Below are 134,934 nucleotides of genomic sequence, written 5' to 3'. Positions count from 1 at the left end.
AAAAAAAAAAAAAAAAAGACATATCTGTATTAATTAAACAAACAAACTTTAACTAAATTTAATACCAAATATTACTTTAATACTAAATATTTCCAAGATCACGTGAACCTTAAATTCATTTGGGTTAGTTTCTTTTATATTTCTGAGAACTTACTTAAGCACTTAATTTCCTTTAAGCCAATTAAATAGAGCTCATTTACAAATTAATTTTGTCAATACCATTTGGGGATAGAGACATATCATATCTATAATGTACACACAGACATATAGACAGACACAACTAGAGACCTCATAGCTTTGTTTTGAAACTTAGTCATAAATCAGATATTACAATATAAAACTCACTAGTTTATAAATAACAGTTGAAATAAGTTAAGTTTACTTGCTTGAGTTTAAAAAGTTTCTCCCTTTTTTCCCCTCAGTCTCAGGAATTAGAGATGTCTAGATAAGAGTAAGATAAGAGTTCCTGAGAGCCTTGGTAGAACATTTACATCTCAAAGGCACAGGGAGAGAAATTTGAGCTCCTCCTAGAAGGGTTTTGTTCCTTTAGGGTCAGAATTTCGAGAAAAGAAGTTTTATCAAGCTGGCTTTCTCTAATTGCATAAGCAAAAACCAGTTTTTGAATGTCAAAAAAGAGCCTCATCTTGGCCATTTCAGGGCAGAATTTCCTTAGTTCCCAGCAAAGTGTATACTTGTGGAGGGTGGCCAAGATGGTTGAGTAAAGAACCTGCGCTCACCTCCTCTCACGAGCACACCAAAATCACGACTATCTGCAGAACAACCATCAATGAAAAAGACTGGACCCTACAGGAAAAGAGCTTGTACAACTAAAGACATAAAGAAGGAATCACAGTAAGATGGGTAGGAGGGGTGGACTCACGATGTAATCAAATCCCACACCCCCTGTGTGGGGACCCACAAACTGGAGAATAATTATATTGCAGAGGTTCTCCCACAGGAGTGAGAGTTCTGAGCCCCACATCAGGCTCCCCAGCCTGTGGGTCCAGCACGGGGAAGAGGAGCCCCCAGAGCATTTGGCTTTGAAGGCTAGTGGGGCTTAATTGCAGGAGCCCCACAGGACTGGGGGAAATAGAGACTTCACTCCTAAAGGGCATACATAAAATCTCATGTGCACCAGGTCCCAGGGCAAAAGCAGTAATTTGATAGGAGCCTGGGGCAGACCTCTCTGCTGGTCTCGGAGACTCTCTTGGAGAGGCAGGGGTGGTGGTGGTGGTGGTGGCTGTGGATCACAATGGGGACATAGACATGAGTGTCAGACATATTTGGGAACGTTCAACTGCATGAACACTCCTGGTTGCTGCCATCTTGGCTCATTAGCACCAAGACGTGGCCCCACCCAACAGTCTGAAGGCTCTAGTACTGGGACGCCTCAGGCCAAACAACTAACTGGGAGGGGACATGGCCCCACCCATCAGCAGACAGGCTTCCTAAAGACTTCCTGAGCCCACAGCCACCTCTAGACATGCCCCAAGACATGGCCCTGCCCACCAGAGGGCCAAGACCCAGGTCCACCCACCAGTGGGCAGGCACCGGCCTTTCCCACCATGAAGCCTGTATAAGCCTCTAAACCAGCCCCACCTACCAGGGGGCAGATACCAGAAGCAAGAAAACTATAACCCCACAGACTGTGGAATGAGTCTGCTAACAGCAGGTTAGACCCTACCCTAGGACCAGCTGGGACCTGGCCCTGCCCACTAGCAGGCCAACGCAATTTTTGGGACACCCCATGCCCCATAATCAATTGTGTAAGGAACTGGGCCCACCCCAACAATCTGAAACAAGCTCTGGGATCGCTGGGCCCTACAGCCAGACTCCAGGAATAAGCTCTGCCTGCCAGTTATCCAGCACTAACCCCAGGACCTGGCTTTACCTGCTAGTGGGTGGGCAACAGCCCCAGAGTCTTCAGGACCCTGAACCTGACCACCAGTGAGCCAGCTCTAACCCTGGGGTCCCCTAAGGTTCTGCAATCAGCCACCTCCAGACGAGGCCCCACTATACAGCCAGCAGCATCTGCACAAGGCAGAGCCTGGCAACCAACCAGACTAGGGGCCAACCAAGCCTACCAGACCATCCACATGGTCAGCCAGCCACAAGAGAAGGGCCCACGCAGCCCTCTTGGGGGAGTCCCTAGGGCATATGGCTTGGGTGACGAGAGGGAGTGTACTGCTGGAATGCACAGGACATCTCCTACAGAGGGTCACTTCTCCAAGGTCAAGAAATGTAACTAACCTACCACATACATAAAAGTACAAATAGCAACTTAGAAAAAATGAGGCAGCAGAGGAATATGTTCCAGACGAAGGAACAAAACCCCAGAACAACTAAGTGAAGTGGAGATAGGCAGTCTACCCAAGAAAGAGTTCAGCATAGTGTTCATAAAGATGATCCAAGAAATTGGGAGGAGAATGGATACACAGAGTGAGAAGTTAGAAGTTTTTAACAAAGAGTTAAAGAACAATCAGAGATGAAGAATACAATAACTGAAATAAAAAACACACTACAAGTAATCAAATAGTGGAATAAAAGATACAGAAGAATGGATCCGTGAGCTGGAAGACAGTAGTTGAAATCACTGCCACTGAACACAAAAAAGAATGAAAAGAAATGAGGATAGTTTAAGAGACCTCTGGGACAACCTCAAGCATAATATTCACATTATGGAGGTCCAAGAAGGAGAAGAGAGAAAGGGCCTGAGAAAATATTTGAATAGATAATAGCTGAAAACTTCCTTAACCTGGGAAAGAGAACAGTCACACAAGTCCAGGAAGCACAGAGAGCCCCATACAGGATTAACCCAAAGAGGAACACACCAAGACACATTGCAATCAAAATGACAACATTAAAGATAAAGAGAGAATATTAACTAGTAACTGTAAATATATATGCACCCAACATAGGAGCACCTCAACATACAAGGCAAATATTAACAGACATAAAAGGAGAAATCAACAGTAACACAATAATAGTGGGGGACTTTAACACCACACTTACATCAATGGACAGATCATCCAGACAGAAAATCAATGAGGAAACACAGGACTTAAATAACACATTAGAACAAATAGATTTAATTGATATTTATAGAGCATTCCACCTGAAAGCAGAAAACACATTCTTCTCAAGTGCACATGGAACATTCTCCAGGATAGATCACATGCTGGGCCACAAAGCAAGCCTCAGTAAATTTAAGAAAATTGAAATCATATCAAGCATCTTTTCAGACCACAACACTATGAGACTAGAAATCAACTACAAGAAAAAAACTGCAAAAAACACAAACATGTGGAGGCTAAACAATATGCTACTAAACAACAGTGGATCACTGAAGAAATCAAAGAGGAAATTAAAAAATGTCTAGAGACAAATGGAAATAAAAAATACCTAGAGACAAATGAAAACAAAAACACAACAATCCAAAACCTATAGGATGCAGCAAAAGCAGTGCTAAGAGAGAAGTTTATAGCTATGCAAGATTTCCTCAGGAAACGAGAAAAATTTCAAATAAACAACCTAACCTTGCATGTGAAGGAGCTAGAGAAAGAAAAACAAACAAAACCCAAAGTTAATAGAAGGAAAGAAATCATAAAGAGCAGAGAAGAAATAAATGATAGACACTAAAAAAAATAACAGAAAAGAACAATGAAACTAAAATCTGGTTCTTTTAAAAGATAAACAAAATTGATAAACCTTAAGCTACACTCATCAAGAAAAAAAGGGAGAGGGCCAAATCAATAAAATCAGAAATGAAAATGGAGGAGTTACAACCAACACCACAGAAATACAAAGGATCATAAGAGACTACTATGAGCAACTATATGCCAATAAAATGGACAACCTAGAAGAAATGGACAAATTCTTAGAAAGGTACAATCTCCCAAGACTGAACCAGGAAGAAATAGAAAATATGAACAGACCAATTACCAATATTGAAATCAGTAATTTAAGAACTCCCAACAAACAAAAGTCTAGGACCAGATGGCTTCACAGGTGAATTCTATCAAACACTTAGAGAAGGGTTAACACCTATTCTTCTGAAACTATTCCAAAAAATTTCAGAGAAAGGAACACTTTCAAACTCATTCTATGAGGCCACCATCACCCTGATACCAAAACCAGACAAAGATACCACAAAAAAAGAAAATTACAGGCCAATATTACTGGTGAATATAGATGCAAAACTCCTCAACAAAATACTAGCAAACTGAATCCAACAATACCTTAAAAGGATCACACACAATGATCAAGTGGAATTTTTCCCAGGGATGCAAGGATTTTTTAATAGCCACAAATCAATCAATGTGATACACCACATTAACAAATTGAAGAATAAAAAACATATGATCATCTCAATAGATGCAGTAAAATCTTTTGATAAAATTCAACATCCATTTATGGTAAAAAACAAAACAAAACAAATAAAACTCTCCAGAAAGTGGGCATAGAGGGAACATACCTCAACATAATAAAGGCCATATATGACATACCCACAGCTAATATCATACTCAAGGGAGAAAAGCTGAAAGCATTCCCTCTAAGATCAGAAACAAGACAAGAATTCCCATTCTCTCCACTTTTAATCAACATAGTTTTGGAAGTCCTAGCCACAGCAATCAGAGAAGAAAAAAGAAACAAAAGGAATCAAAATTGGAAAGAAAGTAGTAAAACTGTCACTGTTTGCAGATGACATGATACTACACATAGAAAATCCTAAAGATGCTACCAGACAAGTACTAGAGCTCATCAATGAAACTGGAAAAGTTGCAGGATACAAAATTAATATACAGAAATCTGCAGCATTTCTATACACTAATGATGAACTATCAGAAAGAGAAACTAATGAAACAATCGCATTTACCATTGCATCCAAAAAAATAAAATACCTAGGAATAAACCTACCTAAGGAGGCAAAAGACCTGTACTCTGAAAAATATAAGATGCTGATGAAAGGCCACACAAACAGATGGAAAGGTATACTGTGTTTTTGGATTGGAAGAATCAATATTGTTAAAATGACTATACCACCCAAGGCAATCTATAGATTCAAAGCAATTCCTATCAAATTACCAATGACAACATTTTTCACAGAACTGGAACAAAAGAATTTTTAAAATTTTTTATGGAACCACAAAAGACCACAAATAGCCAAAACAATCTTGAGAAAGAACAGAGCTGGAGAAATCATGCTCCCTGACTTCAGACTATACTACAAAGCTACAGTAATCAAAACAGTATGGTACTGGGGCTTCCCTGGTGGCGCAGTGGTTGAGAGTCTGCCTGCTGATGCAGGGGACACGGGTTCGTGCCCCAGTCCGGGAAGATCCCACATGCTGCGGAGCGGCTGGGCCCGTGAGCCATGGCTGCTGAGCCTGCACGTCGGGAGCCTGTGCTCCACAACAGGAGAGGCCACAACAGTGAGAGGCCCGCGTACCGCAAAAACAAAACAAAACAAAACAGTATGGTACTGGCACAAAAATAGGGCTATAGATCAATGGAACAGAACAGAAATCCCAGAAACAAACTCACGCACTTATGGTCAATTAATCTACTGCAAAGGAGGCAGGAATATACAATGGTGAAAAGAATATCTCTGCAATAAGTCATGCTGGGAAAACTGGACAGCTACATGTAAAAAATGAAATTAGAACATTCTCTAATACCACATACCAAAATAAACTCAAAATGGATTAAAGACCTAAATGTAAGACCAGATACTATAAAATTCCTAGAGCAAAGCATAGGCAGAACAGTCTTTGACATAAATCACAGCAATATTTTTTTGATCCATTTCCTAGAGTAATGGAAACAAAATCAAAAATGAACAAATGGGGTCTAATGAAACTTAAAAGCTTTTGTACAGCAAAGGAAACCATAAATAAAACAAAAAGAAAATCTATGTGCTGGGAGAAAATATTTGCAAACAATGCAACTGACAAGGGCTTAATTTCCAAAATATACAAATCACTCATACAGCTCAATAGCAATAAAACAAACAACCCTATCAAAAAATGGGCAGAAGATCTAAGTAGACACTTCTCCAAAGATGACATACAGATGGTCAACAGGCATATGAAAAGATGCTCAACATCACTAATTATTAGAGAAATGCAAATCAAAACTACAATGAGATATCACCTCACTACAGTCAGAATGGCCATCATCAAAAAGCCTACAAATAGGGCTTCCCTGGTGGCACAGTGGTTGAGAGTCCGCCTGCTGATGCAGGGGACGTGGGTTCGTGCCCCAGTCTGGGAAGATCCCACATGCCGCGGAGCGGCTGGGCCCGTGAGCCATGGCCGCTGGGCCTGCGCGTCCAGAGCCTGTGCTCCGCAATGGGAGAGGCCACAACAGTGAGAGGCCCGTGTACTGCAAAAAAAAAAAAAAGTCTACAAACAATAAATGCTGGAGAGGGTGTGGAGAAAGGGGAACCCTCCTACACTGTTGGTGGGAATGTAGATTGGTGCAGCCACTGTGGAGAACAGTGTGGAGGTTCCTAAAAAGCTAAAATAGAGTTACCTTCTGATCCAGCAATCCTACTCCTGGGCATATATATGGACAAAACTATAATTCAAATAGATACATGCACCCCAATGTTCATTGCAGCACTATTTACAATAGCCAAGACATGGAAGCAACCTAAATGTCCATTGACAGATGGATGGATAAAGAAGATGTGGTACACATATACAGTGGAATATTACTCAGCCATTAAAAAGAATGAAATAATGCCATCTGCAGCAACATGGATGGACCTGGAGATTATCAGACTAAGTAAGTCAGAGAAAGATAAACATTATATGATATCACTTGTATGTGGAATCTAAAAGAATGATACAAATGAACTTATTTACAAAACAGAAATAGATTCACAGACAAAGACAACAAATTTATGGTTACCAAAGGGGAAAGGGCAAGAGGGATAAATTGGGAATTTGGGATTAACAGATACACACTATTATATATAAAATAGGTAAACAATAAGGACCTACTGTATAGCACATGGAACTATAGCCAATATCTTGTAACAACGTATATTGGAAAATTATCTGAAAAAGAATATATGTGTGTGTGTGTGTGTATTACTGAATCACTTGCTATATACCTGAATCATTGTAAATCAACTATACTTCAATTTTTAAATATTAACTTATTAAAAATTTATGCCAGATATAAGGATTAAAAAAAGTGAGATTATTAAAAGCAGCAATGGAAAAGCAACAAACAACATAAAAGGGAACTCCCATAAGGCTGTCAGCTGATTTTTCAGCAGGAACTCAGCAGGCCAGAAGGGAGTGTCATGATATATTAAAAGTGATGAAAGGGAAAAACCTACGACCAAGAATACTCATCCAGCAAGGCTCTCATTCAGATTTGATGAAGAAATCAAAAGATTTACAGATAAGCAAAAGCTAAAAGAATTCAGCACCACCAAACCAGCTTTACAGTAAATGTTAAAGGAATTGTCTAGTTGAAAAAGAAAAGGCCATAACTAGAAACAAGAAAATTACAAAATGGAAAAGTTCACTGGTAAAGGCAAACATACAGTAAAGGCAGGAAATCATGCACACAAAAACCTAGTATGGAGGATAAAAGACAAAAGTAGTAAAATCATCTGTATCCACAATAAGCAGTTAAGGGATACACAAAACAATTAGATGTATGATTGTATTGTATTTTACATACAATTAGGTGTCTGTAAAATATGATGTCAAAAACAGTCATCATGAGGGGAGGAGAGTACAAATGCAGGGTATCTAAAATGCATTTGAAATCAAGAGCTCAGCAGCTTAAAACAATAATATTAATATGTATTTATAGACTGCTATAGAAAAACCTCATGGTAATTGTAAACCAAAAATCTATAATAGACGTACACGCAAAAAAGAAAAATGAATCCAAACGTAATACTAAAAATAGTTATCAGATCACCAGAGAACAAAAGAAGAAAGGGGGAGAAAAGACCTATAAAAACAAATCCAAAATAATTAACAAAATGGCAATAGGAACATACATATCGCTAATTACCTTACATGTAAACGCCGACCAAAGACTGGCTGACTGGATATTAAAAACAAGACCCGTATATATGCTGCCTACAAGAGACTCACTTCAGATCGAGAGACACATACATTCTGAAAATGAGGGGATAGAAAAAGTTATTCCACGCAAATGGAAACCAATTAAGTAAGTACTTGCAAGTATACATTTTGTGTGTACCTAAACCCGGCTGGGGTATTAGTAGAGGTTATCTGGTGCTCCTTTTACTTCTGTTTGGGAGACTCTAGTATAGTACTCAATTTAAAGTTGTTCTTTTGCTGGGATAAAATCACTGTTGAAAACTGTGTGATGGGTAGATGGGCTGTTGGTAAGATTAACTCTTCTAGATGTCACCCCGGAGTCATTTCAGCTCTTTCACACGTCTCAGTTTCTCTCCCCAGCAGCCTAAAACCACCATGGGCACTCAGTGTCTTCCAATTGAGCAAAATCTTCCCAGTGTCTTTCAACTGGAGAATCCCTAAGTATCTTTCAACTGAGCAAAATTTTAGTATCTTTCAACTGATAAATCTGGTTCCTTTTTAATGCACCACCAAATAAAACTCAGGATCATCAACCAAGATGGGTGATCCAAGACCAAGAGAGAGTCACCCAAATTTGTGTGGACTTGCTGGGGAGGAGGACGGGCACAAGGTGCCCTTGCTGGTACCAAGGCTCCAGATCCTCCTAGAATTCAGGCAAAGGAGAGATGTCTGCTCTGGGTTCTCTCGTGGTCACCAAAACTGTCAACTGAAATAAAAAATGCAGAACATGGGGCTTCCCTGGTGGCGCAGTGGTTGAGAGTCCACCTGCCGATGCAGGGGACACGGGTCCGTGTCCCGGTCCGGGAAGACCCCATGTGCCGCAGAGCGGCTGGGCCCGTGAGCCATGGCCGCGGAGCCTGTGCTCCGCAGCGGGAGAGGCCACAACAATGAGAGGCCCGCGTACCGCAAAAAAAAAAAAAAAAAAAATGCAGAACATGAAAGCTGTGAGTTTCAATTTTATTCAGGGATTTACTGAGGACTAGAGCCCAGGAGACAGCCTTTCAGATAGCTCTTAGGAACTGCTGTGAAGTGGTAGGGGGGCCACCAGGATATATATGAATTTCGGGTGCTGGGGAATACATGTAGTCAAGTATATATCTTGGTAAAAGATTACCACTAATCACAAAAACAGATCTCTCAAGTTAATGATTTTGGTGCTAATCTATGTATGGGAAGATGCAAGAATCTGGGGTCATTAAAATTCTTCCTGAGATATGCATCTTAACTATCTAGGGGCCCATATATCCAAAACACAGATGCTTCATCCTGTTTTTCATCCTGAATTCCTTTCAGGGTATGCTGAATGTCAGGGTCTGCAGCACCTAATGACTTGATCCTTGTAGAATTGGATGTGGGGAAACATTCTTTGTTTTACAATACATACACATACATACACAATACATAGACATACATACACATACAGACAGATGCAAGCAGAGATCTTAGAGCTTTTGTTTAAAAATGTTTAGCCATGAGAAATGTATGATCATGTAAAATTCACCAGTTCATGAAAGAACAGTTGGATTGAAATTGTGTTTCCCGCAGATGGAATAAGTTAAGTTTACCTGCTCAGATGGCTAAAGCTTTTTACTAGTACTCAATATTTGTGAAGAAGACTTCTTTAAAAAATAAAATTTATTTATTTATTTATTGGCTGCATCGGGTCTTCATTGCAGTGCTTGGGCTTCTCGTTGTGGGGGCTTCTCTTGTTGCGGAGCACGGGCTCTAGTAGTTATAGCACGCGGGCTCAGTAGTCGTGGCTCGCAGGCTCCAGAGCGCAGGCTCAGTAGCTGTGGCACACGGTCTTCCTTGCTCCACGGCATGAGGGATCTTCCCGGACCAGGGCTCGAACCCATGTCCCCTGCATTAGCAGGCGGATTCTTAACCATTGTGCCACCGGGGAAATCCCTCAAGTACACTTCTTAAATGAATGATCTTGTCTAATTGGAATGTACCACATAGTGACCACTGTGATTCTAGATGGTCTTAGTAAGATTTTGCCATTTTTGTAGATATTGACAGCTTCTGGGACCACAGTTCTTAGACACAGAATTAGCAGGTGTGCCACAAGGTGGTGTGCTTAATTCTTTGAAACTTGAGGATCCCATTTCTTTAGCTAAGTCTTGGGTATCTCAGAGCGAAATTAATACCTAAGAGGAATGTGCCAGTGGGTTGGGGATTTTGTGGTGTTTTACAGCATGCCTGTTTGCATAGAACTCTTCTTTGTTTTTTTTTTTGTTTTTTTGCGGTACGCGGGCCTCTCACTGTTGTGGCCTCTCCCGTTGCGGAGCACAGGCACCGGACGCGCAGGCTCAGCGGCCATGGCTCACGGGCCCAGCCGCTCCGCGGCATGTGGGGTCTTCCCGGACCGGGGCACGAACCCGTGTCCCCTGCATCGGCAGGCGGACTCTCAACCACTGCACCACCAGGGAAGCCCTAGAACTCTTCTTGAGGTTGGCGGGTAAGGTTAGAGTTAGGTGGCAAGCACTCTAACGGCTTTTAAGTGCTTGACCTGTACCCACCAATTTTGTGGCTGTGGCTTCTGAGATTCCTGTTAGCAATAGATCTATTATTCCTTTCATGAGATTTCTTTACAGTGGCAGACATCCTAATGGTTTTTAATAGTCTGACTTGTGCCTACTTAGATTTTGATGTGCCATTGGTCAAAACAGTCGAATTTCTTGTCTTAATTTGTTCCCCCAAGTCCCACTCTGGCTTATGCTGTGAACTTACCTTGAGGCTTTGTGACTCCCCTAACAGCTGCCATCTTGCTTTCTTAGATTGAAGAGTACCCATTATTTTCCCCTGTCGAAATAATCCTCCCTAATTCAATGAGACTTACTGTTTCTGGCTGCCTGTGCCCAGTTCTTGAGACCTATGAGGACCTCCTGAAGGCAGCTTACCTTGTAGATGAAGCTGGCAACAAACTCAAATGTTGTGGTGAAGTAAGTCTCACCCAGAACAATCTGGAGTCTTTCACATCCTAATTTTCCACTCAGAAGGATGAGGACAAACAAACTTAAAGAGCTCAGAACACAAAATAAGCGGGGATAAACCCAAGAGAAGCTTACCAGAGATCCCGGAGAGTGGCTGAAGAGGCCGCAAACTAAAAGGGCTCTGTGGGTAACTTCACCTGTGTTTTGAAGCGGTTCATGGGATCTTCAGTAGCTGTCTTCAGGTCCCAACTCATTGCCAAAACCGTCAGTTGACAAAACAACTTAGTAATGAGCTTGATGTCCTTTATTTACGGGAAAACAGTCCACGGATTGGGAGAGTACAATGCCTCACAAGTAGTGAAGCACTCTTCCTGAGGGATTTTGGCAAGAGCGAGTTTTATAGAGTTGAAAGAGGCAGTGCCAAAACAGGGCATGATTGGCTACGAGGTCGGGGATTTCCTTATAAGGCTAGCAAGTCCTGTTTTCTAAGGTAAATTGCTAAAGCTGAGCTGGAGGATAGTGACTGGTGTATAAAATTCCTTGACAGGTGTTTCCTATAAGTGCTGGCTGATTTAGGTTTAGGTTTGTGATGTGGGCCTGGCCACCGGGGTGGGCTTCACTATATGGGTCCTGATATCTGAATCACCTTTATCAATAGGTACAGCAATAGTGTTTGCTGTAGCATAACTTCCCCTTTGGCTGGTTAAGAGGGAATCAAGGACTGCATGATTGTCCATAACAATCCTATCTAATGGGTTTAGACTAGTTTGTCTTTCGAAGTTGAATTTGTGTTACTTATGATTTTTGTTAGGGTCTAAGGCAAGTTTTGGGCCGTGTTTGTCAGTGATATTATCCCTAATGGGGGAATTGCCAGTTACATAGTATGCATGAAAACAGAGTTACTTATACCTTCTGGGAGTTTTGTTTTGTTTTGTATTTTGTTTGGTTTTTTTGCAGTACTCGAGCCTCTCACTGTTGTGGCCTCTCCCGTTGCGGAGCACAGGCTCCGGACGCACAGGCTCAGTGGCCATGGCTCACGGGCCCAGCCGCTCCGCGGCATGTGGGATCTTCCCGGATCTGGGCACGAACCTGTGTCCCCTGCATCGGCAGGCGGACTCTCAACCACTGTGCCACCAGGGAAGCCCCCTGTTCTGTTTTTTAATAAGCTTGGGTGCACTGCATTTTGAAGGTTTCTGGGTCGTATTTTTTCCAGAGAAACAGGATCCACAGGAGGGATGGTACCTCTAAATATGTAAAAGTGTCTCACAATTATCCTGAATACACAGGATAAATCAGTGTGTGGCAGATCGGTGTAAGCCTATCCACATAAAATGGAGTACTCTAGTTGGAAGTAAACTGTACTGGACGTATAAGTATCATTTATCACAACGGGGGTAAGCCGGTTTGGTGTCCTTCAAGGCAGACAAATTTTTGAGTGGAACTACATAGTTCAGCAAAGCAGGGTGTTTTCTGAAGAGGATGAACTGACTGTCGTGGTCAAGAAAGCCTCAATAATGTTGCCTACTCCTGATTGGCAGGTCTCGCTGATGGTATTATAATAACCTTAGCAAAAGCGTTCTGATAATGTGAGGTCAAGGTCCATTTTTATAAGGCTGAAGGTTGGGATTAATGATATGAGGGAAGCTTAAGTGCCAGAAGGGGCCTATAAAAGGGAATCTGTCCTCCGAGATGTTTAAAGGAAGTGATATTATATTAGTGTCAGCAGGGTCTGGTGGAGGATACTAGATCCAGCAATCAGTTAAATTCAGAGCAGCACCTATGACTGGGAAAAACATATAGGAGAGTTTTCTTTTCCCTGAAGTGGCAGAAGAGGGCAATAGGGGTTCAAAAATAATAGGATGAAGATAAGGGAGATCACATAGCGTTCTGGAGGGTATAAAAGTGTCTTAATAGGTAATATTAGTAGAAGGGCAAAGGGACAGAAAAAGAATGTTGAAAAATGAGAAAATTAATCTCACTCTGTCATCTTGGGTGGAACCTATCCCCTTCCGAAGACAGCAGCTTTTGTTGTCTCAGGGAGAAGTTGCCCACTTCCGCTGTTAGCGGCTTCTGGAAGATTCCTAACAATCCTTAGTCTAAGGTCTTCTGATGAAATAGATGTCCAGAAGTGTGGGAGGAAGTGATGTATATCTTTTGAGTTAAACATTTTATATACTGAAAAAAAAATCTAAGTATCAATACCTTGGAGTTTTACTGATATATCAGTTGTTAATAGTACCAACAAGAAAGTTTTCACTAAGGGTCAATGGAAGTTTTATTTCTGTTGCCTATTTCAGAAGACTAAACCTCCAGGTGGCAGATCACATGGAGGATGTGGTCATAAAGTTGGAGATATTTTATGAATCTCCTGGAATATTCAGTCACATTAGCTTGTAATAGAGTAGAACCTGGGATTGGAAGTGAAATTCCCAAATGCATGAGGCAGTTTTTTATTAACATATACGGAGGAAACTTGTGGATCCTTGAGTGGTTTATCATCATCGGGCTAATGGCAGTACTTTGGGCCTGGGAAGTCTGAGGGTTTTTGAGAGCTTTAATAATTAAAATTTTAGAATTCTGTTAATTTTCTTTATTTTTTTCTGAGTTTGAATATGGTATGTACAGAGGAATTTCTGAGTAAAATGTAATATTTTAAAGGATTTTAAAATGGCAATACCAGCAAAATGTGTGTCCCTGTTACTGGAGAGATACCTTGGGATTTCCCATATCAGGAGTGGGAAACCATTTCACTCAGCTCTCCAGCAAGGAGAGGCCTCAACCCACCCTAAGAATACACAACAATAACCAGAACACACTCATTGCCCATTTGGAGATGTTTAAGGGGACCTCGAGGCTCTGGTTCCTATTTCCTACCTTTACAGACTTTCAGGATTTATGAGATTACAGGTAGGACATGCCTCAGCAATACCTCTTACCATTTCCCCGCTACTGTTGGTTCAGTGCTGTGGCCAAACCATCTCTGCTATTAAGGGTGATACCATGAAGTGTTTTTGCTAAAATCTGTTTTTATCATGGTTATCTTAGATAATGGCAAAGCATCTCAAGGTCTTTTAAGTCATCATTTATTTTATAGAGGTTCCTAGAGAGGTCAGGAAATCTTCTTCTAAACCATGAGGACATCATGGAATTAACCTAAAATCACATATTTACTATCAGTATGAAATATCCTCCTTTATATTTTGTCAGTCTGAGCAAGGGCAATTAAGTTAGCTATCAGAACTGATTTAATTTCTATGAGAAGCTTATATTTCAAGGGGACATTTAAGTCCATAAAATCATACCCTATTTAGCAATTTTTTAGTTTTACTTTTCCTGTTTGAACCATTAACAAATACAACTAAATCATAGTTATTTAAGAGTCTCTAGAAGGTCTGTCCAGGGCATAGATAATCTCCTAAAAGGCATAAGCAACCATGGGGGTTTTCTGTTTCAGGTGAAGGAAGGAGCGTGACTTACAGCTTGCAAAGTGGATATGTTTTGGTTATTGGATCTAAGCAATAGGCCTTTCATGAGTCCTATGTAACTGAGTCAGTACCTCAAGTGCCTGTCCACAAATATTTTGAACGAAAAAGAAAAATGGTTTGTGAATCCAGAATCCTGGAAAAATGTTTGGAAGAGAGTCATTGCATCAGTCTTTGTGCTTAAATGTATGTTTCTTTTAACTTGAAATGTATTCAATCATTGAAAGATATAATTACCATATTTAATTATGCATAACTAACATAGGAAGATAAACTCTTAATTTGTTAAGTTTATCACCATTATTTTTACAGTTTGAACTTAATTAAAAGGTAGAAAAATTTATTCTTATTGTTCTTTCTTGTATAGAATTGAGAAGCAAATCTTCATATTCCCTAGTGGCCATTTCAGGAAACCCAAAGATAGTTTAGGCATAAAAGACATTTTAATAATTTTATTATTCTGAATTTGGAGCCTAGATTTGGGAGAGGCGAAATCAAGGCTAGCTGTCAGAGGAGATAAGGTGTAAGTCATAAGTATCTAAAGACAAGAAATATTTATAATCAACACTGTAAAACTACACTAGATTATACCAAGGCTAAAGCTGTATTGGGGGAAAAAAGACAGCAGCAGGGCCTCATATAAGCCAGTAGAGGAGGATGTTTGTTCATTTCTGAGATTTGGATGACATTCATATTTTGTCTGTGTTCAGACATGATTACACAGTGGTCTTGGTTTTGTCTCACTTCGTTACCATCATAGAGGGGCCTTGTCAGACGTTGGTGTGTGAATTTCTCTATGCTCACAGGAGAACAGGCTGAGCCTTGAGTGCCAGGCCAGCTTCCATATGCCAGGGGCTGTTTTCCTCTTTCTCATCAGTGACATAGACTCTGAGAGGACTGTCTTATCTATATTTTAAGTGTCAGCTGTCAAGCCTTACAAGGAGCCCCTTCCATGAAATCTGAGTGTAGCAGTTTTGAAATAAGATTTTGAAACCCGGGAGTAAGTATGGGTCAAATCTGGACCTCAAGAAGAAGCCTGCAGGGTCTTTAAAAACTCATCTGGGCCCCTTTATCTCCAGTCAAATTTGTAAGAAATAAATCAGCAGCTAAAGCATCACTTTGCATTGGGGATTTTGCTGACCACCACGACCCCAACCCACACACATTTTGTTTACTCCCATCCAAATTTACCATTTTGGACTTTGTGCTCCTGATACAAACTTTCATAGACATTTTACTTAGTGATAAGTGTTTACGTCCCAGATCCGCAACTATACAGCTCACGCAAAAGAACGTCTCTCATTCATCTTATTCAGGCCTTGGACAAAAGCCTGAAATTAAGCAGGTGCTCAATATTGTTTAATCGATTAGTGAATTATTAATGAAAAACATTTAAACAGAAGACTCAACATAAAATGTAACTTTGAAAACTTCTCTATCCACAGGAAGTATGTTGAGTAAAAAGCAACAAAAGAGGAAGACTGAAGTCCGAAGTTCTTCCCTGGGGACATTTCACAAAGCGGACAAAATCTAATCAATTCCTCAGGAGTCGCTGCCAAGTTCCTTAACCTGGTTTTTAATTTTTTAAAAAAAATTATTTATTTTTGGCTGCATTGGGTCTTCGTTGCTGCGCGTGGGCTCTCTCCAGTTGTGGCGAGCGGGGTCTACTCTTCGTTGCCATGCATGGGCTTCTCATTGCAGGTGGCTTGTCTTGCTGCGGAGCACAGGCTCCAGGCGCGCAGGCTTCAGTAATTGTGGCTCGCAGGCTCAGTAGTTGTGGCTCGTGGGCTCTAGAGCGCAGGCTCAGTAGTTGTGGTGCACGGGCCTAGTTGCTCCATGGCATGTGGGATCCTCCCGGACCAGGGATAGAACCTGTGTCCCCTGCATTGGCAGGCGGACTCTCAGCCACTGCGCCAGCAGGGAAGCCCCAATGGTTTTGTTTAAAAACCTTTCACCAATACTATTTGTTTCCCAGTAAGTCGTTGTCATCTCCCATCTTGTTGATCCTTAAAATACACCTTCCCATGAAGTGTTTCTGGGAAGGTATATGAAGGACAGAGGAACACTTCCCATTAAATTCGAAATGGTTTGTTTTTATCTTTAAGAACATTTAACAGGGGATCTACCCTCTTAACAAATTTTTGAAGATGACACGATTGTATATGCAGAAAATCCCAAAGAACTTACCCAAAAACTCAAAATAGAATGACTTACATATAAACTTCAAAAACTGTACAGATTCTGTATACAAAGAAATTTTAAATGCTGATTAAAGAAATCAGAGAAGACCTAAATAAATGAAGAGATACACTATACTCATGGATTGGAAGAGTTATAATAAAGATGTCAGTTCTCCCCCAAATTGATCTATAGATTTCACACAATTCCCAGCAAAATTCCAGCAAAAAAAAATTTTGGTAGACATAGAAAAGCTTATTCTAAAATGTGTGTGGAGGGACTTCCCTGGCGATCCAGTGGCTAAGACCCTGCACTCCCAATGCAGGGGGCCTGGGTTCAATCTCCAGTCAGGGAACTATATCTCACATGCTGCAACTAAGAGTTCGCATGCCGCAACTAAAGATCCCGTGTGCTGCAACTAGGACCCGGCATAGCCAAATAAATAAATAGAGATTTAAAAAAAAAATAAAATGTGTGTGGAAAAGCAAAGGGCCTAGGATGGCTAAAACAATTTTGAAAAAGAAAAATAAAAAATCACTAGACTTGATGTTAAGGCTTATTATGCAGCTATAGTCATAAAGATGGTGTGGTATTTATTGGCAAAGGGCTATATACATAGATCAGTGGAAATTAATAGAGAACCCCCAGATAGACCCCAGGTTAAGGATGAAAGCTGGTGGGTGTGGCTATTAAAGGGGTAGCACTAAGGAGCATTGATTGTGGTGGTTGTTCCATGACTCTACAAGATACAATTGCACAGAGTTATATATATATATATATATATATATATATATATATATATACACATACACATACAAATGAGTGCATGTAAAACTGGTGAAATATGAATAAGCTCTATGGACTGTATCAATGCCAATTTCCTGGGTTTTTTTTTTTTACTCTTTTCCAGTTCCTGTTTTTCATTCTTTAACTTGCAGTAATAACTGACATATAACATTGTGTTTGTTTTAGGTGTACAGCCTAATGATTCAGTATTCGTATATATTACAAAATAATCACCACAATAAATCTAATTAACATTTGTCACCACACGTAGTTACAAATCTTTTTCTTGTGATGAGAACTTTTAGGATTTACTCTTTCAGCAATTTTCAAATATACAATACAGTGTTATTAACTATAGTCACTGTGCTGTACATTACATCCCCAGGACATGTTTATTTTGTAACTGGAAGTTTGTGCCTTTTGACCCCCTTTCCCCATTTCATCCACCTGGTGTTTGATATTGTACTATATACATATACACCTCATTTTATTGCAATTCGCAGATAGTGCATTTCTTACAAATTGAGGGTTTGTGGCAACCCTGCATCAAGCAAGTCTATCAGCACCATTTGCCCAACAGCATTTACTCACTTCAGGTCTCTGTGTCACATTTTGGTAGTTCTCATAATATTTCAAGCTTTTTCATTATTATTATATTTGTTATGATATCTGATCAATGATGTCACTACCGTGACTTGCTGAAGGCTCAGATGATGGTTAGCATTTTTTGGCAATAAAGTATTTTTTAATTAAGGTATGTACAGTTTTTTTTAGACATAATGCTGCTGCAAACTTAACTGACTACAGTATAGTGTAAGCATAACTTTTATACATACTGGGAAACCAAAAAGTTCACTTTATTGCGGTGGTCTGGAACTGAACCCACAATCTCTCCAAGGTATGGCTTTATTGCTATATAGGACATTATTACTGGGTGAAACTGGATGAAGGGTGCATGGGACCACTTGTTCACTTTTTGACGCTTCCTCTTAACTTATAATCATTTCAAAATAAAAATTTTAAGTGACCCCTCCCCCAAAAAAGCCATGTCACTTATTCAACTGTACCCACCTAAAACAAATGCTACAAACTCATCATAAGCTCATTTATACCAGGTTTTGTAAATATTATTTTGTCTAAATGGCAAATAATTTTTTTTCCTTCTTTTCACAATCAAATTCAGATGTGGGTCATCCTACTACAAAACTGGTCTAAACTCTTAACAAATGTCAGTGGCACAAAAGACGAAAAGAGCAACAGATTGTTCCTGTGTCTTACATTTTAAAGGCAGAACAGGGACTTGACAATCAAATGCAATGTGTAAATTTTTATTGTATCCTGGATTAAAAAGAACATCTTTAAAGATACTTTTGCATATAACAAACCCACAGGTATCATCATTCTCAGTGGTCAAAAGCTGAAAGCATTCCCTCTAAGGAACAAGGCAAGGATTCCATCGTCACCACTTTTATTCAACATAGCTTTGGAAGTCCTAGCCACGGCAATCAGAGAAGAAAAAGAAATAAAGGGAATCCAACTTGGAAAAGAAGAAGTAAAACTGTCACTGTTTGCAGATGACATGATACTATACAAAAGAAAATCCTAAAGATGCTACCAGAAAACTACTAGAGCTCATCAATTAATTTGGTAAAGTTGCAGGATACAAAATTAATACACAGAAATCTCTTGCATTCCTATACACTAACAATGAAAGATCAGAAAGAGAAATTAAGGAAACAATCCCATTTACCATCATATCAAAAAGAATAAAATACCTAGGAATAAACCTACCTAAGGTGGCAAAAGACCTGTAGTCTGAACAATATAAGATGCTGACGAAAGAAACCGAAGACCACACAAACAGATGGAAAGATATACTGTGTTCTTGGACTGGAAGAATCAATATTGTTAAAATGACTATACTACCCAAGGCAGTCTATAGATTCAATGCAATCCCTATGAAATTACCAACAGCATTTTTCACAGAACTGGAACATAAAATTTTTTAAATTTTGTATGGAAACAAAAAAGACCTTGAGTAGCCAAAACAATCTTGAGAAAGAAGAACAGAGCTGGAGGATTCACACTCCCTGACTTCAGACTATACTACAAAGCTACAGTAATCAAAACAGTATGGTACTGGCACAAAAGCAGAAATATAGATTAACAGGACAGAAAGCCCAGAAATAAACTCATGCTATGAACCTAAAATTGCTCTAAAAATAAAGTCTACAGGAATTCCCTGGCTGTCCAGTAGTTAGGACTCCACGCTCTCACTGCTGAGGGCATGGGTTCAATCCCTGGTCAGGGAACTAAAATCCCACAAGCTGTATGGTGTGGCAAAAAAAAAAAAAAAAAGAAAAGAAAAAAAGAAAGTCTACTAAAAAAGGCAATTCTTTGTTGGTTTCATTACTTTTTGAGAATCAGCATTTGCTTTTTATGTTCATTGGTTAATGATAGGTTTTAAGTTGGATATTTACCTCCTTTGCCCATTTTTCTAAAGGAACTTTCTCTTTCATAGATTTGCTAGTCCTTTGAATATATTAGTGATTTTAGCCCTTTATTTGGAGGAAAGAAGAAATGGTGTGTTCAGGTCAATTGCTTTATGTGAACACTTAACAGACCAAAGGTGCATTCCTACAGACTGTGGGCCTTGTACAGTGAACCACCCAAGAAACCAGCTCTTTTTTTGAATAAAGGACAAGATGGAGTAAGCCTTTTCTCTTGCTTCAAAGGCATTTCAAGGCATTTGGGACATAGTCACTTACAGAGAAGAACTTTTGTACTTGGAAGGAAACAATGTAGATAAGCATAGGAAATATAAGGCAGAAGATAGGTCGTAAGATACAGTCATCCCATCTCATCAGTTACCCTGGCATATGTTTGCAGAAGACTTGTCTTTTATTTATTCATAAAAGGTGTCCTTATATTAAGAAAATCCATGATATGGGCACCATAGACCAAATGTTTGGGTCTCCTCCAAAATTCATATATTGAAACCTAATCTCCCAGTGTGATGGTATTAGGAGGTGGGGCCTTAAATTATAAGGGTGGAGTCATGAATGGGATTAGTGCCCTTATTAAAGAGCCTCCAGAGAGCTTCCTTGCCCCTGCCACCATGTGAGGCTACAGCTAAAAGACAGCCATCTATGAACTAGGAAGTGGGCCTTCAGCAGACAGTGAATCTGCCAGTGCCTTGATCTTGGACTTCCAGAATGCCTAACTGTGAGAAATAAATTTCTGTTATTTATGTCACCCAGTCTATGAATGGACTAACACATGGGACTAAACTTTTTTCCTTGGTCATCTATATTTTACCTTATTATATTTATTTATTTATTGCAAAAGCAGAATTGTCACATTTATCATTCTTTCATTTTATGTCTCTGGGGTTTGTATCATACTAAGAGAGGTCTTTCTTATTCTTAAGACTATAAATACAAAATATTTTATAGTATCACCATGCACTTCCTCAAAGGACTACATTTCATATTACTCATTCACACAAAACCTTGAAATGGTACCATGAACAACAGGTTGTCAACTAGGGATGATTTTGCTCCCACCATGGAACATTTGGCCAGGTCTGGAGACATATTTTATCTACACACTGGGGGTGTGCTACTGACATCTGTGGGTAGAGGCCAGGGATAGAGCTAAACCCCTGCAATGCACAGGACAGCTCCCTCCCACCTCCAACAAAGAATTATCCAGCTCAAAATGTCCATATGGTGATGAGGTTGAGAAAACCTAACGTAAACCATCTCTCTTCCCTGGTTGTTCTGATACCCACTGTTTTGATCTTCTGTATAAAATCAAACTTTGAAAAGAGTGAATGAGATGGAAAAGAAAGAAAAAGGGAGAAATTGGATAAGGAAATTTTGGTAAGTTGGAGAAAACCATCTTACCCCACTGATCGTATCCTTAACTCAGTCAGCCCCTGTAATTCAGCTCCAAAAGCTTAAATTTAGCAAACATCATTTTATAAAGTACACCAGAAAAAGAGTTAGAATATTGGAGGAAAAAACCTGGCAAACATTACTGGCATACTACTAAGGGACAGAAGCATGAAGAGACTAATTATTATGTAAATGCCTTTATTTGAACTAATACATTGCTACCAGATTACATCACTTTTCAGAGTTAGAGTAACATTGTGATCTTGAAAACTATAGCAAACAGCTTGACAAAGCAAGAGTACATTAAGTCCTACATATATGTTTATTTTTTAGTGACCACATCTCCTTGTCTTAGGTGTAAAATTAGAAAATTTATTATACACTTAGCATACTTGGCCTACCGTATCCTGCCTAAATTCTGAGCCCACTCTCTCCTCAAAAGTGTCATATTCAACAGCACTTTAAATCTAAAGAGAGAGTTTGATGATACAGGTTTTAAAACAAATAAGCATATATTGAACCAAGTGTTTTAAGACAAAATATGTCAATTGTTTACAGCTTCGGTGTGAGAGGGAAGATGGAAATTCAAGGTACATTTTTCTTCTACCTATAATGTATGTTTTTTACTTACTTGAAGACCCCTTAAAAAAAGTAGCAAAATCAGCAGTCTTATTTAATGTAATCAAAATATTCTTAAATGTACAAAAAAGGATCATGTAGAAAGAATACTGTAAAAAGATACTGATTTTTAAGAATAAACGAATATGAAAAGCTTCTATTACATTCTACACAGCCAGTTACTTCTGTAAATTTTCAGTACTAGAGAGATAAGCGAAGGATACTCATATCCAAATACCCTCTGACCACAGTTCTTGAATAAGAACTAGCATCCTGGATGAAAAGCAGAATTATTGTCTAATAATATTCATATCCAATCATCTAAGCAAGTCCCAGGAGGTGGACATTCTAAGAGGGAAACAGATACAGAGAAATACGTACAGCAATGGGAAACGTCAAGGGCAGCGATCTAGGAGGAGCGAGTAAATGATTTGGCTATGAGCACATTTCAGGTGGGCATGACAAATCCACCTTGACTACGAGAAAGAGGAGTTGTTATTAAAACTCTTTCCCCTGAGGGCTCCCATGATGAGCTTAGTCTTGTTAAAAGTCCTTTAAATAACCAATGGTTCCTTAAGCCATGAGCACTTCACCTGGAAATTGCTGACCTGCTAATCATGCACTTGGGAGCAAGGTTGTTTTTATTCAAATTGGTTATTTTACACTCTCTTCATTCCCCTGCCCATCAAGCATGCAAACACGGTCATGACCATCTTGGGCTTTACTTCCACAAGGTCTTCCGGGAGAGCGTACACCCTGGCTCCAATTCTTCTAGCCATTGACACTGCGTACCTATTTTTGGAGGAAACAAAAATTAAGGTGAAATTCTGGACAGTCAAGGGCACAACATGAGACATCTATTTCCTCTTATATAATCATTTGTCTGGGACGCAAAACTTCTACAGTGAAAGTTCAAATCGGAATGATTTCATTTTTCGTTATTTTGTTTTCTGTTTTATTTTGTTTGCGAGGTCACTTATAAGTGACACCAGATTTTTAAGCTCTACTATTTTGGGCTGATAATATTTATTCACTCTTTTTCTACAATATAAAATGAGAAATAATTTTGGAGCACTGATTTGATATGAAAAAATATATATTCTAGTTTTCTAGAATATATAATTACCCAGTATTTGATATTCTCGTTGAGCATGTAATAAGATAATAGTAACTCTCATGAGATCTTAGAGATTTGGGGTGGAAAAAATTATGCCAGACGCAAAATACAAGTTGGTAGATGCAGTGAATACTTCCAAATATTCAAGGGAGGGGAGAGAGCCTACATAGTACATGGCCAGAGTGGCCGAAGCAAGGAATGGAAAGTGTAGAGAAAGGAAGGGAGAAAAGAACATGACATGTCCAGCTGGGGAAATTTGCAGGAGCTCCCCTCAATTAATACACAAGGCATTTATTTCTAGGTGTTCTGTAACAGGAATCTTTAAAGATGATCAAGCATCTGGAAAAAGGAGCCTCGGGAGTTCTCTATAAATTATGGATATTAAATCTTTATCATATTACGCTACAAATATTTTTTTAAGGAGGGCAGAAATGACGTGCTTAACCACGAAGTTTTGCAGTAATGTTTCTTAGCTATCCAGTGAAGCCCAGCTGGGGGCTGATTTTCAGTGTGTACTGGGAAAGTTTTCATGGGTTACCCGTGAAACCAGATCACAGTCTAGGTCTTTGGAGAAGGGAAGAGACAGGTGGAAAAGACCTTCTCAATACTGTTGAAACACAGGAAGCTTTCAAGGCACAGTTCCACCTGAGGGTTTAGCATCCTACCCACTTAAGGGACCAAGATAATAAACTCAACGTACATAGTAAAGTGGTCTATGCACAGTAAGAGAGACATCACTAGATAATGTGTGTTAAAAGAGTGTGACAGAAGAATACTCTTATCAAAGGCATGGTTATTCTTAGCTCATCTTTCACTTGTGAGTTTGCAGCTAAGTTGCATTAAAACATACATTATTTCTGTAATCTACTAAAGCAATGACTGACTGAGCACCTACCTACTAGGTCAGGTGCAACGCTAGGCTCTTACAGATTTTATACATTTCGAAATCTCCAAGGTAAGTATTATTATTATTATTATTTTTTGCGGTACGCGGGTCTCTCACTGTTGTGGCCTCTCCCGTTGCGGAGCACAGGCTCCGGACGCGCAGGCTCAGCGGCCATGGCTCACGGGCCCAGCCGCTCCGCGGCATGTGGGATCTTCCCGGACTGGGGCACGAACCCATGTCCCCTGCATCGGCAGGCGGACTCTCAACCACTGCGCCACCAGGGAATCCCTCCAAGGTAAGTATTATTGATCCCATTTTACTGATGAGGAATCTGAGGCTAGAAGAGGTTTCCCCCAGGTGACATCATTCTCAAGTGGCAGAAACTGAATGAGAATGCAGGTCTGCCTGACTATAACGCCTGTGCTCTTGCCAGGATATTATGCAGCATCCCTTACTTGGCATTATTGTGCTTGTCATCTTCTGTTAGATTGCCGCTCTTAACAAGGTCATAGTTTATGCAGCCTGGCTGGATGGCATCAATTAAATCCACAACTGCCAAACTGGAGCTGATCGTCTTGTCCTAGTGTAAAAGGACAATACATCTGAGAATTTCAATGTGTACAAGTTAACGTGGATTACCTATATAAAGCTGCCAGAAACAAAGTCCAGTGAATTAAAAAAGAATCACGCCATTGGCCCAACAATGATTCTCACTCACAAAGAAACCAAAAGCTAGCCTTCCAAATTATAGATACTTTCTAGAGCAAACAGTGTTTAATAGTCAAACATGGAATTCTTACCTTAAAACTCTGAATGGAAGTTGATTTTCCAGCTTCACTCAATGTTCTGTTCACCCAGCTTACAATGATGTCATCATTAGCTTTCTGACCATCTCCAAGATCTTCCAGGACATTGAGGGTATATCTAAAAGAAGCAGAAGAAAAGGTCCTGATCTACTTCATGAGAAAAAATTCAATTAGAAAGATGCTTTATCTTTAATTTCTTCTCTTTAGGTTTAGATTTCATGGAAAGAGAGTTGCACTGTATGAAAAAAAAACAACCAACATTTCAAGTAGTAGTGGCTTGCCATTGAGCTGCCTTTTGCACTGGTGGGGGGAAGATTCTCAGTGCTTTAATGAGTAAGCCCAACAGTCTACTGCAGTCTCATTTTGTACTAGTCCAACCATGGTAAGGACTTAAAATAAGCTGTGCTTTGGCTGGTACCCAGTTATAATGAATGCTTTTCAGCATTACAGTTAAGAGATCTTTCTCAAATGTATACATGGGGTATTCATAATTTTTGCTATTTTTATTCACCGACACTAAATGAGGCTCAAGTCTGTCTGTCAGGCTTCCTATGCAAAAAGGGAAACAGTCACAGTTCTGCTGCCTCACTTTCAAGAAGCCATCTCTCATTGGCCATCCAACATATATTCATTACTTAAGCTCACTTCAGAGTCTAAACACAGAAATTTCAAAGATGTAGTCATCGATACATTTGCTTAAAAATAATAAGGACTAGATCACAGACTTGTATTATAGTGAAGCTTAAACAGCTAAAATTGTGTACCATACCTTCTCATCAGCTGCCAGACTAGAGCTAAAGTCAGGGTTTGGTTCCCGTCATTCAGGTCTTGCCCTCCAATGCCAACCAGGGAGAATTTGGCAGGATGCTTCCCTAATTCAACAGCATAGTTGCAGTTTTCTAGCTGCAAACACACAAAAGCAAATGCTTAAAAGATTTTTCACTTGTTTAATCTGTATATGGACGTGTGCACAAAACTAAGACACAGTTCCTTTCCTTAAGAGGCTCAGAGCCAACGAGTTTCCCAAACAAAAGAAACAAATTGTGAATTAAAAGTCTGTAAGAAATACGTGCAGCAACCTAATTATCTACCTTTTTCATGTTGGCTCCAAGTTTCGGGTATGGAGGTTTATTCACCTTACTCCAGTCAACAGGAACTTTAATTCGTTCGTATAACTGTAAGATTACCAGGGCATCTTGCAGGTCACTAATGATTTAAAAAGAATTTGATCAATGCTTTCAGACAGCTGGGCCTATGTTTCCTTAAAAACAATGACACTACACTGTCAAACAAGATATATAAAACCATAGATAATACCCAAGACTCCTATTTTTTTAATCAATCTGTGCTGAAAATAGAGCTAACACCATCCAATTCTCTTAAAAATATTTATTGAGAGCTTATCGTTTGAAAAGTACTGTTCTAGAAGCTGGGCACATAGGACAAAAATCCCTGGCCTTTAAAGTGAGAGAGAGAGAGAGAGAGAGAGAGAGAGAGACAGAGAGAGAGACAGAGAGAGAGAGACAGAGGAAGGGAAGAAACAAGTATATGGATAATATGATTTGGGGTGTATTTAATTGCTATGAAAAAAAAAAAAGAACGAGGTTAGGGGTTAGGTAGTGGTAGGTGGTGGTCAAGATCTGAATCAGTGGCTTGAATATAGCAAGGGAATAACGCATTAGATGTGGAAAAGAACATTCCGGGCTGAGAGAACAGTGAGTACAAAGGCTTCAAGGCATCATGGATGGTCTGCTTAAGGCACTCTCTGGTCTCTGTTTCAAAATATAAATATCTGTTCCCTACGGTGTTAGAAAGACATTTATACATTCTTTCACTTAATGTTAATGATCATGTAAAGAAATAATCTGGGCTTTTGTGTATTTGGAAATGAAAATGGGAGTCACCACTCAACATTTTCCAATATAATTAATATGCTACAAACTAACATTTAGGAAAGGTTTAGAGCTGTAATTATTTGTGTAGCGGCCATTCATGATGTTCATAACTGTTTACAATAGCAGTAGGAAGGCTTACGCATAGAGATGGTTTACATGGGGATTAACACCAAGAGAGTTCATCCAGTTACGGAAGGTTCTTTCTTCACGAGTTTCTCCTATTAAAAATATTTACAATGTTTATATATTCATTAAATACCTTGTATACGTGCATATAACATCAACCCACATATAAGATTATTTTATTTCTTCTTTACAGATCTAGAGCTTTTTCTCCATTGTCTCTAAGATACATGCTTACGTATGTATCTCTATGTATGAATGTATCTCTAAGATACATTCTCTCTAGATACATGCTTCTTTTTTAAACTGGATGAATTTATTTTAAAAGTAAAGAATACAACCTTATTAATAACCAGTTAAGCAATTTAGAGGTGTATGAAGTTTTTAAAATCTCCTCCTCTGTCTAATCCTTCTCCAGTATCTCCCCAAATCCCCATACCTCTAAAGTAACTGATGTTATCAGTTTAGTTTTTATTTTAAAAATTTGCTAGGGTCATATCACATAAACCTCTATACTCATATTAACCTACATCTTCCCTCTACCCATTTAACAAATACTAAACTACATATATGTACTCCTTTTACATGCCTATATTAGAGCAACAAATTATTTGAAACTTCAAAAGCATAAAATTTAAAGATTTTATAGTAATGATAGTAGACATGCAATGAACTACTATTTACATTTGTTAATTTTTAAGTACTTATACTTCATGCATATATAATCTGGCAAAGGTAAACTCTGCCTTTCCTGAACTTAAACGAATAATTACCATGCATTATTATTATTTTTTGAGTAGGTTAAGTGTGAAAGGAACTGGGGCCAGTTTCAGTTAGTCTGACTGGAAGAATGAAACATAAGTATTGTAAATTTATAAATTTTGTGCAAATGTGTGTAAATTTTATGCATATAGGCATTTTTCTGGTGAGAGGTTTAAAAAGTGACCTAATTCTAAAATATTAAAATAAAACATTGGTTTACTAAGTGGCCTTAAATTAAGTGACCCTAGGCTAGCTTACTTTAAAAGTTCCCTTGTATCATTCCTTTCTATCAGCTGCCACTTTTTACTCAGCCCTTGGGACTACTTCTAGCAGACGGTTGCTAAGGGGGATAAGGAAACTTATTAAAGTCAAGATTATGAAATCACTGTGGCCTATGTATTTCTACTCTGTAGTCCCAAACATAACTTAAGAAACCTTTAGTTACCTTCTAATAGAGTCCAGTCAATATCCTGGTTCTCTGGCTTAGTTAGTGCCGGGTATTTATTAAACAGGTTAGCCACAAAGGCTAAGTTCAGTTTGGGGTTTCCACTGACGACATCAGCAGGGGTAACAAACTGTCTGCAACCTAATTTGTCTGCTTGTTGAAGCATGCTCTCGGCTCTCTTCAAATCATCTGTTTCCTGTTGAAGTAAAATAAGAAGACATTTTTAAAAAGACCATACTAAAAACATAGAAATGTTTTCCTACAATGGTAGGCTTGGTATACAATTCTGTTTTCTCTTAGTCAATATGTGGTACTTATTGTTTTGAACGCAAAAAAAAAAAAAAGAAAAAAAAGTTGGCTGTGCTGGATACGCAGTACCTTGAAAATACCCTAGATGGCACCAGATCGTATATCTAAGGACAGAATACATTTAACTCAATTGAGATTACATCTCTCATGGCAAAATTCATCAAGAAAAGAGCAAAACCTGTTCAGATTTTTAAATTAAGCCCTAAAGAAGGTGTAAGGCTGAAAAAGATGATGGAATTATGAGAAAATATTTTAAAAATAATAATCAGGGACACCAGGTTCCGATAATTCTATTTCAAGTTTAAATTGCATATTTTAAATCGTAGTTTTTCTCTTCAACTATTTTTTGTTTGTTTTATTTTACTTTTCCACCTGGGAAGCAAAGTTGTCCATTTCTGTAAAAAAAAAATACTTACTTTCAACTAATTCCTAGGACTCCTAACTTTTCTTCTTCTCCATTTTGCCTTTTTTTTCTTCTGGAAAGATGCATGCTGATCTCTTGACTAACGTATGGTTTGGTGAAGATTTTTAAGTTATAGATCTGATGATTTCAGACCAATGTAAAAATAGTTTCCCAGGTGCTCACCATTCCCACCTCCCACCAATAAAAGTTCCTCCTCCTGGAGCTGCAGGAGAAACAGTTGCTTTTGGATTATTCCTTTCTAGTGACCTGCCCTCCAGACTGTTCTTGGCAGCTACAACAGACATCTCCACCCCAGTCTACCCCAGGGCAAAAGTAGCTCTTCTGGAAAACAGTGTCATGTGAAAAGAAAAGGGATTTTATAACTGGGAGGAAAAAAGAGAGAAAGGGAACTTGAGGAATGTTACTTCTAAACCAACACGGTGCATGCAGATTGTATACTTTGAGAGTCTTAACTCTGTCTTTAATGGGTGGTGGTATCTTTAGTTTTTTAATCTCCAGTGAGGTGCCTTGACTGTCTGGGACTCCAGAACAATGTGTATTTATTGTGTTACCCTTCTCTGTTACCATCTGCAGAGCAATCAGTAACCACGAGCAGATGGGCAATTGAGTGGGATTCAGCCTTTCTTCAGGACTCTCTGTGAGCCTAGTGACTTCTTCTCACAGAGCCTATTTTATTTCTTGTAACCTATCAGTTGTTACTTTAATGCCTCTGGTTTATGCTATTTACCATCTTTATTTTAAAATCCCTTATTTGTTGATCATCTTGGCATTCCTAAACAAAAAGCATTGATAATATTGGAATAGAAGGAAGCTTTAAAATAGCCCAAAATGTAAAAAATTCAAAGTTAAATACATTGTAGGATAGTGAAACAAAAAATAATCAAATAAAAAATATACATATGCAAAAAAGAACTTCAGCCCATACCTCACATCATATTCAAAATTAACCCCAAACACACATACACAAATGTATAAACCCAACACTATAAATCTAAAACCCAAATGTAAAACTAAATGTAAAACCCCAAACTATAAAACCTCTAGGAGAAAACATAAGGAGAAATGCTTGTGACCTTGTGTTAGGCTAAAAGTTTTTAGATACAACACCAAAAGCATGATTCGTAAGAGAAAAAAATAACTAAATCTGACTTTGTCAAAATTAACAACGTCTGTTCTTTGAAAAACACTGGGACTAAATATTTGCAAATCACATATCCAATAAAGGACTTGTATTCAAAATATATAAAACACTCAAAACTTGACAAGAAGAAAACAAACAATGCAATTAAAATGGGTAAAGTGTTTAAACAAAGATATATGGATGGCAAATAACTACGTGAAAAGATGTTCAACATCACTTGTCATTAGGGAAATGCAAATTAAAATCACAATGAGACACCTCTACACCTGTTAAAATGATTCATGTTTAACCACACTAAGGTGTCAGTGAGCATGTGGACGTACTGGGACTTTCATGTCCTGCTGGCGGCAACGTGCAAAGGTACAACTACTTTGGAAAACAACTTGGCAGCTGCTTAAAAAAGTTAAACACACACATACCATACTACCCAGCCATTCCACTCCTAGGTATTTACCCAAGATAAATGAATGCGTATATGCATACAAAGACTTGTATATGAATGTTCAGAGCAGCTGTATTTGTAATAGCCCCAAACTGGAAACAATTCAAATGTTCATCAACAGGTGAATGGGTAACAAATTATAGTATATCCATTCACTGGACTATTATTCAGCAATAAAATAGGAATGAATTTATGATACATGCAACAACATGGATGAATCTCAAAATAATTATGCTGAGTGAAAGAAGCTAGATAAAATAAGAATACATACTGTATGATTCTATAAAATTCTCAAAAATTCAAACTAAACTGAAAGAAAGTAAATCAGTGGTTGCCTGGGATGGAGGAGTATGGGGGCAGGGAGGAATTACAAAGGATCATGAGAAAACTTGATGTGGTGATGGATGGATATATATATATATATATATATATATATATATATATATATATACCCCTAAAGAAGATGTAAGACTGAAAAAGATGAAGGACACTGAGAAACAAGGGGAAAAGCAAGAGGAAAGGCTCAGAGGTAAAATGAGTGTGTGTGTGGTGGGTACAGAGTAGTGGGAAATTGCACTGGTATAGCAGGGCCTTACATGATCAGCAGAACATTTCGGATTGAACTCTAGAGTCAACGGGGAAACCTTGAAGGATTCTGAGGAGGTAAGAGACAATGAAGGGAGTGCTTTAAGATCAACTAGGGAGGAGTGATAGAGACAGCTCCCTTAGTGCACAAGAGGGCCCCTTGTTCGTGCCAAGAGTGACCTGAACTGAAGAATTTCACAGTTAAAAACAGAAATATAAGCACTACAAAGTCAGTTACAAATTCAGTTCTGATAAGGGCAGCATAAATGGTTTAGCCAGTGTAATCCACTCAATCCTACTGTGAAATATGCTAGAAATGTGGATTTTTAAAAACCAGTAGAATACATTCCATATCTAATGAGTATTAGCAACAACAGGATCCTAGAAAGTTGGGACTAAATAGTCTAGGCCAACCCTTTACTTCATGTATGAACAAAGTGAAATCCAATTTCAGGAAGGAACTTGTCCAAGGTCATTGAACAGATAAGTGATGTAATCAGGGAACATGTTCCGTGACAGTAATTCCCCAAACTGGATTTCAGGGATCAGGAGTTTGTAAACATATTCACGTTACTCTCAACACAGGAATATTACAGATGCATATATGAATATGTAGTCATTAAATCTATCACTGTAATTGTAATCCAAACACTTGGAAAAGGTTAGTCTCTAGTGCTTATTTCCCCACACTTGCTTTGAATATTTTATGCCATCCATATGAACCAATGCCACCATAATTACAGAACTCACTAATAAACTGTTAACATAAATCAAAGCGTCTTTCTGCCTCTGAATTACACCTACAGTAATAAATTTTAAAATAATGCTTAAAATTGTCAACACCACAACATGCAATTATAAAAATTCCTGTTATTTATAAGAAATTGACAACAACTTTGTAAGCTTGTAGAATTCAAAAGAACACCTATACTTACATTGAAACCTGACATGTTAATATCTATCCGTGGTTCACCTTCCTTTTGTCCTTTTGGTGCAATTTGATTGAGAAGATGAAAATAGGCTTTGGAATCCTACAAATGAATTGAAAATGTCAGTGAGATCACATTTATAAAGAATGAATGTAACCTACTGTCCCATGTTTGGAAGGATACTTGCATCGGATTTTGTGAGAATGTACAACACAAATCTCTATCTTCTAATTTAACAGCTCCTTTCCCCAGAAAAGTCCACTTTTCTGGCCTTAGGTCTGCCTTGAATATGGATGAACTGGATTTTGTCATGACTTTACAATTTATTGAAGTCATCAATACAATAATTCTAGTAAACACATAACTAGTTCTGTACCTTCACTGAGTTACTGAAGTCAATAAGCTTGATAGATAAAACAAGCAAGAGAAAAAAGTAGGACAGGAGAAATCCAGGAAGCATAGGGAAAGAAAAAATAAACAGGTTACATCGTTACAAAGCACAATATGTATATACCATAAGGTATGGAGAAGAGATTAGCTGTGTTAAAGATGTATTTAAATGACAAAAATTTTAAAATGAGTAACACTTGAGGTGGTGAAATAACATTAAACCCTTAATTATCTGAATATATTTAACCAAACAAGCTTCTCTTTGTTTTAAGCCCCTGAACTCTTTCATCACTTGAACACTTTCACTTGGAATCCCAATACCTAAAACAAAATGGCATTGCTCATACGGGGTGTGCGCTGGGTGAATGCAGGCTGTGTGGACACTGCACAGAACAAAACGTGAAAACCACTGTACCAAGTGCAAACACTTATGAGGTTCTTCAACACACGTGTCAAATTGTACCAGAGGACAGGAACTGGAGTGAAGATTCCTTAATCATGTTATATATATTTGAAGATCACCTTCCCAGCTATGATAGTTTTCTATTACTAGGCCTTGACGGTCCAGACAGATTATAAAGGAATGCTTCTTGTGGAAAGCCCTATGGATTATGTGCAGCCTAATCCCCTGGAGAAGTTGTTCAATATGGAGATTGCTGGATCCAACCTCAGACCTACCAAGCACAGATCTCTGGGAGCTGCCCGGAGAGCTGCATCTTAAATGAGCCACCCCAGTAAGTTTGATACACTCGCCAGAAACGATTCTAAGATTGGGGAGAATCAGGTGAGTGAAAGCCACTTCAGAGCAATTCATGGAATGCAAACCCAGATCATACCATTAGTGGGCATAGGGGTTATCTCCTTCCAAGGAGTAGTGCATTACACTTGTGAAAGTGCTTTCGCTTACAATTACCTACTAAAGGTGCAGAAACAATTCGTAATCTAACCCTATGTACTTGAGAAAGACAGGTAAAGAGCAGAACCCACAGAATCTGTACTTACTACCCTGAAAAGGGGCTGTACAGGTGAAAATCTGAACTTGAACATACATTACCTAACAATCCTCTGCTTTTTAAAAATATTCAAAGCAGAATATTTTTTAAAAAAATATTCATTTGTATATAAGATTCCCTTTTATACATTTAAATTATGTGCTCCGAACATAAAATACATTTATGAATGGTTTTGGGGAACGTATCTAATGTGTAAAGCAAAATACAGCTGGCTAAGCATGTTGCATAAATTAAAAGAAGAGGTGGGGTCAGTTGGTTTTATAATTTTGGGGCCATCCTTAATTTTCACTGATGAAATCAGTAATGCAAATATATCCCATTACTTTCTCTCACCACTGAATAAACTGATGTGGTCACAGACTATTTTCACAGCCCTATTGGCCAGTGACATCTGGTGAAGATCCTTGAGTTTGTTCCCTGTGTTCCAACATCTGGATTTTGGAGAGTCGAGTTGGTTAATGAGAATGCCAAGATATCTGCCCTGGTGATTTTGGCCCTGTCTCCCCGAGATGCCAGAGGCAACGTGTGGTAAATGAATGCTACCGATGTCTCCCGCCCTTGCGAGTTTTCCCTAGTGCTCGTGGTGAGCAGTGAGTGCCAAAATTCAACTCAACGCAAGAAATCTTTGTGGGTCTTTATGTGCCAGGTGTTGTGTTAGAGGTGGGCTTTAGTAGGAGGGCGGTAATGCAAGGGCGGGGGCTGAGGTAGGAGACACAGACATAAATAAAAGTATGTAACTACCCTCAAGAACTCAGTGCCTGAAGGAGGGAGCACATGACAGAAGGGGACAGGGAACCCTGAGGCCCTTTCTCTTCCAGGTCTTTACTAAAAGGTACACTGAGGCCTGGGAAAGGCAGTTAGCAACAGAAGAGTCATGACTGCCTGTCCTTTCATACTCCATGTTGAACAGTAGGTAGAATAGAAAATGTTAGGACTATAACATAATACTTTTTACCCCTTTCCGCAAAATGAAAGCTAGACTTGGCGCTAGTGCTCCTTACTTGGCTCCATCTCTCTACTGAAATCTACCGTCAGGGCCAAGAGGCAACAAGGCTGGGTGATAAACTCATAGGAATGACCCCCTCCTTTAAGCTGGCATGAAATCTCCCGAGTCATTATATTCCCCCAAATTGTCGATAACTGCACAGTTACCTTGATGTCAGCACTAAAATTGTTGATTTTCTGCCAGCCTGAGTTTTCCAAATGAAAGTTTGCCCATCTAAGCAGAAGCTCTTCTGGAGATAATTTCATAAGCTCCTCCAAGGTCTCACCGTCTCGAAGTAAAGCAGCCAAGGCTATAAGGAAAAAACCCACAACCAATATATTCCATGTAACAGTTATTACAAGTTTATTGAGTCTTTTGACACTCTATTAAGTAAGTAAGAGAGGTACTAAAAGTACTGTGACCTGGTGCCTGGTTTTCAGGTACTCACAGTCTAATAACAAAGATAAATAAAAGTAGATAATTATGATACAGATAGAAACACTGTATTATGAGAATACACAGCAAATATATATTATAACATATTCTTTATTATTCATCACATTCCAAATACCAAATGTTCTAGCTTTTAAGTTGAACATTTTCACATTATGTCATATATTTACATAAACTGTTCTTAAATAATATTAAAATCAGAGACTTGGGGGAGTATGTTTAAAATTTGGGAGCCCTTTACTTAACCTTTTGATTAAACGAGTATACAAACCCTAAGGTATTTATATTTAAGCATAACTAATTAACTCTTGAAGTGTTAAACCTACTTTTAAAGGAATAGAATTCAACTTTACATTTTCTATAGCATCTAACATGTAAAAGGCTGCTCAATAATTTTTTGTTGTTGAATTGAATGCCTAGAAGAAGCCAAGGGTTTTTTGATAAATATTCCCAGAGGTAAGAGGTAGAAGCTTGGGTGTCTGTACAGAGCACTGTCTAAATTCAAGCACTCTTTTATGAAGAAGTTGTGTAGTCCTTATGCAATAACTACCTCCCATAAGATAAAAGGAGATTTATATTGAACAAGACTGAAACTGCCTGACTTCCAAAGAGGTCTAAGCGATACCTCTAACAGGCAAATTTCATCTTTCATGGACTCTGCTTCATGCCATGTCACTCTGGCACTGAGGGATTTAAGCAAGGGCAGAGGCAACATTCTTACTTGTGCAGAAGCCTCTGCTCAGAAGAGGCCAGCAATTAGAAAAATCTTATTTGTTTAAATATAGGCCCCTTTGAGTGGATTGAAAGTGTAAGTGTAATAAAGTTTTGGATAAATGTGCAAAATAAGACTGCTGCCAGGCATTGTGAGACCCTGAAATACTGAGAACCCCCAGTATATATTCTTCCCCCAAAGTAACTGAGGATTGATATGGTGATTTCCAGAAGAAAATGTGAATATTTGGAGTGATGCTTAATATTTTAAACTTCAAAAGGAGAGGATAATGTAGTACTTCCGAGCACCCCAGGACAATTGTATTGCATATGCTTATATATCCTAGAAGTCTATGATGTGATATCAAAACCTATCCTATAAGAATGATGCTTCTGCTAATTCAGGAAACATGAGACCACCAGGGGCAATTTAGAATAGTTTTGAAGAGGCCTAAATCTATGATAGAATAGAAAAGGTATGGAAAATAATAGGAGATGGTGTGCAGCAGTGGAGCTGAGGGTGGTGATGGGGTGGGGACTGTGTGGTCAGAGCAGAAAAGAATACATATTAAGCTTGGGGACTTTGGGCAAGTTCCTTAAACTCTCTGTGCTTTCGTGCCTTTATTGTACAATGAATTCTAAAGTGCCAGACAAATGTTAATTACTACTAAAGAAGAAAGTTATAATTAGGCTATTTTCCTGAATAACACTATAACATTACCTTATGTTTAATTCTAGTTATCATCTAATCACCTCAATTAAGTGAAAGCATGACAGTCTGCATGACTAGAAAAATATAACCAATAAACGACTTTCAAAATTATGACTGTGTTCCATTACCTTCATTCCTGCTTAATTCAATGTCAGCAAACAAACCGATCTTAATGATCTGCCAAAGCAGTCCCAAAACCAGATGAGGTTTCCCAGCCCGCAAATCTTCTGCACCAATATTCACAACGTGACACCCAATGGCAGAAGCAGAGTTCAGTGCCAAGTTCAAGTTTTCCTGCAAGACAGCCAATTTACAACACTTGCTTCTTGACCTTTCTGCGTTTTTGAAGTCTATTTCTCCCTTCACTGAAAATAACACTCAGCAAGGAAATTATGTCTTAATTTTACCCATACGTGATCCACAGAAAGCAATATCCAGGCTTTGGTGTTAAAAGCATAGCTAGGGACTTCCCTGGTGGTCCAGTGGGTAAGACTCTGCGCTCCCAATGTAGGGGGCCCGGGTTTGATCCCTGGTTGGGGAACTAGATCCCACATGCATGCCACAACTACGAGTCTGCATGCCACAACTAAGAAACCCACGTGCCACAACTAAACATGTCTCAATGAAGTTCCTACGTGCCGCAACTAAGACCTGGTGCCGCCTAAATAAATAAATATTAAAAAAAAAAGCATAGCTAAAACAAATCTAGCCTCATTGTTATTGTCTTTTTCAGATTTACAGGGGAAGTTAACTCGGTATTTTTATTTGGTCCCTTCTTAAGGACACTGACACTAAAGGGAAAGGCTGAGTTACTAGAGTAAGGATATCCATATGGGTTAAGTGTCGTATTTCTAAAAATGCCTAAATGAGAGGTCTATTGAATACATCTGAGAGTTCTAGAAGTTCTCAATCTCCATATCCCGAGATGCTCTTGCCTGAGGGAATTTTGCTATCTAACAGTCTAATACTCACTAAATGGAAAATAAAAGCCCTTTGTTCTTTAAGCATGCTAATTAATTAAGAGCTTAAATGTTTTTGCTTATTTCTGTATGTTTGAACACAAAATGCAATGAAAAGAACACAGGGCTTCGCAGTTAGACCTGGATTTGAACTTTACTTCCAGCAGCAACGTCAGTACAGCTCAGAAGCCTTTCTGAGTCTCAGTTTCTCTTTTCTATGAAATCTGGAAAACAATCCTCAACTCAGACTTGTTATAAGAATTAAATGAGAAGATGAAAAGTGCACAGCCTATGGTCTGTAGAACAGGTCCTCAAACAGTAGTTTCATGGAAGGAGGGGAGAATGGTGCATACCTGAATGATGAAGGGTGTAAGTTTCTTCTTGTTGATTGCTCTCTCATCAATTGTATCAGGAACTGAAAGGTTGATCATTTTACTGAAACAAATTTTGAAATGAGTTGACTTATTTTAAAATAATCTTTAATATACACAAATACTGTAAGGCTTATTATAACATGTCTCTCATATAATCTGAAAAAAAAAGCAACATATGACTTTTATCATGTTGATCTCAAAAAAACTATACATATAAAAATGCAAATAAAAAAGACCAAAGTATTTACAGTAGTTGAGTATTTCTGAGTTGGGCATTAGGGTATACTGTCTTATTTAATTTTTTGTAACTTCCACATTCTTTTAGAAGAATGAATTACTCGGATATTAAAAAAAACTTTATTGAATAAATATTAAAAACAGATAATATCGCACATTGAAACTGAATCTCTCTTCTAGATTACACAATGCACAATTAAAACGACCATTTATCTACAAAGAGGTAAAATTAGTTGAGCATGAGATTCTTTCATTCACCAAATACTTATTGAGTGCCTAGATGATGTACCAGCTACTATATTTGGTGCTGGAAATACAGTGATAATACAGAGAGAAAGAAAAGTTATCTTAATTAGGTTAGAATCTGACTTAGGAAGAATGTCATTTGGTAAAATTTGGAGTTAGACTCTAACATCTTAGATGTTTATAATACTGCCCTAAAACAAGTTATTCTGCATAGGGAAAACCATGCTTCTTTCCATGCAAAATTTAAATATTAAATAAATAGTACCATATGAGTCTCTATATTAAAACATATCGGGAATATCTCTTTCCAGCCTGTAAGTGGCAAGTAAGGGGATATTTCACATTTTTAAAATCAGCTTTTCAAACAACCAAAATGACCTTATTGAAAGAAAAAAGAATTTTATATATTGTACACTGTCATCAGAAATATACCCATTGCGCTGTTCTAAGTGCTCTATATATAGTCACTTAAAGCTCACAACAGCCCTGTGAGGCAAGTACAATAATATGGGGATCATAATGGATGGATCCTGAAATGCAAAGTGATCAAGTACCTTTTATTTATTAAAAAAAATTCTTCCCTATTATGGTTTATTACAGGATATTAAATATAGTTCCCTGTGCTATATGGTAGGACCTTATTGTTTATCTATTTTATATATAGTGTATTTTATATATAGTGTGTATCTGCTAATGCAAAACTCCTAATTTATCTCTTTCTCCCCCTTTCCCCTTTGGTAACCATAAGTTTATTTTCTATGTCTGTGAGTCTGTTTCTATTTTGTACATAAGTTCATTTGTATCATTTTTTTTAAGATTCCACATATAAGCGATATCATGTGGTATCTGACTTTCTCTGTCTGACTTACTTCACTCAGTATGACAATCTCTAGGTCCATCCATGTTGCTGCAAATGGCATAATTTCATTCTTTTTTATGGCTGAGTAGTACTCCATTGTGTATATGTACCACATCTTCTGTATCCATTCCTCTGTTGATGGACATTTAGGTTGCTTCCATGTCTTGGCTATTGTAAATAGTGCTGCTGTGAACATTGGGGTGCATGCATCTTTTTGACTTACAGTTTTCTCCAGACATATGTCCAGGAGTGGGACTGCTGGATCATATGGCAACTCTATTTTTAGTTTTTTAAGGAACCTCCATAGTATTCTCCATAGTGGCTGCACCAGCTTACATTCCCACCAACAGTGCAGGAAGGTTCAAAGGGGTCAGTACCTTGATTGCAGCTATTGATACATAGCTGCTGAGTGGCAGAGCCTGAATAGGAACCGGGCAGACTGATTATGGAGCATGCTCTTAACCACTGTACGCCACTGCCTCAAAAAAGAGTTGCATTCACTGACAAACTGTTGATAATCTTATATCATTTCTGCCAAGATACTGTTGGGTCTGGGGCAGCAGGAGGGACAAATGCATTTTTCAGAAATAAGTAATTGGAGGGTGAAAAGTGACGAGTGGCCTGTTTTTCTCTTTTGGAACCTATGGTACTTGAGAATAAAGAGATGCTGACATAAAAAGTTCAACTAAGTTGTATTGTTTAGCTTACTCAGTGGTGAGAAGAAATTGGAAGCTGAGAGCTTCTCTAGGAAGAGGTCTCTGGTCTAAATGACTGAGTTTTAGATTTACCTTTGGTGGTACTTTCACGGACAGGCCTAGAGATGAAATGAGCAGAACCTAGACAAATTTCAATTCTGGCTATTCCCCAAGATGAACCCATCAAGCATCCAGAAACAACTATGTCAATTACATGGAAGACTATTTTTGGAAATCTTACCAAAGCACAATTCCATCACCAACAGCTTTGAACAGGTCATCGGTATTTGGGTTCATTGGTATGACATGTCGGCAATCTGGATCATTTTCCAAAGCTTTGTTTATCCAGTTAACGAAAGCATATTTTTCTTCCTCTAAAATGTGGAATAAGAAGACATTAGTTCATACTCTAGGTTAAATATTTGACTCTAAAGCCAGAAATAGTTGTTCAGGAGAGCTGTATGTTAATGTATCACAAGCCTGTTGTTATCCTCTTTGGAAACCCAGACAAGCGAATGCAACACAGTGGCTATTAGGAGCTATAAAATAAACAAAAAGAATAGAGCAGGGTTAACTGATCCTTAGAAGTTAGTTACAAAATTCTTTAAAAATTCTATTTATATTACTGTAGGGCTCTGCTGTAATAAAGCCTATCTGTGCACGTATTGTATCATGGCTCTTACAAGCTAACAAAGCCGTACAATAAATACCTGTAATGCCTTTATGGGAAGTATTAGTCCCAAGTCCAAATATAGGTCACAACGACTTCGACTGTATTCTTAAATAGGAGGCAATGTATTTCTAGAGCCCCTCCTTGACATTATAGCAGGCAACCTACTTAGTTCACTGTGTTCACCTAACACATGTGAAACTATTTACCTGAGTAAGAATGCTGCGTTCCTTCACTGGACAGCTCTGAAGTTCCTCCCAGAGCACAGATCCCTTCTTTCCTATTGATTGCTTTGCGGAAGGTTTTGGCAATATCGCTGCTTTTTACCTCTTGGAAAATCTAGTAACGAAAATATGTTGTTGATTCACAATTTTCAATCAGGTACAACCATAAGCATATTTATCTTCTTTTATATTGTGGTAACCTACATTTTCCCCCATAGGTGATAAGTGTTAAAAGATAAGGCAAACTAGGCTTGAGTTTTAAGATGCTAAACAAGTACTTCAATACTGCTACCAAAAATGAAGTGCCAGAGGTCAACTGCGCACACTTGTCAAAAACATCAAGGGCCACATGCGCTGAATCCGTTTTAAGCCAAAAACTAGTGTTGTTCAAAGGCACAGGTAAATCTGTTAATTTTCTAGAACAAGGAAGGCTTTGTTCCTTTCCTGGAGAGAAAAGACTGAAGGATTCCCCCTTCTTTAAGCACGATTCATAGTGCAAAGAAAGATGAAAATTTTGGGGCTTCCCTGGTGGCGCAGTGGTTAAGAATCCGCCTGCCAATGCAGGGGACACGGGCTTGAGCCCTGCTCTGGGAAGATCCCACATGCCGCAGAGCAACTAAGCCCGTGCGCCACAACGACTGAGCCTGCACCCTAGAGCCCACAAGCCACAACTACTGAGCCCGAGAGCCACAACTACTGAAGCCTGTGTGCCCAGAGCCCGTGCTCCGCAACGAGAGAAGCCACTGCAATGAGAAGCCCGCGCACTGCAACGAAGAGTAGCCCCTGCTCGCTGCATCTAGAGAAAGCCTGTGTGCAGCAACTAAGACCCAACTTTTGTCTGCACACGCAGACAAAAAAAAAAAGAATAAACCCAGAAAAGAGGCTTTTCAGTGATCAAGCTTCTCTTCACAATAAGGCACATGGCTAATGAAATTAACCTGTACATTCTAATTGTACAAAAGCAGGCTGTAACGAAGCAAATTTCATACCCTACTCTAACCGCTTGACTGAATGACCGGATATTCCAAAGGTCTGCCTATACATGTCTGAAATACTGGAACTTACCTAATCTCCAATTTGTTCCTGAGCTACCAATGTGCATGGCTAAATTAGCCACTGCCAGAAAAACAAGAGCAAGATGTAGCATTTTCATAAAAACTTCTTTAAAACATGTTTAGAACACAATAGACTTACCGAAAGAAACTTACAGCCCTAATGGAAAAGTTGCTGAGCAAACAGAAGATAACCCAAAGGCCTTTAGCATTACTGACAAGTACATACTCACAAACACACCTCAGGAGGGGGTAGCCTATGTTTGAAGGTCATAGAACAGGGCCACCGTATTTAGCAGTTCAGGCTGTGTCTATGAGAGCAGGCATGAGTAGAAGCTGAAATCCAGCCCATGCTCCCCCAAGCAGGCCTGGTGTCTTGTGCAAGACTGTGGCAGGCAGAAAGAGGAGTGCCTTTTTACATTTAGTCTCTCCAGGAGAGCATCTTTTTGTAATTAATCAACTGAGACAGACTCTTTCTAACTGGTAGGAAAGTTGCTGTAGCCCCATCACAAAGTCATCTTTTCCTGTTACCGTCCTGAAATCCTGGCCTTCCTTGGACTTATAAACCCAATTTTATTTAGGAAAATAGTTAGTAAGCAGTTAAGTTTTACAAAATCAAGCTTACTCAATTTCCATAGCTGTGATTTTGTGCTATGCCTGTAATTTCAGAGGTAGACTCAGAATGTGTGTGCATGTGTCTATGTCTGTATATGTATATAGACACACACACACTGACTACTCTAAATATTACACACAACCAATGAAATCACTCTTCCTCCTCTCTGGCCATTATACTGACTCCTGTTAAGTATCCATAATGTGGAACTGACTCATGTACTCTGGGTAATTTCAAATTATTAAAATTATTTTTACTCACACTGATTCCACCTGTAATTTCATTTAATTTACCTTACCTTCCAAGCCAAGATTAGACAACAAAATGGTTACTTGTGAATGTAGCAATCTTAACTGTGATGCATTTTGTTCCCACAGCTCCCTCGTTGATAACTATACGTATCTGCTCAGTGGAAAAACAATATTTACTATTCTACCTCATTCTGAACTTTACTTCATTTAGTATAACACTGTGTAGTAAATTAAAATAAAAACTGTGTGCTTCTCCTGACTGAGATACCATAAATCACTGGAACGACAAAAATCTCCAAAATGTGATTGCCTCGAAGCTACTACCCTCAGAATGACATATGAAAAGTTATTTTTCTTATCACACTATTTTTGCCTTAAGGATCATTAGCTTCTAAAAATTAGGTTGTTTCCATGATCACTATTTCAGCTGAAAAACTTTGTAAACATCATGGAAAAGAGGAACAATACAAATAATAATAACTTTTAAAGAAGAATGTCTACTGTACAATATTCTAACGCAATTACTTACATAGCTCTACTTAAACTCTTGATGCTTGGGAATAACATGTTGAATGCAAAGTTGCAATTAAATGAGTTAATTTTCAATTGTCTTACAAAAGTTACATGACCTTCCTTTTCTAAATATTTTAAAATAAATTCTTCCAGCCAGGCTCAAATTTTCAGTTTCATAGTATTTTCCTCTGTTCTTTAGGTTTAAAAAAATGTTAAAAGATAAGTGATAGTTGAAGATTTATGTATCTGTTAAACTGATTCACTACGTGAGAATTTGCATTTTATTTTCTACTTTAGTAAAGGAATCAGTCGAGTGGATGATAAAGCAATTTGAGTATAAGCCTTGGCTTAACAAGAATCTCTGAAATCAGAGACAGCACCAGGCCAACTACTGTGCTGGAGAGTTGTCAATGAATCTTTTCAAAGCTGCCCGTGGTGATACTAATGAGCTCACTGTTTCATGCTGTTTTCCCTCCATGAGGAGGGACTTGCTTTATCATGTGTGAACAAACTCGCGGTGTACACTGCTCACTCTGGTTCTATATATCTTTTCCAGTCTCTTTTATGAAATGTATATGTTTCTTATTCCTTTCAAAAGTGTCATCACCTTCCTAGATCAGCACTAGTGGCCAAACCAAAGCAATGCAGAGGCACAGGACTTAAGAAGGAAAGATTTTAGAATGAATTGCAAAAAAATACTGACTGGCTTCCAGTGTTTGAGGCTTGTTTCCAACGCAGCAGGTTTGAATTTTTACTTTTCGGGGAATCTGTTGTAGGCCTAAACTTAGTAATAATAGGAAAAGAACACTGCCTTTTTAATAAATAGAAATAACTACCAACAACTAACACCTGTATAGCATTTGCTATATACCGGGTATGGTTCTAAGCACTTTACTTATATGAAGCTACTTAATCCTATGAGGTCGGTAATATTAGTAAAAGTTCTAAAACAGGTCAATAACTTATTACCATTATGTAAGAGCAAGGTTCTCACTGTGAAAATAAGAGTTTAATGCAGATTTCTCTGCTGAAAGAACTTATCGCCATACCAATCTTTTTACAGGTGAAGTAAAAAACCCCACTATTGGGATTCCCTGGTGGTGCAGTGGTTGAGAGTCCGCCTGCCGATGCGGGGGACGTGGGTTCGTGCCCCGGTCCGGGAGGATCCCACGTGCTGCGGAGCGGCTGGGCCCGTGAGCCATGGCCGCTGAGCCTGCGCGTCCGGAGCCTGTGCTCCGCAAGGGGAGAGGCCGCAACAGTGAGAGGCCCGCGTACCGCAAAACAAACAAACAAACAAACAAAAACCCCACTATTACCTCGGAAGTATAAAAATCCAGTAATTTAGTTTTGAAATACTTAGAAGAAATAAGATCAGTTAATATATTTAATTTTAACACGTGAAGTTTACATATGATTTGGGGGCTCTTTTCTGCCATATATATATATTCTTCTCCAAAATTAATATAAACATGTTGTTTGTAGCCTGGTTTGCAATGAACACCTCTTAGGTAGCAATTTAAAATAAAAACCAAAAATCTAACATGCAAGAACATGTTTACTTCTATTTCCTTATGTTAATCCCTGACAGGAATAATGTGCTTCCTCTTTCTCAGGTAACTAGGATCTACCCATACTTTGTCTGACAATTTGTAAGATGTTTCATTGATGACAAGGCAGATGGGAGTGGACAGACATTTGGTTGGTTACATACCCATCTTTCTTTCAGTACAGTCATGGTGGTATCATTCTGAAACTTCAGGTGGGTTATTTTACTGTCCTTCAGATTTCAAATTTCTTGAATAGAAGGGAGGTAACCGGAAAAAAGCCACTAGTCCCCTGTGTAATGTTGGGCAAGTCACTTCCTTTTTCAGGAACCCAGGTTTTTTTAATTTGAAAAATGAAGGAGTATAAACATATTGATTTCTTCCAATTCTAAAATATACATTTTCACCAACAAGGTCCTCATTAGTATTTTATTTTTTTAAAAAATCCCTGGTGATGCCAAAATTATTATGCCTGTTATTCACTTTTTAAGAAAATACTAGGGTAATCACAGCCTTCACTTAAGAGCCACAAACAGCTGTGTGGAATCAGCAACGTTTCAAAATATACAGAATTAAGTATTTCCCTAAGATGATTTTTCTCAGACAATTTCATAACTGTGTCCTTCAAAATACTGGCACACTGCAAATCTTGATTATTTAAGTCTGCTCTTTTTAGTAGATTAAAAAATTCTGAGCAGAAAATTATATCAAAAATAAGTGATCATAGTTATCTACTGCTCTTAAGCTGCTTTAAACTCACAATTAAACATGCAGTTACAAGGGAGGCAAGTCATACATCAGAGGACATGCAAGCGCTCATATTGCAAGTCAATTGCAACTTACTATTGAACATAGGATTCGAAACAAAAGGCTTTGGCAATAACTGGAGACAAAAAATGGTGGGGAGGAGATCAGTATTTCAAAAGGAGATGGCAAGAACTATAGCATTATAGTTATGAAATATGTCTGCATTTTTAAAAAAAGTAACACTCCCCTCCTCCCAGCCACGCCCTGCCCTGCCCCACCCCCAGGCAAATGCTATCAGTTGAGTAGACACCACTACTTAGTCAATTTGCTTCTGGAACTCAAGGTGCTCTAAAGGGGTTAATTCTAGTTGGAAAAAACATATCAGAATTTCACCTCCTTTACTGAGCTATGGTTACTGATGGGAGTATATGCTATCATTTCAGGTGTCTTGGGGCAAAAACAAACGTGGAAAAGGATAGGAGTGCTAGAAAGTTTGTGATAAGTATTAGGCACTAATTACCTATCTGCAATATATATAAGGAATGCCAAATTCGATCTAGTCAAACTCAGCCTTAAATGAATAATAAATAAAAACAATAAAATCTTAAGTGTCCTTAACTGAGGGGAGAGGCAACAGCTATTCTTTAATATATATCTCAAATACCTTGTTAATGAATATGGATGGAAAATGCCGTATGTCTAGAAAAATCTTGACCCTGCTAGCTAGCAGCTAAACGCATTAGGCTTCAATAGTGAGTACCACACATACACTCTCTACGCACTGAGTATGGAACACTAGGTGCTTGGGGGTAGAAGAATTAAGAAATCAGCCCCTAACCTTGAAGACTATTTGATGATACTAGAGAAGAAAACAAGAATTTTAAGTGCCTCTTCCAATGGACCGAAAAGATGTGCTTCTAACTTTTAATTATCAAAATCACCATCCTAGGGAAAACGGTACAGTTAAATACTACTACCACAAGAGTAGCAAACATCTTTTTAATCAGAAAGTTCAACTCAGGAAGCATCCAAGACTGTGAGTCAGGGTGTATTGTTAAAATTTGGGAGTACACTGTTCCCGATAGAAAAAGCACTTGGAGGATGTCATTTCACACCTTGAAAAATGCCCTTTAATTATGCCCCCAAAGGAGACTGTTCACCTTACACAGTGAGTAGAGCGTTATATCTTTGATTCTGTCAGTGTTCTTTTCTTGATTCTTTTGTTAAGATATTCTAATGGCTAAAAGAATGAACTAAATGTAGTGGGTGGGGTGAGAGAAATTTTATTAGTTATAACAGTACTACTATGATATATTTAGGAACTTAATAGGACTTACTACTAAAAGACCCCACAAGACAAAGGAGCAATCATCACTTCTAATAATGGTAGGTTTTCACATACTTACATAAACAAATTCGTCAAAACTTATCTTCCCATCTTTATTCCTGTCACCATCCAGCATGAGTTTTTGAATAATTTCTCTCACTTTATATCCCGGTAATGGCATATTAGCTTCCTTGAAAAGCTCATGAAGTTCATAGTCACAGATGAATCCATTGCTGTTGAGATCTTTGTAAAAAGGGAGACCAAGCAAAAACGGAAACAAATTAACCTATTAGAGTATTTTTCTTCATTTTAGGCTCAGTTCATAAGATCGCCTAAATACAATGTTTTTCTTTCTTATTGTTTGTTACCTCAGGCTGTTTGAAAGGGAAATGCAAATTTTAACTGAAAGGGCATGGTTTACATCATGTTTTTAATGTTTTAAACAGTGTATAAGTAGCTTTACTTAAAAATAGCATCCCTAATTTTAAGAAAGCATAGTTGCTGAATAAAATTATTATTAAATCATAAAGCTGACAGGACTTTAAAAATTAAACAATTAATATATTATACACCAATAAAACACTGCCATGGCATAAAACAATTTCTACTGTAGCTATTTAGAAGTTTTATGCCCCTTATTCTCCCCTTAGTCTAATAGAACAGTTTATGAATTAATGCTGATTATATTACATAGTACATCTGAAATTACAATACCATCTTCAGTGCCAATTTTTTCAAGAGTTAATGTAAATAAACGTTTAGCCAAAACAAATATAGAGTTCATAAAAATAAATGCAGTCATGAGTAATGCAAATGTATAGATAACTTTAAAATTTTTGTGCTTTCATAACTTAACACTGTATCTAAGTGCTAATGAGCTTTATTCTGAAACTGTTAAAAATGGGGAAAAAAAACTGATCAATGATGAAAAGTTAATTTATTGGAAAAGAGGGCTATGTCCTGAGGGTTATAATCACTTGGGTATATTTTTTTTTGGAAAGAAAGTTGGACTTTCAACAGCAATTTCAAATACTTATTGTTCAAAAATGCTTTTTATTCCTTAGGTCCTCCACTGATTTTCATATATAAATTTAATTATAATAAAGGGAAGCAATCTGAATAGAGAAATGACTCAAGATGAACACAACACCATTCAAGAAAATGTACTATGAAGTTAATCTATTTGATATATTACTGCTTAAAAACTGTACCAGATACTGTTCCTGGGATTGGGGATACTGCAATCAATGAAAGAAAGTCCTGCTGTACAAAAGCTCACATTCTAATGACAACTAATAAGCAAATAACATATAACATAAGGTATGATTATAAACATAATGTAATATGGCGTAAGTGCTATGAAGAAAAATAAAGAGGGGTTAGGGGTTAGACTAGGGGCTATTTTGCCCCCCAGGGAATATTCAGAAATGTCTGGAGACGTTTTTGATTAGCACACACAGCTGGGGGTGGGGAAGATGCTCCTCGCATCCAGTACATAGATGCCAGGGATGCTGCTAAATATCCTACAATGCATATGACCCTCCTTCCACAGAATTGTGTGGCCCAATATGTCAACGTTGAAGTTGAGGAACCCTCCGTTATAGTGACAGGTGGGGATGTGGGTGGTGGTGGGGGTGCTATTTAGATAGAATGCTCAAGGACAGCCACTTTGATGAGGTTATATTTGAATGAAGACTTATGTGAGGAAAGAAAGCACATCATATGGCTATCGGGGGTGGGGGTGGGAATTTTAGGTAGAGGAAATAGCAAATGCCAAGTCTCTGATGTGGAAGAGTGTCTGGTGTGTTTTGGGGACAGCAAAGATCCAGTATGACTTCAGCAGAGTGAGCAAAGGAGAAAATGAGAGATGAGGTCAGGGAACTGATCATAAAAGCTCTTATTAAAATATTAAATCCCCTGTATGAAACCAATACATTGAAAGCTGATGATATTGTTATGTTTACTTTTAATGAAGTATATGATTTTAGAGTCAAATATTCTTAAACATAGATTACCATATTTTTAATCTATCAATTAAAATATCTATACTTTTAAAGCATCATCACCAAACTACCCAACACTTCTGAAAACCACTAATATTTCCTTTGAGGTAAAGCACTTGATTCCCCTAGGGCACATCTTCAAGTTTTTTTTGCTTTGAACTTACAAAAGGCCATATATCAAACACTTGATTAGTAAAGTGTTCATATGCAGAAATCAATCCAGCAACAACATCTGCAGCTGCTAAAAAGAACAAAGTAATCCACATGGCACTGTGGCAGGATTTTAGCAATTTTTGATGAGTGAAATTCGTGGGTTTCAATACACCTTCTCCTATGCATATACCAGTCTATTTCTCCCACTTTCTTTAAAAAGTTAAAAGAGAGCTCAGTACTAGAGAGTTAAGTGTGACAAAGTGAAAGAAACACAGCATAGATGAAGGGACACAACAAGAGAGAGTAATGGGACACCGGATCTAATTTCATCTTGGCTACTAATTTGCCCAAGTCATCTCTCCAGATCTTAGTTTTCTCATCTGTAAAAGGAGGGCTTTAGATCAAATGATCTCTTACGTCCCCTTTTAGCTCAAAAAACTGGAGATAGGGCTTCCCTGGTGGTGCAGTGGTTGAGAGTCCGCCTGGTGGCGCAGGGGACCCGGGTTTGTGCCCCGGTCCGGGAAGTTCCCACATGCCACGGAGCGGCTGGGCCTGTGAGCCATGGCCGCTGAACCTGCGCGTCCGGAGCCTGTGCTCCGCAATGGGACAGGCCACAACAGTGAGAGGCCCGCGTATGGCCAAAAAAAAAACAAAAACCAACTGGAGATAAAAACCATCATACACAGGAAAAACAAATATAGAGTAATAACATTCTGATCACTACTATACCTCAGTATCTAAATACTATATTCCTTCATTTTATGATATCTTTAGAGAAGCAGATAGCTTATTCCTTGCAACTATCAAAACTCTTTCCAAGAGACCTTCAAGATGGCAGAAGAGTAAGCCATGGAGCTCACCTTCCTCCCCACAAATACATCAGAAATACACCTACATGTGGAACAACACCTACAGAACACCTACTGAACGCTGGAAGAAGCCCTCAGACCTCCCAAAAGCAAGAAACTCCCCACATACCTGGGTAGGGCAAAAGAAAAAAGAAAAAACAGAGACAAAAGAATAGGGATGGGACCTGTACCAGTGGGAGGGAGCTGTGAAGGAGGAAAGGTTTCCACACACTAGGAAGGCCCTTCACGGGCGGAGACTGCGGGTGGCAGAGGGGGTAAGCTTCGGAGCCATGGAGGAGAGCACAGCAACAGGGGGGCGGAGGGCAAAGCGGAGAGATTCCCGCACAGAAGATTGGTGCCCACCAGCACTCACCAGCCCGAGAGGCTTGTCTGCTCACCCGCCGGGGCGGGCGGGGCTGGGAGCTGAGGTTTGGGCTTCAGAGGTCAGATCCCAGGGAGCAGACTGGGGTTGGCTGCATGAACACAGCCTAAAGGGTGTTAGTGCGCCACAGCTAGCCAGGAGGGAGTCCGGGAAAAAGTCTGGACTTGCCTAAGAGGCAAGAGACCACTGTGTTGGGGTGCGCGAGGAGAGGGGATTCATAGCGCCACCAAAATGAGCTGCAGAGACGGGCGCGAGCCACGGCTATCAGCGCAGACCCCAGAGACGGGCATGAGACGCTAAGGCTGCTGCTGCCGCCACCGAGAAGCCTGTGTGCGAGCACAGGTCACTGCCCCAACATCCACTCCGGGGAGCCTGTGCAGCCCGCCACTGCCAGGGTCCCGGGATCCAGGGACAACTTCCCTGAGAGAACAAACCGCATGCTTCAGGCTGTTGCATGTACCGCTGGCCTCTGCCGCCGCAGGCTCTCCCCGCACTCCGTACACCTCCCTCCCCCCGGCCTCAATGAGCCAGAGCCCCCTAATCAGCTGCTACTTTAACCCCGTCCTGTCTGGGCAGGGAACAGACGCCCTCTGGCGACCTACACGCAAAGGCAGGGCCAAATCCAAAGCTGAGCCCCTGGGAGCTGTGCAAACAAAGAGAAAGGGAAATCTCTCCCAGCAGCCTCAGGAGCAGCGGATTAAAACTCCACAATCAACTTGATGCACCCTGCATCTGTGGCATACCTGAATAGACAACGAATCATCCCAAAATTGAGGCGGTGGACTTTGGGAGCAATGAAATATATATATTTCGTTATTGATTTGGTTGCTCTCTTCCTTTACACACATATATATATATATATATATATATATGTATGTGTGTTTATTTATATTTTCTCTTTTTGAGTGTGTATGTGTATGCTTCTTTGTGTGACTTTGTCTGTATAGCTTTGCTTTTACCATTTGTCCTAGGGTACTGTATGTCCGTTTTGTTTTTTATTTAAGTATACTTTTTAGCACTTGTTATCATTGGTGGATTTGTTTTTTGGTTTGGTTGCTCTCTTCTTTCTTTCGTTTTATTCCTTTTTTTATTACTGTTAAATTTCTTAATTATTTTTTTTATTTTTCTCTTTCTTTCTTTCTTTTTTTCTCCCTTTTTTTCTGAGCCGTGTGGCTGGCAGGGTCTTGGTGCTCCAACCAGGTGTCAGGCCTGTGCCTCTGAGGTGGGAGAGCCGAGTTCAGGCCATGGGTCCACCACAGACCTCCTGGCTCCACGTAATACGAATCAGCAAAACTTCTCCCAGAGATCTCCATCTCAATGCTAAGACCCAGCTCCACTTGACAACCAGTAAGCTACAGAGCTGGACACCCTATGCCAAACAACTAACAAGACAGGAACACAACCTCACCCATTAGCAGAGAGGCTGCCTAAAATCATAATAAGGCCACACACACCACAAAACACACCACCAGACGTGGACCAGCCCACCAGAAAGAAAAGATCCAGCCTCATCCACCAGGACACAGGCACTAGTCCCCTCCACCAGGAAGCCTACACCACAACCCACTGAACCAACCTTAGCCACTGGGGACAGACACCAAAAACAATGGGAACTACAAACCTGCAGTCTGTGAAAAGGGGACCCCAAACAGTAAGTTAAGCAAAATGAGAAGACAGAGAAACACACAGCACATGAAGAAGCAAGAAGCAAGGTAAAAACCCACCAGACCAAACTAATGAAGAGGAAATAGGCAGTCTACCTGAAAAAGAATTTAGAGTAATGATAGTAAAGATGATCCAAAATCCTGGAAATAGAATAGACAAAATGTAAGAAACATTTAACAAGGACCTAGAAGAACTAAAGAGGAAACAAGCAATGATGAACAACACAATAAATGAAATTAAAAATACTCTAGAAGGGATCAGTAGCAGAATAACTGAGGCAGAAGAATGGATAAGTGACCTGGAAGATAAAATAGTGGAAATAACTACTGCAGAGCAGAATAAAGCAAAAAAAAAAAAAAAAAATGAAAAGAACGGAGGACAGTCTCAGAGAACTCTGGGACAACATTAAACGCACCAACATTCGAATTATAGGGGTTCCAGAAGAAGAGAAAAAGAAAGGGACTGAGAAAATATTTGAAGAGATTATATTGAAAACTTCCCTAATATGGGAAAGGAAATAGTTAATCAAGTCCAGGAAGAGCAGAGAGTCCCATACAGGATAAATCCAAGGAAAAACACGCCAAGACACATATTAATTAAACTACAAAAAATTCAATACAAAGAAAAAATATTCAAAGTAGCAAGGGAAAAACAACAAATAACATACAAGAGGATCCCCATAAGGTTAACAGCTGATCTTCCAGCAGAAACTCTGCAAGCCAGAAAGGAGTGGCAGGACATATTTAAAGTGATGAAAGGGAAAAACCTACAACCAAGATTACTCTACCCAGAAAGGATCTCATTCAGATTCGATGGAGAAATTAAAACCTTTACAGACAAGCAAAAACTAAGAGAGTTCAGCACCACCAAACCAGATTTACAACAAATGCTAAAGGAATTTCTCTAGGCAGGAAACACAAGAGAAAGAAAAGACCTACAGTAACAAACCCAAAACAATTAAGAAAATGGTGATAGGAACATACGTATTGATAATTACCTTAAATGTAAATGGATTAAATGCTCCAACCAAAAGACATAGACTGGCTGAATGGATACAAAAACAAGACCCATATATATGCTGTCTACAAGAGACCCACTTCAGACCTAGGGACACATACAGACTGAAAGTGAGGGGATGGAAAAAGATATTCCATGCAAATGGAAATCAAAAGGAAGCTGGAGTAGCAATTTTCATATCAGACAAAAGAGACTTTAAAATAAAGACTATTAGAAGAGACAAAGAAGGACACTACATAATGATCAAGGGATCGATCCAAGAAGAAGGTATAACAATTGTAAATATTTATGCACCCAACATAGGAGCATCTCAATACATAAGGCAAATACTAACAGCCATAAAGGGGAAATCGACAGTAACAAAATCATAGTGGGGGACTTTTAACACCCCACTTTCACCAATGGACAGATCATCCAAAATGAAAATAAATAAGGAAGCACAAGCTTTAAATGGTACATTAAACAAGATGGACTTAACTGATATTTATAGGACATTCCATCCAAAAACAACAGAATACACTTTCTTCTCAAGTGCTCAGGAAACATTTGCCAGGATAGATCATACCTTGGGTCACAAATCAAGTCTTGGTAAATTTAAGAAAACTGAAATCGTATCAAGCATCATTTCCAACCACAATGCTATGAGGCTAGATATCAATTGCAGGAAAACGCTGTAAAAAATACAAACACATGGAAGCTAGACAATACACCTCTTAATAACCAACAGATCACTGAAGAAATCAAGGAGGAAATCAAGAAATACCTAGAAACAAATGACAATGAAAACACGACGGCCCAAAGCCTATGGGATGCAGCAAAAGCAATTCTAAGAGGGAAGGTTATAGCAATACAATCCTACTTCGAAACAAGAAACATCTCAAATAAACAACCTAACCTTACAGCTAAAGCAATTAGAGAAAGAAGAACAAAAAATACGAAAGTTAGCAGAAGGAAAGAAATCATAAAGATCAGATCAGAAATAAATGAAAAAGAAATGAAGGAAACAATAGCAAAGATCAATAAAACTAAAAGCCGGTTCTTTGAGAAGATAAACAAAATTGAGAAACCATTAGCCAGACTCATCAAGAAAAGAAGGGAGAAGACTCAAATCAACAGAATTAGAAATGAAAAAGGAGAAGTAACAACTGACACTGCAGAAATACAAAAGATCATGAGAGATTACTAAAAGCAACTCTGTGCCAATAAAATGGACAGCCTGGAAGAAATGGACAAATTCTTAGAAAAGCACAACCTTCTGAGACTGAATCAGAAAGAAATAGAAAATATGAACAGACTAATCACAAGCACTGAAATTGAGACTGTGATTAAAAATCTTCCAACAGGGCTTCCCTGGTGGTGCAGTGATTGAGAGTCCGCCTGCAGATGCAGGGGACACGGGTTCATGCCCCGGTCCGGGAGGATCCCACATGCCGCGGAGCGGCTGGGCCCGTGAGCAATGGCCGCTGAGGCTGCACGTCCGGAGCCTGTGCTCAGCAGCGGGAGAGGCCACAACAGTGAGAGGCCCACATACCGCAAAAAAAAAAAAAAATCTTCCAAACAAAAGCCCAAGACCAGAAGGCTTCACAGGCGAATTCTATCAAACATTTAGAGAAGAGCTAACACCTATCCTTCTCAAACTCGCCCAAAATATAGCAGAGGGAGGAACACTCCCAAACTCATTATATGAGGCCACCATCACCCTGATACCAAAACCAGACAAAGATGTCACAAAGAAAGAAAACTACAGGCCAATATCACTGAACACAGATGCAAAAATCCTCAACAAAACACTAGCAAACAGAATCCAGCAGCACATTAAAAGGATCATACACCATGATCAAGTGGGGTTTATCCCAGGAATGCAAGGATTCTTCAATATACACAAATCAATGTGATACACCATATTAATAAATTGAAGGATAAAAAGCTATGATCATCTCAATAGATGCAGAAAAAGCTTTTGACAAAATTCAACACCCATTTATGATGATAACCCTCCAGAAAGTAGGCATAGAGGAACTTTCCTCAACATAATAAAGGGCATATATGACAAACCCACAGCCAACATCATTCTCAATGGTGAAAAACTGAAACCATTTCCACTAAGATCAGGAACAAGACAAGGTTGCCCACTCTCACCACTCTTATTCAACATAGTTTTGGAAGTTTTAGCCACAGCAATCAGAGAAGAAGAAGAAATAAAGGGAATCCAAATCAGAAAAGAAGAAGTAAAGCTGTCACTGTTTGCAGATGACATGATAGTATACATAGAGAATCCTAAAGATGCTACCAGAAAACTACTAGAGCAAATCAGTGAATTTGGTAAAGTAGCAGGATACAAAATTAAGGCAGAGAAATCTCTTCATTCCTATACCCTAATGATGAAAAATCTGAAAGAGAAGTTAAGGAAACACTGCCATTTACCACTGCAACAAAAAGAATAAAATACCTAGGAATAAACCTACCTAAGGAGACAAAAGACTTGTGTGCAGAAAACTATGACACTGATGAAAGAAATTAAAGATGATACAAATAGATGGAGAGATACACCATGTTCTTGGATTGGAAGAATCAACATTGTGAAAATGACTATACTACCCAAAGCAATCTACAGATTCTATGCAATCCCTATCAAACTACCAATGGCATTTTTCACAGAACTAGAAGAAAAAAATCACACAATTTGTATGGAAACACAAAAGAGCCGAAATAGACAAAGCAATCTTGAGGAAGAAAAACGGAGCTGGAGGAATCAGGCTTCCGGACTTCAGACTATATTACAAAGCTACAGTAATCAAGACAGTATGGTACTGGCACAAAAACAGAAATGTAGATCAATGGAACAGGGTAGAAAGCCCAGAGATAAACCCATGCACAGATGGTCATCTTACCTTTGATAAAGGAGGCAAGAGTATACAATGGAGAAAAGACAGCCTCTTCAATAAGTGGTGCTGGGAAAACTGGACAGCTACTTGTAAAAGAATGAAATTAGAACACTCCCTAACACCACACACAAAAATAAACTCAAAATGGATTAAAGACCTAAATGTAAGGCCAGACACTATCAAACTCTTAGAGGAAAACATAGGCAGAACACTCTATGACGTAAATCACAGCAAGATCCTTTTTGACCCACCTCCTAGAGAAATGGAAATAAAAACAAAAATAAACCAACGGGACCTAATGAAATTTCAATGCTTTTGCACAGCAAAGGAAACCAGAAACAAGACGGAAAAGCCACCCTCAGAATGGGAGAAAATATTTGCAAATGAAGCAACTGACAAAGGATTAATCTCCAAAATTTACAAGCAGCTCATGCAGCTCAGTAACAAAAAAACAAACAACACAATCCAAAAATGGGCAGAAGACCTAAATAGACATTTCTCCAAAGAAGATATACAGATTGCCAACAAACACATGAAAAAATGGTCAACATCATTTATCATTAGAGAAATGCAAATCAAAACTACAATGCGATATCATCTCACAGCAGTCAGAATGGCCATCATCAAAAAATCTACAAACAATAAATGCTGGAGAGGGTGTGGAGAAAAGGGAACACTCTTGCACTGCTGGTGGGAATGTGAATTGGTACAGCCACTATGGAGAACAGTATGGAGGTTCCTTAAAAAACTACAAATAGAACTACCATATGACCCAGCAATCCCACTACTGGGCATATACCCTGAGAAAACCATAATTCAAAAAGAGTCATGTACCAAAATGCTCATTGCAGCTCTATTTACAATAGCCAGGATATGGAAATAACCTAAGTGTCCATTGACAGGTGAATGGATAAAGAAGATGTGGCATATATATACAATGGAATATTACTCAGCCATAAAAAGAAACGAAATTGAGTTATTTGCAGTGAGGTGGATGGACGTAGAGACTGTCATACTGAGTGAAGTAAGTCAGAAAGAGAAAAACAAGTACTATATGCTAACACATATATATGGAATCTAAAAAAAAAAAAAAAAGGTTCTGAAGAACCTAGGGGCAGGACAGGAATAAAGACACAGACATAGAGAACGGACTTGAGGACACGGGGAGGGCGAATGGTAATCTGGGATGAAGTTAGAGAGTGGCACGGACTTATATATAGTACCAAATGTAAAACAGATAGCTAGTGGGAAGCAGCCGCATAGCACAGGGAGATCAGCTCGGTGCTTTGCGACCATCTAGAGGGGTGGCATCGGGAGGGGGGAGGGAAATGCAAGAAGGAGGAGATATGGGGATATATGTATATGTATAGCTGATTCACTTTGTTATAAAGCAGAAACAACGCACCATTGTAAAGCAATTATACTCCAATAAAGATGATAAAAAAAATGAGTTACCAAGAAGAAAATTAAATATAAAAAAAAACTGTTTCCATGCCAGCAATTTCTGATAGGACGATATTTTTAAATGTATTCTACTTTTCTCTAACTTCTGAAATGACATATCTGAGCAAAATTTAAGCATGTTATTTAATCCAGTTGAGAGCTAGAGTGTTGTTCTTTTTGTGTTCTTAGGGATACAACAGAAGTGGAAGGTAGAGATGTTTAAAAATAAATATTGGAGAACTATAATGAATTCAAGGCTACATGAAACTGACAAAGGCCCTGAGAGTCTAGTCTATCTGGTAGTTTCTTCGCTTTAGGTAGAAGAGAGGTGCAGGCAATGGGGGAACTACCACTTGTGCGCACCCTCTCTGAAATAACCTCTCTTGAGCATTAATTAGAAGCTCACTGATGTGATTATAAGATGCCAGGAAGTAGCCACCCTAAAATATAACTAACATAAAATAGCCACATGTGGAAACACCATTTTGAAGTAAGTGTAGTAGTAACAGATGCTTTTAGTAATGGACAGGAACGTTTTAAAGGGCGGTTGGAGGAATAAGAATTTGTCATTACCTGACAATCTTATGAGACTGTAAATCTCTTGATGAAGATTCTTCTAAACCTTTTTATCTCCCACCCCAATATGTAGCACAGTACCTTGCATAGAATAAGCAGAGGGAAAAGTAATTTTTGTAGAATCATTGATCCTCAAGTATTTTTTAGTTAATTTTTATTGGAGTACAGTTGCTTTACAATGTTGTTAGTTTCTGCTGTACAGCAAAGTGAATCAGTTATACATATACATATATCCACCCTTTTATAGATTCTGTTCCCATGTAGGTCCCAGTACTCATTACAGAGTATTGAGAAGAGTTCCCTGTGCCATACAGTAGGTTCTTATTAGGATCCTCAAGTATTAAACCAGGAAAAGAATGCTCTAATCTAATGAGCATTTAAAAAACAGAACTAAGCAAACAACAATGACCAAAAAATGCAGAAATAGCACTGAAAAACTGAATGGCAATTCATCTGGAAACCCTGAGGACAGAAATATCCCTTAAATAACATTCAATCTCATTCCCTTTGTTCTAATTCTGTCCCCACCCAGCAGCCTTCAGATCTGTAATTTGGTTTTCTAACTGAACACACCCACCAAGGAGTCTCCAAGTAGACTACCAGTGATGGCTGTCAGGTCAGGACCTCTCTCTCTCGTTCTAAATGTAGAAACCTGCTTTGACTTTATTAAGAAATACCTGTGCATTTGTATAGCAGGAGTCAACCTCCAGAGCAAACTGAGTACCTACTCTGTGGCAGGCACAGCGCTAGACACCAAAGATACAGAATTAATCAGACAGAATCTGTGGCTCTTTCTTGAAACTGTGGCTTCAAAATACTTATAAAAATTTGGAGTCACTTTGAATCTCTTTCCTGTATCCTTCCTGATATGGGAAAAGAATCACTGACCATGTGTCATCTACTTTTAACATATTTGTAAAGTTTTATCTACTCTGTTTCTCCATATTTTAACAGCAGATCTGGCTTGTACTACCTCCCGAGATCAAAGGCATTTTAGTGTTAGTACTAGTAAATTACTGCAAGGTTTTCTTAGAGTCCCCAAATCATACCTTTTGAAGAAAACAATTTTAATTTCAATAAGGCAGAGGGAGCCTAAAAAGGCAGCTCGCAATTAATTTTGGAAAATCTCCCAGCTGCGAAAGTACTTGAAAGACAAAACAGGGTGCAATTATTTTAAAAGAGTTTTATGCCAATTTTATTTCCAATCCCCAGCCAAAACACACACACACACACACACACACACACACACACACACACACACACACACACACACACCCTTAAACAATATCAGAGATCTAATGTGCTGCGCTTTGGAAGGCTAGAATATGGGACAGCACAAAGGCATTTTAGAAAGCTTCTCCCTCTTCAGTGACGTTATTAACCAGGAGCTCGAGACTATGTTTGATGGTGAACTTTTCGTATTGTGAGTTTTGACATAAACATGAGAATTTAATAACAAATGGACCCCAAAACACAGCTCTAGACTGAAAGCAGTTTTAACAACTGGAAATCACAACCTCCTGGCATGATGGCAGTCCTTTATTTACTCATTAAAGCTGCCAATATTCTGAAGGCCCTTTCTGGCTCATTTGCCCCTTCCTTATTAACTACAGATTGGTGTGGGGTGGAACAGGTTCTGCATTTCGAAGACTCTTCTGTTCCAGCATCATATTTTCGACCACCCGATAAAGTAGATATTATCATACAGCCTGTATTATCTACAGTGTTCTCAATGTTTCTGCAAACACAGGTCCCAACTGTTCGGTTCAGAAAATATGGCCAGTGTGGACAGACACTGACGGGCTGCAGGGAAAAAGAAGAAACTCCACCTACTCAATGAACAAAGTTCCCGCATGGAGTCCAGAGCTGAACTTCAAGAAATGGATCAAGTGTTCTATTTTTAAAGAAAGATCGCTAGACTTGAAAAAAAAAATCACTAAGACACTCCCAGTGCTGTACCAGAGAGGCCAGTGTCTCAGTATCTTTCAAACTGGCTGCTGAATTCATCAGAGAGGAACCAAATGTTTTTAACAATAGATCCTCTCTGTCTGTCTGTCTGTCTGTCTCTATGATGACACGTGTAGGTTCACATCTGCATTGTTTTGAAAGAAGCCTCATTATGCTCTCTTACCAAGTATTATTTTAGATGCCAGTTAACTCTCCCAAAACCCTCCCCCCAAGTAACCTTAAAGTAAATAAACTTATTATACAGCCATGTTCCTGCAGAAGTTTGAATCACACCAAGAATGCATATCCTTAAAAGGAAATGTTTTCCCTCCCCTTGCATCCTGTTATTTAAGCTATTTTAAGTACTTGTCTGGAGAAAGCTGAGCCAGAATTCAAGTAGTTTTGATTTTACCTCTGTTTTACACTGCCCACGTCCAGGTGGTATGTGGTACAATCTATCACTTCAAATGCATCTTTTGGGGTGCTACTTTGCCTTATAAATCTGACAGTGAGAGAGAACGGGATTTCCCTTGACCCCTGGGTTTTGTGTGTATCTGTGTGTTGCTTTATTCATCCTTGAATCTGTTAAATCTAGTGTCTTTCTTTATAAACAGGTCACGTACGTGTGTCCTCATCTGCAATACATATGCAACCTCTTTACAAACCCACTACGGACAGTACTCATTAGGACTTAAAGAAGAAAACCAATCAAGTGCAGATGCACATCCTTTCAGAAAAGCTGTGTTTAAAAGTTCCATTTAGTTTAACCAACATATTCCACAAATTTTTTGCACTAAAAAAATGACAAAAGGAATCTATATATCTAACAATAATGGATTTAAACACACACACACACACGATCCTGATTGCCTATGAAAGCACACAAAATATTAATTTAAAAGACTCAGCCAAAAGACTTGTGCAGAAGAATTTAGATTATATTCCACCCTCAGATCTAAGCAATAAAGTCGAGCTTTCATTAGGCATTAAAACTTTAGAAAAGGCAGCTGCTAAACATCTCCAGATGCTTAAACACGGGTTTTGCCTTTCACAGCTTATACCTTTTGAGGTAGCTCATTCCAGCGAATACATATAAGAGGCAGTTTAATGAGTCCCAGCTAAGGATAGAATAGAGGTCGCTACCAAAGAGTTCATCCTAATAGTGGATCCCCAAAGGTGGAGGTCAATTACAGCTGAAGGCTGGACAAGGTTAGAGGGCTGAGACCAGGCAATCAAAAATGCTGTCTATCAACTGTTTTCCAACTCAAAATTTCCAGCAGTTTGGCCATCATTTTCCACCTGCTGCCACTTTCCCACTTAAAAAATACACACACACACACACACACACACACGAGCGCATTCTCGCACACCCCCAATCTGTGTTCCTATCTTCCACACAGTCAAAACATGGTTTTCAGACTGTCCTGAGACCTTCATTTCTAATATTCCATCGATAATTAACCAGATGGCACAGTGAAAGAGCACTGGTTTATTTATTTTTTTTGGTTGGGCTGTAGTTTTAATTTTTTAAGCCATAATTAAACAGATATGCACTGGTGTCATCTTATTGAATACTAAAAGTAAATTAAAAGAAACCACCATGCTTTCTGCGGCATCATCCTGATGTGGTTTTTATATACTAGAGAATATCAAGTAATTTGAAATAACTCAACTTCCTGAGATGAGAAAATCTGGTACAGCTACAATCACCATAACCAAAAATTGTTGTCTTAGTTTGGTGGGCAGCCTCAAAGGAATAAACCCACATTCTTCCTAGTCATTTATGAAACCCCATTATTTTATTTCAGAAGTGTTGAATTCCTGTTTGGAAAAAAAACCTGAGCGGCTATTGCTTAGGAGAGAAAAAAGTGTTTGCAGGACTAAAGCCAATCTGAGAAGATCTACAATACATGAATTTATCTTTATGACAAGGCATCATTCAAATGACCTTTAGCTTCTATAACAAGATTAAAGTCCCAGAGTGCAAAAGACATTTTCTCCTTGGTAAAATATTTACTTCCTAAGTGTTCTGAAAAGTTTTATTTATTCTTCTTTAGAATGAACTTATACAGCATTGCAGCATTTTAAATTAAAACAGAAACATTATGAAGTAGGAAAAAATGAGAGCCAAGGATTCTGCTATCCCAGTGGAAAATACTAGAAACAAATGTTGAGAAAACGAAAATAATTAAATGAAAATATACTGCTTGGAACTTAACACTAAGCAGGTGCAGAAAGTGAGTGAAAGGAGAATTGTAAATCTTAATACTCGATTTTTATTGCTAGTAAAGAGAGTTTCAAAGCACTATTAATTGATTGAACAAAACCCATGATTAGTGGTAATTACAGAGATTTTCTCCACACACTATTATTTTGCTGAATTTCTAAAGAGATAATCAAGGCTATTATTTTTAATAGACGGGAAAAATCATATAATGATTTCCATATTGTGTCACAATTGAACTGAGACAAAGTAGTCCTCCCTCCCCTCCCCTCCCCGTAAGAAAGAATTGTCAGGAAAATAGGTTATAGAGCTTGTTTTTAAAATCAAGTTTCCCTGAATGAAAAAAAAAAAGGATTTCCATAACACCTTTGACAGTTGCCTAAGGGCTCTGCAAATAAGAATAACTAAAAACTACAAATATTTTAAGGGAAAATCAAAAGATTCAGCTGGGTCTTTAAACACTTTTCTAAAAGACAGACTATACACAAGCATATTAAAAATATGCTGAAAAATATAAATTTTATGTGTTACATTGTAATGGCCAAAGCCTTCAGAATAAATTCCGCCATGATGAAAATCTTCATAACAAAGACCGCTTGTGATAATGACAAAGTCCCAGTACATGAAAAGACTACCTATAATTCCTTGGAATTCAATCAATTAACTATTTATGTATTGAAAACCTAACGTGTGCAACAGTGAGCTAGATACTGACGGGGAATACAAAATAATAATATGTGGAACAGGCAGAAATTTTGGACTCCAGAATTCCTATTTACAGCATATAGAGTAATAAGAGTCTACATATCATAGAAATACATGCCTGGTAGGGCTTCAATAAGACACACGGCTCAATCTCCCACCTTTGGGAAGGTGTTTGCCTACCCTAAACCCTCCAAGATGTATGATTTAAAGTAAGACAGTAGTTCCACAATGACCCTTTCTTTCAGTCCAAGCTCTAATTGATCTCTCAGACCAATTTAGCCCTGTTTCCTCCTTGGAGATAACTGGTCAACCCTCTTTATATCATTAGGCTTTAAAAGAGCAATTAAGCTCTTTTACTGATAAAAGTATCCCAGTGCCATCAGGTAAACCATATTCAAATTAGCTTTAATTTTTAAAAAATATTGCACACAAATATTTCCAAGAGGCTGCACATGAGAACAAGGCTTGTATTCAACAATAAACATTGATTTGAGGAGGTGAGGCCTTGAAGATTAAGCAATAGCAATAAGGTCCCCACCCCCAAATCCTATTCGTAAAAAAAACAAATCAGGATGTCCCAAACACTGAAAGATGAATATAAATAAAACAGAAGGTTTGAAGGAAACAATTATGATAAGAACAATTTCTACAGAATAATGCGATTTAAAAAGTCTTGCAGCCAAGAATTCACCTGCTGTTTTTTCATAATCAATCTATGTTAAACTGAGTAGTACGCTTCTTCCAGTAAGTGGTATCTATGGCAAGTTAATTGACTGCCTTTTTTTTGTACACGTACACACACACACACACAAAAGTGTTAGATCCAGGACTTATTTTTTCCTAGTTAGAATTCTGATGGGATTATGAATAGTCACGCTGGCTGGGGGAGTCATTATTTTTCCCAAGGCATGTTGTTATTACTAAATGACTTCATAGAAAATGTTGCTCATAAATGTATGGGAATAGGGATGTGTATTTCCTCACTTTTCACTGATGGGGTTCCCAACACAGGTCAAAGAGTAGATTCTGATTTAAATAACAAATCATTTTGATTTAACTTCATACCCTTTAATCAAGGAGATACCAAATAGTATTAGTCTCCCTCGCAAAGCACATGTTGACTCATGTGAGCACACACATCAATAATCAGGTCTTACCCTGTTTTCTCATTATCTTCACTGACTTGACCTGAGCACTGAAATTTGGAATGTAAATACTATAAATTGCTTCCAATTCAGCTGCTGAATTCAAAGACATGTTATGTGATGTTTAAGGATAAACCAAGTGGCAGGCTAATCCTTCCCATCTTATACCAATGCTAATTCAATTTAAGAAGGTTGAACAGTGTGCATTCTCCAAAGGCACATATGATCCATGAAAAAGGCAGGAAAGCCACGCTGATTAGGGAAAGGTAAAACATCATCTAATGGTTCTTAACATCTTCAGGGGTCACCTGGCCCTTTAAGAATATGGTGAAAGCTCCAAATCCTCTCCTCAGAAAAATATGATAAACAAAATACAATAACAACACAAAATTTGTCTAAAAATTTCAGGAGCCACAGCAGCCCCCAGTTAAAGACTGGGATCCTGGACTAAAAACCTTTGACCATATTAGATACTAGATATAATTAGCAATAACACAGTTTAAAGTGTAGCTTCTAAAACTTTATTCCATTGGTTCTAACCATCTTGCCCTAAGTTTCATGATTAACCATTCATATAATTTTTCAGAGAAATAACTTTGATTAGTACCAAATAAAGTTTGCTTTACTATAGTTACTCTACAAAAAACACTTACCGACTTTTGCAAAGGCCTCTTTGAGTTCATCAAGCTCATCTTTGGAAATCTGAGTGGTAGCCATCTCATCCATTTAAAGATCTAAAGAGAAACCAGAAGGGTTTAAGACTTTAAACAGAAACAGAGTCATAGATACAGAGAACAAACAGGTAGTTGCCAGAGGGGAGGGCGGAGGGGGAGGAAAGAAATGTGAGGGAGCTTAAGAGGTACAAACTTCCAATTATAAATTGGAAAATAAATAAGTCACAGGTATGAAATGTACAGTGTGGGGAACAGAGTCAATAACTATGTAATATCTTTGTGTGGTGACACATGACAACTAGACTTATCATGGTGATCAGTTTGAAATGTACAGAAATATCGAATCACTATGTTGAGTAACAGGAACTAACAGTGTTGTGGGTCAATTATACTTCAAAAACAAACTCACAGAAAAAGAGATCAGATTTGCAGTTAGCAGAGGCAGAGGTAAGGGGAGGGGGAATTGGATGAAGGTGATCAAAAGGTACAAACTTCCAGCGATAAGATAAATAAGCACTAGGGATGTAATGTACAACACGATAAATATAATTAAAACTGCTGTGTGTTATATATGAAAGTTGTTAAGAGAGGAAATCCTGAGTTCTCATCACAAGGAAAACAATTTTTTTCTATTTCTTTTATTTTGTATCTATATGAGATAATGCATGCTTACTAAATTTATTATGATAATTATTTCATGATGTATAGAAATCAAATCATTTTGCTGTTCACCTTAAACTTATACAGTGCTGTATGTCAATTATATCTCAATGAAACTGGAAGAAAAAATTTTTTTAAGACTTAAAAAAATTTTGTGATGATTATAAGCGCTCCTGCAAACTCTCATTTTAGGGATAATTTACACTTTCTAGAAATGCAAACTACTAAACCATCTGAATAGGTCCTCATATTTCTAGCTACAGCCATAATAAAGAAAACAAACAAATGAGAAGTTATCATTTACCAAAAGTTATTCAGAAAAAAATACTTGTGAATCTTCCTTTCAAGGACAAAATCTTACATTACGTTCAAAGAATGTAAGGAAGGGGAAGGTACCAAGTAATGACAGAAATTCTTGGTTATATGTGCCAAAACTAAGTCAAAATTATGTGACCAAAGATTCGTGTAAAATATAACTTTTCTGGGACTTCCCTGGCGGTCCGGTAGTTAGGACTCCAAGCTTCCACTTCAGGGGGCACGGGTTCGATCCCTGACTGGGGAACTAATATCCCGAATGCCATGTGGCGTGGCCGATAAATAAATAAGTAAATAAATGAATAAGTGTTAAAAAAATAACGTTTTCATTTAGCATTTACGTATCTATCTATCTTACTGGCTATTTCCATTTTTCCCATCTTTATTGAGATATGTGACATATGATACTGTGTGAGTTTAAGGCGTATATCATAATGATTTGATATACACATATATTGCAAAATGATTACCACAATAAAAGTTAACACATCTATCACCTCACATAGTTATCACCATTTTTTCCATTTATATATCACCATTTCCATATATCACCATTTTTTTCCCATTAAGCCATTTAAAAATCTTTCACTGTGAAAAAACTGATTTTCAGGTAGTATAAAAACAGCTATCAATCATTCCCATTAAAGGAGGAGTCAACTGGGCTTCCCTGGTGGCGCAGTGGTTGAGAGTCTGCCTGCCAATGCAGGGGACACGAGTTCGTGCCCCAATCTGGGAGGATCCCGCATGCCGCGGTGCGGCTGGGCCCGTGGGCTATGGCCGCTGAGCCTGTGCGTCTGGAGCCTGTGCTCCGCAACGGGAGAGGCCACAACAGTGAGAGGGCTGCGTACCCCCAAAAAAAAAAAAAAAAAAGGAGGAGTCAACTAAAACAAATTATTTTTGGCTTTGATACAGAAACACACACAAGAGCAGGCAAATTAACACATCTTTGTGTACACAACTTATTAATATTATTTGAGTTTATACTCTTTCTGATTTGGCCCTATTTTACCTATTTAACCAATAGTCAGGGCTTGGCAAACTATGGCCTGTGGGCCAGATCTGGACCACTGCTTATTTCTGTATGGTCCCCAAGCTAAGTATGGTTTTTACAGATAAACATTTGCTGTCAAATGTTTGAACCTCAATTAAGTGAAATGTTACCCCAGGGGGGGAAAAAAATTCCATTCTTCTCATCAGTAGAGTTGTATTACCAAAAAAGGTACTCAAATATTTATTATATTTTGACTTTTGTCAGTAAAAATCTGTGGAAATAATATTTAAACCCTTGATATTAATAATATAATATTCTTATTTTGCCTCTTGGCGTACAATATACATGATGTGGACCTTTACAGAAAAACTTGACTGAGCCCTGCAACAGAGAAAGGAGGTCTGTATCACAATGGAAAATTCCCACATACCAACCTATTAACAATTTTTAGACAGAAGGAAATGAAAATGATTATGTGCTGTCCTTTTTTGTTTTGGCTTTGTTTTTTTCTGTCTTTTTAATCTTTTTAAAGAACTTTACTCTTTAGAACAGTTCACGGCAAAATTGAGCAAAAAGCACAGAGAATTCAGCTCCCACATACCACCTGCCCTCACACTCGCACATAATGTAACTTGCCTGTTCATCTTCCATCAGAGGGGTACATTTGTTACAACTGATGAATCTTCTTTGATACAGCATTGTCACCTAAAGTCCATAGTTTACATTAGGCTCACTCTTGGCATTGTAACACATATTACGCATTTTGGCACCATTATAGTATCATACAGAATAGCTTCACTGTTGTAAATGTGTTGCCTTTTCAAAAAAGTAGTCTATGTGTAAAATTTCACAAACTATGTGAAATGCAAATTTGAGATCTTATATTTACCCCTTTTAGACATTTCAAAAATAATTTTTGAATAGCCTTTCATATGTATTTGTGGGATTTATTTATTTATTTATGGCCGCACCGCGGCATGTGGGATCTTAGTTTCCAGACCAGTAATTGAACCCATGCCCCCTGCAGTGGAAGCATGGAGCCCTAACCACTGGACCACCAAGGATTTCCCCCTTTTAGACATCTTTATTAAAAGTTAAAAAATTACTAGCCAACTCATCTTTTTTGCCATGATGACTAATACTTAGTACAGAGACGCTCAAGAGAGAGCTGGGCCACATCTGTCTTTTGCACACCCATAGTTGTCACTTCTACAACTTATCACAGTCCCAGGCAGGTAGTAAGGCACTCAATAAAATAGTATTTTCATAAATTCATCCATTCAACAACTTGTGTCAAGGCCTACATTAGACAAATTCATATTCCTACTAATTCCCTGAACGCTCATAACAGCCTTTTGAGGTAAATATTCTTACTCCCTTTTTTCTTATTAGAGATAACCTAGGCTCAGAGAGACCATGGACCTGGAATTCAAACTCAGGTTTCTCAAATCCCTGGGAAGTTTTAGCTAAGTTTCCACCATAATGTAACACATTTATAATGACTCATATTTTTAAAAAATTAAATAAAAACAGACTTTTTAAAAACATAAAACAGAACTTGCCGGTTCATAAACTTTTCTTACCTATGGTGTTAAAATGTCACTAAAGAGGGACAACTTCTCAGTAGAAAGTTGGGTAAATACTCCTTTCAGAGCAGTCTCGGAATCTATAAGGTGAAGACCTTCAGTTGGACACGAAGGCAGACATTTTAAAGATTAAGAGTAAAAAGTGATTTTGCATAAGTTTAGCTGCAAAGTGATAACAGTACTTTAAAAAGTATTGTAGGGACTTCCCTGGAGGTCCAGTGGTTAACTCTGCGCTTCCACGGCAGGGGCTGCAGGTTTGATCCCTGGTTGGGGAACTAAGATCCCACATGCCCCGTGGCGTGGCCAAAAAAAAATATTCTATATTTTATTAACATGGTGTTCAACACCTCTCATTACAAAAATACTATATAGGATTTACTCCAATTTTCTTCGTGTATATTTTAAGTAATGATGTTTTCAATACAAAATTATTGCCCATCTCCCGTAATAATACCACGCAGAACAATGGCACAAAAAGTTTGAAAGTGAGACTGTCTCAGAAAATCCAAAACATGTGGCCTCTCCTTTACTTCTTTTTTTAAAAAAATTAATTAATTAATTTATTTATTTTTGGCTGCGTTGGGTCTTCATTGCTGTGTGCGGACTTCCTCTCATTGCGGAGATCGGGGGCCACTCTTTGTTGTAGTGCACGGGCTTCTCATTGCGGTAACTTCTCTTATTGCGGTGGCTTCTCTTGTTGCCGAGCACGGGCTCTAGGCTCGCGGGCTTCAGTAGCTGTGGCTTGAAGGCTCTAGAGTGCAGGCTCAGTAGTTGTGGCGCGCGGCTTTAGTTGCTCCGCGGCATATGGGATCTTCCCAGACCAGGTCTCGAACCCGTGTCTCCTGCATTAGCAGGCAGATTCTTAACCACTGCACCACCAGGGAAGCCCCTCTCCTTTACTTCTAAAGGTCCTTTCTAGTTTGGGCAATTCGTGAGTCAATAATAATCTAAAGTAGTCTTCTTTTTTTAAAGACGATTTTATTCTCATACTACTATATCACTTCTATAAAAGAGAAAATTAGACAAAGATGGTTCTGGACATACCCCCCGCCCCACCGCACCCTTTATCCCTGCTGAACAGTGGGTTCTGACTCAATCCTTCCCTCCCACTTCTCCCCTTTGCAAGCAGCGGGTCTGAACAGGGTAGAAATCTCTTCCCTCTTTTTATACACCTCCCCCAACACACACCTCTACCCTCACACAATTTACCAAGGCGTCTGTTATATGCCTAGTTCCTGCCCTCAAGGAATCTACAATCTGGGGAAGACAAAAAAATGTAGATAATTATAATTTGACATAAAGTGAATTAGTGGTTGTAATAAAAGGTAGAGAAGGAGAAAGACTCTGGAGACCATAAGGATTATTAATTCCATCTCAGGCAGGCCAAGAAAGTAGTACTTTTGTTCTTCGTGCAAAATTAGGAAATACATAGATCTCACAGAAATGATTTCGAGGCACTTGTTTACTTAAAAAAATATTAACACAACGCAGCATTTAAAAAACCCAAAATATACTTTCTGTTCTTTCTTTCTTTATTTATATGGCTGCACTGGGTCTTAGTTGTGGCACACGGGCTCTAGTTCCCCGACCAGGGATCAAACCTGGGCCCCCTGCATTGGGAGCATGGAGTCTTAACCACTGGACCACTAGGGAAGTCCCCAAAATATACTTTAAAGTTTTCTAACTTCTTATTCCTGTCTAATTATCATAATGAAAGCTTAAAGTATCCCCTTTTACACCTGTAACTCAGATTTTTCATCTACAGGAGATATGAAGAGGCACAACTAAGAGTAAAAAGAACTGCAATACACATATATTCCCAAAACAACATTTGTTTGATCCAGGATAACAAAATAGCTTAATTTAGGAGTCTCTCACTTGAATAAATTCAATTTCATTTATTTACAATTATTTGAAAGTAAATAAATAAATGCTACCCTGAGGCACCTGAGCTTAAGAAATCCAACATAAAGTTTAAAAGGCTTACAATATACACTTCAGTTGACAAAAATCACAATATTTAAATTAGCTATTTAATGCAGACTTTTTTTTCCCCACTATGAATAAAAAAAGTTTGTCCTTAAGACTACTCAAAGGTATTGATGGAATCTTTAAGGAAATCAAGCAATGAAATACTATCTTGGGAGAAAATATCACATTTAAATAATTTAGGGAAGACAGGAACATCAGATTTTTAGAAAACTTGCAAATTTACTGAAAACTCTATCCCTCTTCATCAGGCATTCATTGAATTTTTTCTCTCAAAGCAAGTAAAACATCCCAGACTGGGGTTTAGGAAGCAAAATAGATGATGACATCATTATTGCCCTATAGACACGTTGATTCAATCCTGAACACTTGCGGCAAACTGTTGTTCCCCACCCAAGAATGCAGTATGTTATGATAGGAAGATTGTGAGATGTGGAATCAGAAGACATCAATTAATGCCCCGGCTCTGCTACTTCCTAGCAGTGTGTCTATGAGCGAGTTTATTTAATCCTGCTAAGGCTCAGTTTCCTCTTTTGAAAACAGCGATAATAACTACTTCCCCAGGGTCCTTGTGAAGATTAAAGACGGCATGTGAAAGCACACTGTAAACTATAAAGTATTATACAGCAACTTCAAATCCTTAATGAAAGAAAACGGTGAACAAATCAATGCCTAAGTAATTGTGAGAGGCTATATAAATATAAGGCATGAGTTCTACTAAGAACCTTTTAAATGGAATGTACGAAAAGTTATGTCATTTGCCCTATAATTATTGACTACAGAATATAATAGATCTCCTTCATATATAAAAATTATAAGCCTTTAAGTCGAAGTAATTTAAGAAGGATGGGAATAACAAAAATCTGTCAGCCATTTTTTACCCATTACTCAGTTTGGCTCCTGCATAAGACCAGTTTCTAAACACAACTTGAAGAACGGCCAGGAGATTTTTTTTTAAATACAATTTTTACTTTATATCAGGACCACTTAAAAAAATAGCTAACAGCTTGTCAATATTGTCACATTCCTCCTACGTTGCACTTTTTTTTCTTAAGCAATGCAAAATAAAAGGTGAAGAGGTAAAAAGTAAATATTATTGCTGAATAAAAGTTTAACCTCAATTTCACAGTATGTGATTGGTAGGTAAAAAGAAAGTCTGACTTTTGAAATATGTTGAAATGTGTCCTTTTCCCCAGTCTGTCTTCCCACAAAAGTGAACTTTATTTACATGGAGAGAGCAGGGGAAAGAAAGAAAAGAAAGAAAGAAAAGAAAGAAAGAAAGGAAAGAAAGAAAGAAAGAAAGAAAGAAAAGAAAGAAAGAAAGAAAGAAAGAAAGAAAGAAAGAAAGAAAGAAAAGAAATATATTTTTCCTCCATTTAAATTTAGCCAAATGAAATACCATCAAAAGTAAAAGCTTCCAGGGTCTCTGCATTTTTCTGAATTCTCTCATCTGCAGAGCACTTTGATCTGTCCCCAATTCTGTTTCCTCCCTAGCTCCTATGCCTGCTTTCGCTATAAAGGGAAAGCATCAGGAGAAAAGCAAACCCTCTCCCTAAACATCTGAGACACAGGAAAACAGATTTTCAAATAAGGGAATGAAAGGAAAGCAAACAAAACCTTGTTTGTTTGTTTTGTCATAAAAGGATATGGTGTACAACTGGGTCTGAATTCAGGGCGTCACCCATAGAGGAATCTTATGCCTATGAAGTCATCCCTAATTACAGAGTTTGACTAACAATACAGCAATTATGAAACCACTCCACTGGCTCCTTTAACTATACTTAAACCCTCAACACAAATCTTTGCTGAGAAAGGTGTACCTACAACTACCTACCTGAAACTATTACTCAAATTCTAAAAGGCATTTGATGGAGATGAGGAAAGGGGGGGTGGTGCCTGTTTTCATCCCCTAAGGTGATTCACTTTAGGAATGCTGCTGACTAAATAATCTACTTACTAATCTGTGTCATTCAGAACCACTCGGGTCAGGAAGCAGGGCACACAATGGGAAACTTAACCATAGATAATCAAGAGTTGATTACGAATTTTATATTTTTTTCTTGAAGTTGAGAGGAACTAAAAGATAAAAGCAGGGCATATTCACCATAGACATTATCCAGCCACTTGTATGCCAGGTAAACAGAATTGGTAAAGTGAGGCTGATGACTTAAAATCAGAGATTTGGCCACACACACTTAAGCTGGTAAGCTCAAATCATGAAGAAGAGAGGGTGGACAAAACATGGAAGAATACATTATTTGTATTTGTGTATTTGTCACCTTCCTCTGTCCAAAACAGGCAGCGCTTTGGAGCAGCCACACTTCACATACCTACCTGTACCAACAGAAACTACCACCCTGCCTCCTCACTAGTAGGTAAGTCAACAGCACTAGTCTCCAGGTCAGATGGGCGTGCAACACTCTCAGCTAAAGCTCACCCACTCTCACTATGATTACCAAGCTCTAGTGCCGCGTTTCCAAATGACTTGAGAAGGTTTCAACTTGAATGCCTATCATATTCACCCACTTATTCATGTATATTCAAGCCTTAATTGAAGGCTTAATATGTACCAAGCACTGTGTTGGGTGCTGCAGATATAGAGATTTAGGACCCAAAGTCTCCTCTCAAAGACCTTACTGTCCAGCGGGGAGAAAGATGGAAAAACAAAGACATAATATTAATGCCATCAGCCTATTCACTGAGTGGTGGGGTGACAGTGGTGGGCTTCAGGAAAAGTTTTCCAGAGAAGGTGACTTTTGAACGTTATATTAAAACATAAGTAGGGCTTCCTCAGACAGATATCACTGGTAAAGGCATTCCAGGCAGAGAGAAGATGATATTCTAGAGGAAGATGATACTCTAGAGCTGTAGAAAGATAGTGTGGTTGGAGCACTGTGCCTAGGGTTTGAGAGAGACACAATTGGAGCAGAAGGTCAGGGTCTAATTTAGAAAGGCCACACTTAAAATCTGGACTTGACCCTCTGGTCAAGGGAGAAGCAAGGTCAGTGAGGAAAATTCCAGTCAGGAGAGTCTAAGTGTCTACATTTGAACTTACTGCCACGTTATTTCTCCCCTTTTCAAATATCTCTCCTGTCAAATCAGGTCTCCTTTTCAACTTCCCTACTTTCCTCAGTCTCCAGGTTTACAAATTTGAGAAGTTTGGCCACAAGAAACCACTGGAGATTGAAGTAAATCACTAAGCTCTCTGGATTCTTCCATCATACCCCTTTATCACCTCATGTCTGGCCTTTTCCAAAGGCCTTTTAGCTGATCTATCTATGGTCCTGTCTCCCTCCAATGTAATCTCTACGCTGCTAACTTCCTGAAGAGCAGATCTAAGGTATGTTTCCTACAAAAGCAAGTCCTAACTTTTTTTTTTTTTTTTTTGCGGTACGCGGGCCTCTCACTGTCGTGGCCTCTCCCGTTGCGGAGCACAGGCTCCGGACGCGCAGGCTCAGCGGCCATGGCTCATGGGCCCAGCCGCTCCGCGGCATGTGGGATCTTCCCAGACCAGGGCACGAACCCGTGTCCCCTGCATCGGCAGGCGGACTCTCAACCACTGCGCCACCAGGGAAGCCCAAGTCCCAACTTTTAAGCACAACATCCTAAGCCCTACACTCTTCTGTATTGATACCTGTCTATCTTTCCAATGTTTCTTCCGATTACACACACTGCACACCCTGGAATCACACTCTCTTCACACCCTATTCCCCAAACAGGCCATGTATTTTCCCACCTCTGTTCCTTCTCCTCTGTGCTTCTCTCTAGTGGTATGCTGTTCACCTGTCTCCTATGTACTTTTCAAAAGCATCTTTGAGAAAGACTCTTTGGAGTGTCCCCACCTGAGAGAAAAATTCTCTGTTCCCAGGACTCTCACAGAACTGCATGCTTTCTTCTGTTACAGCCAGTGCTGGATCCTTTCAGACAGCTCCAATTTTAAATATCTTACTGTCAGACCATATGTACTAATTTTTGAATGGGAAAATATAGTCACCACAAGGATAGCATTTAATACTACTATACATAAGCTCTTTGATGGGATGGAAGGGACTGTTTCCCATTCATCTTCATATTCCCAGCCCCTCTCACTGTGCCTACAGAGTAGGTAATATAAATAATTAATATAATAACATATCATTGTAAGTTTATACTATAGCAGCTAACATTCTTGGAGGACTAATTGTTTATATGGACTGTGTTAAATGCTTTATATACATTATGTAAGTTATTTCTCAGCAAAACTCTATGAACCACGTAATATTGTTATTTCCATTTTACAGAAAAGCAAACAGGATTAGAGAAGTTGAGTAACTTGCCCAAAGTCACATGGCTAGAGAGAGGTAGAGCCAGGTCTCAAACCCAACTCCACCCGACACCAAAGTCAGCATTCTCAATCGTTATGCTGTACTGCATAGCTTCCTCAACCACGGCTTAGTGAATGAATTTATCTCCCCACAGACTATAAACTTATTAAAGTAGAAACACAGCTTACTCATCTCTGTATTCACCACAGCACTCTACGCAGAGACACAATGCATTATTAGTAAATATCTTGAATCAAAAAAGGTCCACATCTAGTACCCACAACCATTTTGATCATGTCAGTCCCATTTCAGGAAGCTATAATTTCTTATGCCTAAACAGCTGGTCTAAACTTTGCCTGGTATTCCTGGTCCTCTAGTGTTCCTACGAGTCACATCTAACCAGTTTAACCTTTCAACAACACTCAAAATTAGCTTTTTGATCACAACCATCCTCCTGAACGATACCCGTCCTATTAACTCCTACATCAGCACCTTTTATCCTGCCGCCACTACCTCCTGCCCTCCCTGCTAGTAAGAACTCCCTCTCTCTGTATCTACCTTTCACACTTATAATGCCCTCCTCTTTATTCCTCTTATCTTCTTATCCAAATCCTACTCATCCTTCAAGTCTCAGCAGAAGCCTCATCGCCTCCCAAACCACATCTCCCAGTGACTCCACACCCCTGCTGACCTTTCTCTTCAACTCCCACAGGATCTAGAATCTTGCCACAAAATTTAGCAGTTTAATTATAGACTTCCTCCTATAGTTATATAAGTGGATGTGAGTACAGTCTGGCTGGGACATCCATCATCCTACTAGATTCAGTTCATCTGCCTCCTCCACACTGATCCTCAAACTTGGTCCAAGAGAATAATCTTCCCCAATCAAAGACAACCATTCTTTCACCAAGAGCACGCAAATACTTGTCTAATTACTTGCTCTGCAAGTCTTATTTCAAGATTGTTTCTCAAGAACAGAGTCTAAACTTCATCTTCCTCCCGGATACTCCCACAATGATAATCCATTGCTGGATGCTGGGTACAGAGGTATGGCTCAAAAAATATTCCAGTTGACTGCAATGTTTTGAGGGTGGTGATAATCTGCAACATGCCCAATATTCAATGATTACTGAAATTATATTAGGGAAGAAACAAGAGCCTAGGGTAGTTGAGTGACTTTGCCCAAGACACAGAGCTGTGCAGCAAATGTAAAATTAAAAAAAAAAAAAAGAGTATGTGAGAGAGAAGGTAATTAACTACTCGTACCATAAAAATAAAAACAAAGAGGCTACACACTGCTTTGTGGAAAGAAGGCTCATGCCTATTATACCCTATGGAAGATAATTTAAAAACTCCTAACCAGGAATTCCCTGGCAGTCCAGTGGTTAGGACTCTGTGCTTCCACTGCAGGGTGCACCGGTTCGATCCCTAATCAGGGAACTAAGATCCCGCATGCTGCATGGCACAGCCAAAAAACAAAACAAAAACAAAAAAAACCTCCTAACAAATGTGACCATCATATTGAGAAATATGAACGGTTGCCAGAAAATGCAGTTCCTTTCAGCTAATTCGTTTTTATTACTTAAAGGAGGGATTCACTTAATCCTTGAACTGAAATCACCAAAACTGTAACTGTGTAAAATATATAGAATATTGGCAACGGGTTCAGTAGATACTATATATTATAGAGTTCTAAAATTTCTTTCTTCAAAATACTGGTGTTAAGTGAGTACTGACAATAAAACAGGCCATACTTTTTCAAAAGAAGGACATGAATGCTGACCTTCTCTTGTGGCACATTCATTCCTATATATGACATGTTTCTGCTTCCCTGTATTTAATATCCCTTAATTTCAGCCACTTACATGCTAACTACTGTAAACAACCATTCCCATTGTATCAGTGCTAATAACTTAGTACAAATGTAAGCAAACACTCAAGTATCAATGTGACGATTTGATTTTGAGTTTAGGATTTCTTTTTTCATACATAAGCCATCACTGTGGTACTCCTAGTTTTTTTAGTGATTAGTTTTTTACCTTACAGCTGATTTTTCTCCAGGGGCAAGCGGCTTGGAGTTTTGTTTGCTTACTTTTAGAAAACTTTAATGGAATCTTGGTAAAGGAGCAACTGTAATAATTTAAGAGGTTATATGCCTCTTTCTCAATTTAATGATCTGTTGCTCTGAAAGTCACAAGTGAGTCAAACTCTAACTGGTCTCACCTGTGTCACAGGTTTCTAGTCCTGAAACTTTAGGAAAGGTAAAAGCAGACAGAAGAAGTGGTGAAGGATTTTACTGTTTATTATTCCAGCACCTCAGCATTATTAAAAATTGTTCGTTATAGTCAACGTGGAGAGCAGACTTCTGTGATGAAAGCAACATTCAACATGTAGAACATACTTTACTTAACGAGGTTGTTTTTCAGGCCTAGACCCTCTGGTAATTCTACTTGACATTTCAGCCGCAAATTGGTAAAACTACACAGAGGACATTGATAGATAACCCCCAATAGAACAGACAGTATTTTCCCATGAGGCACTGTTATATATGCTGTTAGGCTGTACAGGATTCGGGACTAGAGAATAAAGCAGCTGGCTGATGGAACACACATCTGGATACATTTAGCAACTATGCTTCTACAATTCATTTAGATTAAAATAATAGGAACACAAAAACATATCATTTTGGTAACATAGCACAGCATTTCAGGGACATTTGTGAAATGACCTAAAAAACTAACTTACTATTTACATGACAAAATACGTTTCAAATTCCAAATCAATTGAGCAGTGAACTCTGGAAGGTTCTATCAGTGACTGAAGGCTAACTCCCCCTTTTATCCAACCTCAAGTAGCTGCCTGCCTATAAGTGCAATTTTGCTTTGGATGTACCCAAAAACATTAAGGAGACTGAAACATTAGCTCACTATATTTAATGTGAAGAAGGGATTGCTATCTCCTGCGTGTATGCTGCTCCAACAATGCCCATGGATGCATGAGAGAGGGTGAAGGTTTATTAAGGAGGGCGAGGGAGCAGAGGCGGCTGTTATTTGCCAAGTAATGCACACAGAGTTAAACTAGCCCTCTTCCTACTTCCCTAATACCTACACCCAATTAAGCCACCTCAAATGTTCTGTCTGTGTTGTTTTAAAGGAGATGCAGCGTAGGGTTCTGGTTGCTAACCAGTGACGCCCCTTCCCCAATTCCGGGAGCTCCCCACCCCCCAGCGTGTCCCACCATCTACTTCTCTATCTCCTCCGCTAGGCTGTGAGCTCCCTGAAAGCAGGGCTGGTACCTCGTTTGACTTTGTATCTTGGCTCACAATAAGCCCCTACTAAATGTTTGTTGAATGAACTGATGTTCGAAAGTAGGGAAAGTGAACAGACTTAAACATACTGCAGGCTAAGTAGTTGTCACGCGTGGTTTTCAACATGCATACTCTATAGAGAAAGCTGGGAACAAAATAGTCAAGACATAATAATGTTCCCACATTCTTCACAGGCACTTGGCCTGTTAGCATGCTTTAACTATCTACTGGTCTTTAATACTTCAAGATACTACAAAACTCTTCAAGATGTTTGCAACCTGTTCTTTGAATTTAGCTGAAAGTCAAACAAAGGTTTTTTTTTGCTTTCAGAAACAGCTTTTACTTGGCAACAATTTTGGCAATCAAGCAGCACATTTCACCTTTACAATAATATACATCACGCACACATCATGTTTTGACAAACCTGCAATTTATAGATAAATGTATCATTTAGAAATAATGTAAATTGCTGCAAACTAAAGCTGTACTTAAAAATTTTATTATGAAAATTTTCAATGTATACAAAAGAGAAAATGTACAGCAAACACCCATAATCCCATCATCCAGATTCTACATTTATCAGATTTATCAGGATTTCCACACTGATTCTCTCTTCCTGTCCTCTTCTTTTCCCCTGCTTCCTCCCTCCCTCCCTTCTTGACCCCCCCTTCCCTATCTCCCCCTCCCCCACCCCTCTCTCTCCCCCCCACCTCCTGAATTACTGTAAAGCAAACCCCAGACATCCCATGAGTGATTTCACCCTACTTAGCTATTAAATGAGTTCATTTCCTGGAAACACCTCTATTCTGTTCTAGGATCTAGCATAAGCTAGATTCTAATTGATCTTTTTTTCAAGTACCAATATCTGTGAGTCACTTAAACCCCAAAGGGTGCCCAATCCTGTGTCATTTCCTGGAGGAATATCAAATACTTCCATTTTAAGTAAAAGTTTACTTTCCTCTTTTTGTCTTAATAAAGATAAGATCTTTAAGCAATGGCTATTTTAAAATAAGTTAATAATTTTTCCCATAGAAACATTCACATCAATTAAGTCAGATTGAAGACATTCTTTAAATTCTTGCTAGACAAGAGTTTTGTAGATATTTAATATACATCTTAACCGTATTCTAAAAGCCCCCTTTCCTATTATGAAGAATACTATATGAAACCCAAAGACACAACAAAGTTATACCTCTACTTTCCCATCTTTACAAAGCTAAGAAGTATTAACTCCTTGGATTGAAATAGCACATTCTTCTTTTAAAAGGTCCAATCCCTTTATTTCCTAAGTAAACTCTGACATTTTCCAAAAATATCTGAATAATTTATGAAAAAAACATATCTGCTGCTAATGAAATTAATTAACCTTCACACTTGAGGAGTATTTCCATTCTCCTTTCCTGTGAAAAATAACACGGAAGCCAAGGGCAACCTTCAGGTATATATCTCTCACAAGGCAAGATCAGACCAGTTAACTCAAGACAAAATATTATGATGTACAACTCAGAAATCACTAGAGATAAAATTTCAGCTTAGACTTTGAGCTAAGCTGGAAGATTATCTATTAGTCACTAAAATGGCCTCCTGCAGTATAACATACCCTGCTTATATGTTCTCAAATATGGTACTTGTTAATTGAGAAAACTAGACTCTTTTGTTTCATACTTCACTTTTTACCTCATAGGGGTGTAGTTAAGTACAACTAATTTGAGAGGTTACCCTTGATTCGGAGTCGAGATTTATACAACCAGCTATATTGAAATAGGAGAAATAAAACATATGATCACCATGTGATAGAAAACTCTGGTGAGTTTGTAAGCATCAGAAATCACTATCACTACCATACTATAGTAACACCACCAAAATCTCATCACCAATGATTTTCATGTATTTTGGAAAGTATGAATAAACACCAGTACAACTGTTTGTCATAAGTTATTTTGTAAGAGTAGAATATCAATCTGTTTGCCATATTCTGTCATGACAGCTACCCTCAACTTCTATTTCACAGAATTTTGAAAAACCATTCAACAGGGATCAAAAGTATTTGAAATTCCATTCCCCTTCGCCCCACCCCCCAGATATAAAGTAAGAGTTTCTGTCATTTAAACCTTTGGCATCTGACTTGATAGATACAGCTATGTAATTAGGATTAAGTCCCTAAAATATTCCCCAAATAAAGAAAAGACAATATATAGAGAGAGAACAAGTCAGATTCTAAACTTCAAATTTTTCTCTTAAAACAAATTTGCTTCTACTTGAACACATAAGATTTAGAAAGCGTCTCCAAATGTGTAACTACCCAAACACATAATAAGAATTTCGAGATGTTTAAAGTAAATTTCTGCTTAAATATTCCATAATATAAAAGTTAGAGCCTAACGAAATAATATTAAAATTGTTACCCTTCCGGGATGAGAGCAAACCTGTTGTTTCTTTCTCGCAGCACTAAACAGAAGGAACCTCCCACGCCCAGAACGCCAATCTGGAAACCCAACATTCTTCTCACAATTGCAACTTTAGAGAGCAAGTCATAACACTTCCTGCTAGAGAGAGAGAGCACCCTGACAAAGCAATGATACAATACTTACGAATCCCCTTCCTGTCAGCCTCACAGTATTTTGCCAAGTATTAACAAATTCGAACTTCACAACATTTAGAGAAAAGTGAATTTTTTCATTCCAGCTCCACTGAAATCATGCAAGAACACAAGGGAATTTAAAGTTGGTTCAGGTCGAATAGCTACAACCCACATACCTATTTAAAGTCTGAACATTAGCCAAGTAACCTGCTTATTTTAGAACACATGGAACCAGCTTCTCCCCAGAGGCCAAGTCACTCGTCCATAGGAAAGTGCATTACTTAGAAAGGCAAATGAACTGTCCCAGACCACTTACGTTCTATTATTCATCTCGATCCATACTTACGTCTTTATACAACACTTACACTCCATATGCTAGGTGTCAGAGCATTAACTGCGAGTATCTATATCTTGTTTTCTGTTGAATACATAAGCTGTTAAGTGTAGGAACTATATTTTCTACCAGCCTAGCATACAGGAACGAAACCAATACTTGATGAACTGAATTTTCTATTGAGAGGCAGTACTGCTGAGTAGTTTAGAGTTCTGGAGCCAGACTGGGTTCAGATCCTGTCTCCACAATTTTCTAGGTTGTCTTTGGACAAACTGCTTAAGCTCTTGTGCCTGTTTTCTCATCCAGGGATGATAATAGTAACTACATCACATAACGATAACTATTTTGTACATTGTTGTGATGCTTAAATGATTTAATGTGCGTTCAAATTTTAGATCATAGCCTGGTAAATTGTAAGCACTAGGTATGTGATAACTGCTATATTCTTATTATTGAAATTTGTTTTTTTTAACTGGTCTAGCAATTCTAATCAGTTAATTGTTAAATGAAGCAACTGGTTAGCTATGAGTTCTCACCCTTTATGGGAGAGAACAATAAATCAATAGGAGTACTGTGCTAGGTTCAGGAGACCATTTCTAATACTGACATAGGGCAAGTCAATCATTTGAAAGGAAATGGAATGCAATGGGAGCACCAGGGTCTTAGGAATCAGACTGACTTCAACTCTGTGTGACCATGAACACATCACTTAGCTTCTCTGAGCCCCAGGTTCCTATCTATAAAAGTGGAACTAATTCCACGAACTTCAGAGGGTTGCGATGATGATTAAGTGAGATAAATGCATAAGGGGCTCTGGCTCCAGCAAGGTGCTCAGTAAGTGGCGGCCATCGTTATAATCTGTCTGGGATATAATATGCATGATACCATCTGCTCTACCTACCTAATCTGCTCTACCTACCTAATAAGTATGAAAGTGAGATAATAGATCCTTCAGTCCTTTATAAATAATATAAAACAAAGTGAAGCGTTTTATGCTAACATTGAAATCTCAGAATAAGGAGGCGACTCACATTGCAGTCACTTGTAAAAAGCATCAGGACAGCCCACATCAGGAGGCAGAGTGTTCTCCTGTCCTCATCACTAACCACCATTAGCAGACACTGGATTACATTTTGTCTCCTTAATGGAAGCACTTTATTTCATCAACCACAAAAGCTGCATGAACTATCAAAAGGCAACGCAATCCCGAACAGAAGGAATAGAGAGTCAGGAGTCAGAGGACGTGTTTTTCCACCTGTTTTCATTGCTGACTCACCATATGAAGTCTCTTCAACTTTCCTGAGTCTCAGTTTCACCATCTTTGAAACAAGCATAGCACTAGCTGCCTGTAGCCAGTCAGGGAATATGTGGGGTAGTAAGGAATGCTCAAGCACCTTGGGCTAACTGGAAGAAAGGGTATACGTGTACGTATTATCATGCATTTCCAGGGAAAACTGGGGCACAGGCAATTGCCTCCGGTAAAAGGACGGTATCAGTGACAGGCCAGCAATGTTGGGTTTCCCCAGCCTTACTTTTCTTTAGCCACACTTGTCACTTCACAACACTTATATGGGTCTGTCCCAAGTGCTATTAAATTAACTTCCTCGGGCTTCCCTGGTGGTGCAGTGGTTAAGAATCCGCCTGCCAATGCAGGGGACATGGGTTTGAGCCCTGCTCCGGGAAGATCTCACATGCCATGGAGCAACTAAGCCCGTGTGCCACAACTACGGATCCTGCACTCTAGAGCCCGCGAGCCACAACTACTGAGCCTGCGAGCCACAACTACTGAGCCCGCGTGCCACAACTACTGAAGCCTGCGTGCCTAAAGCCTGTGCTCCGCAACAAGAGAAGCCACGGCAATGAGAAGCCCATACACGGCAACAAAGGGTAGCCCCCGCTCGCCGCAATGAAGACCCAATGCAGCCAAAAATTAAAAAAAAATAACTTCCTCAATGATCACGCTACCCAGAAACAGCTTCCTTGTCTTTCCCTTTCTTGGTCATCTGGAATGTATATGCTTTCTAGCTTTCTGAACTCTAAGGCTAATCTTTGATCACAGTGAAATCTGTCAACACCCAGTTGTTGATTTTAAAGTCTATTCACCATAACATGATAGAATTCACTTCAACTGCAAAATATTGTGGTGAAAGTTCTAGGAATGGATACTCCCTTTAAAAATGGACATCTTCTACTTAGTAAATACCAGGACATTTCCTGAAAGACTGTTGTATCACATCAGTAGTTCAGCCAGTTTTGGCCTGCAGCCCATGCTGTAACCTTCTAAATGTCTCATCATATGACGTATGTGCAGGTGTGCGGGGCCAAGGGGGGGGTATTGGCGTTTGTGTATGTGCATGTGTGTGAGTATGTGTGTGAACAGCATCTCTGTTTTTACTATGGGTAATGAAAATTGCTTTGGGAACAGAAGATGGTGGCAAGGGTTATGTAATCCATTGCACATTTTTATAAGCAGGCCACAGAATGAAAACAACTTTTACATTTCCAAATTCATCATGATGAATGCTGGGGAAAGTCAACAGAAACCAACCTATGTTTTATCTGTACATGTAAAGTGCACAAGCTCTCACTCTCTCTCAAATGTTACAAACAAATCAATAAAGTTAAAAGTTCACACACGCACCTGTGGACACATACACCCTTCAGGGTGGAAAGGAAGGAAAGAGGCACACCCAAAGCTGCATGAGCAGTTCATAGACGTATCGGTGTAATCTGCAGCTAGGACACAAGACCTAGACACAGTATTTTCAAAGTCTCTTCCAACTTTCATTCAAACATCATCCTCTCCCCACCACACCCAGTACGGGTTATATTCTTTCCATGTGTGACACGTACAATGGAGGCCTCTCCCACTGGGCTTAATGCCACACCTCAGTAACAGTGATCTATCGTCCTTTAATGGAACAGGATTTTACCCATCTTCATGACTTATAAAGTAAACAAACAAATAACACTCACAGTGAGTGAAACATCAAAGCAAAGGGATCTAACATAAAACAGGTACCAAATAAACACGGAGTAATTTTGGGCTATATTGGAAAGTTTAGGAAATTTATGCCAGGAACAGTATTAGGTACACAAACTTCCTGTTGCGTGGCTGTGTCAGTTTTAACAATCAAGTAGATCTGGTTTACGTGATGATTGGGCGGGGGGTAAATAAGCCACAAGAACATCTTAATTTCAATATTCCAAGGGCTGTCTCCCCAACAGTAAATATTTGTGAGCTCTGATTTTGCATAACAAAGTAATCAACCTTTTAAAACAGGACTTATTATATATTAAATTATATACCTTGTCCTAATGCCCTAAAACAAAAGGCTGAAATAGGGCTTCCCTGGTGGCGCAGTGGTTGAGAGTCCACCTGCCGATGCAGGGGACGCAGGTTCGTGCCCCGGTCCGGGAAGATCCCACATGCCGCGGAGCAGCTGGGCCCATGAGCCATGGTCTGTTGAGCCTGTGCGTCCGGAGCCTGTGCTCCGCAACGGGAGAGGCCACAACAGTGAGAGGCCCGCATACCGCAAAAAAAAAGGCTGAAATAAACAGAAGGATTTAAAGCATGGGTCCTCCAAAAATTATCAGTTGAATTATACATGGGATAAGGAAGTGATTTGGAAGACATCTGTGGTGACTATATACAGTTAACAACACTGAACTGCATATTTCAAAGTTGCTAAGAGAGTAAATCTTAAAAGTTCTCATCACAAGAATAAAAAAGTAACTGTGGGGTGGTCGATGTTAACTAGACTTATTGTAGTAATCATTTCACAATATATACATATATTAAATCATCTCATTGTACACCTTAAACTAATACAATGTTATATGTCAATTATATTTCAATGAAACTGGGGGGGACATTGTGTTCTGTTCATAGCTAATAAAATCATACAAAGAAATAACTCATATGCTCTACACCTTCCTATCCTGAGAGTCTCTCATTCAAAAAAAGGATAGGGAAGGAAAAGAAACAAAAAACCCAACTAACCGAGCAGCTCCTAAACTTTTTGGCCTCAGGACCTGAGGACCCCAAAGAGCTTTTTGATATGTGGGTTAGATCAGTGTCTTTATCATATTAGAAGTTACAACTAAGAAATTTTAAAGATATTTATTTAAAAAAAATTAAACCCACCGCATGCTAATATAAATAACGTTTTAAAATGAAAACTATATTTTAAAAAAATGTAGTGGGAAGAGGCAGGGCATGCCTCGCTCCTGAGGACGTCTCTTGCTTCAACACTGTTTGAATGGAACAGACCCAGGGACGCCCCCTTTTCCAGCCTCCAATCACCCTGGAACCTCTTTTCCAGTCACATCCTTAGGAACCAACCACTATGCCGTCCTCGGCCTCCGGAACCAGCCAACACCGTTTTTTTTGGAGCTTAGCTCCTTACTGCTGATCAACCACGAGCTCCCAGATTTGCCAGAGTTATTCCACCCAGGTGGAGGCAGCCGTCAACCACAGGGGTCAACCTGCATCTGGGTCCTCCTACACCTACCTCTCTCTGGGCTTCTATTTCTACCGCGATGATGTGGCTCTGGAGGACGTGGGCCAGTTCTTTGCTGAGTCCACCATTGAGAAGGGCAAGGGCGCCCAGCATCTCTTGAAGATGCAAAACCAGCACAGTGGCTGTGCCCTCTTCCAGGAGCGCAGAAGCCGTCCCAAGATGAATGGGGTAAAACTCTGGACAATAAGGAAGCTGCCACGGCCCTGGAGAAGAACCTGAGCCAGGCCCTTGTGGACCTGCACCCCTGGGCTCTGGCCGCGCAGACACCCACCCGTGACTTCCTGGAGAGCCGCTTCCTGGAGGAGCAGCTGAAACTCATCAAGCAGATGGCGACCACCTGACTAACCCCACCTCCCACTAGCGCAGGCTGCCGCCGGGGTTGGAGTGGCGGGGAGGGGGGCTGAGCCAGTAGCCCTTCCAAAGGCTCACCCTCAAGTACGACAAGGGCCTCTGCAGCCCAACGGTCTTTGAGGGGCCCCTCTGCATCCCTCTGGTGTCAGGGGTTCTGCCTGAGCCCCTCTCTGCAGCCACTAGGCAGCTTTTTGACCACCCTGGAGCCCTCACCTAAGCCGTGGGCCAAATGGAAACAAAGGTTTTTGCAGAAAAAAAAATAGAAGAGTATATTGTTTACATCTTTGTTTAACTAAATACAGTGACAGCTGGATTTTCATATCTGCTTCTGCATTGTCTGTTGCAATATGTTGTTTTGATTCAAGTATATGAAGAAAACAGGGCCTCCCACAGATACGTTGTTTGGAAAAAGGAAGTATTTTAGGAGCCTTTTCGGATAATTATGGATATTCTTCTTTATAATACCACACCAAAACTGGGTAAGTGCTAGTTTCTTAAATAGTTGTTGCAGTGTGGAATCTGATATCAGATCAATGACGTTTTCATACTCTGTTAACGTTAAAATCCATTGGTCTATCTTGCACTTTATTTTTTTGTACTTTTTTTTTTTTTTTTTTTGCGGTACGCGGGCCTCTCACTGTTGTGGCTTCTCCCGTTGCGGAGCACAGGCTCCGGAGGCGCAGGCTCAGCGGCCATGGCTCACGGGCCTAGCCGCTCCGCGGCATGTGGGATCTTCCTGGAACGGGGCACGAACCCGTGTCCCCTGCATCGGCAGGCGGACTCTCCACCACTGCGCCACCAGGGAAGCCCCTATCTTGCACTTTAAATGGACCTTTTACCCATTCTTGATTTCAGAACATCATGCACTGATCATATGGAACAATATTGTTTGACTAGTACAGATCTGTTGTCACACTTCACTTTACAATATCTAACAAATCACTTCCATTAAAAACACCACCAACCTCATTAGAAAAGTCTAAGTATTGATGTATGGTAGCTGACGCCAAGTTTTCAAGAATTTGAATTTTTGCTTGAAATCTCTAACTTTATCATTGGCAACAAATACTCTCAGCCGTTTTCCTTGCAGTGACTAGCACACTTGATTCACTTTTGATAACATATCTGCCAAATATTCAGGTCTGAATTATCAGTTAATGCGTCATTCGCTCTTTTGAGTAAAAATGGTTTTCTATTTTCTAAAAGTGCAGCTAGTTTAGCTTGCAAATCAAAAAACTGCACAAGTGCTTTTCCTCAAGACAATCACTGTAAATCCATATGCAGCAGAAATGTTTTTTATGTACTTCCCATTTCATCACACAGAATATTGAAAAGATGTATACCCAAGAGTTGAGATTTAATAAAATTAATTTTTCCTGCTTAATCAAGGACATTCATTAATGAACTGCATGTTACAGGTATTTTTCTAACAGGAAGGCTATGGTGTTGAATACAAAGACTACTAATACAGTGTGGGGCTAAGGCACTAGCAGTTTTACCCACCATTGCTTCTGTCAGTATAGTGAAAAAGCAAAGAACATCTTAGTGTTATTATACAAGTAATTTTGATCTCCAAGGGACTATGTGGCATACTTTTCTATTGAGAACTGGTGCTTTATATGGTAATATTTATGATGGAGTCATCTAATTTTAGAGAGACAAAAAACATAAGGTCCATAGGTTTTTAACAAGAAATTTCAAAACTGAGAATGCAATTACCAGAATAGGTTTTAACGTGAGTTCTGTTCTGTTGAACTGTGAAAAGAAAAATTCGTTGATTAATATCAATTCTGAGGGGACCAATCTATAGCTTATTTACTCCAAAGAATATTTTGCAGAATCAGGTTCATGTCCATGAGATGGGAATTTATCACGATAGTGTAGTTTTTAGAAACTTTTAATACATTTTTAAAAGATTAAGAAAGACAATATGTTATAAAACTACTTAAAAATATCCAGTTCATATGTAGCAAATCAGATTTTTCTTCTGATAATCAGTAAGAGTTTCCTTCTCTGATACTAGAAAAGAAAGGCTTTGAAAGTTAGACTCTATGAAATGCAGAATTATTACTATTTTTAAATATTAAAAATGAAGTGAACTATAGTATTTATGTGTAAAATAATATGCAGGTTATGTGAAAGCAAATCCCAAACAACAAAAAAGGGGAGAGAAAAGATGAAATATAAGAACATCAAATATTGATAAACTGTTGAAACTGTGGGGGGGTTCCTTATGCTATTTTACTTTGTATGTTTGAAATTTTCCATAAAAGTAAGCTTTTAAAAATTCCATGAGCTTATAAAAAAGTATTTTGTATTTTGGAAAGCAAAAATAAAATTCCTGACTCATATTCATTCATTACCACGAACACTGAATGAACATCCACTCTGTAAAAGGCACTGTACTTAGATGGCATAAGGAAATAGAAAGATTTATGAAATATGCCTTTTACATTCAAGGAGCTCAGAGTGTCTGTGTCCATATATGTAATTGATTCCCTAAAATGGGTATAATGCCTCCACTATGACCATTCTAAGGGGTACTTATACTATTACAAAGCACAGCTTGAGCCAACTGAACTGCAAATCAGGATAATGCAATTTTAAGGGGAAAAAAAAGGAAACTGGCATGAAAAGAAAATACAAAAAGGAAACTTAAAAAATAAGAAATGAGACTCTCTTTGGTTTTCCTCTATAAAAGGAAACCAACAAGAGATGTGAGCAAATATGGGCATGACCACATCATTTTTCCACCACAACCCCATCATCTTATTTTACTTCAGGACAGGAACCATCATGTCATCTCCTTTGAGTCAGCTCTTGTACTACTCACATAGGCAAAAATAACTGAGCAATACATTCACTTCCCATGGTGAACATTAAATACATTAAGTATTCTATAATTCTTCCAATGAAAGAAGACAGCAGTTACAGATTCCATATTTTAATTTTCAGGGCTACTATGTCCATTCACACCGCCCGCCCCCCCCATATAAATTAAGACCATCCTAAAGAATAAATCCACAAGTTAAATCAATAACATTCCTTAGTTACTCAAGGGGTCTAATTATAACACTGATAAATGAAAAATAAAAGTGAGAATCAAAAAAATCAAACATTTACTTTAACTATCACCTTCCAGCTTATTGCCATGTATTCCAAACAAATTATCAATTTTTCCCTATTCAAACTTCAGGTAAAATGTGCAAGAGTTCTCAAAACTCATTCAATGTAGGTCTTTAAAAGCTGAGTGATAGATTAAAGGATTTAAAATTGCTCCATTGTTTTCATCTTTAATATTTATTAAGCTCTATGAGGGCAGTGATTTGTCTTTTCACCAATCTATCTCAAGCATCTAGAACAGTGCCTGGCACACAGTAGGCATGCAATAAGTATCTGTTAAGGAGGGTGGGGGCGGGGGGATTGGGTGAAAGCAATCAAAAGGTACAAACTTCCAGCTGTAAGATAAATAAGTACTAGGGATGTAATGTACAATATGAGAAATTAACACTGCTGTATGTTATATATGAAAGTTAAGAGAGCAAATCCTAAGAGTCCTCATCACAAGGAAGAAAAATTTTTTCTTTCTCTTTTATTTTGTATCTATATGAGATGATGGATATTCACTAAACTTACTGTGATAATCATTTCATGATGTATGTAAGTCAAATCATTATACTGTACACCTTAATGCTGTACGTCAATTATGTCTCAACAAAATGGAAGAAAAAAATTCAGGAACAAATATTTACTTTCAAATGAAAAAAAGTATCTGTTAAATAAATTTGTGATAATAACATTGCATGCTAAAGGAATTAAACTCACTGTCATGTGCTATAGTGGTGTATTACATAATAAAGAATAAACTTTTAGCACTTTCAATGCAAATCACATAAATAAACATAAAAGACATCTACTCTTGTCCCATTGGGTAACCCTACAAAATAGGGTGATTCCTAAGAAGTAATCCAGCCAAAGAAACGGTAGGTTACATCTTTCTGGTGGCACCGAATCCATGATCATATTTGGCAGCTGAATGATTTTCTAATTCTCCACTTTTCGAAAATAAAGGCATTTCAGAGAAAAGTGGAATGGAAGGTATAAAGAACTCTGAATTTTATCAAGTTTTCCTTCAAAATTGCCACACACACAAAAAAGAAAAATCGCACTTAAGCTGTCAAGATCTCAATGCTTTAGCTTTCTTAACTTTAAAACGACTACTTTTTGACCTCACAAGGAATCACAAAACCTTCAAAAGAAACAGCCGCTTCAGCATTTCCTGCCTGTCTGCCCTAGTCCAAGATTAACCTTGTCAGTTTTTAGGAAGACTTATAAAACTTCCTTAAATGACTAATTCAGATGAAGTGGTAACATGAAACCACAGTTTATAAGATGCTGGTTTCTACTTGTTACCAGATGTTGCCATCACTTCAAAGTGTTAAATGCATTCATGAAGAGGTTCAGATATATTTGCATGTGGAATGTTTTCTGACTTCTGCTATTATTGTGAAGACAGAGGAAAACTGTTGCCTTGTTGTCTAATAAAACATCTTTAAGGTTGCCAATATTCACATCAAGAATCACCAAGTACTCTGTCGGTCTCATTCCTCCGTGTAATTCTTGCAAGCACATATATATATAAACACTTTAAAAACACACCACAGGGACTTCCCTGGTGGCGCAGTGGTTAAGAATCTGCCTGCCAATGCAGGGGACACGGGTTCGAGCCCTGGTCCGGGAAGATCCCACCTACCACAGAGCAACTAAGCCCGTGTGCCACAACTACTGAGCCCTCGCTCTAGAGCCCGCGAGCCACAACTACTGAGCCCGCCAGCCACAACTACTGAAGCCCACGCGCCTAGAGCCCATGCTCCCCAACAAGAGAAGCCACCACAATGAGAAGCCCGTGCACCACGACAAAGAGTAGCCCCCGCTCGCCGCAACTAGAGAATGCCCACGTGCAGCAACGAAGACCCAACACGGCCAAAAATAAGTAAATAAATTAAAAAAAACAAAAACACACCACAAATTAATTCCATTTCTTTGGGAGCTTGTCATGAAACAGCCCGCTTAAAGATCTAGCTGAAAAATCCAAATGTGTGTGTGTTTGTGTGTATATGTATACTTTTGGAGTTGCTTTTTTAGACAAAACAGTAAACAGTCACTAGCTTCACACAGTTCAGGGTTCCTTTGCCAGGATAACTCAACAATTGCACTAGGTTTTCTGCTTCTACACATTCTTCTCTGGTTATGTTAATTTCTTTGGTTATGTTGCCATTGGGGTTTTATTAGGTTAATTAAAAATGTTTTTTAATCTCCAGAGAGAGTTTAAGGCAACAACAATGGTTGCTATTTTCTACACATAATGGTCATTGTTAAGTTTTGGCCCAACACAGCATCCTGAATACAATGTAGATTTATCCTTAAGATTGGCTGCAAAAATACTGTGGTCTCACACAGTGTTATGTGCCCTTTCTATTCAAATGTCTGGGAGATACCCCATAACTCTTATTTTATTTTTGCTGATACCCCAACTGCATTTCTTTGAGGATGGAGTTGAATCCATAAACATAACACTAATGCTGGCTCAGATTTCTAGACACTGAATTATAACTGACCAGTTTTGCTTGCTCAGTATTTTATTTGGCAATCTGTTAACCTGGTACAGCTAAAAAGTCTCATAATTAATTCTGCCACAAATCAAACAACTTTTGTGGCCTTTGCTTGCTAAAAATCATATTGTTAGCAAAAAGTCATCCATGCAAGAGCAACTTCTTCCTTCTCCCAGTTTATCCCTCTCCCTGGTACTCTTACCTCAGAAATTGACTAAGCCGTTAGCAGGGTTCTTTTGATGGGGTAGACTATGGTAGGCTCACTGGCTCTGAGAATTCACTGCTTTAGAGAATGAGCTTTTAAAGGTCTCTCATTAGACCAAATACAAAAATGCAGATAAGCGATATGTGAAGAAAGAAGTTGGAATATCTGTTTGATGAGTACCATTATACTGCATTCTTCCTTAAATTACACTTTTTTTCCATCGCAGGATAGGTTTTGCTGTAGCTGTGACTATTAACCTAAACAAAGTTAGGAGTAGATGGGGAAGAAACAAATCGCTGATATTAGTGGTAGTAAATTTTTTTTCAGTATTAATTCTGTATTTAAATGGATTCAATGATCATCATACATCCTTTTACCAAGACTCCTCTATTCTTAAAATCTTAATTTTGCCCTATTTTTTAATTGGCTGAATTTCACTTTCGAGTATTTCTCTTTTCTACGAGTTCTTTTATATTCATGGGAACTGCCCAGTACCTTTATTTTTGAATGACATCTTGGCTTACTATTCTTGGATCGCACTTTTGTCCTTTCAGAACTCTGTGCACAATGCTTAGTGGTAGTAAATTTCACTGTAATAATTATACTAAAACTATGAGCCACATGCTATAACTTAGGTAAGTTTTCCTTATTGAGAAGTAATTCTGTTAATTGTGTTTAAGGTAGTATATCTGGACTGTGATTTTCAAATTCCTGCTTTCTGAGTGTAACCACTTAATGCCATATTCATAATGTTATAGGCTGCCAGTGACATATTTATTAAAACAATAAAAGCCAATTTAAAACAGGATGGGAAAGAGAGCCAAGTTTTTTTGGTGCTTCCACCCTGAATCATGAAGCAGAAAGAAGGGTGGAAAAGCTTTATCTTGAGAAAGCAAGACAGAAATGAAAGCATGATCTCATTCACTTTTCCCGCACCCAAACAAGGTGACATTTTCTGTTCCTTTCTTCTTCAGCCCTAATCAGTTTAACAGTCCTCCTTTTTTAATCCCTAATAGTAGGTTTCCAAGTGCCCTTTTTTTATTTTATTTTTTTTTTTGCGGTACGCGGGCCTCTCACTGTTGTGGCCTCTCCCCTTGTGGAGCACAGGCTCCGGACGCGCAGGCTCAGTGACCATGGCTCACGGGCCCAGCCGCTCCGTGGCATGTGGGATCTTCCTGGACCGGGGCACGAACCCGTGTCCCCTGCATCTGCAGGCGGACTCTCAACCACTGCGCCACCAGGGAAGCCCTCTTTTTGTAATTTTTAAGATTTTATTTTTCAGAATCAAAGATCAAAGCATGAGAATGCACAAAAGTTTTCATTTAAAATGTTTTGATTTACTATTCATGACTAACAAACACATCCTAAACTCCAATACCCTAAATCCCAGTGATTTAGTGGCATATTCTGTTTTGCTATGTGGGTTAATGCATTTGTTTGAAACAAAAGAAGAGGTAAACCATACTTAAGGCAGTAGGTTTAGGAGTCTTGCAAAGAGAAATCTAAGGTGGGGGCGGGAGTCTTTAAAAATTCCGGAAAGAACTCTTCAAATAATTTTAAAATTCAAAAACATATCAGTGATTTAGAACTTGAAAGTTATATACCTAAATCAAGAATGTGTCATTCCTCTGAAAAAGTTTCAATATTGGCAATAAAAAAAAAGATATCCAAGTTATATCTGAAGAGAAATGACCAATTAAGATTTGTTCAGTGATTTAAAAATCATAAAAGTAGGCACCACTTTAGAAAATAAGACCTAGCATGAGACTATAGAAGAAATTAAATTGTCTTCCTTAATGGAATTACCATTTTTAACTTAATTAACATTACATATGCAATCTCAAAATTCTAATTTATTAATGTAACTCCTATTGACAGCACAGTTTTTTGTGGTCATAGACCAGCTTATTCTAAAAATTTATGTGGAAAGAAACAGGTCTTAGAACAGGTAAACTTTATTGAAAAATAGACTGGGTGGACTCACTCTGCCTGGTGTTAAGTCATTCCTTGTAGCTACAGCAATCAAGATAGTGTGGTTACAGAGCAACACATGCAGAACAATGGAACAGGCCAGAGAACTCAGAAATAGACCTACACAAATAAGCTCAACTGATTTTTGACAAGGGTGCAAAAGCTCATCAGTGGAGGAATGGTGCTACAGCAACTGGACAACCATAGGGGAAAAAAATAAGAACTCTGACCTAGACCTCATTTTGTGTAATTTTGTGTAAAGATTTACACCAAAATTAACTCAAAATGGGCCACAGACTTAAATGTGAAACATAACACCATAAAACTTTAGAAAAAATTTTTCGAAAAATTCATCAGGAACCATGTTTGGTGAAGGGGCCTTGGACATAACATCAAAAAGACAATCCATAAAAGGAAACATTGATCAACTTGGCCTTGTCAAAATAATACTTTTGTTCTGTGAAAGACCTTGCTTGGAGGATGGAAAGACAAGCTACAGACTAGGAGAAAATAGCTGTATACCACATATCTGACAAAGGATTGTTATCTAGAATATATAAAGACCTCTCAAAACTCAACATTAAAAAACAATCCAATTGGAAAATAGGCAAAAGACACGAACAGATGTTTCACCAAATAGGATATACAGATGGGAAACAAACACATAAAAAGATGCTCAGCATCATTAACCACTGGGAAATGCAAAATGAAACAAAAATGGGCTATCACTACACACCTATCAGAATAGCTAAAATAAAAATGTGACAATACTAAGTGCTAGCAAGGATGTAGAAAAACTGGGTCACTCATACATTGCTGGTAGGAGATTAAATGGTACAAGTCACTACAGAAAAACATTTTGATAGTTTCTTATAAAATTAAACATGCAGCTCTCATATGACCCAGAGATTGCATTCTTTGGGCATTAATCCCAGAGAAATGAAAATTTACAATCACAGAAAAACCTGGACACAAATATTTGTAGCAGCTTTATTTGTAGCAGCCAAAACTAGAAATGGCCCAGATGTCCTTCAATGTGTGAATGGTTAAAAACACTATGGTACATTTACACCATGGAATACTACTCAGCAATAAAAAGGAGGAAGGTATTGATATACACAACTTGGATGAATCTCTAGAGAATTATGCTGAATTAAAAAAGCCAAAATATTGCATACTCTGATTTCATTTACATAATATTTTTGAAATGACAAAATTATAGAAATGGAAACAGATTAGTGGTTTCCAGGGGTAGAGATGGGGCAGGTGCAGGGGAGGGTGGAAGGAAGTGTGTGCTGTTACAAAAGGGTAACAAAAGGGATTCTAGTGGTGATGGAACTGTTCAGCATCTTGACTGTATTAATGTCAACATCTTGGCTTGGGTATTATACTATGGTCTTGAAGAGGTTACTACTGGGGAAAACTGAGTAAAGGGCACACAGGATCTCTCTGTGTTATTTCTTACAAGTACATGTCTACAATTTCTGCAAAGTAAAAAGTTCAATTAAAAAATCCAACTCAGAATTAAACACAGAATATAGTATAATTAAGTGGATAGGAAAAGAGAAGAAAACTTATATGCAATAATTTCATATCCTATTTTAAACATTATTCCCACGAATTTTTCCAAAATACTATAGACATAACTACCGACACTATAGTCTTAGCATATATGGTCAATTCATGACTCCACTAGAGTATTTGATCTGGGTAAATGATATTTTTTCTGTTCAATACCAAAATAACAAGCTGATAAAAAGGAGAATTTCAGGGCAAGAACCCACCAATGCATGACAATTTTGGTATCTGTTATTAGAAACATTTACTTAAGTGACACTTGTCCCCAGATAGTCACTCCTTGATCTCCTTCATGTCTTGCATCAAATATCTTCCTTTCAGTGAGGCCTCCTGTGACCACATGATTTGAAATGGCAATGCCCTCTTCCCACTCCCTATACCCTCAACTTTAATTTTCTCCGTAATACATTACCATCGAATATACTATATCGTTGTTCATTTTGTATCTTCCCCTAGTAGGATGTAAGCTTCATAAAGATAGTAATTTTCATTTTTTTCAGTCACAGGTATAATCCCCAGTGCCTAGAAAATAACCTGACCTATAGAGGCACTCAGTAAATATCTGAATAAGTGAATGAATCAATGAATAAAATGGAATTTTTTTTCTTGGTGAGGAGTAGTACAAAGGGGGAAATGCTCTCTGAGAGAGAAAATCCAGTTCGGAAGAAACCAAGAGTGATAAATCCGGGAATTCCCTGGAGGTCCAGTGGTTAGGACTCTGCGCTTCCATTGCAGGGGGCACGGGTTCAATCCCTGGTCGGGGAACTAAGATCCTGCAAGCCACGCGGTGTGGCAAAAAAAAAAAAAAAACAACAATGATAAATCCTACAATGTATATCCAATATATTGGCATTAGAGTTTTCAATATCCTTTGCATGGGGGCTTCCCTGGTGGCGCAGTGGTTGAGAGTCCACCTGCCGATGCAGGGGACACGGGTTCGTGCCCCGGTCCGGGAAGATCCCACATGCCGCAGAGCAGCTGGGCCCGTGAGCCATAGCCGCTGAGCCTGCGCGTCCGGAGCCTGTGCTCCGCAATGGGAGAGGCCACAACAGTGAGAGGCCCACGTACTACAAAAAAAAAAAAAAAAAAAAAAATCCTTTGAATGCAATACAATGTAGGAAACTCTTTAAGATCAATGATTAGGACTGCAGCTTTGTAAGCATAAGAGTACTTTGGTTGAAGATACAACCTAGAAAATAATTTACCACTTCAAAGCTATTACTAATGAATTTTCATTAGCTATGGAAGAGTTGGTCGAGTTAAATAATGTTGCTTAAGTTATAGGTGAAGTGAGTTTCAGAGAGTTTATGTCAACTTTAAAGACATGGCATTTGCCATTTTGTTAACATCTGAAAGAAAACTCCAGATTGTATAAACTGATTCAGGGTGGAAGAGGCATTCCTAGTGAACCACGCTGGACTCTGGATGTGGTATTTAAATTTATGGCAAGAATAGTGATGGATTAGGTATCAGGAGACCCCATGCCCCACCACTGTCCACCACTGCATTAGACCTCTGTCGCCTCATCTGCAAAAATCAGTGGCTGGATTAGACTCTGAGCTCTTCAAACGATGGCACATTATGTTATTTATCTTAGTGATAACAGTGTCTAGCACACTGTTGATGATTAATAAAGGCCTGTTAAATGAATTAAGTAATTAAATAGGAAGTTCTAAATGTGTCTCAGGGAAATTGTATCTTTTCTTTACTGAACTGCAGCCCTCCTCTCTCAGGGAGGCCTATCCTTTCCTAGTTGGCCTGCCCAGAATAAGGCAACTAGGTCCAAGAACTTCTCTGTGGGTTGAATACAGAAGATAATGGCAGAGATCGGTTCTAGGTGTCATTAGCTATATTGACCTGAAGGGTTCTTTAAAGAAAAACTCTGATCTGTAACTGATTCTTGTTATCATCCTTGGATAATCCCTCCTTCTCGTGTTCATCCCTGAAGAGTCAAAAGGTAAAGACTCCCTCAAACTGCTGAACTTTCTAAATGTAAAACACCAAGCTCTTCTGAAAATGTCAAGTGTCAAATGTACTCAATATTATTTCTGGATGGATAGACAAGAAACTAGTACTAATGGTCACATCCTGGGAAGGGAAATGGGGGATCGGAGTCAGGGGCAGGAGGTTTATTTTCTTTATGTCCCTTTATAGCTTTTGAATTTTTTTCTGTGTATGTATTTCATATTTGAAGCGTAAATTTTTGTTTGTTTGTTTGTTTTTGCGGTACGCGGGCCTCTCACTGTTGTGGCCTCTCCTGTTGCGGAGCACAGGCTCTGGACGCGCAGGCTCAGTGGCCATGGCTCACGGGCCCAGCCGCTCTGCGGCATGTGGGATCTTCCCGGACCGGGGTACAAACCCACGTCCCCTGCATCATCAGGCGGACTCTCAACCACTGTGCCACCAGGGAAGCCCTTGAAGCGTAAATTTAAAAAATAAATATTAGATGTGCTCAATAATGCTTTAGGCTGACTGAAAACCATTGTGTTTCAAAGCATTTGTCATTTACTTCTGCAATACTTAATACTGCTTACTTTTGTTCCTTATACTAGGTATTCAATAAATGTGTATAAACAAGGAATTTTGTATAAATCTGTTATACAAGTTTTTAAAAAGGTGATTATAGAACTTTTACAGGCTTTCCATTATTCAAGCAGAAATATTACTAAGGAATAAGGTAGTGTTGGGAACAAGTTGATGATAATAAGCTACTGAGCATCAAGAAACAGGAAACGGGGCTTCCCTGGTGGTGCAGTTGTTAAGAATCCGCCTGCCAATGCAGGCGACACAGGTTCGAGCCCTGGTCCGGGAAGATCCCACATGCCACGGAGCAACTAAGCCCGTGAGCCACAACTACTGAGCCTGTGCTCTAGAGCCCGCAAGCCACAACTACTGAGCCCGCGTGCTGCAACTACTGAAGCCCGCATGCCCTGAGCCTGTGGTCCACAACAAGAGAAGCCACCGCAATGAGAAGCCCGTGCACCATAACAATGAGTAGCCCCCGCTCGCCGCAACTAGAGAAAGCCCACGCACAGCAACGGAGACCCAACACAGCCCAAAATAAATAATAATAATAATAAATGAAATTTTAAAAAATAAATAAATTTAAAAAGAAACAGGAAAAAATTAGCTACACTTAGATGTAGAAATCAATATTGTTCAGAGTCAAAGCAAGGATCTACATTAACAGCAGACCAGTGATAAATGAAATGTTATCTTGTCAGTACCACTTCTAACTCATTAGCTGACCCATGGGTAGACATTTAATATTAACATATCCCATTATTCATAACAGCCAAAAAGTGGAAACAACCCAAATGTCTATCAATGGATGAATGGATAAACAAAATGTGGCATATCCATACAATGGACTATTATTCAGCCATAAAAAGGAATGAAGTACTGATGCATGCTATAATGTGAATGAACCTTGAAAACAATATGCTTAAGTGAAAGAAGTCAGTCACAAAAGACCATATGTTCCCTTTATACGTGAAAGTCCAGAACTGGGAAATCTATAGAGACAGAAAGTAGATTAGTGATTGCTTAGGGATGGGGAGGTGGTGGGCTGGGGAGAGGCATAGCTTAAAACTCTGGAGTTTTAAGCCTCCTTCATCCTTCCAAGACGATGAAAATATTCAAAACTTGCTGATGGTTGTGCATATCTGTGAATATACTAAAATCCGTTGAACTGTACAATTTACATGGTTGGTACACAATGTGAATTCTCTCTCAATAACTGCTTTAAAAAGTGAAAAAATATTAATATGTCCCAATATCCTCGTTGATTCTAAAGTTAAGCAGTTCTCACAATGAAAGTGCCATCCATATGTAACATTCACTCCTGACCATTCACTTAAGACAAGTAAAGGAGGAAGAAAACCAAGCAAGCCATTTGCTTAGTTTTCTGACAGGTTCACATCAATATGTATTTTATTCAATATGATTCATAAGTTACCCATTTGCTGATTAGGTTTTCACAATTTAATCTTTATCAGCAAGGGCCATCCATGGCCATTTGTACCCTCTTTCAAATGTATTATATTTATGGAGACCTGCTGTGTGCCAGGTGTACTGTGAAAGAACCAGGAGAATGGGTTTATTTTCTTTTCTCCCTAGAAGAACAGTGTTTTCCATGGTACATGGCAGGAATTTAGTACCGTCTTTGAAGAAAACCATGTACAGCAGACAGTACATCCAGATATACTGCATTCATTTGATCCCCTCCCACCAAATGAAATGATGACCAGATTTGGAATCCTGGGTTTTCCAGCTCATTTTAAAGTCTGGGACAATCAAGAAGTTCACGGCAGAAAATTAAGGTGTCAGCTATACCTGTAGTTACTCGCTATTATCCTTGAGTCAGATAAAACTTAGCAGAATACTGTACTACAGAAAGTATGAGAGCTGCATGTGCAAGTAATGGCGAATCAATGTTTTTTAGGGCTTCTACATGCATGGACATTTCCACAGCTGCAGAACCAACTACTGCAGAAGTACACGCTGTGCACAACATCTACAATTTAGTAAAGCTGGAAAGAATTTTATTTTTGTAAAAACTAAATGGGGTGTGGCTCATTTTCTTGCCAAAGGGCTATTTTATTCCAAGACACTGGTGTCTGCTGACCTGCATTTATAGGCTGAGCAATGTTCTATTTACGTAAAATTAACTCATGGTCGGCACTTTTTTTAGGATGCAATAATTATTGCAAAGAAATGACAATGTTTAAATTTGATTTGTTCTTAGTTTAGATTTGATTATATTGGGTTATACATGAATGTCTTTGTTCACACAAGGTTTAAATTTAGAAATTATTTTATGTTGAGAAAAAAGGCCATATTTAAGTTCCTTTTCTACATGTAAGAATATTTTTAGGTTTCATGAAATCCAATATTACGTTTTTTCCTTCCAGACTGCAGGAGTATCTTACCATCTTTGTAGCCCTAGCACCTAACAGTCTTCATTAAACTTATTTTAGTTGAATGATGAAGCCATTCCACAAATAGACTAATTAAGGCATTGTCCATGTTACTATCATTGGCTATTACTCCATCTATAGTTTGTACTATCTCAATATATACTTGAGAACTCTGGGCACATTTTAAAGTTTTCCTGAGGGTTACATCTCTTTATAAATGCCTTATAGGCCGCCTTTTATATAATCTTTACACATTTCAAGGTACTTGACACAGCAATCAATCCTCCCTTCATCTTTACACAAACCTTCTCTGGTTAGGGAAGTTTGCCACCTTCTGCTTGCACCTATAAATATATTCTAGTTTGCTTTTATTTTTCGCGGGGCTGGGGGCCCAACTAATGCTGGAAAACTTTGATTTAGGATAAGATACCAAATGTATGGGTTGGCTTATATCTTTAAACATGTAAATCTATCAGTATTACTTTTTGGTTATCTATACTGCATGGTAATTTGGCTATATTTGTTTTTTAATTATCATAAGACAAAATATAAAATTTTAATTATTCATAACCACTTGCAAAACTGATTCAACTGTAGCTTTAAACTGGAGACCCACAAACTGCTCAAAATATTTGTTGAATGTGTCAATGTCCTTCATCATTTCCTGGTTTTTGCTTTTGAAAACTTCCACTAGAGGAAATAATGGGCATCGTAAATTTAAAATTAATATGTTTTGGATTCACCCATGTCTAAAGGCTACATGTCATCTTGGAAAGATACTGATTTAATTTATAACTCTGCCTTCCCCAGCATTTTAAGCTTTCACTAACTTATTTTCTCTTTTCTCCTATTTTTTCAAAGGTAAACTTCTAAACATTCATGTTTATACTATTTCTACTATCGTAGAAACACTGAAGAACTTGAAGCTTTTTTTTCCTCCCCCCAAAAACAGGCATCAACATTACCTATTACCTTTCACCCTGCTCTAAGCTAAATTTGTTAGTGGCAGTGACTTTATAATGGTGTCTGTAATGTATTAAAAGAGTCACGTTTCCAATTTTCCTTTGAGGGTGAATTTAGACTGTTGGATGGCATATCCTCATAAAAGGATAAATTAATGGTAAAGGGGTTTCTTAGATAAGCCAAGAGGCTTCTTCAACCTGGAACATTGTTAAAATCCTCCACATTCGTAATGAAAAGCATTGGAAAGTCATATTTTCACAATACCATTAAATAAAACAGAAAAAATGAACTATCTTATTTATCTTCAATGGTGATACTTAAGGAAAAAAACGTTTAAATTAGAGGAAAATGAAGAGGTAGCTACAGAGACCTGATAAAGATCACCTAAGGCAACATTAATTGACCTGTAAATGGGAACACTGATTGAGCACCTAATATACGCCAGTTTCTTTATAAATGTTCTCCTTTAATTTTAAAGACAAGACTGAAAACAAGTGATATTATCCCCATTTTATAGATAGTGAAATTGAGGTTTAGAGGAATTAAGGAACTTCCCCAATGTCACAGAGATATAAAATAGCAAAACCATGGGAACCCATATTTTATGCTAAAATCCATTCTGACTATGAAATATAGTGTGTACACGATCCCTCTGAGAACAAAAAAAGGAGGTGGTAAGAACAAGTTGTCCAGTCAGACAAAACTTTCCACATCACTTCCGGGTCATCATGGGATGCCCGGACCAACATGGTCCTTAGTGCCACCAGTGAACTGGGGTAAGGAGACAGACATCCAGGAAAGGTCTGTGAAGCAGCATGGGATAAGTTTAGGGAGAGATATGCAGTGTACAATGAGCCATTTAAATATACAAAATATTTGTTAAGTCAAGTGTTGTAATTTGGGGATTCACCATATACTGAAACTAGGCACAAATTAACTGGTGGCACTGGTGGCACCAGTTTTACCACTATTGGATCTCCGTTTCGTTATTTAAGCAACCTGAATGAAACATAAAACTTTGAGTTTATTGAGCATTGTCAACGTATAGGTACACATCATTTTATTGCACTTTCCAGATATTGCACTTTCTACAAATTGAAGGTTCGTGCTAACGCTGCATCAAGTGAGTCTATTGGCACCATTTTCCAATAGCATTTTCTCACTTTGTGTCTGTGTCACATTTTGGTAATTCTCACCACATTTGAAACTTTTTCATTATCATTATATTTGTTATAATGATTGGTCATCAGTGATCTTCGACGTTACTAGGACACACTGAAGGCTCAGATGAAAATTGGCATTTTTTAAACAATAAAGTATTTTAAATTATGTACATTTTTTTAGATGTAATGCTATCACACACTTAATAGACTAAAGTATAGTGTAAACATAACTTTTATATGCACTGGGAAGCCAACAAAATTGATGTGACTCACTCTATTGCGATAGTCTGGAACCAACTGAAGTATCTCTGAGGAGTGGCTGTACTTCAAGAGGCTGACAGCCTGAGATAAAGAAGCCTATCAACAAACACAGCCATTTCTATGTCTGTGAGTCTATTTCTGTTTTGTAAATAAATTCATTCGTATCATTTTTTTAGATTGCACATATAAGTGATATATGATATTTGTCTTTGTCTGACTTACTTCACTCAGTATGATAACCTCTAGGTCCATCCATATTGCTGCAAATGGCATTATTTCATTCTTTTTTTATGGCTGAGTAATATTCCCTTGTGTATATGTACCACATCTTCTTTATCCATTCATCTGTCTATGGACATTTAGGTAGCTTCCATGCCTTGGCTATTGTATATAGAGCTGCTATGAACATTGGGGTGCATGTATCTTTTCAAATTAGGGTTTTCGTCTTTTCTGGATATATGCCCAGGAGTGGGATTGCTGGGTAATATGGTAACTCCACAGATATAGAAAACAAACTTATGGTTACCAAAGGGGAAGAGGGGGTTAAATTAGAAGCTTGGGATTAACATACATACACTCTATATATAAAACAGATAACCAACAAGGACCCACTGTATAGCACAGGGAACTACACTCAATACCTTGTAATAACCTATAATGGCAAAGAAGCTGAAAAAGAATATATAAATATATATCTTTATATATATACAGCCATTTAACCAACTTCAGGATTAAAAGTCTCTTCATGATACTGAAAGTTTATGGTCACAAGTAAGCTTTCTGTACTTGAACTGAGTTTTACAGCAATCTGAAATCTAAAGGCTAATTAAATACAAACCTGTCTCCCTTCCCCAATTAACAGTTCAGTTTCAAAAAATAGAACTTCCTATGATTGTACACCCCACAGGATTCTACTTCATCCTCCTTTGCACCTGCTAACTAGATCAGAGGAAACCAAAATATTTCCAAGACATATACTTTACCTAAACCAGCTCCATACGAAACACTATATAAAGAACGGATTTTTTTTTTTTTGAGAGCCGCTGTTTGAAATCAAGGCTCTTTTTGCTTACACCAATGTTTAAATTTCAGAGACTGTCAAAGGAATTCATCTTTAAAACAAAAATCTTTGCAATTTCTCTTCTAAATATTTATCTCAAAGAAATAATCAGAGTCATGAAATGGTTTTTGCCCCAGGGTGTTCACTGAAGCATTATCTATAAGATATGGAAAGAACAAAAACTTCCAACAACCTGGAATTAGCGAAATAAATTATGAAATGTCCATTATATAGAATATCATGCAGTAATTTTAAATATTTTCAAAAATATCTGATTACATGAAAACATGTTCATAATATAAGTTAAAAGAATTGGATACAAACAGTATATACAGTATGATCCCAATTTTAAAAATATCTAACGTTCTACACAGGAAACAGATGAAAAATATGAACAGGTGGTACAATTATGAGTAATTTTTATTTTTCTTCTTTATAAACCCTTTTGTTTTCTTCTCATATATTTTTTTTGAAAAGTTAAAAGTTCCTTAATTTTTTATTCCTGGTACCACTACCACAATTTACAGGGCAATATACCTGATGTAATAAAAAGAAAAAGACAAAGCTACAACAGATAAAAGAGCTCAGGAATGTACATCTAATTGACACTACATTGCATTAATCAACAGCTGCACTTTTTGCAAACTGTGGCTATGACAGTCCTGAACAAGAAGGGTTTCCTGTTTAAGCTGCAGTAACTTTTCTGACTATGGATCATCGTTCCTTCTGTGGCAGATTTTTACAGTTCCTCTAATGCATTTGGGACGACTGTCTCAAAGTAACCTGCAGCTTTCCTGACAACTCCTCGCTCTCTCTCCTGCTAAGAACTGTAGCCCTTTTCTTCTGAGTTTTTAGAACCTTCTGCTACCATATCCACCACTTCCACCACCAGATCCATAACCATCACCATAAGGACTTCCCGAGCTTCTTCCACCAAAACTGCCCCCCTTCATGGGTCCATAATTTGATTGCTGTTGTCCACTATAATTTCCAAAATCATTATAGCTCCCACCACTACCATAGTTACCTCCAAAATTTCCTCCTTCATTGTAACCATCATATCCTCCACCACCGCCACCATATCCACCACCTTGGTTTCCATATCCTGGTCCACCACCACCATAGCCTCCTCTACTACTGTAACCAGGACCACCGCCATAGTTACCACCGTTGCCTCCAAATCCATTATATCCACCATCACCTCCTCCATAACTACCTCTGCTGCCACCACCTCCACCACCATAGCCTCCTCTTCCACCAAAGTTTCCACCACAGCCCAAGTTACCTCCACCACCTCCGAAGTTTCCTCCACGACCCATAAAGTTGCCAGATCCACCTCCCTGACCTCTTTGTGATCCAGCAGATTGCATTTCTTGTTTAGAAAGGGCCTTTTTCACTTCACAATTATACCCATTAAGAGTGTGGTATTTCTGAACAACAATTTTATCAACTGTATCATGATCATCAAAAGTTACAAAAGCAAATCCTCTCTTTTTTCCACTCTGCCTGTCTTCCATAACCTCTGTGGTTTCAATCTTGCCATACTTTTCAAAGTAGTCTCTCAAATTATATTCTTCTGTAGCTTCTTTAATACCACCAACAAAAATTTTCTTCACTGTTAGATGGGCACCAGGCTTTACAGAATCCTCCCTAGAAACAGCTCTCTTTGGTTCCACTACACGCCCATCAACCTTGTGTGGTCGAGCACACACTGCTGCATCCACCTCTTCAACACAAGAGTAAGTAACAAAACCAAAGCCCCTGGAACGTTTTGTTTGGGGGTCTCTCATCACCACACAATCTGTAAGTGTGCCCCATTTCTCAAAATGTTCTCTTAAGCTATCATCAGTAGTTTCAAAGCTCAGACCACCAACAAACAGTTTTCTCAACTGTTCTGGTTCCTTTGGATCATGGCTCTCCTCCCCCCGGCGGCGGCGACGGCTGGAGTCTTCTCATATTTTTAAGGTGGTCTTGTATTTTTTTAATCCAAAGTAAACTGATTAAAAAATATCCTAAGTACACACTACTTAAGACACTTTTCCAGCAGATTAACTAAATATACCTATTGACTATTATAGCAATAGGATATACCCTAGGAATCATGTCTTATCATTTTCACCTCTGAGAAAGCAATCTTAAATGGTAATTCTCCCCCACCTGATATACAAGCACCAAGATGTCAAAAACAACAATAAGAAATGGCAAAAATGGGAATATGCAAGCAAGTAAAGAAATACAGGAAAAAAAGCTTAAAAATTACATTCGTCTGTAAAGGACAATGTATTATTCAGTGTCAATAGCAGAATGTCAATCTGAGAGCAACACTATGTAATTAGAGCATATAATGTAGAATGCAATAATATGAATATTCAAAGCTATTATGCTGCCCTCTCAAATTCTATTTTATAGAAAGTAAAAATTTTATATATATACTTTTTATGTAAACAAGTATTATGTATACATATAAATTTAAAACAGCTTAAGAGAATCAGAGTTGTATTTTCAATATATGGGTTACAAGATTACAAAAAAATGATTTGCTATTTGATCTTTTAAAACAGAGATGGTAGAAATAAGAGGTCAGATTTTATAAAAGAAAATGATTTCTTTTAACAAAGAGAAACTTCTCTTCAGAACTAGTCATAGGATATCAGGTTATTTCAAAAGTCCTTTAACTCAAGGCTTTCTGCTTATTCCATTTTCATGAAGTGCTATCACTTCACAAATGCTATTTTAACAAATGTTAGCAAACATAATTTTAACAAAATAAAAATGCATAATAACACAAAGAATGACAGAGTTAAAGAACTATCATGTAATTGGCAAGATGACAATACACAGTGAAAATTAATTCCAAGTTAATAGTTTTGAGGGTGGGGGTTGAAAATAACCCCTAAGGGGCTTCCCTGGTGGCGCAGTGGTTAAGAATCCGCCTGCCAATGCAGGGGACACAGGTTTGAGCCCTGGTCCGGGAAGATCCCACATGCCACGGAGCAACTGAGCCCGTGTGCCACAACTACTTAGCCTGCACTCTACAGCCTGTGAGCCACCACTACTGAGCCTGTGTGCCACAACTACTGAAGCCTGCACTGCAACAAAGAGTAACCCCCGCTCGCCGCAACTAGAAAAAGCCCACGCACAGCAATGAAGACCCGATGCAGCCAAAAAAGAAAAGAAAATGACCCCTCACAAGTCATCTAGCCCAACACGTTTGTTTTTCAAATGAAGACCTGCATTAACTTCTCACCTTTTCTGTGTTAATGATGGCACACCACTTAAACATAAGTTTATCTCCTCCATTATGCACTTTTCCATATCTGCATGTGCAATTTAGAGTGCAATTATAAGGAGAAACATTTGATTTTTCATGCGTAATTTTACACAAAACCTCCTATTACGGGCAATCACAAAACTAAGAATGAAGTATGATAAGCCAAAGTATTTTATAACCATTACCAATGAACGCCAAAATACTGCTCAGTAGTTACTTGGGAAAGGTTAAAAAAAAAAAACCACCACCACATTAATGGCTTTTACAGGCTACTTGGCACAATATTTGAGGGAAAAAAATTATAAGAAAGTATTACACATATAGGTTTTTATTCTCTTGTTATCAACCATTTCTCTTATTTTTCATTACATTATGTCTGGCTTTATTTCTTCTTAGCTTGTAAAAGCGGATGGCTGGAGAACATTTACAGACAAGTAAAAATGTGGCAAGGCTTAAGTGATGAGAATTCTACCATTTCTGTAAACTCTTATTAAAGCTTTAGTGTTTCTATGATATACTACTACAATACTTTGAATTTATATAGCACCTGTCTGCTGAAGAACCAAGGCTTACATAGCTCATTTATCCTTTCAGCATGCCTGTGAAATACACAGATTGAAAACAGATGGCTTACAAATAAAGTAAAATCCAGATATGAAAACAGAGAACTTCCATGATTTACTGAAGATGGCCTGTCTGTGCAAACTGTAGAAGCCTAAAAGATCCTGGAGTCCACACTCAATGCCTTTTCCAATAAACAACACTACCTCCTTATCATCAAACAAATTTCTAGACCGTTAAGAGAAATTAAGCTTTGTCATAATATAAAATCAGTAAGTTTAATATGCCAAAAATCCTGATAAGGAATGATATAAATGGTACCTCTATATTTTAAAGAAAAAACATTAGTCACGGAATAAGTCACTGGCGACTGGAGAGTCACCAATTTGCCTACAAGGTATTTAGCTTGGTTCAATATAGTTGCATTAAAATTGGAAAAAAAATCAACTGATAAATATAACTGAAATAAGCCAGACTATATCTATATAAAAGATATATCTTACAAAAGAAAAAAAAATCCCTGCAAACCAAAATCCTTGAGCCATGCCCTCATTTTATAATTGAGAAAATGCGTGGTGTCTGGCACACGTATGTACTCAATGTTAATTATCAATATAATAATCTTAAGTGACTTTCTCAAGGTCAAACTATGAGTCAGTGGCAGAGCCATGTCTAGAATCTAGTTCTTCTGAAGCAAGTCCAACATACGTCCCCCTTAGCATTGTAATTTTCATTTAACAGCAATGCTTTTTCATCCCTAAAACAGTTTATACTCACCAATGTTTATCTTTCAAGTGCTAAGAATAGAGCAAATTCAATGTTATTAAGCATATTGAATTTTTGGAAACTGTCTCACCTCCATAACTACCATTGGCCCAAGTATTATCAGATCTTCTCCTGAGACTGACATTTCATGATCAGACAGTTTTTTATGTTTCTAGGCCATAATTTTAAGCAAAGTTCTCATCACTAAAAACAGCTAGTCGTGACCACTGGTACCTAAAAGACCTTCCAACAGTATAATGTATCCAAAAAACTTTTGAAACCTCCAACACAATGAACATACATCATATGGTGTGTCACTCTCTAGAATAACTACAGACTCAAAACATGATCTAGCTGTTTTCTTCTAAACTGAGTTTTATTATTTTCACAGATTAAACTTTCCCCCTCTGGATTACTTTTCACCAAAAGAGCATGAGCAAGTACAAAACGATTCCAAAAACAGTTACCCAAGTTTTCATGTATTGATAGATGTTCGTTTTCAATTTTATACCAGCTACTTTTGGAATCTGTACTAAACAGCAAAAACAAACAGTTTGGCATATTCATTCCACCTAGATTATAGCAATAGCAAATTCATGAATTTATCTTATGTGCTAAGAATATTATGTCAGTAAATTTCTTGGAAAGGCAAGTAGAAATGCTTAAAACAGAATATGGAAAAATGGCAAGTGAATTTTCTTCCTTTTGTCATCAGTTTCACCATACAGAGTCTCCTTAGTGCTCAGGCACCACTGCCAAGTTGCTACCCCCTTCTTTTCTGTAACAGTCACGCTGTTTGCCTAGGAGCAAAATTTCATGGGGTTCCTAATAGTGCCCTGGATATTGACATTCTGCCAGTATAAACAAACAGTCACAGTCAAGTCTAATGTGCTTGTAACCATTGGTAGAAGAGACTTAATCTCAACCCAAATATTACTCACTAGTTATAATTAATCCTTCTACCCAAAATGCATTGAGCCTAGACATTTTTAGCAATTGACTCTAAATGATGGCATCAGACTAGACTAGAGACCTTGGACCTCAGTGTTGATTGTCTGTGTTAAATCAAGGCAGAGCATAATTTATTTGGCTCTCCCACCCCAGGTAAAGAGTCTGATAACTTTCTAGATTTAATTGTAGAAATTAAGAATTAGACTCATAATCCTCTAATTTTAATGAGAGCCTGGGTTCATTAGATCATATGACTAAAAAATGAAGTCAGTAGTTGTAAATGAGTGGACACACCAAGACAATGAAAGACTGGTTGGAGAGCCTAGTGAGGATCCTGTTTTGACATGAGTTAATACTATTTTAAAAAGAACTTATCCCCCTACCACTTTAACCTCGTTGGATAGTTGTGCTCTTCTTTTTTTAAGGTTAAATATTTGTTAGGAGTTCCATCTAAAATTATATTATCACCTCTCTTCCACTAGGGGGGTCTATCTCCCAGTGTAGTTAACTCCAATTAACTCAGGTGCAGTTTGAGTCCACTTCCAGCTAATCTGTGCCGCAAGGCTAGCCTTGTGGTCAGAACTATGTGCTTTAAAGTTGTTCTAGTTTTTAGGCTCAGAAACCCATGCACAGCATGAAAATGTAGTGCTCAAGTCATTCAGAGGTTGCTGCAGTAAGGAGACAAGGATTTTTGGCTGAAGCATACAAAGCCAAAATCTCTTAAATATTCCCAGTTTCATTTTTAGCTGCCCTAGTTGTTTTCAAGACTGAATACGTATCAACTGGATCCATTTTTGTAAATAAGTAAAGCTTTTAAACTCTCAACCTCAGAGATTCCTCTGCCCATTTCTACACTCTGCAGTATATAATCTGAATAGCAAAAACTGCCATGTTTTTCCAACAGCAACCTTAACTTGGGCCACTTGGGTGGGTATTGGTCATTATGGGAGTCGTTTCTGTGGCCTCTCATTATTCTACTAAAGTACTGACAGGTAAAAACCCAACTAGCTCGATTTCTTAAATTTAGTGTCCACTGTTTTCCTGCCTGATTTCTGATCCAATTAATTCCAAACCACAATAACTGATGGTTAATTTTAGCCAAGAGATTATCCACCACCTTCAAGCAGATGCCTAATATAGAGAACAGTTCAACTGGAATATAGGCCAGACCCAGGGACATGGACAAAGCCTAATTTTTTAAAAAACACTATCTTATGGGATATGGCTTCAAATCTATCATTTAGGAATGAAATAGGGCACGAATAAATGGACGATTTTTCTAGAAAATAATTAGTAAGATATTTTTTAAATTTAGAAAAGCCATAACTAGATTGAAGGGCCACAGGGGAGATATATATCCCAGCACAAACATATTTCAAGCACTTATTTTAAAAACAGCTTCTGTTTTTTATTTTAGATAAAATCTGAGCACCAAATTCCCTTTCTGTTCCCCTCATCCAAATCCAAGTAGAACTCCCTTGAGTAGAGGCTAGTTCACACCGCCCCCTCCCCTTTTTTGTCACGGTAGTTTTGGGAAAATGAACTTCAGCCATTACATTCCAGTTTTAAAGTCAAAAGAAGTCATGTGACCATTACCCTAGGGGCATCAGAGACTTGGGGCACGTGATGCCAATTGACATATGTGGGGCTTCGGCCACTATGTTGGAATTCACTGTTAATTGGATCTTCAGGATCAAGTTTAAGCTCCCAAATACACTGTGACATCCTGTAAAGTGGAGTGTGCGCTTACGTCTCAGTAGTTTTTAATTTCACCTAGGTTTTCTACCTACTGTGCAGTCAGCCAGGCTCTCTTCCCCACCCCCCATCCCTGGTAACAGGTCGGGCACCCCGAGCATCCCGTCTATCTGATCCTAAACGGCGAGGCTCTCCATCCCAGTTAGTTCTAAACTCAACCTTGAGTACCACCCGGCATGTTGTGCAGATAGGGTGTGGAGCAAGAATTTGCGTCGCGTACAGGAAATGTCAGAAAGCATTAAGCCCACTCCACCTCCCAGGTTGGGATCTTCTGCCCTGGAGCCTGGCCGTCGGAGCCGCCAGCACATTAGAGCAAGTAGCAGCAGCGGCGGCGGCAACTCTGGGACTGGCGAGAAGCCCGGGCGGGGGTGGTCGGCGTCCCCCGGCGTCTCATTAGACCGCTAAGTACTGCGAGTCGGGAAATGTAAACACCGGCAAGTGCAGCTCTGTGGGAGGAGGGGATGTTGCCCTCGCCCCCCGCCCCTTCGGCTCTGCCTCCAGAGGAGCCCCGGGAGGTGCCGGGCGGCCGCTGCCCCGACCACGCGCTCGAGGCTGCAGAGCCAGAGGAGCTGAGAAGGGAGCAGACGGGCGGCTCGGGATCTGAGGAGAGGAGAACGGAAAGGTACTGCCCTAATGGCCCGGAGATGTCCTGCTACAGAAAGGAAAAAAGTGCTTACTCATAGGGAGACGCGGTGCGATAGCGATTCGCTCGCTAATGGTAAGGGAAGCAGGCGGCAGGCAGGCAACCAGAGCCTCGTTCCTGCCCTGGGCCACCGCACCCCGTGGAGCCCGGGGGCCGGGGTGAGCCCGTGAGGTCACCCGAGGAGGGCGAGCGGGGGCTGGAGGCGTCGCCGGCGACCGGCTCCGGGATTTCCTGAGTCCGGAGCCGGCGGAGGAGGGGGGGAGGAGGGTGGCAGTAGCTGAAGAAGGACGACAGAGGGAAGTTAGGCGCTTGGTTTCCACTTCGGGGCCGCCGCCACGGAAGGGGAGAAGGGCAAGGGCTGGCGTCAAGGACTCCAGCTCAAGTTTGGCAACAAGTTAAGAGCAACTAGTGAGAAAGCACCATCTCTCCAGTGAAAAGCAGAAAACGTGTTTGCGGCGGGCGGTGGTCGTGGGGAACACTCGGTCACTCCCACCCGTCCTTGATGCGAACGACCGCTTTGGCGCCCAAGGTCTAGGACAGAAATTTCTGCAGCCTCCCTCTCAGTCCCCCGCCTCCCGTGCCAGGCACGTTCCTGCCGAGGTTCCCGGAGATGCTCTCTCCTGGACCCACTCATGCCCACGCCCAGGGATCCCGCTCCCCTAGTGCCCTCCCGCGCCTGCAGAGCACTTACATAAAGTCGCAGAGCACCGGATCTGGCCAGACAGCCTCCAACCGACGCACTCAGACAACTTCTGCCGCTCGGAATTTTTGCGGCTGTGGTTCTAAAGCCAGCGCTCCCTCCCCTCCTGCCAGCCCCCTCCGCCCCTCGGCCGCCGCCATTGGCTCCGGTGGTGCTAGCAGTCAGCTGGGAACCAGGAAGAGGATTGGGCCACGAGCCTGTCACATCAACTGGGTGGGGAGTTGGGAGAATAGGCACCGGGATGGGCGCCCTGGACGGATGGGGACTGTAACTCTGCGGCTGGGAGCGGAGATTGGTCCTCCGCTCTTGTTTCTTCCCCTCCCTGGCTATGAAGAGATTAGAAGTCCTCAGAGCCTGGCTCGGGAACCACGTTCCAAAAAATCGTACGGAATAAACGAAGAGATGAGAATGTTGGAGCGAGAGTTTGAACGTCACCAAGCCCCTATTTAAGTCTCTGGAGAGTACAGTTTCAACACCGAGTCGTAAAGAGAATCTCGGCATGGGAAGGGACTAGTAATACTAGTACTTAGTTTCTTCTGCTCCAATCAGCCTGCGTGCGGAACAACGCAGAGGGAAAACCTCAGCAATCTTCCCTTTCCAACGAGGTCTAGGGAGCAGATATATGGACAGGACGAGGTTCTCATGTTTTTGGCTTCGTGCCCAAGTAAATTGTTGACCCAAATCACCTGTCTGGTCTGTTTGTCCATGCGGAAAGGAATGAGAGGTGGAGGTGGGAAGGGAAGGTGGAAATAACGTGGTTCCCACTCGTTTGACTGGAAATGGATGTCAATTTTCATCAGTCTCCTTTCACCAGAGAAAACTTGGAGACATGCTCCTGCTTCCCAGAGGACCTTTTCTTCTTCTTGGCCTCTGTGTCATAATTGACCTCTTTCATTAATACACGCGGAGGTTTCCCCTCCTTATTGTGCATTCCAATCCTTTGGCTCACTCCAGGTCCAAAATCAGCTCCAAGGACCAGAGTTTGACGGATTCTCCAGGGTCAGGTCAAGAGACTGGCTTGTGGCACAGCTGTAGAAGAGAAAGGCTAAGCTCTTTCCTGTTTCAGTCACAACCATTTTGTTCAGAAAATGTGTGCTTGGAAAGTTTTTTGAGAATTAGAAATTGGTTCACTTACTTCTCATTTTATATTCACTACGAAAATTGCTAAATTAAGAGTGGCCTGGGACTTCCCTGGCAGTCCAGTGGTTAAGACTCCCAATGCAGGAGGTACGTGTTCCATTCCTGGTCAGGGAACTAAGATCCCGCATGCCTCAGGGCGCGGCCAAAAAAAAAAAGAGTGGCCTGAAAATCGAATGATCTTGTCAAGGAACCCTCACTTCATCTGCTATTATGAATTTCCTTAGAGAAATTAACCTATAGTGAGTGCCGGCGCTTCTTGAATGGGCAGAAGAGGGGAGTTCATATACTGCCTAAAGGCTACACTAGCAGAGAAGGAATTGGCACTGGGAAAAAGGCTCATTAAATATTAATTAATGATTAACCAACTGGAAGAACATATGAAAGGCACAGAAAGGTGAAAAAGAAATGAGAGAGCAATCTGGCTATCGGAAATATTAAATTTCTGGTATGAGAGATTTTGTATTGGGTCAGGTTTGGGTCAGCACAAAAATACTGATTTCAACATGTTCGTGTTGTGTGGACTGTGAAGTGTACCACCACACACATTTACGAGAGGATCCACAGTGAGATTTCCGGCTTTCAGTAATTGGCCCAAGGTTTGGTATGGTTTCTGGAATTCTTCACACAAAATTTCTAGATACACTAATACAGTACTTCAGTTTTCTACATTTTATGGCGTCTGTTAAGTCACCACTGAAGAGCTTCCACCTGCTTTAAAACTTAAATTTACAGACTTAGAATGTCTGTATGAAGGGACTGTGCAAGCTAAATTTTTGAGTATGGATATATTTGTCTCAATTACTTAACTTAGTATTCTATTTTAGTTTATTTTTCAAGTGTTAGAATTTAGAATAAGTCAAAATATTAAGAATCCTATGCATATGCTATTTACACTTTCCTGTTTTTTTCTTTTCAAAAAAGCTTACATAGAAGCTTTACTTTATTTACTAACACTGATGTCAGAATTCAGTAAGAGTTTGTGGTCAAGAAATGTCACTTTAATGGAAGTACAGTGGTCACAGTTTCAAAGCCACAGGGTGCCCAGGTAATGGCACTGTGTCTCAGTGCCTCGGTAGTTTCCAACAGATAAAACTTGCCCTATTTGGATGCTGGTTGAGATTCCTGTTTAACAAGCTCAACAAAGTAGAACTCCATTTTAATGAATACTGCTATGATAGCCATCTTGATGTAACTAAGCTACTTTCGTGTTACCCAAAATCTAAAAGTCCTTTTCAGAGGCTAACATTTTGCTCTAAGAAAGGAGCCTCAGACTCAAAGCTCTATTCAAACTGCATTTCTTTCTGATCTATCACACCATCAATTTAAGCCATATAGGATCATTCACAAAGTAACCCAAAGTTGGTAGTTTTCCTATCTATACAAAGAGGCTTGCAGGGACTTCCCTGGTGGTCCAGTGGGTAGGACTCTGCGCTCCCAACGCAGGGGACCCGGTTTGATCCCTGGTAGGGGAACTGGATCTTGCATGTATGCCACAGCTAGGAGTTTACATGCTGCAACTAAGAAGGCTGCATGCGGCAACTAGAAGATCCTGTATGCCAGAACTAAAAGATCCCGCGTGCCTCAACTAAGACCCGGTGCAGCTAAAATAAATAAATAAATATTTTTTAAAAAAAGAGGCTTGCACAGCTGGTCTTCAGGGTCCCTTTCAGAAGCTCAAAGGCAGATCATAGGGCCTAATTCATCTTTTAAAAACTGAGTTATAATTAACATACAATATTATATTAGTTTCACGTGTACATGTTGATTTGATACTTTTATATGAGATGATCATCACAATAAGTCCACTTACCATCAATCACTATACAAGTTGTTATAATATTATTGACTATATTCCGTACGTGTACATTACATCCCTGTGACACTTTATTTTATAGCTGGAAGTTTGTACCTTTTATTCCCCTTCACCTATTTCACTCATTCCCCCATGCCTCCTCCATTCTGGCAACCACCAGTTTGTTCTCTGTATCTCTGAGTCTGTTTCTGTTTTGTTTTGTTTGTTCGTTTGTTCTGCTTTTTAGATTCCACATATAAGTGAAGTCATACGGTATTTGTTTTTCTCTATCTGGCTTATTTCTCTTAGCGTAATACCCTCCAGGTCCATCCATGTTGCCACAGATGGCAAGATTTCACTCTTTTTTATGGCTGAGTAATATTCCACTGTATGTATGTACATCACATCTTCTTTATCCATCCCTCTATTAATGGGTACTTGGGTTGCTTCCATATCTTGGCTATTGTAAATAATGCTGCAGTAAACATAGGAATGCATATATCTTTTCAAATTAGTGTTTTTGTTTTCTTTGGATAAATACCCAGAAGTGGAATTGCTGGATTGTATGTTAGTTCTATTTTTAGCTTTTTGAGGCACCTCCATATTGTTTTCCATAGTGGCTGTATCAATTTACATTCCCACCAACAGTGCAAGAGGGTTCCCTTTTCTCCACACCCTCTCCAGCATTTATTGTTTGTAGATTTTTTGATGATGGCCATTCTGACTGGTGTGAAATGATATCTCATTGTAGTTTTGATTTGCATTTCTCTAATGATTAGTGATGTTGAGCACCTTTTCATGTGTTTGTTGGCAATCTGTATATCTTCTTTGGAGAAATGTCTGTTTAGGTCTTCTGCCCATTTTTGGATTGGGTTGTTTGTTGTTTTGTTATTGAGCTGCATGAGCTGCTTGTAAATTTTGGAAATTAATCCTTTGTCAGTTGCTTCATTTGCAACTATTTTCTCCCATTCTGAGGGTTGTCTTTTGGTCTTGTGTATGGTTTCCTTTGCTGTGCAAAAGCTTTGAAGTTTCATTAGGTCCCATTTGTTTATTTTTATTTCCATTTCTCTAGGAGGTGGGTCAGAAAGGATCTTGCTGTGATTTATGACATAGATTGTTCTGCCTATGTTTTCCTCTAAGAGTTTGATCACTTCTGGCCTTACATTTAGGTCTTTAATCCATTTTGAGCTTATTTTTGTGTATGGTGTTAGGGAGTGATCTAATCTCATACTTTTACATGTGCCTGTCCAGTTTTTCCAGCACCACTTATTGAAGAGGCTGTCCTTTCTCCACTGTACATTCCTGCCTCCTTTATCAAAGATAAGGTGACCATATGTGCATGGGTTTATCTCTGGGCTTTCTATCCTGTTCCATTGATCTATCTTTCTGTTTTTGTGTCAGTACCATACTGTTGTGATTACTGTAGCTTTGTAGTATAATCTGAAGTCAGGGAGCCTGATTCCTCCAGCTCTGTTTTTCGTTCTCAAGATTAATTTGGCTAATCGGGGTCTTTTGTGTTTCCATACAAATTGTGAAAGTTTTTGTTCTAGTTCAGTGAAAAATGCCAGTGGTAGTTTGATAGGGATTGCATTGAATCTGTAGATTGCTTTGGGTAGTATAGCTAGTCATTTTCACAATGTTGATTCTTCCAATCCAAGAACATGGTATATCTCTCCATCTGTTTGTATCATCTTTAATTTCTTTCATCAGTGTCTTATAGTTTTCTGCATAGAGGTCTTTTGTCTCCTTAGGTAGGTTTATTCCTAGGTATTTTATTCTTTAATTGCAATGGTAAATGGGAGTGTTTCCTTAATTTCTCTTTCAGATTTTTTATCATTAGTGTATAGGAATGCAAGAGATTTCTGTGCATTAATTTTGTGTCCTGCTACTCTACCAAACTCATTGATTAGCTCTAGAAGTTTTCTGGTAGCATCTTTAGAATTCTCTATGTATAGTATCATGTCATCTGCAAACGGTGACAGTTTTACTTCTTCTTTTCTGATTTGGATTCCTTTTATTTCTTTTTCTTCTCTGATTGCTGTGGCTAAAACTTCCAAAACTATGTTGTATAATAGTTAGCCTATTATTCTTGATTGTTTGATTCTCAAATATGTTAGGCCAGATTTTAGTGAATTTAAAAGTGTCTGTGTGCATAAGAGCATGTGTGTGTGTGTGTGTGTGTGTGTGTGAGAGAGAGAGAGAGAGAGAGAGAATATAATATGATTTTTAAATGCTATTACTATTTGAAGGCAGACGGATGGATCAAGAGACTGAAAAAGGAGCTTTCACCACATAGGTCATTGGTTAAATACCATAAATATTTGAGTCTGTGTCTACTAAACAAACAAAGTGTGACTTTAAAAAGAGATTGACAGAGTTATAACATAGATGAACTTTGAAAATATTATGCTAAGTGAAAGGAGCCAGTTACAAAAGACCACATATTGTATGATTCTATTTATCTGAAATGTACAAAAAGGGAATATCCATAGAGACAGAAAGTAGATTCATTGTTGCTGGGAGCTGGGGTGGGGAGGGGTGGATGTGAAGGAAAATGGAGAGTTACTGCTGATGGGGTTCCCTTTTGGGGCCATGAAAATGTTCTAAAATAAACTGATGGTTGCACAACTCTGTAAATACACTAAAAACCATTGAATTGTACCATTTAAGCAGGTGAATTGTATGGTGTTGTGAATTATATCTCAATAAAGCTGGTATTAAAAAAGAGATTGACACAATTAGGCTGCTTAAGCACAGGAAAACCACACTAGTGAAGATATGGCATGTGACGGCAGGAAACAAGTATAGAAAGGATCTGTATTGCAAGAGACAAACTAAACTCAGAAATCAAAAGGGCCTTGGGAGATAAAGTCATCTACCTCTTGTTCAGCATGATCCCTTGTTTGCCACTGTCATTGCAAGAAGGACAAAGTGCTTCAATTTACCACAAAAGAGATTTCAACACTGCAAAAACATTTGATTTCAACAAATCAAATAAGCCAGAAACAGAAGCTGGTTAGCAAAAAAAAAAAAAAAAAAAAAAAAGATATATTTCTTCTCTGATACTTTTAGAAAGGTTTAAGTAATCATGTGACTATACTGGTTTAGGGATTATATCATGCCAATGTTTTCATAACTAATTGCAGTCAGAAAGATAATTGGACATTTGGTCTAAATAACCAAGAGTTTCCTTATAAAATGTCACAGAACGGCTGAGGACAAGAAGTTTCATTTTGAACCAACAAACATCTCTTTGATAATTCAGAACCAAGAATGCATCCACTGGTTTGTTTCTTCGTCAATGTCATAGGGTCACCTGAACAAGGGTGTAAATAGAGTGTAAACCTGTCCATTCAGAGAGGATTCCCTTTCACACACTGGCACCATTATAGTAAGATACATCTCATCTAGTGGATGGAATGGAGTAGGCCTAGAAGTAACTAAGCTTAACTAAACTTTAAATTTTTTTTAAATATTTGGGAGTCTTCAGGAAAGTACACCATGTGAAATGAGATCAGACTCGTAGGAATATTCTAAGTCAGGAGTCAAAAACATTGTCTACAAAGGGCCAGATAGTAAATATTTTTGGCGCACAGGCCATATAGTCTCTGGTACAACTACTCAACTTGGCTGTTAAGAGTACAGAAGCAGCCACAGACAATAAGTAAACAAATGGCCTTGGTGATGTGCCAATAAAGCTTTATTTACAAAAACAAGCAGCAACAGGTTGGGCCTGGAGCAGCTTAGTTTGCTGACTCCGTCTGGGTTCCTGTGCTTGCCCCAATATGGACTTGGTATCCGGGTGGAGTTGTGTTCTTAAAGGGGCATATTTACGTTAGAATTGGTTCATGACTGAAGATAAGAAACAGATTAAGGGCTTCCCCGGTGGCGCAGTGGTTGAGAGTCCGCCTGCCGATGCAGGGGACACGGGTTCGTGCCCCGGTCCGGGAAGATCCCACATGCCGCGGAGCGGCTGGGCCCGTGAGCCATGGCCGCTGAGCCTGCGCGTCCGGAGCCTGTGCTCCGCAAGGGGAGAGGCCACAGCAGTGAGAGGCCCGCGTGCCGCAAATAAATAAATAAAGCATGGGAATGCAGCTGATGATTTTACCTTTCTTCTCAATTCCATGGAAAATTGGTTAGCCCACTAGTGGTAAATCTCATTGATAAGCAGGCATGGTTATTACACTTATGCCTAATCTAATGTTGACGGTGTATAGTAGCATGTATTTATTTTTATAATTCTACGCATCGTGCTTTCTTTCCACCAAATGACACTGTCACCTTTGAAGAGTAAGTCAGTGGATCCGTGAAATAGAAATTCATGCCAATGGCAGCAGGAAAAATATAATTCTATCTTCCTCTTAAGCAATATTTTAGGTGATGTCCAGGATTAATAACATAGATATTTTAGGACTCTGAAGACTGGAAATAAAGAGAGTTTTATTTTCAGGCTATATTCTACAGGATATTAAAATATAGGATAGTTTCAGTGAAAAGCTTAGTCAAACCAGTTATTTGTTACAAACAGAAAACAACAGATATTCAGTTTATCCTCTAGGCAGGATATAGACAGAGGCCTAATTTATCAAATTTTCCAGAAAATATACTATTATAGCCCAACTTGTCCTACCTGATGAACTCTGAGTTACGAGTCACATAAATCGTGTGTCGGAGGGAGGTAGTTTTAAACAAATGAAATATATTTCAAAATAAATGTGTTGATAACAAAACACCCATAGCATATGGCCGACATTTTCTTTAATTTGTTTAATATAGGGTCTCCTGAAGCATCACATTTAAAAACTAAAATAGAGACTGGGATTGACATATATACACTAATATGTATAAAATGGATAACTAATAAGAACTTGCTGTATAAAAAAATAAATAAAATTCAAAAACATAAAATAATTTGAGAATGAAAATCATAGAATTTTTGTGTTAGAAGGAACATTATAGACCATCTCCCTCACTTTACTGATTAGTAAAACAGAGGCCCACAGGAGCAAAATGACTTGCCGTAATCTTTTGGTTCTTTCAAAGTCCTTTTATAGTTACCTTACCAGATGGCATTTTCAGGATTATAAGCTTCTTTCTATGTAATTCAATTTTAAATGTGGATTTGCAAATATGCTAGATAATGATGTGTTCCAGTGACCCTGCCTTAACTCAGGCCACGTAGCAGGATAGAGTCCCTTCCAGCTGTCAGTTTCCTGGAGAAGGGAAGTCAACAATAAGGTACTACCTGAGTGTACCCAAATAGCAGGTAGGGTGTAAGTGGGTCTCCAAAACCTTGCACTTACAGAGCAAAAGTAGGGCCGGGACTGACCAAGATCAGGAACCCTGTCAACCAAAAGAAATGCAAAATTCAAGTTTTAAGGACCCAGTCCAAGATGAGGGCTTGACAAGGAGGCAAGGTGAGGCAAGTGAAGACAAGGAAAACCTGAATAGCAGCTCAGCATAGAGATGATTTGCTGGTTTTGAGACAGTGCCCCCTACAGGTCACACGATGCAAAGATCCCTTGTTCCGACTACTTTTTTAAGTCGGCTCTCTAATTAATTAGTCTCATTCTAAGAGGCATGAAAGTCAGTACATTATTCCTGGGGAAGCTGGAGTAAATTATTCACAACAGGAGGAACAATTCAATGTCTGCAAAGAGGTCACTTGACAGGTCATTCTGCGCCACAATGGAAAGACTTCACCTAGTTTGCCTCTTTAATTCTCATTTCCCCCTTTCCTTATTGTTGAGTATACAAAAGTCCTTCTCTTCTGTTAAAGGAGGGCAAGCCCTTTCTCTTCAAATCTGAGAAACAGATTCTAGGCTTATTTATCCTTTCCAGTTTCTTTGTTACCTTGTCTGAAGCAGGTACTGCTCAGTCAAGTACATGACTTAATCATTCTGGATCAGTGTAAATTTCAAGAGCAGAAAACCCACCAAGGAGAGAGGCATAGGTTAACAGATTGCAAAGGGTTGGCAGTACTTCCTTTAAACCCAGATATGAATACCAGCCTCTCCTACCTCCCAGTGACATATGATTATGCGTTAGAGCTCCCCAGATGCACAGAACGGATGGATGTGCCAGACTAGAAGCAGTCGTCCAGGAGTCTTTCGTCTTTAAAATTTAACTTGAAATATTTAAAATAGTAATAGATATCATTCTTTTTACCAGAAATGATTCAGAACATTAAGGTCTTTTCTCAATCTTACTTTCCGTTTTGAAGTAAATATAAATTTCTCAAAAATGAACCAATACTTCCATTAGTATTTTTTTTTTTTTTTTTTTTTTTGTGGAGGAAAGAAAATCCTCTGAAGGTTTGGAACAGCTCAGCCTCCAAAGTGCAGGCCAGAAAAGTGGACTAATTGAATGCTTATAGGTAGTAATATAATTTTTTCCAAATGTCTCATAGAGTTTTGGGGTTTTTTAAATATATATATTTATTTATTTATGGCTGCGTTGGGTCTTTGTTGCTGTGTGCGGGCTTTCTCTAATTGTGGCGAAGGGGGCTACTGTTTGTTGCAGTGTGTGGGCTTCTCATTGCGGTGGCTTCTCTTGTTGTGGACCACAGGCTCTAGGCGTGCGGGTTTCCGTAGTTGTGGCACGCGGGCTCAGTAGTTGTGGCTCGCGGGCTTAGTTGCTCCGTGGCATGTGGGATGTTCCGGACTTTCCGGACCAGGAATCGGACCCGTGTCCCCTGTATTGGCAGGCAGATTCTTAACCACTGCGCCACCAGGGAAGTCCCTCATAGAGCTTTATAAATAATTAGAAGTACGGTGCTTTGTGACCACCTAGAGGGGTGGGATAGGGAGGGTGGGAGGGAGGCTCAAGAGGGAGGGGATATGAGGATATATGTATACATATAGCTGATTCACTTTGTTATACAGCAGAAACTAACACAACATTGTAAAGCAATTATACTCCAATAAAGATGTTTAAAAAATTCAGTTTCTAAAAGGGAAATTGATATATAAATCACAAAACTGTGTATGAAAGGATAAAGTATTATCGAAATCCAAAAAATGCATAACCATTAGTAGGGTTTTTTTTCAATTACTTAAAATTTTAAAATGAAAGTGCCATGCTCAGAGCTAATTTCTGTGTTTTCAGTTATTCCTATTAAAAGCCATTAAATTAATTATAATGCTTTGATGCTTCATGGAAGCTAAATATTTGCTTAAACATTAACATCTACAATCTTAAAACCAACATCTTAAATCTCAGTACAGGGGACAATTCTTTCCCATGATCACTAAGATAGGTCATTTCAATTACTGCCCTGAAGGCTTAATAGAAATCCTATGAAACTGGTGGCTTGCACCACACAACAACTTAATCTTTATTGCAAAACACTTTCTTTTGTAACACTTCTTAATACATTTATAGATCATTTAATGAGATTTAATTTTATAAGTAATGAATTTTCAAGGTGTATGCAGAAGTTGGCAATGGTTTTTGGAAAATGAAAACATGAAATTATATAAATACAATATAGTTATGATGCAACATGAAGGTTGTCGTTTTTATTTGGTATCCTCATATTTGCTTCAGACGGCTGTTCCCTGCTCCTCGGTTAAGTTCGGGCATATTGTCTGGAAAGCTGGGTGATAAATATTCATGGTGTTTTAACGTAATTGTAAGTAAAAAATGGTTGCATTGAGAATCAATTTTAATTCTTTCTTGGTTTATTTTCCTCTCAACATCGCGGGGTCATAAGTTTCTAAAAACTTTAAAAAGTTATTATTATACCTGTTCCAGGATCTTCTTGAAAAGGCACAAAAAGGAATTATTTCTCCTTTTCTAAAATTGAATGCAAATGATCAGATATATAAACCTTTACATGCAAATTAGTGAAACATTCCACAGATTGTCTGCTGCCACTTCTCACCCCACCCACGCATTCCCTCATATTCTAGCTAAACCAGCTATTTCATCATTTCCCAAATATGCCTGTATACCTATATAATCCACTTTTGACAGTGGAATAGAAAACGTGTATTTAAGGAGAGTCAGAACTTGGTTTGAATCTGTCCCTTGCTATCTGTGTGGCTTTGAGAAAGTTATTTAGTCTCTGTCTGCCTTGGTATACTCATAAGAAAATTCAGAGGATTAACACTTGAGCATAGTGCCAGGTATATAGCATGTGCTCAGTTAGTTGTTATTGAATGAAGGATCAAATATAACATAAATAAAGTATCGGTACGTCGTACATCTATCATTTACCCTCTGTTCCTCTGTGATGTCTGCTTTCATGTTCCTTTTTAACCTAGCAGGTCCCTAACCATCCTTCAAGTCCTATATCAAATGACATCTTTGGAGATGACTTCTCCAGCCCCTCCAAGGCAGAGCTAATGGTTCTATCTCTGCACTCTCACAACATCTCATACTTAGCTCCCAGAGCATGGTGCTGTCATTGTTGTCTATGTCTCCAACCAGGTATAGGGAGCTCCTTGAGGGCAGTGATTCCACCTTATTGGGCTTTGTGTCCCTAGTTTCTAAGTCCCAGGTACATAATAGAGCAAATAAATGTTTGATGAAAGATGAAGAAGAGGCTGAGTTGTCTGCCAAAGCTTTTCACTAGAATGTAAGATTGGACTAAACTTCTGAATTCACATATTCCCCACATCCCCATTAGACCATGAAATCTAAGGGAAGGCCCCTTGCTTTGTATTTGCAGCGCTGACACAGTATCTGGCTCAATAAATGTCTGTTGAATTAATGTAGGCAAAATCCGTCTTTAGAGCTCTTTCACCCATTCTTTTCCATTATTTGAGTAACTCTCTTCCCCCACTTCATAGGATCCCTACAATATCTGCCTTTGCTTGTGTGCTCTCAGTCTCTGATTTCCTTCCCTAAGTACCAATGGATAGGTTTGAATTAGATAAACTCATCACTGTTAATGTGTTATTAGCTAACTCCTTGCCATCCCTCCCAATCAGTAAATGTCCTGGCGAATGGTAGTATATCAGGACAGCCAGTTTCAAGGGGTTAGGGGAGGGGAGATTTGGATGCATAATCCTTAAAATATCTCTCAAATTACACGGTATACAGTGACTACTCAGTGTGTTAATTGGCACGTCTAGCCCTGGACAGAGGTTCGATAAATTAGATATAGTGCATCAACCTCTGAAATCCCTCAGTTCTGAACCTATCCTTTTAAACATGAAGAGTTAAACTCCCTTTTAAACATGGAGAATTAAACTCACCAAGTCTAATTCCCCACTTTGAGTTTGGGAATGCTCAAGTAGTGACCTCCTGTGGAGCTGGGAGAAAAATCTTGGCTCTAACTCCCTTCCAGATTACCTGAAGTGACCCCCACTTAGTTATCATTTGCCCAGTAACCAAGAAGGGACCATTTTCCATGCTGATTTTAATATGAAGAAATTTGGGCTCTGGGTGGGTATTCAGCTAGCAAGTAGTGTATCGGAATTATCTCTGTCCCATCAGTCTATCAAGCATGATACAAACAAAATTAATATGGATGCCTAAGATTCTTTGGTATTTTCTCCTGCAAAGTTGGTCTTTGATGGGTCGGGTCAAGTATCCCAGCCTGTGTCATCTTCCTTTTCAGTCTTTTACTTACCAAAACTAACCCCTGTCCAACCATTCAACTGTCAAGGAAGGAATACGACATTTCTCTTATGATTACAATTTAAATATCTTGAAGGAAAGTCTTTTCTGTTAAAAAAAAAAAAGAACAACAAAAAACTCAGAAGTGTTAATGGTGTTACGTTGGTCAATTCGGGTACCGGATTGTACAAGGAGAAGTGTTTTGGTCTAAGACTCCTAAATTAGAATATAGTTAGACAAGGATTGTTAGTAAAAATTTCCTTTTGCTTTATCCTGATAATTGTTTTATTTTCCTTCAGACATCTGTTCCCAGAGACTGTTGCCTTGAGTCCATATCCCCCTCTTTCAATTAAGGAGACAGATAAGCAGTTGTCTTCAGAATATAAGGTCACTGGCATTCCATAAATGGATTCCAGTGCCTGCTACAGAAACAAGTGGTGAATGTTCTCTGTCACTTGCAAACTATAAATTAATTAAGTTGACAACTTTTCCTTCTTTATGTTATGCTTTCAGAGGGACTTTTGAAATACCATTTGTTGCATTTTCTGATTATAAAAGTAACGTATGGTCATTGTAGAGAATTGATAGTACAGAAAAGTACTAAGAGGAGAATAAAAATCTCAACACCCAGATATAACAGCTGTTAGCATTTTGATGTAGTTATTTACAGCTTTTTAATGTGCATATAAAATATTTTAAAAGAAAATTGGGATATTATATATACAATGCTATATCTTGGCTTTTCAAAGTGTCCTTACATCTGAAACATTTTCAAGAACCATTAAGTATTTGAAAACACCAGTTTAAATTGTTATATAACATTTTGTCATATGAATATACCACGGGCTGTTTATTAAAAATAACATGCTTTTATGGTTGGACATTCAGTGTGAGTCCAATTTTTCCATCTTAAAAATAATTCTGTAATCTTTGAATTTCTGATTGTTTCATTAGAGTGGAATCCTACAAAGGAACTTACTGGGTCTAAGTGTGTGCTTTTTTTTCAAAAAGCGTTCACGATAAGAATTTTAAAAGTATCTTTAAAAAGTTTGTACCAATTTACCCAGCCACCAGCAGTGTTTGAGCATGCCTGTCCTTTTCACTGAACTCTCCCAAATAATCATTTAAAAGTTCTTAATTTGATTGACAAAAGCGGTATTTTAAAATATTGAGCATCTAAAAAAAATATATCCGTTAGGTTCTTGAACTTGCCTCACGTGTATTTATCTCTTTTCTTGTGCTTTACCCATTTTCCATTTTGATTTTTGTGAGCTTTTTAGTATTTTAAATCGATCATCCCTTTTTAATGTTCGTTGCAAATATTTTTCCCAGTTTGTGGCTTGTCTTCTAAGTTTTCTTATTTCGTAATGGCTTTTGAGCTTCAAGTTTTTCCATTTCTGTGTAGTTTCTTCCATTGCTTATGTGCTTAAAAATTCCATTCTTATTGAGTAGAGTTTTCGGTTAGTTTTAATTAGTCAGATTTATAATTTTGAAGGCAATGGATTTGTTCTACACGACTGCAAATATAGCTATAGCTGCACTTTGTTCATCTTGAATATTTTATAGACAGATTTGGAAGTGTTAGTTACAAAAGTAGGAGCAGCTGTAATTCCTTTTAAACAGGACCGTGTATAGAGAGAGTGATTCTTAAGAAGTCTTTTGAAGAAAAGACTTGAAATGTTGACATTTTACTGCAGTGAACAACTGTGTTGATTGAACGTTCCACATTATTCACCTCACATTGTGTAAGAGCTCTGTAACTCAAGGCAACACAACACTCAAACTGAAGAATCCCCCAGCAGTTTTCACTTTGAGGATTATCTGATTGTAGCCTTATTTCAGAATAGTTAAAACAGCATTTCTCAAAGGGTGGTCTTTGGACTCCCATCATAATCACTTAGAGTAATTGTTAAAATGGAGATTCCTGCATCTTCCCTTCAAACATACTAAATCACATCCCTTGGGGTTGAGGCCTCAGAAGCCACATTCTAACAAGCATCCCGGATGATTCTGGTCCACTGTAAAGTTTGAGAATCTCTGGGCTAGAGAGGAAAATGAGAAGTGGACCCCCAGAGGCAAAAAACAAAAAGCAAGCATTTGAGAACTTGAAGTCAAAAATAGATCTGAAATCAGTATATCGGCCAATGGGCAGAAAGGATAGTCAGAATGCAACAGGGCAGAGATGAAAGAGCACTGGCCAGGAAATCAGAAAAAGGAGCTCTGCTACCTAATATCCTTGTGTCCCAGGGCAAGTCAAAACTCTTCAGGCTTCTTATCCTTAAAATGAAGATAAGAAATGCACGTACCCAAGCATACAGGATTGTGAGGACCGGGTGAAATAAACAAATGTAACAATGCTTTGTAAAGTTCATAGGTTTTATTGTTTATGATAGACTCAAAAAGGAAGTGCTGGTGGTGGTCAGCATCTGGAAGATGTGGCACTGGGTACCAGTGATTCATTAGAGTCATTAGAGTTCAAGGTCAAGAAATCCAGTCCCTGGAAAGACTTGAAGTTGGGGGCAGGGATGTGAGGGGAGAGAGAAGGCAGGACAACATTTGAAGGGCTATAGTAGGAGTGCAAGTTATTGGCAGACCTACATCAGAGAAGGAACAAAGCCTTCAGTGGCTCTTTCAGTGGTCACAGTCTCATCGAGTGATGTGAATAATAGCCACCAAGTTCTTTTATCAGGCTTCACACCACCCCGCAACCCCATTTAGAATCAGGATTGGGCCAGGGTGTGAGGTGAGGGCACCCCTGTAAGAGGTGACTAAGTTAAACTGTTCCGTAAATTAGAGGATTGAGGGCTACATTGGTTGAGGGGAGGTGAAAGGAGCCCAAGTATGAACTTTTCTGTTGTTGCAACCTCAGGAAATGGGACATTTGCTTTCTGAACAATCTAATTTCCCTTTTGACTTCTCTCCTCTGAAGGACTTTATTTACTTTTATTTATTGCAAAATTAAATATATTCCAGTGTTATTAAAATCTCAGGGGGTAACAAATAGACTATATAGCAGTCAATATAGATATACATAGTTATTTGAACCCTCCCGATGCAAACTCTATTCATTAAGTATAGTGGAAAGAGCATGGGCTTCTGCCTTTCAGGAATCACCTGAATTACCCCTGAGGTTTCCGGAATTCCCTCTCAATTTCTTACTATCTGTGAGATCTTGAATATGATTGTATATGAGCTACCTTTTTTTTTTTTTTTTTATGTGGTACGCGGGCCTCTCACTGTCGTGGCCTGTCCCGTTGCGGAGCACAGGCTCAGTGGCCATGGCTCACGGGCCCAGCCGCTCCGCAGCATGTGGGATCTTCCCGGACCGGGGCACGAACCCGCGTCCCCCGCATCGGCAGGCGGACTCCCAACCACTGCGCCACCAGGGAAGCCCGAGCTACCGTTTTTTAAATCTGGAAAATGGAGATTAAAATGTCTACTTGAATAGTTATTTGAGGATTAAATCAGATATCCTGGCAAAAGAAACTGGTACAATGACTGGTACATAGTAAGTACCTGGTATCCTTGTTTAATTGATTAATCAACTTTCAACAATTCTTATCTGATTTTCTAATAGAGTACCTAAACTCATTCCTTTAGCCCTGATCCTATGGGATCCACAATTCTTCCTCCCCAGTTTTAGCTTGGTCCATCTCTACTCTTTCTCTTTTATGTTTTCTCCCTCCCTCCCACGTTTATTTCTAAGGAATCCAAGTTCTTGTGTTCTGGAATCTAGGACCACTTCTCTCTAGATGAAAAATTCTCTCCTTAGCCTCCTGAATATTGAATATATTTCCCTGATTTTCTACTCAGAGAAAACTAGCCGCCCACTTTTTTCGTGGCCACTTTCTTATTTTGCGTGATTTATCCTGCTATTGTATCAAAGACTTAAAAAAAAAATCTCCCCTCCCCTTATGCCAGAATAACTTTTCTAGCCCTTCAGTGTTTTTCATCCTCTTCTGGCCACATTCAAGTCTTCCTACAGATATGCAAAAACATGCTGACCTAAAACCCAACTAATTATGGGTGAGATCCCAACCAGGCTGGAGTTTTTACCGCTTAGCTTTCAGAGGATAAGAGGCCTGTTTTAAGACTCTAGTCTACACTGTACTCACAGTCAATACTAACTTCAGCTAAACCTCTCTACTTACCCACAGGGGCCCAGGAGTCTAGTTGCTGAGTGTTACTTACATTTTAGACTGTCAGTGAGAAAAATGCCAAAATCTTTCTCCTCTTTCTTTCTGCATCCAAGTAGTTTCGGATAACAGAACTGCAGTCTTTTATTTTGAGTTAATAAAAGGGAAGAAACTCCTTTCTGAGATGTTTGCCTGGAAGTCCCACACATCTGGGTATGATCATTCTATAGCTGTAGTTAGTACAAAATAAAAACAGTCCACACATTCATTCATTCAACAAATATTTTTGAAGAATTTACAATATGCAATGTAAAGTTCTGGATGAGGGCATTAAGATGAGTAAACATGGGCCCTGCTGAGATCTCACAGTTTATCATTGAATAGGGGAGATAAGCCACAAAAAACTACAATACACTGCATAAAGGGATAAACACTGTACAAATGAAAGAGAATGTATCTTCAGAGAAGGCAGAGGTTCCTCCAGGCTGAAAACCTCATGTGATTAGCTTCCCTCAGTGACTGACCAAATGATATGACAGTCTCATGAAACCAGATTCAGCAAGACTTAAAATATTTCAACTTAATATAAGGAAAAAAATGAAATTCAATTGTCTCAACAATGAGCATAGTGTCATTGGATGAGGGCACCCTGTGGGCACCAGAAGACCCTGACAATTGCGGTGCTCCATCTGTAAAGCTGTCTTTCTTTTCCTCAGGTTGTGGAAATAAGATAAAACAGTCTTCATAAAGAGCAAAGTGGAGAATTTCCAGTTTTGTCCTTTAATAAATGGTTTGTTGGCACTGAATAGAATGAAAATAATGATAGGTCTTTTGCCACCAAAGCATAATGACCCTTGTGGCCTTTCTCCTCACTCTGTACCCTGTACTTTAGATGGTAAACAGCAATTTGAGTGGCGATATCGAAAAAGATTTTAACCCTCTGTTGCTCAGCAAGCATGAAGCAGACACAGAGGCCACATTGTACGCACTGAGCCAGGACTAATAGCAAAGGGGTGTTCCTGGGTTTTCCGCCTTCCCCCAGCTCATTGAAACAGAAAGGGCGGTATTGATATAGGGTCCTGACTGAGAAGGCAGAGGATCCATGGATGGTCAGAAAACTTATAAACCCAAAACTTACTCTTACATTGATGTTGACACTGCGTAGGAACTTAGAGTCTAAATTCTGCAGATGAAATTATTACCATCCTAAACCTTTAGAAAAGTAATGGAACAGTCAGATTTCACAGGTTTTTTTTTTACAGTTAAGGAAAAAACACTTTTCCCCCCCACATAGCAGTGTAAGAACTCTTTGACTATTTTTTTTTCAGTAATTTAGCAAATATTTATTGAATACCATTGACTGGGGTATTAAACCAAGCTTCTCCAAAACTACAAGCTTCTCCAAAACTACAATGTCCTATGAAAATGCAGAGAATTATCAAAAGCACTGAATAAATAGTTGATATTCTGTACAGTCATTATCAACTCAAGTATGCTGAGGAATAACTTTTTTGGACAACATTTTTATTGAGATAGAATTGACATAGAATATCATATTGGTTTCAGGTGTACAACGTAATGATTTGATATTTTGATTGTTCTTTAAAGAATGCTAAATTAGAAAACCTGACTGAATTTTAAATGCCGCAGATGTGATAAGTAGCACCTTAATAGGGTTGCCAGATTTAGCAAATAAAATTATAGGGTGCCCAGTTAAATTTGAATCTGAGGTAACAAAATAATTCTTTAGTATAACTATGACCCACACAATACCTGGCAACTCTAACCTTAGAGGCGTTGCTTGATTATATAATATTCCAGTGGGCTGGTTAATTTTTAGGAGGCCTGTTTGCTTTTAGTCTCCGGCTTTTCAACTTTCCCCATTCCTGCATGTCTCCACAGCATACAAGATGAATGACTGGAAAAATCTTCAGTGAAGAAGACTATTCATTTCATAAATGAATTATTTTAAAGCCCTGCATCCCTCTGCAAAACAAAGTGAACAGAAAGCCCCCTTTTGGTTCCCTTTTTGTGCTGTCCCAGTTGCTCTTCACGGTTGATCTGGGTTGAACCATCCAGATATGTGTCTCAACTTTAAGTGCCTTAACTCTACTCTTTTTGGTATGAAGTCTCAACCAGAATGAGGTGGGGATGGCGCGGGGAAGGGAGGAGGCTAGGAGCCGAGTCAAAAAAGTAGAAATATTTTAAATGAGAATTTGGAGAGCGCCCGAAATGCATATGTAGTGAGCCAGAATGTAGACCTCATTTGGAATTTTTCTTTAATTAAAGCATCTCACCTCCCCGACTAAAACTCAGATGGTTTACCTGTTCTGATCATTTCAATGAACATTCAATTCACACTTCTATCGGAAGGTTAAAAAACGTCTGAAAAGTTGATGGTTCCGCATTTAGTTCTTAACAAATTACAAGGAAAAATGCACTCTCTTCACATTTGAATACCTTGATGTCAGCTTCCAGGGTTACTTACTTACTCCTTATCTCAAAAAAAAGATTGGTTCCCTCCACCTCAGGCTATTTCTGAAGACAGATTCTAAGTATGACAAATAGTACAAATGAATCTTAGTAACAATGGCTGTTCCCTAAGTTTATAACAATTTTGACAGGGGCATCAAATTATGCAAACAAAAACTTGTAAGAAAGAAATATTACAGATTTTCAGTTGTTAATTTACTGTATCATAAGAAAACCTTCTTATGAAACCCTGAGACAGCTTATCAAAGTTTTAACTATATTATGACAGATAACCTTCATGATGAAATAACCTTAAACATCATATTCAAATTTTTTAATTATTGCTTTTCAAACATTTCTTATAAATCTTTAATCTTTTAATTTTAAAATGTGATAGGGCTTCCCTGGTGGCGCAGTGGTTGAGAGTCCGCCTGCCGATGCTAGGGGACACGGGTTCGTGCACCGGTCCGGGAAGATCCCACATGCCGTGGAGTGGCTGGGCCCGTGAACCATGGCCGCTGGGCCTGCGCGTCCGGAGCCTGTGCTCCGCAACGGGAGAGACCACAACAGTGAGAGGCCCGCGTACCGCAAAAAAAAAAAAAAAAAAAAAAGTGATTTACATACTCCTGTCTTTTGTTTATATGTTTTGTTAAAACATACAGTATGTTTGTATGTATACTATACTTACTTGAAACCTCATGAATTATTGAGTTATGTAGGTAATATTACTTTATTTTACTGATGAAAAATCTTGAGATTTAGAGAGGTTAAGTGTTTTGCAGAAGGACACACAGCGATAAGTACCTGAGCTGCCTCTAACGAGTTAGAACTCTATTTCGGCAATTTTACATACACTGTCTGCCCTCGTCAGGAATCTTTTAATGGAAAGATGTTGGTGTGCTTCTGTTTATGATGATTATTAAATCTTTTGTTCAGTCCCCAAAACACTCCACAGGCTTAAAAAGGTATCATGTCCTCAAGATGCAAAAGTACAACTTCAGATCAAGCTTCAAGGTTGATTAAAATATATTTTTCTGTATGTGACTTTATACCATATACATTATACAGTATGTCTTTTGTCCAAGGGAGCTTCACTTATAATAACTAAATTTAAATAGATGCCTACATGCAGATAAACAGATATTTTAAGGGTAATTTTAAAATTTCCCACACTATGAAATATATATATATTTGACAATAATACTGGCATTTAAATAAGTATGTACTATAAAACTACAGTAACTAAGATTCTAATAACATAAAATACATGATAAATTAGTTATAGGCTAGCCCTAAGTATATAGTTCCACTATCATTTAAAAAAATGTGCCAAGCAAATTAAATCAGGTCCACAATCCTTAACACAGGTACTCTGAGAACTTTTCAAGCAGGTACACACACACACACACACACATATATACATAGATTATATATTAATATGCTGATTGTAAAACATTCTTTTTAATAAAGGATGTCTTGACAGAGCCTTGCAATGAAAAGCTTATTAGCTTAGTTTAACTTAATGTACATTCTTAAACATAAAAACCTCATATTTTAACATACTGGAAGTTCTAACCAGAACAATTGGGCAACAAAAGGAAATAAAAGGCATCTAAGTTAGAAAGAAAGAAGTAAAGACAACATCATTAATCATTAGAGAAATGCAAATCAAAACTACAATGAGATATCATCTCACACCAGTCAGAATGGCCATCATCAAAAAAACTACAAACAATAAATGCTGGAGAGGGTGTGGAGAAAAGGGAACACTCACGCACTGCTGGTGGGAATGTGAATTGGTACAGCCACTATGGAGAACAGTATGGAGGTTCCTTAAAAAACTAAAAATAGAACTACCATATGACCCAGCAATCCCACTACTGGGCATATACCCTGAGAAAACCATAATTCAAAAAGAGTCATGGACCACAATGTTCATTGCAGCTCTATTTACAATAGCCAGGAGATGGAAACAACCTAAGTGCCCATCATCAGATGAATGGATAAAGAAGATGTGGCACATACATACAATGGAATGTTACTCAGCCATAAAAAGAAACGAAATTGAGCTATTTGTAATGAGGTGGATGGACCTAGAGTCTGTCATACAGAGTGACGTAAGTCAGAAAGAGAAAGACAAATACTGTATGCTAACACATATATATGGAATTTAAGAAAAAAATGTCATGAAGAACCTAGGGGTAACACAGGAATAAAGACACAGACCTACTAGAGAACGGACTTGAGGATATGGGGAGGGGGAAGGGTGAGCTGTGACAAAGCGAGAGAGAGGCATGGACATATATACACTACCAAATGTAAGGTAGATAGCTAGTGGGAAGCAGCCGCATAGCACAGGGAGATCAGCTCGGTGCTTTGTGACCGCCTGGAGGGGTGGGATAGGGAGGGTGGGAGGGAGGGAGACGCAAGAGGGAAGAGATATGGGAACATATGTCTATGTATAACTGATTCACTTTGTTATAAAGCAGAAACTAACACACCATTGTAAAGCAATTATACTCCAATAAAGATGTTAAAAAAAAAGGAGTAAAGATATCTCTGTTTGCAGATGAAGTGATCATATATGTAGAAAATCCTGAAAGAATTCACAAAAAATTACAGCTAATAAACGAATTCAGCAAACTTACAGGATATAGGATCAACATGCCAAAATTAGTTGTATTTCTATACACTAGCAATAAACAATCCAAAAAGGAAATTAAGAAAACAATTCCATTTATAATAGCATCAAAATGAATAAAATACTTAGGAATAAATTTAACCAAGGAGGTGAAAGACTTCTACATAGAAAACTATAAAACATTTCTGAAAGACATTGAAGAAGCTCTAAATAAGTGAAAAGACAGCCTATGTTCATAGTTTGGAACACAATATTGTTAAGATGGCAGTTCGCTCCAAAATGATCTACGGATTCCATGCAATCCCTGCCAAAATCTCAATGGCCTTTTTCCGGATATGTAAAAACCAATTTCAAATTCATATGAATTTGCAAGAGGTTCTAAATAGCCAAAACAATCTTGAAAAAGAACAGTGTTGAAGGACTCACACTTCCAGATTTTAAAACTTATTACAAAGCTACATTAATCAAAAGACATAAGGGTAGACATATAGATCAATGGCAGAGAATACAGGGTCCAGAAATAAAACCTCACATTTATGATCAATTTATTTTTCCCCAAGAACATTCAATGGAGAAAGAATAGTCCTTTGAACAAATGGTGCTGGGGCAACTAGATATCCACATGTAAAAGAATGAAATTGGACACTTACCTCACATATATTAAAAAATCAACTAAAAATGGATCAAAGATCTATACATAAAAGATAAAATTAAGGACTTTTAGAAGAAAACAAATAAGCCACATCTTCATGATTTTGGATTTGGCAATGCCTTCTTAAATATGACACCAAAAGCACAAGAAACAAAAGAAAAAGTATATAAATTGGACTTCATCAAAGCTAAAATCTTTCATGCATCAAAGAGCATTATTAAGAGAGTGAAAGGACAAGCCACAGAATGGGAGGAAATATTTGCAATCACATTTCTGATAAGGGTCCAGTATTCAGAAATTTTAAAGACCTCTTACAACTCAACAACAAAAAGGTTCATTTCTTGTAAAACTCTCAAAATACTAGAAATAGAAACCTTTCTCAATTTGAAAACGTTCTCATCTATGAAAACTCTGCAGATAACATCACACTTAATGGTAAAGAACTGAATGCTTTACTCTTAAGATCAGGAACAAGAGGAGGAGGTTTGCTCTTTCCACTTCTATTCAGCATTGTACTGGATGTTCTAGTAAGTGTAATAAGGCAAGAAATAAAAGGCATTTGGATTGGGAGGAAAGAAGTAAGACTGTCTTTATTTACACACCACATGATCATCTATATAGAGGATCTTAAATCTACAAAAAAGCTACTAGATATAAAAAAATGAGTTAACAAGGTTTCAGGATACAATATAAAAATAGAAACATTGATGTTTTTTCTATATATTAGAAACTGGCAATTGGAAATTGTATTTAAATAAAACAATACCATTGACAAGAGCATAAAAAGACATGAAATACATAGGTGTAAATCTAAAAAAAGCTGTAAAAGGCTAGTATACTGAAAACTACAAAACACTACTGAGAGAAGTTAAAGAAATTATAAATAGAGGGCTTCCCTGGTGGTTCAGTGGTTAAGAATCCGCCTACCAATGCAGGGGACATGGCTTCGAGCCCTGGTCCGGGAAGATCCCGCATGCCACGGAGCAACTAAGCCGTGCGCCACAACTACTGAGCCTGCACTCTAGAGCCCACGTGCCACAACTACTGAAGCCCGTGCACCTAGAGCCCGTGCTCTGCAACAAGAGAAGCCACCACAATGAGAAGCCTGTGC

The 134,934-nt window shown here is 38.7% G+C and overlaps 1 protein-coding gene and 2 pseudogenes across 2 annotated transcripts; 1 reads left to right on the top strand and 2 right to left on the bottom strand.

Annotated features, from left to right (window-relative positions):
- Positions 1 to 21,357: 21,357 nt before the first annotated feature.
- Positions 21,358 to 111,501, bottom strand: PLS3 (plastin 3). 2 transcript variants are annotated; one of them, XM_029240939.1, is made up of 16 exons: positions 111,415 to 111,501; positions 64,084 to 64,164; positions 46,517 to 46,680; positions 40,373 to 40,502; positions 39,735 to 39,867; positions 37,436 to 37,517; positions 36,252 to 36,417; positions 34,415 to 34,557; positions 31,866 to 31,961; positions 28,030 to 28,225; positions 26,839 to 26,917; positions 25,896 to 26,010; positions 25,574 to 25,707; positions 24,799 to 24,922; positions 24,454 to 24,578; positions 21,358 to 22,787 (listed from the first exon to the last, which is right to left on the bottom strand). In XM_029240939.1, exons 2-16 carry the CDS (start codon positions 64,154 to 64,156, stop codon positions 22,655 to 22,657), a joined length of 1,893 nt encoding a protein of 630 aa, XP_029096772.1. In that variant the 5' UTR covers positions 64,157 to 64,164; positions 111,415 to 111,501; the 3' UTR covers positions 21,358 to 22,654. The 2 variants fall into 2 exon arrangements, with proteins under 2 accessions (XP_029096772.1, XP_029096773.1); XM_029240940.1 differs by lacking the exon at positions 111,415 to 111,501 and adding an exon at positions 79,848 to 79,924.
- On the top strand, positions 84,587 to 85,055 carry LOC114905867 (annotated as a pseudogene).
- On the bottom strand, positions 103,227 to 110,181 carry LOC114905866 (annotated as a pseudogene).
- Positions 111,502 to 134,934: the final 23,433 nt, after the last annotated feature.

This window comes from Monodon monoceros, unplaced genomic scaffold, assembly GCF_005190385.1.
Source record: "Monodon monoceros isolate NGI ecotype Baffin Bay Population unplaced genomic scaffold, NGI_Narwhal_1 Super_Scaffold_22, whole genome shotgun sequence".
NCBI lineage: Eukaryota > Metazoa > Chordata > Mammalia > Artiodactyla > Monodontidae > Monodon > Monodon monoceros.
This window is presented reverse-complemented; position numbering and strand designations above follow the sequence as displayed.

Coding starts and splice junctions, on each gene's coding strand:
- PLS3 (XM_029240939.1), bottom strand. CDS start 64,156: ATGGATGAGATGGCTACCACTCAGATTTCCAAAGATGAGCTTGATGAA. Junction 39,868..40,372: donor AACGCAGCATTCTTACTCAG/GTAAATAGTTTC, acceptor TCCACATTTTAG/AGGAAGAAAAATATGCTTTC. Junction 28,226..31,865: donor TTAACATGTCAGGTTTCAAT/GTAAGTATAGGT, acceptor TTACTTCAACAG/GAAACAGATGATTTGAAGAG.